Source organism: Pseudopipra pipra, chromosome 3 (genome assembly GCF_036250125.1).
Source record: "Pseudopipra pipra isolate bDixPip1 chromosome 3, bDixPip1.hap1, whole genome shotgun sequence".
Classification (NCBI taxonomy): Eukaryota; Metazoa; Chordata; class Aves; order Passeriformes; family Pipridae; genus Pseudopipra; species Pseudopipra pipra.
The window spans coordinates 81,475,966-81,597,228 of NC_087551.1; the positions used below are offsets into that span (position 1 = coordinate 81,475,966).

The 121,263-nt window shown below is 39.8% G+C and overlaps 1 protein-coding gene across 2 annotated transcripts; it reads left to right on the forward strand.

The window, feature by feature from the left end:
* The first annotated feature begins 37,705 nt into the window (after positions 1-37,705).
* On the forward strand, positions 37,706-106,147 carry SNAP91 (synaptosome associated protein 91). 2 transcript variants are annotated; one of them, XM_064651124.1, is made up of 29 exons: positions 38,614-38,773; positions 56,684-56,826; positions 57,862-57,937; positions 59,764-59,866; positions 61,407-61,500; positions 62,683-62,794; positions 64,536-64,642; positions 65,962-66,003; positions 69,102-69,172; positions 69,586-69,591; positions 70,562-70,589; positions 72,317-72,426; positions 73,611-73,732; positions 77,870-77,884; positions 78,022-78,192; positions 84,324-84,431; positions 84,938-85,195; positions 85,398-85,475; positions 85,580-85,651; positions 86,123-86,206; positions 87,056-87,139; positions 93,862-93,999; positions 95,288-95,437; positions 96,598-96,628; positions 97,818-97,929; positions 100,950-101,033; positions 101,104-101,208; positions 103,353-103,453; positions 104,718-106,147. In XM_064651124.1, the coding sequence occupies exons 1-28, from the start codon at positions 38,644-38,646 to the stop codon at positions 103,443-103,445; spliced, it is 2,727 nt and encodes a 908-aa protein (XP_064507194.1). In that variant the 5' UTR covers positions 38,614-38,643; the 3' UTR covers positions 103,446-103,453; positions 104,718-106,147. The 2 variants fall into 2 exon arrangements, with proteins under 2 accessions (XP_064507193.1, XP_064507194.1); XM_064651123.1 differs by lacking the exons at positions 70,562-70,589; positions 72,317-72,426; positions 73,611-73,732; ... (14 more) ...; positions 103,353-103,453; positions 104,718-106,147 and adding an exon at positions 37,706-38,010 and having other exon boundaries at positions 69,506-69,647.
* Positions 106,148-121,263: the final 15,116 nt, after the last annotated feature.

Consider the following 121,263-nt stretch of genomic DNA (forward strand, 5'->3'; position numbering starts at 1 on the left):
AGGCTGCAAGGGTCAGATAAGTGCAAGGGGAGACTTCAGCTGTCTGCAGGGGGATTAGGAAGAGTTCAGAGCACGCTATTATTCAGAGACAACAGTTTTAGATTGTTTCAGTTCTTGGCCCAACTAGTCAGCTGATCTGCAAGGAGAAAAGCCATTCTAGATTTAATCCTGAGCAGTTTGAAGGAGGTATTTCCACATATAACTGTGGAGGAATAGTTTTGTATCCATGACTCTAAGGTATTCAAATCCAGTATCCCTACAAAAATGGAAAAGACACCAAAATCCTGAGTTCAAGGGGTGCTGCTCACAAATGGTGAAGTTAGTAAAAAATAAATTACATGGATTATAAAAAAAGTAAGGTGAAGGTTTTATATGTGAGGGAGTAAGCATGGCTTGTAGAGATTGAAGTTACACTTCACCAATGTACTAAGCATTGTTTAAGGTATAAGAAACTCATTAATTAAATTTAGAAACTCATTGCCACAGGTTGCCATAGAGAAGTTTTAAGAACTATCAGACGTAGATAAGGTGGATACATCCCAGTCTTCTCAGCATCCAGTGTCAGAGACTAAACTGGACAGCCACCCTGCCTATCTGAGAGTTGCTTTTCTTTCACTCTAACCAAAGTCATTTAAAAATTGGAGGAAAAAACAAGGTACTATTTTCTCCTCCTCAGATAACAATTTTTAATTATTGCAAACTGGGCTGGATTCCAAGTGAAAATTTCAAGATGAACAGCTCCAGCTAAGTTATCATATCCCAGGGGTTCTGATTACTAAATGGAAAATAAACATGAATACCAAGTCTTTCTTAACTGAATGAAGCACAGCAGTTCTCTCTCTGTTTATTTTAATGAAGATAAACATCTTTAATTCATATGAAATATATCTCTTTCAATGTACAATTCAATTATTTCCACTTCCACATTCTTCTTTTATAGTGAGAATTTGGTGAGAAAAACTGTTAATAGAATAGGGTCATTTTCAGACTGATGCTTCCCCTTGTCACAGTTGGTTACTTGAAAAACACAAAAAATGGCGTTGTACTTATCTGCCTTTTTCTGGTGTCTCGGTATGTTCTGTGACTTGTCTTGAGACACCGTGGGCCAAGAACGATAAATTTAATTAAGCTCTTTAAGAAACAGTGTTCTGACTCAGTAAACATTAACACTTCCCCTTATGCCTGAACAAATACAAAGATCTGGTCTCAGCTTGGGAGTAGTTCAGAGTGCTAATACAAACAACACAACTTCAGCTATTTTTACACGTGGTTCTGAAAGGTTTTCCAGCATATGTTGATCACACTTCTCACTTAGGAAGGTAACTTTACTCTGTTACTCTGTGTCTTATGAGTGGAACCTTTCGTGTGAATATGGGAAATGATTTCTTTAGGATAAGGAAGGGGGGGATCTGTGCTGAGAAGCCTCTAGATAATCCTCCCATAGCTAAAAAAAGGAAAAAAAAAGGTGAATAAAACCCAACTGCCCAAATAACTAGAACTTATATCTGCAGTTATTCTCCACTGACAAGAAGGTCAGATTTTTATAGCCCCCCCTGCCAGGCTGGAGGGGCTAGAGTTACTTTTTTTTTTCAAGTTTGTATCCACTTAATTTACATCTTACACAAATATGTAAAAGTCACATGTAAGCAGATGTATGCATAGTTATATTTGAGTTTATATATTGATCAATAAGGGCCAATGCTGGCACACCAGCATTGACTGCATCTCTATGCCAGATCAGCCACTTTCTCACTCTGCTCCAGCAGACCTTTCTTTCCGAGAGGCTGTGTCATGCTCCACTCTTCAGAATTCCCTTCGTTTGTGTTGTGCTTTAAACTACTGATTGGTGTTTCAGGTGGGCAGGGGGGGATGCACAGGAACAGTATAGGAATTGTCCATCCTCATGCTGTTGAAAAGCCATATGATCTCACAGGTTTAATGCTCCTGGGTCTCTTGGGGAAGAAGGGCTGTGCTCACGGCATACTCAGAGAGGAACAGCATCACATACGTTAACTCATTCACAAAAAGAGGATTTGGGAGCAACAACGTGGTAAAGTAGTGAAGTGGCAGCAGAGCTGAGGTCCTGCAGGCCTGTGAGATGCTTCCCTAGGGGTTTTAGGGAAGGCAACTTTGGAGCACTGTGGGAATGAGTGCATTGCACAGTGGCTCAGCGATGCATCAGAAATGCAGTAATTTTCATTTTTTAATTAAGCCATGTTTAAACTCAGCAGGGCAAATATGGTAAAATGGGATTTTTGTTGTTGCTTCTTATGCCTTTTATTACAATGGAGAAAGAGAAAGCTCAAGAGGTTTCTAAATTGTCAGTATTTTTGTAAAAGGAAACAAAAGCACTTGCATCTATTTGCACTGGAAGACACACAACCTTGGCCTTGTTGCTTGTGTTGATACTTTTTATTATTTCTATTTCATCTAAACTGATGTCAAAAATGCAGATTCACCTGTTGAGCTTTTCTACTTGTCATTTTGTGTTCTACTGCTAGGTGACAGATTTCCTTTTGCAAAATCTGAGAACAGGGAAATGCTTACATCCAAGATTATTTTTAATTTTAAATACATGATAGGACTTACTATTTAAATAAGTCTTTGAAGTTTTATGAGCACTGAAGGCTCATATTGAATTGACCCAATTGATGTTCCATTTGGGCATCAAATTATCCAGTCCTTACCCTTTTCCTGACTCTAAGCTACACCTTGTTTAAAAATACACACATGTTTAGCAATCAGCGTTTTTTGGCCTATGTGAATTTTGCGTCTTTTAGGTTCTGCGGGAAAGAGCCAACTAGTTTAAAGGATCCCTATTATTTCACTATCTTTGTTTGCAACTGTGTTTTATTTCCTCCTCAGAGCTCCACTCTCATTCATCATGTTTCTTTTGTTCCATTTTATTATCAGGCTGTTGTCTAAGAGAACGCGAGCAAAACACTGAACACCCCTTTGTTAGTTAGTTGTCCTTATCGTTATCATCAGGATCAGTTCCCTTTACATTTTCACATCTGACCAGCCTTCCTGAAACTCAAAATTATATTACAATTAGAAATGTTGTGGACGTAATGTGCACAGGAACTTCCTATTCATATCCACAGAGTTGTGTATCTTGAACTAAGCAGAAAAACAAATCACTGCATTTGGAGTGCTAAATGCAGGGATAAGGCAGGGTAGACCATGATCTGCTGTGGGATATGTCCATTTTATCTGCCATATTTCTCAGCTGAAATGGGGTTATTGATCCTCATAAACCATATGAGAGATCTCAGCTGTGTTCTGCACCAGGATATATCTGTTTGACTGTTATCTCAGGCTGAAAGAACTAAAACTTCGGTTTTCAACTACCCCAGAAAATGCCCTAATCAAGCCATCCTGATGGGGGAGGGAGAACGTCCCCTGAGGACAATCTGTTGTACAGAAAAGTATTTCAGGATTCACTGGCCATAAGATAGTGGAAATCATCTCCTGAATCTAGAGAGCTGAACAGGTCACAAGAAAACAGCAGGAGCCCAAGCCCTCTCAGCACATCAACTACATCAGCTGGGGAAATGGGTGTAAGGAGGGGGATGCATGGAAAAATACCTGGTAGGGGCTAGGACGGAAAGCGGCCAGACAGGGAGCAGAGGGATTGAGCTGGCAGGAGGAGGGCACAGCCATTGAGTGTGACTGCCTTAACACTGAAACCTCTGTCTGCAGTCCATGCAAGGAGGTTCCTGTCAGATGCACAACCATAATTGATTGGCATGGTTATCCTGATTATTAGCAACATCTATTGGCATCATTATCCTCGGAGTAGGAAAGTTGCACCATTCTAAAGATCCTCATTCACAGATTAGGTAGTGAAAGTGTACTTTGTAACTCAAACATATGTCTTTTTTTTCCTTTGCTTTCAAGACTTCCTTGTGCAGAAGCATTTCCAACAATATCTTTTTTCCTCCTGGAGTTCCAATTTTAACTACACCTGTTGGCATTCTATCAGTATGAGAATGATCTGCTTTTTCTCTAGAGATCAGCAGAGAAAAGAAGCAGAATGTGTGCTGTCTGGATCTCTTCCCTCATTATCCTGCCTTTCACTTTTTTCTTCCTTGCTGTAAACCTTGAGAGTGTATTTTGATAACCTCAGCAATCTGCTGAGCAGATCTTGCTGCACCTTCAATTGACACAATGCACAAAATGAGGTGAGAAAAATACAGAGTTTGCAGGTATGGTTACTCGTAAATATAGAGACTGCTTGTCTTTCTGTTGGGCAGCACCTATGGAGAGATTCAAGGTGAGCAGTCATGAGGATGATCTTTATGTTCTCTCCAAATCCATGGAGATTTTGTGTAACATTCTTGTTAATCTGCGTATTTCCATAATGAAAAATAGAAATAGATTGAGTACACTCCTTGTCCCAGGTGCACAAAAAGAATAGTGGGAAATCTGCAGATCATTGTGTTGCACCCAATAACCTGTATATCGTTTGTCGTATAAGCTTTCCTTTCTGATAAAGATCCTTTGCGTCTATTAAAAAAAAAATCTGTAGAGTTATTGATGTTTTGATTTTTTTCTTTTCAATTTTTTAATTGATTAAGATTAGATACCAACACTCATGAGCCAAATTTCACTGCCTGTGCTGATGTTGCTTTAACAAGAGGGCAGTGGATGAAAATAGCAGTTGGGATTGAACCAGGCCAAGATTTCTTCATGATGAAACAATATGAAACCCTGGCTAGAAAGCAAATGACATAGGCTAGTCCTGAGAATTCATTCAATTCCCAGAGCATCCCTTTGCATTGCCATGAACCATGCTATTCTGAGCAGTGCTGGTGCCCCTCTGGCTGGGGGATCATGCCATTTCAGATCACATGCTTCTACAGGACAGCTTGCACAATGTTATGCAGAAAGCATAGAGCCTAGGATGAATTTTTTTTTCATAATCTCTGAATTTGTATCTCAAGCCTGAAGAACCTTACATAAGATATTTGAGCACACTGAGCTTAGTGAATAAACTAGCTTTTGGTAAGTAAGGGGTACTAACACTCTTAAAAAAAACAACTTGAGATTATTTCTCTTACACATTCTGCTAGAACATTCTGCTTTCTAATTATTTTCCTTATCTGAGAAGTCAACGTTTTATTCTTTATCCATTTGATACCTTAGGGCTGACTCTATGTTGTATAAACTGAGGAAAGGGATTATACAATGTGGTTCCCTGTGTTCCTAAGTCAAAACGAGTTTTGCCGTCAGTGAGAACGGCATCATATCATATTCCCACGACAGATTGTGATGACAACAGGATTAGAATATGCAGCTTAGTAAAGGAAAGAAATAGTGGAAGGAAACAAAGTCTTAAGAAACAGAGATCCTGTTTTCTTTCAGCTAGTTTTAACAGCAGAAAAATAAAGCAATGTCTTGAAATTTTCAATTTGGGGCATAAAATGCCTGACAGGCATTTTATCATTTTATCATCTCACATTTGTCACAATCACTAAAGCATAGAAGTTGGGTTTTGCAGGCTGTTCAAGTACAACTATATGTGTTATGTTTTTATCATTATTTTTTTCTACATTTTTATCATTTTTTATTGTATGATGGAAAAGAAATAAGAGATCTGAAAAATGGTAACTTAGTAACTGAATGCAACATAGAAGTAAAAAAAAATGTAGATTCCAGATGTCTAATTAAATCTCCTCTCTAAATCTGCTCTAGTAAACTTCAGTGGAGTCCACAACACACAGGGGTATTGGAGCACCTAAGGCAACAAAAACTGAAGCTCTGTAATGTCACAAATCAGGAATCATCTTTTCAGCTTCTCAGCTGTACAGAAAGTCTCAGAAATGCCCATTCAGCTTGTCCTACTGCAGACTTATTTACACTGGACACTTGATTAAAAAAGCTTTTTAGTGATAATGTTTAATTTGAGCATGTTCTGTACTTTAATGCTTATTCTATTTTCCTGCTCTACTAGCTTAGACATGTTAGAGATTAACATCTTTTTTTAAACTTACTAAAACCAAATCATTAATTCTGAACCAACTGCCACTGAGGAGTAATTCCCAAGTCATGGTTTCTCATGGACCATCAGTAACTGCACTCAGCCTGTGCACGGCTCCAAAACTGGTGAGACTTCTCAGGTTTTGCAGTTTCTTGAAGGGCTGGCTTGATTCCTTTGGGATGAACAATTCACCTTTATGATTATATTGCTCTTCAGTTGATTGACATGCTTGACGAATATATGCCAGCATTTAATCAACATATTTTAACATTTCTCATCTGTACTGGGGAATAGCTATTAATGATTGTCATGGTTTGAGATAGTCCCGAAATCCAATTCCCTAGTTCCATCCCCCCTCCCACATCTCAACCTAATGTGAGATGGGCTTTTCCAGACAAAACACACCAGACTCAAAGTGGGGGAAAGGGAATATATTACAATGACTGTACAAATAAATATAACATCACATTATACACACGATCATAACTATCTCTACCATGACATATAGTATTTACAATGGACCAGATCTCTTCTCCCCTCCAAATAAAAGTCCAGGAGGGAAAGAAGGACAGATCCCTTCCAGTCCTTAAGCAGCAGGATCTTCTAATGCAGCAGGTTCTGTCTCTCTTCTCCACATGCAGCAGCTGATAGCTGGCTTTCTGCCAGCACTCAACGAGGGAGGTATCAAACTCCCCCGGCCCCATTGCCTCACAACCAAGGGGTCTTCCGTGGGCTTCGTAACCCCAGACAAGGTCGTATCACCACGTCATATCACGAAGACACAGGGGGGTCTTCGTGACGGTCTGGTATCTTCAGGAGACTCAGCTCCTTCTTGCAGGGCCTTTGTGCCACTGCCTCTCAGGCTGCCACCGTGGCAGCAGTGCAAGGGGGGGGAAGCCAAGGTCAACTCCCCCCGCATTCCGTCTGGCCATCCCGGTCCAGCTCCGGGACGTCTCTGAGCTTCTCAGCTCCTCTCTCTCTGGTACTGCTGTACTCTAAGGCTCCTCTCAAATAGGAGTCCATCTACTCCTCCTTTCTCGGAGGTCTCAAAGGAGTTTGAGGGGCTGGTACAGTCTTACCCCAAACTCTGTCTCTCAGCTGCTGGCTCTCTTTCTCCTGGCTCTGTCTTCCAGGAGTCTTCTCTCCGGTGCTGCATGTTGCTTCTGCTGCTCCTTCAGTTCAGGTCTTATCTCCTGGCTCTCTGCCACCGTTTCTCTGGTCAGTGCCTGCTGCTGCTCTGCGCCCATGGAGAAAACACTCTCCCAGCATAACTACAGGCACCTAGCCCAGCTTCATGCTGTTCCAGGTCCCTGCAGCCCCCAGCCAGAGGCTGGGAGGGGGCCAGAGGCCCCAAGGGGCTTAGAGCCCCTTCCTCGTGGCCCTACAACATGGCCACCTCTCCTCCACCAAACTACAACTCTTCTCTTCCGGTCTGGTTGTGATATGTTTACATTTCTGCAGGAGCGCCCATTGGGCAGAACTTCAAAACTTCTAGGGGTTTCCACCCCTTGGGGTCTACCACTTCTCTTAGCCTCTGGGGGAAAACAAGGTCCAAACCACGACAATGATGAAAAATGGGTTCATGTTTAGTCTTTCTGCTTAGTATTATGTAACTTCCCTGAGAATGTAGCAGTGAGAGATTATATATGAATGTTCTAACATAGTGAGTTAAGCTCACACATCTATTAACTCAGAAAGGTGTTGTCAGGTAATTTAAGTCCAAAATAATATAAAATAATATTTAAGTATATCTGAGCTTCTCTCAGCTGGACAAGAATTTGTCTACATGGTTAGCTCTTGTGGACAATTTGGTTAAAGCATCAGAAGTATTTTACAAAAACAACTGACCACAGAAAGCCTTTAGGATTTATTTCAATATTTCAGGTAAGGCAGTTGGTGCTTAAGTTCTCATCTATAGAGAACCAAACCAAACCAGTTCTGGGAACTTTCATATCATGCCATGAATTCTGTTCTTCAGGCTTCTGGAACAGGTTGCCCAAAGAGGTGGTAGACACATGTGCTGGTTTCAGCTGGGATAGAGTTAATTTTCTTCACACCACAACAACACTTCATCCCTGGAAACATTCAAGGTCAAGTTGAATGGGGTTCTGAGAAATCTCGTCTAGTTGAAGATGTGCCTGGTCATTGCAGAGGTTTTGGATTAGATGACCTTTAAAGATCCCTTCCAGCCCAGGTTGTTCCCTAATTCTATGAAGCAGCAAGCTTTTTGTTGTGGTTTTTTTTTCATTAGTAAAGATAGTCCAGAGAAAAAAAACCTACTGGTTGTCATCATACCATCTGACAAGAAACAACCAAGGATGGTTGTAGCTCATGTGGTAAATGCTGGACTACACAGAGAAATTTTGAACCCCCCCAACAGTCTTCTCAGGGTTACTGTGGCCACACTGTGATATCTCCTCAAAATCCACTCAAGTGATCAATTTAAGCTAGCTGGAGGAAGCCTATTTCCACACTGAAGGGAAAGTGATTTAAACAATCCACTGCCATTTATGTAGTTTAAAATTCAATACACTAAAAAAGATAATTAGTATTTGGTGCAATCTGAAAGCAACTACAGCCCTACAGCAACAGACGAAAGAATTCCCAAGCCACAGTCATCAATAACATCAATATCAATTAGGATCTCTAGGGGAAGGCCTGATACAGGTATCATAAGTAATAATTGTGGAGAGAAAACAGGACAGGTAATGCAATTACTGCCAAAACACACAGTAACTGCTTTGCAATCTGAATTTTGCTAAATTTTGTAGGGCTGAAATACACCCTGAAGATCAGAATTAAGTGCTGAGGAAAGAAAAACCATAGAGCAAGGTGGCAGTAAAGGCACAGTGCCTCGTTAAATAGTTGTTAAAGTACTAAGACCAGAAAGGTTTCTTTCTTTGCAGCTCCCTAAATGCTTAGCAAAATGATCTGTTGAGTAACATGATCAGGATGCAAACCTTCAACCCATGTAGCTGAAATGTATTCAGTTTATGGCTGTTTCTCAAGAGGAACCTAAGGATGAAATAGCCAAGAGTGTGCTGTGGGCACTGGTGAGTGTGGCAGGCACTGAGGAATGTGCAGTACAGTGTGTGGCTCCAAACACCCACCACCGCAGAGACAGAGAGGACTCCCCAGAGCTGCTTCCTAAAAGCCTTTGGATGAAGCTCTCAAATGAAGCTCATATTTTCTCTGTAGACTTTAAGGGTATGAAAGGACCAGCTCTGTGCTCAGCCTGTATTGGGGAAAAGAAAAATACAAACTACAGCAACAAATTTTCAGCTAGCACAGAAGTTTTCTTTTTTATTTTCATAAAATTAACATGGGAAAATTCAGAGTGGTGCATACTAAACTTCAACATTTTCAAATATGCAGTCCTACAAATTTTACACCTAGAATTTTAAGGGAAATAAATTAAGAGATTTTGTAATTACTAACAATAATATTTAAATGTATAAAAATATTTCAATATATTAATTTTCAACATTAAAAAGGGGGGAAAATATATAGAAGGTAATAGGCGAAACACTGAAATGGTTACTATAAGAATGTAGCAGCCAAGAGGTGAGGCTAAAAATGTGTTCAAAGGTATCTGGATCTGGCACTAGGTGGTATGGTTTAGGGGTTACAGTGGTAGTGCCAGGTGGATGGTTGGACTGGATGATCTTGAAGGTCTCTCCCAACCTTAAAGATTCTATGATTCTATGAAAAAGGCAAGTAATCAATGTCATGGTTTCATGGCAGGTAGATCTTCTCAAATTTCAAATTTCACTGTCTTTGACTTGGCTACAGTTTGGGCAATAGTGACATATAGCTATAAAAATATTAATATATAAAGATATATTAATATACTTAATTTATATTACTTATTTATATATTTTTATCTGAAAGCTTTTATCTGGTGAAAGAAGGCAAATTCTAAATCTAGTCATTTACAGACTGGTCTCAAGGTAGACGAGAATGTTGATCTCCAATGAATCAGGCAGGTTTTGATGGATCTCCCAGCATTCAGATTCCGGTCCAAAGCTACTCAGCGTTTATGTTGGTGGTTCACAGGATGAGTCACAAAGTCTTTGCTGGCAAGATTTTGGATCTCAGAAGATTGCATTGGTGACGTACTAGGAATCAGCTACTTAGTGCTCTGGATCTGCTGTGTTCATGGTCCTGATACAGTAGGGTTTGTTCTAATGTCTACAGAAGAAAGACCCAGTTATTGGGGGAAAAAGCATATTTCTTCACATTTTCAGTGTAAAAGGATATGCTGACAATTAGCAACTGCGGAGAGAATGAAATGAAAAAAATGAAAGAGAAGACAAATCATGGTGTACCACTGCTTCTGCAGCTGTAAGGAGGAAGGTGGCCTGTAATTGAGGAGGCAAACCTGCTCCCTGTGCAACCCAGATGGGAGAGTGCCTACACTGCACCGGCCTTGAGAAGAGATCCACAAGTAATTCAGAGATTAGAAAAACCTTTCCCAAAATGAAAGGGAGATGATTCTAAAAACCATATCTCATATAGAGAAGCTGCAGTGATTTCACCCTGGAAAATAGGAACAAGGTGTGGTCCAGAGATTGTCATCTGAGCTTAGCTGAACAGAGAGAGTAGTGAATGACTGAACATTTTATCCAGAAAGAAAGAGATGCTGCTCACATGCTTTCAGGTGAACTAGCTGTCTCTCTTCTGCCTCTGGGTGTGATAGGGAAAGCTCTGTATGTGTCTCTGTGTGTGCATGCATTTGAAATCCAGGGCTCACCCTGTGTACCCACTGGTGGTCTTCTACAGAGAAAAGGAAACTTTCTGCTGTGCTCTTAATACTCATAAACTTTGCAACTCTGCAACAGGACAATGATTATAATCAAATCTCATGCTTCAAGGCTTCAGGGTCAGGAAAAAATAACACCCTTCATGCCACCATCAGTACATGCTCCAAATCCCTCTGGGGCCCAACAGGAGAGTCTTTTCATCTTCCATGCTGAGGACCCTGGGAACTTTCTACCTGCCTTTGCATGTGGAGATGGTTTTACTGCCTGAGGTCATACAAAACCTGCTCCTAGGTTTTGGAGAACAGGTAATATTTAGTGTATCTAAAAGGCATCAGCATGATACCAAGTGTCCTGGGATCTATGGGTGAGTTTATCTGCTACTCTGATTTTGACTTAATTTCTGTGAGAGTATAGAAAATAAATTCCAAATTGAAGCTGAAAATATTCTCTTTTTTCTTAATTCAGAGGGAGTCACTCTTAATACAGAAAAGCAAATCCGAATTAAAAAGGACTGAATAGCTAAAGGGAATAGAAGGATAGATGACGTTCAGGGAAAACTATAACTCAAAATTGCTATTACATTATTAAACAAATTGAAAGAAGGATAGAAAAAGGTTGTTTAATTCCAGCAGGCTCAGATAAGGATAGTGATCAGTTTAGCTACCTCACCTTTCTTTTCCACTTTACTGTAGTGAGCTGATACTAATCAACATTTCATTCTGTTGGACAATAATGGAGAAACATACTTTAAAGGAGAAAATGTACTAATAAAAATTCAGAAAACTTGTGAGCATGGAATACAGCTGTTCTTTGGACATATCACAATAATCATGTATGACCAGTAGCAAATATGTTAGGAAAGGGATGCTTAAGATATTTTACTTTGTGCTAAGTGAGAGAAGCAGCTGTGAAGTTTGAGCCTGAATATCAGTTTATCAATTTTACATATAATTTATGCATGTCCTCAAATAAATGTGTGTGTTAGTCAGAAGCCTTGAGACAACATTAGCTTTGCCACCATTTTATGGTGGAAAGAAAGAGATGTCAAGGACATGAAATGTCTAAGTAATAAGACCTATTAACCCTCACTTATTTAACAGGATGTAACTTCTCAAAGTGCATTTCACTACAACATTAAAACGATTTGAGCACAAGCAGAACATGAACCAAAACAAGTGCCAGATTCCTGAAAGGTACAGATGTAAAGTATTTCTTTATGTTCCCCTGTCCTTTTGCCTTCTCCTAGGATGGAGATCCTGTATGAATCTTTGGTCTGAACCAATTGAGCCTTTTTAATATTCTAGTTCTGCACATTGTGTTCCACCTTTCCCAAGTCAAAACTCCCAAATGAATTATAATTGATTTAATAGCTAACGTGTTCTATAGGATATACAAGAAATCCTCGATCTCTGGAATTCATTATCTATGTTTAATGAGAGACCAGAACAAAGTCTTAAAAATCCAAATTTGTGTTTGCAAAATAAATTTGACTATTCATGTTGTCATATTCATGTAGTACTTTGCCCTTTTTCATTCCAGAAGCAATCCCTCAGTATCAGTCAATATTAATTGACTAAAATGAAATGGATATGTAATCATAGGAAAGGAGTCCTCTCAGATGTATTACTGCACATCTGAGTTGAGAATTATGAAAGCAGATGTTCTGACCCAGCAATATGCAAACTTCCTAGCCTCTCTTCTTAACTAAGCATACACAAAATGTCACTTCAATGTTGCAATTAAGTTTGCAAAGAGAGTAGTAAAGCCCAGTGAAAATATAGTACCTATGCTTGGGGACAAATTGCCCACCTCTGGGTAAGTACTGCAAATGAACCTCCAGTGTTGTCAGTTCATCAGGTTCTTGTTTTAACTTAGTCTAACATTCCTCATTTCAAAATAAGTTACCTATTTCAGAGAGGAGAGAAGCCTGACTGGACCCCTGTGAAGTTTTTAATAAGCCTTCCAAACAGAAAAAACTATTGGCTCAACTGTGCAAGGGAGGTACAGTGAGGGGAGTTTCAAGGTGGCCATAACTGAGGAGAGGAGAGAGGGAGGGATGGAGAATAACAGCACTCTATGCTTGAAGGTAAGCAAACTATTGGAGAGTGTACTCTGAGAAATAATAGAGGAACAGCACTGGGATCCAGTTTAATGTTCAGGCTTGGGGAATGAGAGTGCACCAATGTGCACACAGCTGCAAGACACCAGTTGGTCAGGGGAGCAGCTGGCTAGCAAGCTGGGGGAGACTGATGACCTTAATGGCAAGACTCCAGGACAACAGGTAATAGCACAAAGTGAATTGAGAAAGGCCTTGGCCTCACATGTGACCAAAAATGCCTGTTTTCTAGTCTCCCTGGTATACTCACAACAGGCAATGACAGAAGCCTTCAAAGTTAGTGAAGAGACCGTTGCCGTAAGCCATCTGCACCAGTGCTCAACCCCGTCACCTCTTCTTAAGAGATCCCATCCCCTCACTTCTTTCCTTGGCTGTTTACTTCTTACTCATCCCTCTCCTAACCTCACCTGACTCTTGCCCTCCAGATGGCCCTCATCAAGCTGATGTCTTTGTAAGCCCTTTACCCAATCTATGATGCTCCAGCCCCAGTGGCAGATGGGTGTTTTGTTGGGAGACAAGGAAAATCTCTGGGCGTATTTTCAAGGTGTGGAGGTGAAGGACAGAAGATCAAATGTCTTTCTCCCAAGCCTGTGATCATGTGGCTCAGAGCCAGTCTGATGATGGGCGGGATGGGAAGCTCTTTTGAGCAGGGAATACTGAGTAGGGAGAAGAGGTATTTAACCTAAAACACAAAGTTGGTACAGGAATGAAAAAAAAATATGTCTACAAATAATTCTAGGCTGGAAATTAAAAACTTTCTAAGCTTCAGAGAGGTAGAGGAGAAGAAATCATCCAGGTAACTCTTGTGGGAATAAAACACAGTAATTAGATTTTAAAATAGAGCTTCGTCAGTTTATGAATAGCATTACTTTACCTAATGGCTTGAAAATGCAAAAATTTGGCTTCATGACATAAAATCCTATGCAACAGCCTATTTAGACTGCTCGGTCTTCAGAGCAGCACTGGTCCCTTCCCACGCTCTTTCAAAGTGCCAACATAGTTTATCCACGACAGTTGTAGGGCTTTTTATGTGCTGCCGTATTTAAAAGGAAATAACCCAGGGCAGAGGGAGGGAATTAAACAAGAAAAAGTAGTTGTGACGCTCAGAAAGGCTATTTGATTTGAGGGGGATATGCAGATTCGTGTCTTGGAAGAAGTTGTTACATTTCGGGTATCACATGGCAGGCAGTCTATTTTCTGGGGCTGCCCCGGGGTGGAGCCGCAAGCCAGCAGCCTCAGCCGGCTGCTCCATCAGCAAGAAGGGATTGTTCCGCTCGTGGTTGTTTGGTGCCATCTATGGCCAGATACTCGCTCACACACCCCAGGATCATTCTAGGAAGACAAGCACGCGTGTGGGTTTAATGAAATCAGCGACGACACTGATATACAATACACCTATAAATCTGTCCATGGGTATTCACGTATCGCTTCTCTGTCAGCTGTTGGATGCTACCAGTGAGCTCCTCAAGGCTGTTAGTACCTTCTGGAGTTGCTAATACTTTTCAGATTGGCCTTTGTATCCAAAGAACAGAATATTAATTTGGGGTATGGAGCTAGGAAACTTTACTGGAGAAAAGGAAGTACAGTACTAGAGAAGATGCAGCATATGTTTTTCTACACAAATGAAGAAAATAGATGTCAGTTGCTGTGTCATCCCCTTTTTCCTCCCATGCATCCTCGAGGACAGACAGCAGTCAGTGCCACAGCCAGAGGTCATTGTGTGTTTTTGGGGATGCTGTCTGGCCATGTCTATGGCTTTGCAAAGATGACACTCAGATGTAAAAACCACTGAGTGCATAAGCACATCCCCAGCCATGCTGCAATGTGTCTGTGAGTCCATCTCTTGGCAAGCAATGTCAGCAGTGCTGCCTATCGACTCCTGCCCCAGCAGCAGCTTCTCTCTGGGGGACATTCAGTGGTGCTGGCAAGGGCGTGTGCACAAACCCAACACTACCTGGAGAGCTTGCCGATCTGTGTCTTCTCTCTCCTCTGTCTTGTTTCAGTTCCACTGTCTGACTCTGTATTTGTGGACAGCTGTCAGGCCTCCCACATTTCTGGAGAAGTGTAGGGCACATCAAAGCTACGACTAATCCTGGGAATGTCTAAACAACCTCTTGAAATGAGTCTCCCTCTTAGAGGGATTAGAGGAAGGATGCCAACACCTGCACACAGATCATAGAATCATAGAATCATAGAATCATAGAATCAGCTGGGTTGGAAGGGACCTCCGAGATCATCAAATCCAACCCTTGATCCAACACCGCTGCGGTTACTAGGCCATGGCACTAAGTGCCACATCCAGTCTCTTTTTAAAAATCTCCAGCCCATTCCAATGTCTGATCACCCTCTCTGTAAAGAAATTCTTTCTAACATCTAACCTAAACCTCCCCTGGCACAACTTGAGACCATGCCATCTTGTCTTGCTGATAGTTGCCTGGGAAAAGAGACCAACCCCCACCTGGCTACAACCTCCTTTCGGGTAGTTGTAGAGAGTGATGAGGTCTCCCTTGAGCCTCCTCTTCTCCAGGCTGAACTACATGTCTAGGTCTACATATGGGCCAAGCATCCAAACTCCCACAGCCACTGAGAGAGGGCAGGAGTGGGATGCAGCACCCACATACAGGCACTTCGTGTCGTTAAGATGCCCTTGTGTATCTCACTTATCCACACAGAGCTCCCACATGCAACAGCGGGACCTGCAGGAGACCCAAACCCTTCTTCAGCAAGAGCTAGTGGTCCAGCAGGATGCCCAAGGGATGTCCAAAAGGCTCTAGATGCCTGTATATGGGCAACAGTAGGCACCTAAATTCAGGTGTATTGATCCGGAGCTGGATTCCACTGATAGTATTGCTCTCTTCTCTGAGCTACTTACAGCCCACAAACAGCTGGTGCAGTCTACAGAAAACAGATTTTAGAATATTACTCATAATATCGCATCAATAATTTCTACTGATTCTAATTAATGGCTGCAATGATGGTTAGTCAGTTTAGATCATGGGAACTGCTGAATTTGAAAGAACAGTATTTTAAGTGATTATTTAAATGGCCAAATTACTGGAAAATTGTCTAGAGATCTGTATGTAAAGTTTCAGTCATCTGATATTTACTCATGCAGTGCATCTCCTGACAGCATCAGTGAGGTTTGTGATGTAACACTCAAGTGAACGTGTTGTGCATCTGCACGTTTTACGTGTGACACAGAGAAAGAGGATGGGAGATGTGCTCCCGTATTTTGAGTAAGCTCAGCTGTTCTGCATTGGTAATAACACTGCTTTAGACTACACATGGACCAGAATTTTACTAGTCAGGGTCTTCAAGGTTCAGAATTTGAAAGTCCCTCACTATTTGTGGTGTTTGCTTTGCCAATAAGCTCTAAATTACTTCCCTGGATTTTTGAAAATTCTGATACTCAGAAAGAGTTATGGCTTCCGAGTATTCCAGGATCCATAGGAACCAAATGCCAGTTTAAGATATATATATATGCAATAGAAAGCAATAAACGTAGCTGGGGAGTAGGGGGAAAAAAAGAAAATAAATTAATATCCTCAAAACACAAAATATACAAGAATATTAAAGAGAAAAAAAAACCAACTGTGAATATAACAAAAGTAGGTGCAGGATCACTGAGAATTTAATGTGGTGAAGCTGTCAAATGACAAAAATATTGTAGGACTGGCACCTTTTCTTACCAAGGTGACAAGATGTAATATTACAGCAGCACTTAAAGGAGAACAGAAGAGGGAAAAGCAAGATGTAGGGAACTTTAAGAAGACATATATTTTCATTGAAGTGACTGTTGGTATGGCACAACTGGCATTATTTGAGTATGGTGTATAGATGTCAAAGAGGTGTCTAACTTTTGAAAACCAAACTGATCAATACATAGTCAGAGAAATACTGTTTTAAGCTTTACAAATGCAATTATTTTTAAGATAGTAATACTGCAGCCAGCCTGAGCAATGTACACCTGGAATGATGAGTTTGGTCTTCAAATGACAGAACTGTAATATTTGGCAATTACAAGTCCATTTACTTCAACAGGAAGAAAAACCTTTTTTGATTTTGTATAAGGAGGTGAAGAAGCACTGAGACTAAGTGAATCATAGGTCATGTCAGAAAGAGCATATTCAAAATTCATATGTCCTAGGTCTAATTATCATGAAAAAACCAGTGCAACTTTATGCAAATCAAACATGATAGTGAATGCAAGTATATCAGTAGGGTATTCACATAATCTTTGTTACAGGACATTGCGTAATCTTTTTTTACAAACTCAATTTGGATTTTAAGGGTTTTCTGAATAAGAAAGGCATATACTAGGGGGAGTGGATAACCTGGAACCCACTTATTTATGCTTTTGTTTTCTCTCCACTTTCAAAGAGCTAAAGCACAGAATTAATCATTATTGTTTGACTATTTTAATGGCTTCACTGCAAATGCTCACTAGCAAAAACAGTTAATGTTGAAATCCTTTTAAGGGATACTTCACAGACATTTTGATCAATTATGTGTTTGTGGTTTTGCCTGTAGGTGTATATCCACCTTGGATATACATCCATATTTTACTGGATTGTGTTCGTGCCTTAGAGGGACCTCTTGCATGTCATTAACTGCTGCCTCAAAATGCAAATCTAAATGAAAATAGGAAAATCGAAAGTATGCTTCCAGTGCCTTCAATACTATCAGAGTATTTCCTGTACTTGACCTTTGCAGCCAGAACATTTTTCATTGTAGAAAATGTTTTAGCTCTTCTTAACATGGAAGAGGTCAAATAACTGATCAGCCATTTATGTGCAGAGTATGCTGCTGTTGTGGTGCTTCCCACCCCCCTCAGTCCCCCCTGCAGAGACAAAAAGCATATTTGCAGATTTGTAACATTTGAACATGTCTTATTAAAAGAAACTAGTCCAGAGCCAGCAGCCTCACTTCTGGCAAGGTATCTAAATACAGGTATACAAACAGGCCAGTTTGTGAACTTGAAGCAATAGTCAACCCTGCTGAAGTGGAAGAATCTATCTTTTCTCTTGGCTCATTGACAGGGATGCAGTCATCTCCAGAGTCCAGAATTATCCACTGCTGTTAATCCTGCTTGCCTTCACTGAGAACGCAGCTGACCTCCAATTTGACCCATCTTTGACAACTTCCTTTGCCTTCAATTACCAAAATTGCATCCATTCTTTTTGCAAAATCTGGATCACTAGGATCTCCCTTCTCATCTGCTGCTTTTCAAAGCCTGCGATGCAGTCCTGGTTCCCACTGTATGCAGGGTTATGTCCCAGAAGTGTTCTATAATTAGAACTGACCACACAGATATGCTTCAAGAGATTATGCAGCTGAAATGCAGAAAATACTCACTTAAAAAAAAAAAAAAAGTAGTTGGTTTCAACTTTCATTATTGCTGCTTTCTGTTGGCAGCTTTCCTTCATGGTATTGCACATCACTTTGCCTCCATTCATTTGAGCAGAGGTAACCAATACCTCTTCCATTATTAAAGCCTTGGGAACAGAAGATGAAATCCTGCCTTTGCTGAGGTCAATGACAGAACTCCTGTGAACTTCAGTGCCTTGAGTATCAGGCCAAAAGGGATCATTAGATTGTCCTTTATATCACTGATATTGATGTTGTGTTGGACTACTGCCTATCCTCCAGATGGCATCCAAGCTGTGACTGCTTAAGGACAGAAATTCCACCACCATCCCTGGTGGTGACATGTTCCCATGATTAGTTACCAGCCCACCAAAAAAAAAAAAAAAAAATCCTGCATTTTATCCTATTAAGCTTGCTCAGTTTAAAATTCCAGGCACTGATATTTTCATAGTTTTTCTTTGCAAACTGAAGAGCCTTATCTCACCTTTCATATTTTCCCCAGAAAAATGCCAATTTACTGTAATTTAATCTCTTTTTAAAATTCTAACATATACTCTGAGTAATAACTACAATTTCTGATCCTTTGCCAGAAATTAGCTTGTTTCTGTTTCTTTTGCCTGCATTCTCCCCTATATTCTGAAGATGATCAAAGGACTCTGTGGTGTTTCAATGTCCATCTCACTAGCTCCACCTACAGCATTATCTTTCTATACTTCTTCTGGTTGCAAGCCGTCTATGTGTGTCATGTGTAGTGCTGGGTTCTCCCAGTGAGCTGCTTGCCTGCCGTGGTCCTTATATCCTCTCTTGGATACGTCCCTGATAAAGACACAGTTTGAGTACTTTTTCCCCAGATGTATAAAAGTACTTTGGGCTATATTAAAATATGTTTTGGTGCAGGTAACTAAATAGTTCAGATCAACGTGTAGGATAGCCCAGTCCTCATCATTATAATATTGCCAGTCCTTGTCTTCTGCAGACCAGGAGTGTTATAGAACTGTTATAGAACACAGAGAGCATTGCATATGCTACAGCCACGCACCCCATGTAGAGCCCCATTAGAAATACTCACATTCGATAGTAATCCCCACAAATAAGTCTGAAATGCTCCATCTGGCTTATTCTCGATCCTGTTTAAATATTCTTTATTGGTATTTTGCACTGATTAACTTTACTTGGAAAGCCAGGTGAATGTCCTCACAAAAGTCTCTCAAGTGGCAATCACACAGATACATTTATCAACTAGAGTCTCATGAAAAAGGAAATATGTGGGGCAAGGCTCCTGTAGCCAAGACTCCTATGGAGCTGATGAATCTAAGGTTATAGCAGTAAATGGAAAAGGTAAAGAACTGGCCATAAGCAGGACCTTAAATACATCAAACTATTGTAAAATTCTGTTTGGACTTTGAGTCATCCCAGTTAAAGGCAACCTGTATGTATTCACTTGGTCTTCTGGGTAATACAGCTTCGAAGCCAGGCAGTGATGCTGAATATTTTTTACTAGCCATCAGGGCCTTGGTACCTAATCATTATGGTCAGGCCAAGGCAAAATAGTGATATTAATAAAGATAGCTTGTACAGCATGTAAACAATTTTTAAAGGCTTATCTTCTAATGCAATTATACCATAATTAGTATTTTATGACACCACTTTGTGTTTAACACTTCTGTTGCAGCATGCTATTGCACAATACCTCACACTTTCACAGCACATTCTACCTGAGAATCTGACCCTCTACCAAGAATAATGAGTCGAGCTCCACAAAACTACCCTGAAGCAGCCCTTGTGCCAGTCCAAACCCCAAGATGATGAAGAGGAATGACAGCAAGGATAAGGAGTGTCCAAGGTCGCTAAGAAAGTCTATGGTAGAACTGATTCTGGAAATAAATTTCCTATTATCTTGCCTTAGGGTTTCACCACAAGACCATTATTCTCCAGGGCATAGCAGTGAAAAAAAAAAAAAAGAAAAAAAAAAAAAGAAAAAGAAAAAGGCTTTAAAGGCCTTTTATTAAGAAATATTTAATTCCGTTAATAATCTTAAATATTAAGAAATATTTAATTTATTAGGAAATTATTAAGAAATAATTTCAATATTTTGCATGAGGATGTTCCTAGGATGTTAGTGCGCTAACGTACTAGAGAGGTCAGAGTTTGCAAAGTCAGGCTCTCAGTAGCTGGGAAAAATGCATGTGCAACATTATCTGTTTGCATTACAGTATTTTTATGAGGATCATTCTTTCTCTGCACTGAATAAGAAGAAATAGCTGTGAAAAAATTATCTGCAATCATATAATTAAAAAGAGTTTCAGGGTCATGTAGCTGGTCTAGCTGTTGTCACCATGACTCCTGCTTCACAAGCTCAAGAAGTTATAAAATGTGCAGAAAATGAGGCAGGGGACTGCAAGCAATTGAATGCTGCCCTGGAGAGATTGATGCTATCCCCACCTCTGTCATTTTTCATTTTCTTCTGGCCCAACGGGAGGCATCTGGATCGAAATTAGAAAAGGGTTGAACATTCACAGCTGCACTTAAAACTGCTAGCTGCAATTTGAACACATAAAAAAAATCAGGCTCTGAGTTTCTAAAATTGGGCACACAAATTTAGATAATACTCGATAATTCTGGGTTTAACATCTGTTCTTCTGGTCTCTCTGTCTCAGGTCCCTGGGCAGAAAATTAAGTGGAGAATAACCTCAAAACAGAGCTGTAAGGATACTTTAATAAACTTGGTAAACAGTGATAATATTGCAAAGAGATCATCACAGTAAATCTCAAGAGGAGATTAATAATTCAATAGAGGATTTGAATAATTGTGTTAATAATGTGTAAGTAAGGCTGAGCTTACTGAAAGTGGAATATTTGATTAGCTTTCACTCAGCAAGCTCTGTCCATCCTCCTGACAAATGAGGCAGGGATGTGGAAAAGGGATGTGACTATGTCACAAGTGAGCTAAATTCGAGTTGCTCTTCTAATTTTGGTACTCCCTAACTTTTAAGAGCCTGAATAGCTCCGTAAAAACTTTATTTTATTACATGCCTCTGCAAAATAAATTCTATGTATACTAATTTTTCGGTATACTTTGGGTGTAATTGCCATATTTGGTAACTAGCAGCTTCCACAAACTTGCATTTTATGTGACAAGTACAGGGAATTATGTAGAGAGAAGATAAGCCAGTTCAGTGTTGTGAGCAGACTGAAATATCATGTACAGATAATAATCACTAACTCCCCTTTGTTTTAACTAGGTACTTTTTGTTTTGTCTTTCTCTGCTCGGGTATATTTATTATGAAAATCACATGTTCCTGCTGCTCCTGAGAAGCTGGTATACTTTCCATATGGAAAAATCTTTGGTGTCTCATAGTGGGAGCACATGCTCTTTTAGACATGACCGCTGCCTTCAATTACACAAGTGCCACCTTCACAGCATTGCAGAGCAACATCCTTGACATCCCACCAGTGGGATTTGGCAGACCACATCCTAGGAGTGCCATAACAGGCAAAACCATAGCATGTTAATTTTAAAGGGATTTTTGCAAAGCAATGCATGGATATTGTGTTTCAAAACGCACGTGGCAGAGGGATGATAACAACTGCTAACAAACGCTGCGCTGCAGTGCCACGGCCCTTTTCCTGAAAAGCTGTGTAAGGTTTGGCCGTCACCAGCTTGATTTTGCCTCCCTTCCCATCACCAGAGGGAATCCTCTGGCAGTTTAGGGATGAACAAACCCTATCCCACTGTCAGAAAGCACCAACATAATAAGGCTGGAATTTTTTTCACTGATAGTCATCAATTTACCTACCCTATCACCCTTCAGCTGCTGCTGGAAAACCAGGCTGTACAGACCTGTGGCCACAACAGACCAAGGAGTAATATATCGAAGGGATGATGCAGCCTGATGAAACATTGCATCTTGGGTTTATCTTCAAACAACTCAAGCTCCATTTGACTCTTCTGATGCCACCAGCCGTCTCTCTTCACCTGCTTTCAGGTATTGGCAGCCCCAGCTTCAGTCTGGGGTCAGACCTTGCAGACTGACTTCTGCATCACTGGGAAATAGTGCTGGTACTTTTACCAATTTACACCTGCTCGAATAAAAACAGGACTTTTGCTTTTAAAAATGAAGTTTTTATCTATACAGAAAACTACACAATGACAAAACCTAGAACCCTGTTATCTATTCCAACACCAAAACAGACACATAATATAGCTTAATTCGAATGCCAGCTTGTAATGTAATAATCTGTTTTACATTATTTCTGGTCCAACTTCATATAGCAAATTTTAATAGTTTCTGATTTTTTTACAGTATGTATTTTAATCCGGAAAGGAAGGATTTTTCTTCTATCTTTAGAGAACTTCTAAGGCAGTCAGCCAATGTAGAAGGTGTATTTGGAAAATTTCCCTTTGTTCAATTAAGACAGCTGGGAGCAATCCAGATTCAATGCAGTGCTTTCTCTAACCAGCTCTCATCAAATTTATTATTAATTTTTTTAGCCTAGCTTTCAAGTAAAACTGATGAGGATATTAAACTATGAAAAAACCATTCAGATGTAGGGCTGACTTCATCTCTCAAAAAGCAGGAGAGCCAAGGTTAAAACTGTCACTACTAGGAGACCTCTATAATATTAAAGAGACACAATGAGAACAAGCTAAAAATGGTATTTCAGGATTAACTCAATTTTTTTTATGTGTTTGCAGATTTGTTACAGAACCAACTCCTACTTATGTTAGGTGACTAATCTCATTGCAATGTAGTAAGTAGGCAAATAAGACAGCCTTTAATGACTGTTAGCTTGCTGAATTAAATTATAGTTTATTTTAATAATTCTTTAAATACATATACCCTTAACTACTGAATTGATTTATATTTTTGATATTTGGTCCTACCAGTGACAGAATGAGTTGGATTTTATAGGAAAAAATAGGAAGAATAAATATGTAAATCATGTTAAACAAGTATTGCCTGCCATGCTCTTGAGCACTGCCATCCGAAGTGAGTCAGAGAACAAGACTATAAAATCAATGTCATATTTAACTGTGTTTCTTGGTCTGAAAGATTTTTAATTAAAAAAAAAAAAAAAAGAAAGATTAGCCTCTCCCCTGTGTGCACAGATTGGGCTGAATTAAAGGTTTAGACTGGTGAATTGTTTCATAATTGGTTTTGATAGTAGAACTAGTATTATGTCTGGCTGTAAATTCAAAATCTATGGCAAGAATGCTGGCTAGCTGGTAATCAAATACTAGTTAGTTTTATTGTAGAAACATGGCACAGTAATCTGGAATGAAACGTACCTTACTAGTGATCTGTAAGAATTAAAAAAAAAAAAAAAAAAGTTGTGAGAAGGTAGAATATTTATTAAAGTTTTTGCCCTTGCAGTGAAAGCATTGCTTTTTTTTAAACTAAAGAACTAAATGGAAGAAATGTGTGTATATTTGCTAGCAAACAAATACATCTTGAAGGCACAGAAGGTACTGAACTGTAGGAAGAAACATTAAATGAAATGATGACTGTTCCAGTTCTGAAAGATTTTGTGTTGGCTCTTTGTTGCAAGAGGGTTGGAGCAGTGTATGTTGTGATGATCTATGTCTGTCACTTTTATGCAAGTTCAAAAAATTGCTGAAGGGAAATCTAAATATATTCAGGATTCTCTCTGAGATTCAAATTCTAAACCCTTTATTCATATCAAAGAATAACTTATTCCTTTTGTAGTCCTATAGTCAGTGCTCACCTTCCAGAATGAGGGACTTTTCAGTAGATATACACAGTGATGAGCATCTTTCCTACCAGTTGCTGTCCTGGTCCTTACATATTAAGCAAATTGGTTCTATCCTACATAAAGGAAAGATTTTTTTCTGTTTATGCAAGCCTAGAAAAAGCACTGAGGGCTACTGTGCAAGCATATCTTCATATACTTCCCAAGTGTTGTGTTTCCATCCTGGTTTGTGCAATCGGAATCTCTAAAATCTCCATCACACTACATGCAATTGTTTGCACGTTTGTGGACATGCACACACACAGTCTCTCACTGAGTTTTCTCCTGCCAGCTTTGCTGAGTGAAAGGCATTAGAGCTTCCACTGGGTCTAAGTGTCACCAAATTGGATGCAACGGTACAGGGTGCCATTTCATCCTAAATTTCCTAAATTTTGCACACAGTTTCTTCTCCTAAGATAAAATAATTTTGACTTATAATGGATGAAGGTATTAGTATTTTATTTCTAGTAAAATCCATCATATTAAAATTGACTTGCTGAGTGAATGGGATGATAATATTAAGGCAAAAGCCTTTTAACCATCCTACACAGCTGCACAGATTGGGGATTAGGTTGTGGTCTACCTGAGCTATGTAAGTGGGAAGTCCCTGAAATGGGTATGTAGACAGCTGAACAAATCTCCATAACTTTCTCTGCTCTAGTATTACTGGGTCATGCAAGTAGCGGGAGATAAAAACACATGGCACAAATAGGTCAGAAACCCTCCTGATGGTCTCTTCCATGGAAGCAGCCACTACTGCAGCCTTCTGGAGGAGCAGATGCCCTGTTCCTTCTCCATCTGCATCTGGAAAACAGAGGGAGTCTCCCTTGCCTCCTCTTTCCCCATCTCTCCCACTCAGTTTCAAGGGAGAATATTAAAGCCTATTTACTCAGGATTTGTGGAGAGCTCTAAATTCACCCTCTCTAAAATCTTCTTTTTCCTTTTAAAAGAGGGCTGTAAAGAAGGATATTCTGAAGTATTTTCAGCAGCTCAGCAGGTCTCAGGTTTTGTGACCTTTGATACAGCCTGGAGCCTTTATTATTGCTGAAGACCAGGTGTTCATCCTGCACTTCCGCAGGCTCTGAAATTGTCAGCTATAAGGAAAGGGATTAATGACACTCTTGAAATCCCGGGCAGAAGATTGTAGAAGATTTGTACAAAGACACCAGAGGGATTCCTGCATGTTATGTGCTTTGCAGAGCTAACACTTTTCAAGTGTCCTATCCCATGGTCTCTGCTTTGCAGGATTCACTCAGGGATAAAACAGTATTAATAGGGAAGTAAAGGTCACAGGGTTTAAATTAAATTGGTGAAGCTGTGACTAACATTCATCTTAGGTCACTTTAGGTGCCCACACCATGGATATTTGTGTGTGAGCTCATTACCTGGCTTTTCTTTATTGTCAAGGGAACGATATATGCAGGATTCATCTGATCCTTATGAAGGCATCTATTTTATGTTATGCTAAGATGGATTGTAGCTCAGAATTATCTCTTTTTGGCTAGAAAGCAGATAAATAGCTCAGCTCAATGTCCAAATTTCAACAAATGAATCACATTCCTAGAGGTACATCTCCATCTCTTCATACTTGTGATATTGCCAGTACCGTGTACTCAGTCGTAATGGTGACAGGAGTGTAAATGAGAACTAAAACCACATGTAGCTTTGAAGAAGGTTAATAGAGTATAGGAAGAGCCAAAGACAAGGACATCACTTAGTAAGGACTAGAGAGAAATGCTTCTGCAATGATCTTTTATTTCCCCAGTTACAGTGGGACATTTTTCACCCTTTTTTTCCCCCAGTGATTATTTCTCTATGAAAAATTCATTTTTTTTACTGTTTTCAAGACAATACTTACATGTTAGGTACTGTAAAAGGCATCACAGTATTACGTGTTTAGGAAACCTCTTCTTAAAATACTATACCCAAAGTATCTTCAACAGATTTTAAGCTGACTATGAGTCAACTAATCTTTTTTAGATCATTAAATGTTAAGTAACTGGTTTTTTACTTTTTTTACTCAAGTGGGTGAGTGGGTGCTTGAAGCTGGTTCACTGCAGGTTTTATTATTGTTTTAAAAACACCCTGTTTGGTTTTTTTTGCTATGAACCTTTATTATTTAGTATTGTCCTTTGGGAAAACAGAGATACAATGACCCAAGCTGAAATTTATCTGAAGCCATTCAGAAACATTATCTAATTCTTTATTTGCTATGTATGTTACATGCAGAAGAAAAGTTTAGTTATCCTTGCTTTTAAAAAAACCAACAAACCACAAACTGAAGGTGCATATGCACTTGAATAGATATCTCAGCTATATAATTTTCCTGTAAAAGACCAAAACAATGTATTGTTGCTGTGAATTGAACATGAGCCAGAACCAAGTTTACAGACCCATGGTCCTGAGAGATCATGAAGAATCCACGTCATCCAATTGTTCAAAATCATCAAAGTTCAGTGCTAAACTTAAAGATGTCTTTGTGAGTTTCAGAGAGAATTTTTTCTTGTTTATAGCTTTGTGCGTCAGGCTTGACAGCAAAGTTTATGATTAAACCTGAGTTACAGACCTGTGAATAGAGAAAATTCTGAAACTTTTGATAAACCTCTACAGCAATAAAAATGACAAAACTGTAAATAAATTTAAAAAAAACATTATTTTATCCAGGTTCTTTGGATTCCTGCATTCATGGGGGATTTTGCATCATAAAGACGATGTGCTCGATTTTCATAAAGATCTCTGCCATCCATAACCCCACTCTGTCTCAGAAGAATCACGCCATCCTTACAGTGTAAAGTCTTACATTTCCTGTAATTCAGACCATTGATTGTAATGAAGCCTGTAGGACTCATTACATCTGCATCAAACACATACAGGAAATCTGTCAAATTTTGACATTTTATATTCTGTACTTGTATATATACTCCTCTCACATTCCATGCTCTTGTAAAGCATCTACACGAAAACTTTCTGCAGGAATACTGGAACAGAATATGGCTGAATTGTAAAACAAGGCAATCAGACATTAACCCTCCAAGGTAACCAGTGCAGAGAATTCCAGGTGTGTGGGGGATGCACAGGCAAGGCTGCCTGCATCAGATTTATTTGGGTAAAGAGTGCTAGCTCATGACCTTTTGTTGCCAGTGCTCAATAGAAAAGAAAGCTTTAAGAGTTCTGGTTTGTTTCTCCCGGTTTGTGAGCAGTGATACAGCAGCAAACTTCTTTTCCTTCCATGAGATTTTTTTGAGGCAGTTCAATAACATTTCAAGGATGTCTGATTGCAGTGAAGAAACAATACACTAAAAATCAGAGCGCACAGGGGCATTCCTGCACTGTCTTATATCATCCAAAGAGTCTAAACACTATGGTAATCTCTAACAGTTTGAATTAACTCTGCAAACTGCTCTGGCATTTTAAATAAAGGCTTACCACATAATTTAGGCTTAGTTTCATCAATACAGCTGACCTATGGTCTATTTGATGCATGGCAGTGACCACTAAAATTCTCTTCAGTGTCTGATACAGGTTAGAAAAATCATGATGAAGGGCTGCAGCATCCCCATCACTGTTATTCATGGTTGAGATCAGCCATCTTTCCTACTGAGGGGCTGGAAAGAGACGGCATGCCATCCATATGTTGTTTTTATTCCACTAGAAATGCTTTGTGGGATGATTCTGGTAGGTTTCCAGATCCTTTATGGGGCAGGAGTGGCATAAAAGGGCAGCAGCAGACTGGAAATCCAGCTGCATTATTTTGCTCAGTTACTTATTTGCCAATGCAGATCCTCAACAGCTACTTTTAATCGTAAAAAATGGATGGTTTAAATTAATAATGATGGTAACAAGATGCAATCTAAATTAGTTATTCCACTTTATTACATCTATTCCAAAGTCATTATCGGTGATCAGAATGACTATCAAGAATTCTGGATATCAAACCTTCATAACGGATTAGGTGAACTCCCTGATGTCAGGCTTGAGAGAGAAAGACCAGTTCACCCCTACTGAAAAAGTAATTTAATGATGACTCTACTACTAATGTACATAAAATGCATACATTACAGGTCTAAAGGATTGGTATGCACATTCTGTCTTTTTCATGAGTACTTATCAAATAGCTTTATAATCCAGGTGAAATTAAGTGCAAGTAAAAAACAGTGTCTGCATGGCATAGAGAAATGGCTGTTTACTCTATGAATGTTTATAAAAGGGACATAAATACATATCATTAATTATTCTGAAAGACATAAATATGAATATGTTAGCATTATGCAGTGAGATAGCCTCCCTCTACAGTAGTCCCACTCAAATTCATCAAGATGAAACACCCACAAATACTGTGTTCTGCCCTGATCTGCCAAGTCTGACACTTTAAATGAAAAAAAAAGATGAAAAAGGATGAACTTCCATGTTTTCCATATTCTCTTCCATATTCTATTCTAAGTACAGCAGTAAGACTTAGTAACTGTAATTTACAGAGCTGTAAGCCACATATATATGTGTCCATGTGCTTATCAATACAGTTTGTACACCAAAATATAAATGGAGTATAATATAATATACATATTTTCTGTATCATACCCTTGCTACACCTTTTTTAAGATTTTTTTTCATTAATTTGCATTTTTCTGGCAATTTTTAGACTTAGTGCCTAGAGATTCACTAGAAGAATTGTTTCACACTGAACAAAGATAGCTTTTTATTGGTTCTGCTCCTTAGGTCTCTAGTGCTGCAAACAATTTATTATGGAAGGTCTCTAGCACCATTAGCAATGTGGTGAGCACTTCCTCAACATAAAGAGAAGGCATAAGAGAAGTATTATTACCCTGGGGGTAGTAATACTTACATTCCATACAGTGAAGCTGGGAGGTTAAATTAGCATCTGTGAAGTACTTGGAGTTCTTCGAATGGAGGATGCCATAGAAATGAAGGCTAAAGCAAAGTACATTGTGAAGCAAAAATGTCAACAATCATGGCCATAATTTTTCTATTAGCAACATGGAGAAATGAGACATACTACCCGTGGATCAGCTATTACAGACTGAAATTTTCCACTTAGGCTATTAATTATATACCCAGGGATACAAATAAGTAGCCCAGGAGACATGATCAGTTAGGCAATGTCTGTCTTCATTTTGCTCTCAATCCATGTTTGCTTCTAGAGGCTGTTCCTCTCTTTCGAGCATAAAAATTTGTACTCTTCTTTAATCTCTTGTTCTTGCAGGTTCTGCTATGCTTCCTTTTATGTGGCCTCAGTCTGGGAGTACAGGATTATCACTTCCCTTACCACAGTTTCTTCTAGAGATCATTTTAGCCATTCTGCCATCAGAAGCAGCATTTCTTGATCAAACCATGCATGCAATGTATACAAGTATGTATACTAAAAGAGCACTGCCTTTTTCTAGTTATAGCCTTTAATTCTCTCTGTCACCCCAAATTTAGCACAATATTAGCCCTCACACATGTAATTTCTAATTTGAGGCAGGATCAATAACTTGCTCCTGTCAATCTTTGGATTTTAGAAAACCAACAACACTTTCCAGAGCTGCAAAATACTCATAGTACCATCACTTTCAAGGAGAGTGCTGGCACTCAGCACTTCCAGAAAACAGTCTGTCTCATCAGATAGCTAAACAAAGGTTGAAAAATTTCAGTAATGTTGGGCTTATTCTTCTTATAGGCTGAACTCAACTTGACATCAGGAAATATTTGGCTCTTTTTCTGAACTTAAAGTAATTAACAGGTAATTGTTTTCCTCTTAGATTAAGTATTCTACAGCAGCAGGATAAACACAGTTTGGCTTCATTAAGGATGATGCTTAAACATTCCTTATGGTAATTAGTATTTTTTTTAATATTTTGAGCAGTCAATAATGTGCTTACCCAACTGCACTAAACTCAAAAAGAAATTAACTTTGATTCATATTCTTTAAGTAGTAATTTAGTTTACTAACTAAGGTCAGGTGCTGCATCTCCTGTAAAAATTATGCTTTCTTGTGATAACATAAGTGTATAGCCTGTGAGGAAGCATTCCTACCACGGTCTCATTAACCAAAATAACTCATCTACCCCGTGCCAAATCTATGACCCTGGTTTTTTATAGTCCAAATTTTCCAGAAGTTAAGGCTGGCTTTTCTGGATTTCTCTTCAAGTATAAGCAGTTTTGATGAAAAGAGAAAATCATACCACAACCAGAGGATACAAGGAAAGAAATGAGGAATGCCCTGTAGGCAAGAAAACGTGGTCTCACTATGTGCACTAGATTGAACTGCTGAAGAAAGAGCAGCTGTGAACATCAGGATTGCACTGTGCAATGCCTATGCCAAGTACTTACCTGCATGGTATGTGTGCAAACATAGGATTGGGCCAGTTTTCTCCTGTGCTGGAATATATGGTTTTTTCCAATTAGATGGTCATTATCAGACTGCAGAGTGAGCTAAAGAATGGTCAGGGGAACTTACATTTATCACTGTTCATTATAGGCCTCTGAGTCAGGATTGGAGATTGCAAAAAGCCTGATTACAGTCCTGCCACTGTGGAGAACCTTTTGGCTTGGATGTAGTTTGAACCAACCATTCTGTGTAAAAGGATGCATACCTCCCTCTACAGAAAGAGTAGCAATGTCTACAGCTGGGCAGGAAAAAATGTCATGGTACACGTCTATCATGAGAGTATGCATGGACCTCCCTATGAGGAGGACAGAAAGAGCCCTCAAACACACTAATCCATTTCCTCAAAATTCTTGAAAGAGGACACGAAAATCAGAATTTAAGCGCTCTTGTAATACCAGTGTCATCCCTGTCATACATAGAAATGAAAATGACACCCCAGTCCTATTGGTGGTATCTGATTACAAAGTCCTAAGTCTGACCAGGTTTTTTTTCCACACAGCATCACACTGAAAGTTCAAATATGTTGTTTGCCTGTAATGACCCCTAATCCTTTATCAGAGTAAAAGCTTTCCAGCAAAGTAATCTTATAGGATTTGCTTCTAGATATATGCACTTGACTGCATTAAAGTGTTAATGATTCCAGTTTACCAAGCAATCCAAAATCAGAAGGGCTTAGTCTTTTATATGGTTGTGACACAGTCAATATTATGCAAGACCAATTAACTGTGCAAGTCATAAAGTCAAGAAGAAGGAGTGAAAGAGTTGATTGACTATGTCTCATCACCAAAATGGTTCTTAGGTTGCCACTGGAGGCCAGTACAATCAAAAGTGTCCTCCCGTGGGTGTACAGATTCAGTTAAAGAGCAACTTCAAGCTTGGAAGAGTAGGATGTGAGAACTCACCACGCCGTACGAGTCACGCTACCAATTCAAAAGCACAGCTGAAGAATTTGGTCTTACATTAGTAGTCTGAGTTTTAGGCTCACAGCCCTCAGCAAAATTATGATGTGCACGGAAAATACCAAAACCATTAAAAGATTAGGGATTAAGTATTGCTAAAAACAGAACCAAAAAATCACTATGATATACATATATGCATATATAAGTTTTAGCATACATTCATATATCTAACTGCATAAACCAGCTTCTTTTCAAGTGAACAGAGGTCATATTTAGTCATAAGGTATTACAATTCATAATCTCTCTTCCCTTTTAAATACATGCTTATCTTTTTATGCTTAAAACTTATTTTACCCTCTGGGTTGAAAATTGTACTTTTATTTGACATATGTCTGAGATCTATTGAACCTCTGCTGAACAAATCTGTCACTGAAATTATAACTTCAGAAATTTCTTAGCAGACTTTGACTGTCACTTTACTGTACAGCTGAGTATTTCTGAGCCTAGAGCAGCGACAGACAGGGCAGGCACCTTGAACAGGAGGTGGGTTGCCCTTCCTGGCCTTGGCTGAAGGCCCACTGTCTTAATAGCTTTTGCCTAACAGTCTCTCCATCAGCTCCTGCAAACACCAGACAACATGTAAAATAGAAACATGCTGTAAATGCGCATAGTTTGCAAAAGTACTCAGAATGTTAAAGTTGCTGTTTAAAAGCAGCCCCCCTTTTGCACAAATTGACAAGTTGCCAAGAGCCAGACAAGCAGGTGAGAGACCAGGCTTAGGTTTCAGGATGGCAACCTTTACTGATTCAGCTGAGCAAAGAAATGAAATTTCCTTCTCTTGGTAGCCTTTTCTTTTTGGAAGAATATAGAGAAGCTTTCTCCTTTGCAAATCATTGCTAACTGCTTCTCAGCCCTAGTAGTACTTGTGCTCAATGTAAGCTATGGCACATAATGCTTCCACTGACAGAGCAGACAGAAGCCAGGCAAGTCACAGTCAGTGAACCATCCCTGGTTCTTTACATGATGGCCATAGCCAGGATAATACCACTGTTGTATTAAAATACAATTATTACAGCTATACAGCTGTATTATTGCTGGTTTTAATACAAGAACAATTCACCATTTACAGAAAAATGCTGGCACTTTGTCAGTATGAATAACAAAATAATGCACTGTTACCAAAAAATGTTGGTTTTGCTTGAAAAGAAAAATTGAATGTCCACAAAGCCAAGGTAAGTTAAATGCCTATTGTCTTTCCATGGATCAAAACTTCTATGCCACATGAAATTTGGATTTTATTTCAGGCAGCATCCTTCCCTCTTTGAGGAAATGATGCAGTTGTGAACAATGCCTTCAGAGTTACTTTGTGTTCAAAGACAGGATTGTCAATTAGTCAATGAGTAATAAATTTTAAATGTCAATTAGTAGTAAATTGTCTGTTTCTGTATAGTCCCGCAAATCTCTTTCATGATAATGTCTGTGAAACCCAGCATGACTTCACCTAAATTTTTTAATAGTTGTTCTCCTTCCCACTATCAGCAGCTTCAATGGAATAATAAACATTTGTATTGAGGTTGACTTACAACTTTCTTAAATTACTCCTCACAACTGTCTAATATCAATATAAAGCTGTTATTTCTACATTGAATATATTAGAATATGTATCATCTATAGAAGTAGCAAGTTGGGTACCTTTTGGTACACAGACTTGTTTAAACAAGTCTGTAAAAGATTAGTGCTCAGTGTAAAAGAAAGGGCAAAAAAAAAAAAAAAGATGGAAGTCTGAGTCTGTTGTGTGGAAGTCCAATATACTTCAAAACTCCAGACTTTTGCATTGGAGACTCTACTGGGATTACAAAATTAGTGATCAAAATCAATACTAAATAGTGAGGAGTTTCACAGGTACTGACTTTCATGATTACAGGACTTTTCCTCCATTTCTGATATGTGTGTCCATCTGCCCCCTTTCTGGTCTACTAACCTCAGTGTTATTGCCAGACTTAAGCCAAAAGCTACTCCAGCAGCAAAAGCTGGAGTAGCTTTTGGGTAAAAGCATCCCACATCCTTGTGATGTGGATGACTGGGTCCACTAATGCATCAGTCAACAGAGGTCTCTTAAGATGATATGGATTTTAGGGTTTTCCTTGTGGGAACCAGCATGCTGGATAAGGGGAAGGAACACAGCTGTTTGATCTGTACAGAACAGCACAGCACATGCCAATTACTTTCTTTCTGTAATCATCAGCTCTCTAATATGCCAGTCGCTCCATGTTCTGCAGAACACGACCTCAGTTTGACATAGCTTAGCGACCAGTAAAAGAGCTTTGTGTAACTTTCTCTCTCCTATTAATTCTCTCCCTTATCTAAATTAACTTTTTAATTTTCATAGTTCTTCAAATACTCAAAAAAGGCATTTCTTATAGGATGTAGAGTATATACTTAAACCTCTGAGCCTGTACCCTTACCACTGTGTATTGCCATTCTCTTAGATTCAGTTGTTGAAGTGGTTCTCCAAAATGTAATGAACCTTCTACCTGGGATGTATGAAACCATTCAGGCTATGTCCTTCTCAGGCCATCATTCTGACTGGAAAATTGACAACCTTCTTTATTTTCTCACTGGCGCTTTATATCACAGCAACCAAAGGAACTACTGGAACAGTTGCCATCAAGGAGTGTGAGTACAGAGGCTGCATGAATTGTTGTGGACAGAACCCACACAAGACCAAGGAATGAGGCTACATTTAACAGCAAAAGCACAGAAACTCCTAGGTATTGCATGATTTGAGTATCTACTGTTGTTTTGCAACATCTGCTGCACGCGTTGTAGAGGAAGCATACTGCTACCTGGGTTCATCAACCTGATACAGAGTCATGAGGATGCTTCTCTTTTGAAAAGTCTTCTCCCCCTCTCCAGAGCTAAACAATCTGTTCAGGACTGCTGCTGTCACTATGGTTACAGCCAGCCTCTCCAGGACCTCTATTTGTACCACTGGCCCTAATAGTAAGAGAGAGAAGCAGAGCAGCAGCACTGGGCCTGATGCTGGCTCAGCCATAAACGGGATGGAGTCTAAACCTCTGCCAGGCCTCTGAAGGCAGGAAGAAAGGGCATTGAAGCTGGCTGAAGAACTGGAAGACCTGACAGGAGAGACTGGGAAACAAATGAAAAAAGGCAGAATTATGGTGAGAAGACCCTAACTTTTGAGTGTACTTTCGTGCATGAAATACTGTCTGCATGCTTTGCATCACCCAAGACATGGGCATCTCTGGTGTAGAATTCAAGTGTGATGAATCAGCCCTAGACATGCCTCCTTCCCTCCATGTGGGTGCCTGAATGTCAGATTAACACAGACCAACTCTTTTTTTTCCTCATTTCAAATTCAGTTAAGAATTATCTTTGTGCATTTGTCTCAAAATGGCTATTCAGTTTGTTATTAATACATCTTCTCTCCATTAAGGTTTTCATTATGAAGTATAAAGCAGGTTTTCAATATGAAGTTGAAAACACAGTTACAAAGAGTCAAAGAACTCCCAATTCTGTGTTATTCTTAACAGCAAGAACCCTCTCCAGCTGCTTATATGGCCCTCATCTAGACCTCCTAATGCCTCTCACCACCCAAACTGTCAATCTGGGTTTCACATAGCCAGCATACAAGGCAACTTCTCAGGACTTAGTCTAAAACTACCTTGTCAAATGGCAACCCCAATCCCCTATCTATTTAGGCCTGGGCAGCTCCCTCCATGGTCTCTCCTTATTCAATATGGTTCCTATTTCCTGTGTGGCTTGAACTCCTGTTTTGTGAGGTTGGGTTATTTTTTTGGGGGGTAGTGGCTGGTTTAAAATCCAAAAGCAATTCAGTAGATCACATCCCTTCACTCTTAATTTTAAGAGTACTGATATCTTCTTGTCCTACCCTAAAGCATCTTAGGTTTTCATAAAGATCATCATGCATCAAAAATTCACATGACATGCTTGTCAGGAATGAGATTTGTCTGAAATACTTCATGAATCTCACATGTCAAATGATCCTGATTTTGCTCAACAAAATCTTTGTATGCAGAAGTCAATGGAAGTCCATCTCCTGAGTGTAAGAAGAAATAGAGGAGTTCCATGTGGAGCAGTACCGACCAAATGTGATATAGATGTAAATAAGAAAAATTTTCATAGAGGACTTTATTCATTAGACTGGTTATTTGTTGGTGAATATTCAAGTAATGGCAGATAAATTCAAAGCCTAAAAGGCTTCTGTAATTGCATTCTTGCAATTTTTTCCTTTGGATGCTTCAGATTGTGACTTGGCCACCTGCTACCTTATAATAAAAATACTGAAGGATCTCTTTATTATTTGCATTTAAATTCAGTATGCAATGCATAAACTTTAAGGCAATAGTACAAATTGTTTGACTTATCTTTTCCGTAAATATTTCAACAATATGAAGATATAAAATTAGCATTAACAATCATAGTTTTTAGTGACACAGATGAGAATCTCAGTAACAGAAACTGCTGAAAATCTCGACTAGTTCAGAAAGTATCCAGACCTCCAACTGAAGATGTACACTAAATGTTAGTAAAAGTTGCATCACTAATTAAATACTTTGCCTAGTATAAAGTGAAAACTATCTTGCTTGCAGCAAATAAAAACACTCTAAATTTCTGCTGGGTGGAATCAGCAAACTCCAAAACAATTTATGTATTTTTTTTTCCTTCTAGTTAAAAGGAAACCTTTTTTAAAGTCAAGCCACTCTAAACTCCTGTCAGTTCTACCACGAAAAGTTGAGTCATTCTTAATGCCAGTAATGAAACAAGAAGTATCTGTAGATCCCAACCGTTTCTTTTCCCTGAAATCAATTGGAACTACGACACCAATAACTGATTGTGAAGTACAGAGGAAAAACTGTTCGTGTGCCTCTGCTAAGACATGCTTCTAGTTGCCACAAATCACTCCATTAATGACAAATTTCTAGGAATGGAAGTTAACATTTCTGTGGGAAACGAAACGCAATTTCCAAATATTATTAAAATTTGTCTGTACTTGAACAGTGGACTATAGTAATGCTGAAGAACATACTACTATATTATCTTTCTGTGCAACTCCAGTGTTTATTCATTTGCTACTCATTACTGAATAGGGCTGAGAAGCACAGACATTCTCACTATTGGATAATGAAAGTCCCACTTACAGGAACATTCAAAGTTTGCAGACCCATAATGCTGATTGCTAACAGCGACATACACTTTACATCTTTTTTGAAACTAAATCTCTCTCCATATTCAAACACTGCATTTGAGAAAACTTTTGAATCTTGAAATCCAAACATCTTGATCTGCTCTGCAGTTAGAGAGGAATTTAACAAAGAAAATTTAGTCAATATCAAAAGCCTGAACATTCCAACACATTTATTGAATTGACACAGGCACCATTTTAATTGCTGTTTTGGAAGAGATTTCCCATAGAAAAGATTACTTAAACTTTTGAGCATTATTTTAACAGCATTCCCAAGCTTTCAGGCTGCCTAGGGCTTTAAAATCTCCTGGTTGTCAGGTTAAAAAAAAAAACAAAAAAACAACGAAAAAGAAGAAGAAAGAAGTAGTAAAAAAGCTGCTGTTTCATACTGTCACAGACCACAATCCATTGTCAGTATTTTGTTCCTGGTGTAATAAATGAAAATGGTGCCATATGTCTTTGTATGCAACAAAACCCAATTATCACTTCATGATACAAATCTTCAATACTGACCGTACATAGTGTTTTCTCCAGCTAATTAATAACATACACTGACATCGTCTTCTGAAATTTGTTCTACCGGCAGCTCGAAGTAATTGCTACCACTGCCATTTCGTTTAGACCCCACCCACTTAAATCACTTTACTCCAAAACTAAGTTCAGCCAATTTATGGTAATATATGTATGCTACATTTCCCAATACTCCACGGATCACTCCGTTAGGCTCCAATTACACAATTAAATTGTGGCAATATATCCTCTCGAGTGTAGCACTGGGTTGTAACCAAGACCTTTAGGGTATCTTAGATAACAGAAAGAAAACCCTGCAGGGAACATATTTCAGATGTCTTTGATAACAATAACAACATCATAACAATATTATGGAGAAATCTAGTCTATGTGCAGTTTTGGGATCCCTCAGGGCATTATTTTAAGCGTTCACGATAGGACCACGATGCAGACAGGGGAAGCATCAGTGGGCTTCAGCTTCCCGTTAACCTCCGTGCCCCGCGCATCCCCAGCGGGACAGCCTCCGTATGGGGACAGCTCCGGTCGACCGCCCCCGCCGCCACCTCCGAGAAGCGGGATGCGGGTGGGGGAACGGGGTCACCTGACTGCGCCGGGCCACCGATCTGCGGCGGCAAAGGCAGCGCCGCGCCGGTCCGCTCCGCTCCGTCCCGCCCTCTGCACCGGGGTAGGGGCGGCGCTGCTGCGGCAGTAGCGCGGGGATTAGGCTGCGGGAGGATTAAGCCGCCGGCTGGAAATAGCAGCGTCGGCTCCCGGGCGTGGACGCCCAGCGCATCCCCGGCGGCGGCGGCGGCTGCGGGAGGGGCAGCCCGCCCCGCACCTGGGGCTACCGGGGCCGGAGGTCCGGGGGGGGGCTGCTGCGCCGCGGAGCGTCTCGCCAGCGGGCCGGGCGGCGGGCCGGGCCGGGCAGCGGTCGCGGCGGGAGGCGGCGGTGCCCTCCCCGGAGAGGCAGCGGCAGGAGGACGGGAGGCAAGGACGCACTGACAGGTCGGCCGCTGGCGCTCGCTACATCCCGCTCTGCCCCCGCGCCGGGATGCTGCATGGCGCTGTGCGCCGCCGCATGCAGCGGCGCCCCGTTTCCCGGCGCGGGGGGTTCCCTGTCGGGGCCAGGGGGTGGCGGAGGGGGGAGGCACCGGGAGGGCATAACATGGCGCAACGGTGCCATAATCTCCCATCGAGGAGGCGGCGGGGCGGGCGCCGCAGCGGGGCCGGGGCGCGGCGGCGGTTCCTGCGCGGGGCCGGCTCCTGGGGCGGGCACTGCCGGGGCAGGTGCGGGAGGGGTTCCTTTCCCCCTGTCCCGGGGGCTCAAACGTTATTTGTGTGCAGCTTCCTTCAGCTGCCGTCATTATTTCTCCTTCATCCGTTCCTTGCAACGCCTGAAATACCCTTCTTTCTGCCCCAGGCGTCTTCCAGCTAGGCAGAGGCTTACACAACGGGGCGGGGGGTCTGCACCTCGGGAGGGGCCGGGCTGCCCGAGGGACCATTGTGCGTGTGTCTGTGTGCCCCTGCCTGTGCGTGTCTCTGCCGTGCCTACCCCCGGCTATAAACCTGGGATCTCCCGTTCCCCTCCCGTGTTTTCCGCCCCTGCAGAGGAGACAGCAGCCAGCACGCCGTTCGAAGATGTCGGGTCAGACGCTGACAGATCGCATCGCAGCTGCTCAGTACAGCGTTACGGGATCAGCCGTAGCCAGAGCCGTCTGCAAAGCCACCACGCATGAAGTGATGGGGCCCAAGAAAAAGCACCTGGACTGTGAGCATCCCTTTTTGTTTCCCCAGCAATGGCCCGGGGCTGAGGAGCCTGCCCGCAGGGTGCTTTGGTGGGCCTTTGAGCCGGCTGGCTGTCACGCTTGCTGTAATCCAGCTTGCAGAGCGTAAGAGTGATGGGAAATCTCCAGGAGAGGATGAGTTATTATTGCATTTCTTCTCTTATTGCATAATACTGCTCTTTCGGCCATTTTTTTTCTCATGACCTCTTGCCTTTTATCTAGGAAGACAGTGCAAAGAGTGCCTTGTGGAGCAAGGGCTTGGAAAGAGGGGAGGGGATTGGACACAGGGCAAAATGGACACACGCTTGTCACTGCCTGCTTCACTCAGGATTAAGCTGGGCTGAGGTATACATAAATGCTATGTCCAGAGCTGGCCAAGCACCGGTAGGAGTGTGGCCATCTCCACAGCAGACTTCTGAAGAGGTTTAGAAGATGGTGGGCTTAAATGGCAAGGCACTGGGAAAATGTGCCTTGTAGATTGGGACAACCTTTGGAGGGCTTAAGGGCTGTTGCTGAGGTCCCAAATATCTGACAGCAACTTCTCAAGCTGCCCAGTTGTTTCCATCATGTTTTATTGAAGATGCTGGTGGCTTTATCTCATAGATTTATGATGTATTCTGGACTGATGTTAGCTAGTTTAGCCAGGAAACAAGGTTGAAGGCAAAACATGTATTAAAAAACAATGAGCTAGTGATGGTTTGTCTTGACAATTTCAATTCAACTGTCAGTCCCTGCTTGGAATCACCAAGTAGTAGAATAGTGAAATAATTTAGTTGTGTGGTGTTAACTAGTCCTGTTTACCAGTAGTAATTCTGTCCAGCACTGAACTTGGCAGATCAACAGCAGGTTTTACTGTCTAAAATTAAGTGGATTTCGCATGTTTTTTTGGACATGGTAAGAAATACTTTCAAGTAAAGATCAGCAGGTTTTATACCAGGCAGTCTCTTGGCTGCTGGCCATTAATAAGTAATGCTGGTGCAGGTGTTTGTAAGTACAATTCTGATGATGCTGTGTTTGTTAAAAGGAGGTAGTGTTACTTTTGGAAAATACTTGCAGATTTCAGTTCTATTGACTTTGTAGCTAACCCTCAAAGTGACAAATGGTATGCTGGTCTTTCACTGTATCTAAATATTCTTGTATATATGGCCAAGAAATGCTGGTGTAAGCAGCATTGATTGAAGACTGACTTGGGTCTAAAATGTTTAAATAGATCATCAGTCTTAAAATCATGTATTCTGTCTTGTTTTCTTGTATATTTAAAAAAATCATCTTGGTTATTGATATCTCTCCTATGTTGTTGTTTGGTAGCTGTGGACACTTTAATCTGTAAGTTGTGTCTGGACTGTCCTACTGTAGCTGTTACTAAAAGCTTTAGCTAAAAAAAAAAGTGTAGCTCATGTATTTAAAATATTCATGTTGTGTATCTGTGTATGTATATATACATATACATATATATATGTATATAAACACACATATATATACATACTATCTGGAATAGGCAGGATTAAAGAGAGGTTGAAATAACCTACCAGTGCTATATTAAGGACTCTGAAGGATCTGTGTTTGGATATTGGTGCTAATATTACTACTTCAGAAAGTGAGTGTAGTAGAGACCGAAGCCAGTAGCATTCTGTGCAATTTCATATGTACCTGCATGTCAGACAAACAAGAGGAAGAGAAATTATCATCATGGCTAGGCTTCGCGAACAAAGATTTAGGAAGGCTCTATCCACGTTAAGAGAAATTATAATTTCCTGTGAAGATACATCCATGCTCATTTTTCCTTCTATTTTCCAATCTGTATATAACAGTTCAGAGTTTAACTATCTGGTATGATTAAGGACAGAATTTTGTCTGTGGCAGATATGCATGTTCAAAATTTGTGGACTATAAATGAAAACCAAGTTCATGTTTTAAAAGAAAAAATATTATCAGGCTCTTAAACCTTAGGCATATGCTCATAACTGAATTGATAGGCAATGTCTTGAACTCTGACATATGTCTTGTGAGCAAGTGTTTTCTGCAGAAGATATTAGTTCCAGAGGGTTATAGGAAGATTATAGATGAAAAAGTGTGGGGTGTTTTGGTTTGGTTTCGGGTTTTTTTGGTTTGTTTGTTTGATATAGATTTTCTCCTGAGTATTACTTAGAGGGAGCTTGCTCTTAGGAATAAAAAGTGTGATTTGGGTATGAGTGCATGAGTGTGAGGAAGGAAGGAAAGAACAGAATTTGTGTCTTCCATGAACAAAAGCTGAGCTGCTAAGTGTTCGCTTTTGTGTGTTTTTCTGTATATGCATAGTTTTCAAATACAGACTTCAATGTAGATGCTTCTGTCCTTTGGCATGGGCTCTGGGTGCTGCACAGGCTGGTCATGTAAAGAAGTACTGAAGAATCATTAGGTTGCTATCATATGCTCAGCAAGATTTACCATTTTCTTGAACTCCACTCTCATACTAATGAATTTTCAGCAACTGCTGGAAGTAGTGCAAGATGGCATTAAATGTGCTTCTCAAATTCCTGTGGGGAGAAAAGGAATGTAAATCTGGACTGCTCTGATGGTTTGGGACAGTTAATATGTTAAAGCTCTGACCATTTTGGACTTAACCAAAAGTTGTCATCTTAAAGTTGTCTTAAAGTCAGCAGAATGATACAGATTTATATCCCTCAGCTAACCATGTTGTGTTAACTAGATTACAATTAGATACAGCAAATGAAGAAAGTGGTTATTAGCAACTTTATTTTGATGCAGTGAGAAGGGCCATTGCAGAGTGGGTGAATAAGGCGTATGGATACATAAACTGATAATTCTAGTGGGAAGGCAATCCTAGAGCACAGCATTGAAGTTTCACTCTCAGAATTGTTCTGAAAAATGCGTTAAGGCTTCACTGTGTGGGACAAGTACAATCTCAAATGGTGATGACTGATGGTATGAACAGGGAGGTGCTTTTGGAGAAGGGAAATGACTTTAAAATGTGAAAATACATGCTAGATAAGGGAAAAGTAGGTAGATCTGAACTTGGTCCTTTTATAGAGGATCTCACTCAGAAACAGACCATCAGGTTTTCATTTAGAGAAGTGAATTGAAAACCAGTGAGGTTGTTACATCTGCAGTTAGTTGTAACAGGTTCCTCTTTCTGAAAATGTTAAAAATGGCTGGGATTTTCCTTCACTGATTTTGTTGAGTGAATTTCTTTGCAACAGGAGAAAGTTATGGAGTGTATGTTCTAAAAAGACCACATGGTGCCTTCTTACTTCTTCAAAATAATTCTCATAAGGTAGAAGGCCCTTCCAGAGGCCTGATCAAGAGGTGGGAGATGTTTGTGAGAAGTGGAAACATAGCAGATGGAGATCAGAATTCAATTATCTGTGGCTGTGGAGAGATGACCTGTGTATCTATTGTAACATATTTCCACCCTGAGTCTAATTTTGTATATTTGTATGTAGCTGGCAAACAAAGGCTCTAAAAGCAAGTTTATAGTTTAATTCATGATGGTAACTAAACTGCAGGGCTGGTGTCAGTATTTTGCTTATACAGACACTTTTTTTCCTGCAGTTTCTACCTTTCTTCTGCAAACTGTGGGGTTGATCTAACGAGTTTGAATCACTATGGTCTCTGCTGTTGAAAGAGAAGTGTCTGTTGACCAAAAGCAGTGGACCAAAATGAACCTTTTTGCCTAGGCTCAGTAAAGATGAAGTTGCCTCTGTCTCATTCCTGAGGAATATGTCTTTCTCTGTCTTTTGGGAGAGGTGGAGATCAATGGAGCTATCTTGAGTCCCTAGACTTCAGTTACTGTTAACTTGGCAGGTTAGAGCATAAGGTTAACTTGGATGCGTATTTCAGAAGTTGTTTGCTGTTGAAGTGATTTGAGGAGTGTTCCAAGTCTGTTGGCACTTGGGGCCCTTTCCTAGTGGGAGTAGCGCAGATGTACTGCATTGCTCTGCAGTCCAGCTGACAGTCGTTACAGCTGTGGACGTATCTTCAAGAAAATTGCCAAGAACACAGTCCCTGTACATACTGGGCCTAATCCTTCACATTTTACTAATGAAACTGTTTCTGTATGTCTCACTGTATCTTATATTGCAGTAATTTGTCACAGCTTCTGTGTATGAGAGAACTGACTTTTTTTTGGCTTTTGTTGTCATAGCTGAGGTGAATTTTAAATTGTGAACCTCTCTGTCACCCCAGTGAATCGTTCTCACACCTGAAAAGAAAAAAAATCTCAAGCAAGCAATTTTCTTTAATTCATTAATGGTTTATTTTTGTGTAAGGACTTTTCATCAGTCTTTCTGTGGAATAGCTCTCTGTTTCTTTGGGCTTCTACCATGTCCTTTCCCAAAACAGTATTGAAGACACACTTCATTTGGAGGCATGTAGGTTCCTGAATAGGAGTAAAAATGTCTTTCATGGGTAAGGGGAGCTAATAAGAAGGATTCTTTGAGTATTTAAGTGGCATTAACTTTCAGTTTCCCCCCAGCCCCACACTGCTTCTAAGGCATATGTAATACCAAGAGAAGGCTGATCTTTTAATTAAGCTAAGACTAAGCTAACCAATAATTCTTCAAAATATGTTTGAATCAGGGTAGAAGTTTAAATTCATGTTAAGATATGAATGTTGAAACATGGGCAGGATCACTTGATCTTGTGCATCTCAGCTGTTCTGTCTTTAGGTTATCTTATGGTGCAATGCCTAAGGAAAGGAGAAGGGAGGATGAGGGAACAGAAAAGTGGGTAGGCAGTGTAATATTAAACTTTTTTCATCTCAGCAGTGTAACCTGATAGATGGACTAGTCCTACCCACGCTCCCTTTGTCATTTCCTCAGCTGAGGGCAGGTATTCTTAGACTTTTTCAAGAGTAAGCAAGGTCCTTCTGTTAAACATGCTTTGTCAAGATCATGGATGACAAATTCTGTGACGACTCAGGTCTTTTTGTTGTACTGACTTCCATTAGTAGACCTTGATAATGGAGTAGCTATTTATGAGATCATCAGGATGACAGTGACCAGAGCATAGTTTTAATCACTTCTCTTTAGTTGCTGAGTATGTTTCATAATAGTCTCATAGTGTTACTCCCTTAGATCTTGGGTGACAGCAACTGAACAACTTATAAACAACAACAAAAGTCTGCAGTTTGATTTGATCTGTGCCTCTGGTTTCCCAGCCTCACTCTTAACCCTTTGTCTCCTGTGCCTGCCTTACAAGGACCTGTCCCACTACTGAGGAATTCTGTGAAGTCTCCAAGAAAATGCTCTGTAGGTGGGATCAGTCCATGCTTCTGTGTCTCTGCCATGTGAAGAATCCTCCAAAGTGCTTAAGAGTAGATGACAGTCAGGATAATTTTGAAGGGCATAAAGCATTTTGTATGCTATTCGTTTTCCATGCTTCTTGCTGGATTGAGAATTTGGTAGCCAGAGGAGAATTTTCTGTTCTCTTAGTTCCTGCTTTTGAAGAAATGGTAATATAACAGAGGCACACCTACTTCTAGTATTTTTTTGCCACTGCTCAAGATTCTCGAGACTGCTTTGCTCTTCCTGGCCTGCTTACCTTTCCTTGGTACTGGTTGTCCATGACATGGTTTTGGCTGCAAGGCTGGCCTCTGTGAGAAGAGACTAGGACGTGCTCTGTGCCAGACACAGCCAGCTCCATGGTGGATCCACTGCAATACACAGCTGAGCCTATCCACCAAGCTTGTGGTACCTCAAGTAAAACCAACTTAAGGGAAAAAACACTGGACAGGCAGAGGAAGAGGGAAAAAGAAATGGCAGAAGGAACACCAAGGTTAGAGGTGGAGCAGGAGGTACTCCATGATGCTGGAGCAGATATCCCCTGCAGCCTGTGGAAGAGACCTCTATTCTCAGCAGTCACAGCTGCAGCATCCTCCACTCCTACCAAAACCTTGACATGTGCACCCAGTATACCCCCTGGTCCTGAAGGAAAGAAAGGGGTAGACCTTCCTCAGTCAACTGTGGGCATACAGTATTGCTGAAGGAGCTGGCTCCAGTATTTCTGGAGGTGGGGAAAAATTGGCTGTGGAGGGATGACATTATATCCCTTCCTTTAGCCTTTCTATAACCTAAAGATGAGTCAGTGGTACCAAACAGTATCATTAAGTTAACATGCCCTGTTCCTTTTTGGAGCTTCTTTTCAAGGGACAGATCATGGTAAGGGTGGAAAAGCATAAGTTCTGCTGTGTGCCTAAGGGAAATACTAGTCTCACCAATGAGTGTCTGATGAACCTTGAATTCCAAGCTTGAACATGGCATGCAGATGTTGGTTTGGACAGAGGGGTTTCAAATACCATGGAAACAAGCAAGGAATAAAGCAAGCCAGGGTCTGGATCTCAGCGCAGGACATATAAAGAAAAGCATGGGTCACCTGACACAGGGCTAAACCCTGAACTCAAACTAAATGATACAATAGAAGAAACCTTCCTAGTAGCTTTACAGGCAGTGATCTGTAGCACAGGATTTGCAGCAGTACTTTCATTTCCCTGAGTCAGCAGTATCAGCAAGATTGCCGTGTGAAGCTTCATTGGTAAGCTGATATTAGAGTGTCCCACCCCATCAGATTCAGCAAGCCTGCATGATTTTCCTTCTGTCCAAAATTTTGTTTGCATGAGAGCTACTGGCTTAAATAAACCTGAATAAACCAGATGTTGGCAATTGATAGAAGACAACTAGAATATTTGGCAGGGGCTAGCTTGTCACTTTGCAGAGTATAGTAAAGCCTGCTTTTTGTGGAATCTTGCAAACCATATACTAGACCCCTAAGCCAGGTTTTAATGCTTTTAATCATACTATTTTGATCATGTTTACTTCTTCAGAGCTGGTTGAAAACACTCAAAATCAATATATAACATGTTTTCCTTGTGCTCATAAAGTCTCCTCTTTAGGTTGTGAAACACATTTGCTGAAGTAGTTGAGAATTGTAGTTCACTAGGAGAGGGAATATACTAGCCATCTGGACTAGCTTCACAAGTGCTATTGGACATCAGCCTTGAAATGAATGTAGGTGGAATAGTAGAACAGTATTTTCTAGGCTGCTGGGAAATGGGGCATCCACTGGGCATCTGAGGCTTGCAGCTTAGTTGTAGGCATAGTATAGGAAATGGCAGTGCACAATGTTACTGACTTCTGGACAAGCCAAGTCTAAATACCCTTCTGCTCCTCCTTCCTGCCCTGGACAATGTGATCTCACGCTTTGCTTTAGATTATATCTGTATCTTAACTTAGTTTAATGAAAGGGATTGGATGCTAAAAGGTCCTGGTGCTATGCTGATATTGCATATTTATGTGATTTTTACTCTGGGCATTTGAACTGAGGCAACATGTCAATCAGTTGCCTTTCCTAGAGCCTGTTTTTTCTAGCTATTGATAAAACTCAAATGCGTTACTATATTTTTTGTGGAGGAGATTTTGTGAGTACATAGACATGATAGTGCTTGAAGACCACCAAGAAAGCAATCCCTGCCTCTCATGTGTACTGAGAACTGCAAGTTGCTGACAAGACATGTCTGCAGCTTGGGTCTGACTCGTGACAATCAACTCCTTTTGATCATAAGCCAATATACAAAGTTACCACAGGTAGAAAGCAAGCTGGCAGGAAATCCTGTGTTGCAGTTGGGCCATAGAGCTCTAGCAAAACAGTTGAGCCATGTGCTTTGCCAAGGTTGCTTTACTGCCTCAAAGAAGGAATGAAAAAGAAAGCAATGTTCTGTGCTCATTGTCTCTAGGTATTTAGGAGACTAGGTTATGACTGAGATGTGAAACACTTGTAAGGATAGATTGGAGAGTTTGGTCCACTTGAGCTAAGATTATTCTACCAAAGGATGTGTCTTTTCAAGAAATTGTCTTAAACTTTTCTGTCCTAAAGAGGTAGGACAAGGCTGTGACTTGACTACTAACAGTATAGCCCTTCACTTCAAACTGACTCTTGGCTTGGCACGAGCGTGGATGACACAATGGCAGCGGGTGCTTCCATACCAGATGGTCAGGGGTTAGCCTGCAGTGCCTGGCAGACTCCCAGTGCCTCTGGCATAGTTTTGTTATATCTCTTAAGTCACTCTGGTAGTTTACAGAATGTTCTAAAATGGTCCTTCACAGAAGTGAGAGAAAGACATGACTGCTCAAAGCATGAATAAAACATGCTGACTTGTCGCCCACATTTTTTAAACGTGTGCAAGTTTACAAGTTTAGAGGAAGGTCCTCAAAATAAGGCAGTGAACAGTTATCTTGCCACAGTGCAGGACTGCACTAGCTAGGGTGTCCATAATTGAACATAGATGCACTTAAGTGGGAGTTCAAACTGTTTTCACAAGGACTCTCACTTCTCGTTTCAGGGACTTGTATGAAAGGGGGAAGCCAGCTGGCCTGTTTCCTGGCTCTAAAGGCTGCTGTTTCTCATTACATGTACGTTGAATGTAGACAAGAGGTTTAACATATCATTGCATCAGTTCTTTAGCAACCCTGGAGTTTTAAAATCTAACCTTTTTCAATGGAGGCTTGGCTTTGGATCTTGTTGCATGCTTCTGCAATCCAAAGTATTGTGCCTGTCGCTCTAAGTTTTATAGCTTTATGTAAACCTATTAATAGAAGAATATACATTTTGCTAAGGGACAGCAAGCCATAAGTCAGCATACCTAGTGTGCCAGTGTTTTCAAAACATGTACATTTTATCATGGGTGATGTTTTGTTGCTGGCATGTGAAACAATGGTATTTTTATATGTGAGCCTTGCCTGTGACTTTCTGATCTTTCATTCTACGCCACGCACAAGTCTTTCTGATTTTGCTAAGCTTAATTTCAACTTCAGATTGCTTTGTTGTTTGTGAATGGCAAGAGTGTTAGCAGGCAAAGTTTGCTATGTTTGGAATAGGTAAGTTTAAAGAGATGCTTCTTGTTTATCAGGCAGCTGGCAGTTGCTTAGTCAGTATTATGAGAAGCCACCTTTCAAATATAATGTTCCATATCATGCTTAGGAGTTTAATCGAAACTTCTGGGTGTTCCAGTCTAGAGATCTGACTCCACACAAAGCTTTGCTGCCTGGATGCGAGCCTACGTGATGCATTCCAACTTCCCCACTCATCAATAGCTTAACAGGAGACTTCCAATGCCACTTGCAAATGCATCATCCAGAAGCCTTGGTGACTTTGAACTGTTGATAGCAACTTACTATTCTCAGATTTTTTTAAATGGTAGTAGTCCTAACTGCATCTTCTGTCTCTCAGGTGGATGGTCCATTGAAATTAACAGATTTTTTTTTTTAACATTAAGAAATCTGCAGTATGTGAAAAGCTGCTGGCTCATGTTGAAGAGTAAAGCCTGTTGGTAATGGATGTGAGTTTTTTCAAAATTATTCAGACTTAAACTTGCCTGTCTGTGTGACAGAAGCAAAGAATATTGTTTAACTAATGCGGTACGGGGGAATGGACATAAAGGAATTGCACATTTGGTTTCATATTTTACTTTACTTTTTTATCAAGGAGAGAGTAAAGCAGTGTCTAATTGTGAAGGACATCAGTCAGTTTGTAAAACAACCCTGTTTTAACACACAGCATTAACATACGAGGCAGCCATCTGGTTTTAGCAACTCTTATGGTCTTTTTGTTTCTTTATTGTGGATACATAGATACAAGAAGAAATGGATTGAAACCATGATAACCATGTTATAAAGTACTTGCCACTTAGTTGCGGCTGCTTCAGTGTACTTCCAGGAGGTCATAGTGTTGTACTGGCTGTATGGAGTGGTTTGCATTACCCTTTGTTTCTTTCTGCTACAGATGTGTCCATGTTTTCAGCAGGACTGCCTGCGTGGTTTGTGGGCATTTCAATCCTAGTTAAGAATTTCAGGTTGTGTCATCATGTGACATCCACTGACAAAAAAAAAAAATGGAGTCTGAGAATAATTCTGCTGAGGGAGTAGGAAAAACAGGACTATGGTCCGGACATGGCTTCTGAGCCTGCCTACTCAACTGACCTGTTTCCAGCATACAGGCTGTAACTAATCACCATGTCACTGAAGTTGCTTGCACGTTGTCTCATCCCCACCCAAGTTTGGTTTTTTCATGTATTCCCAATGTGTAACATCTAAGTAGGGCAGCTGAAACATCAGGCTCCTTTCAATATATTTTGGGTCTCATTCATATTTGTAGTGGATTTCAAATTGCTGTTCTGGACAGAGTTGATAGGCTAGTAACAGCTTCATTTCTACAAGTTTATTAAAACCAAATGGTTTTCTGAGGAAAGCAGATCATTTGGGGGTAGAATTCTTCTTAGAATAAGAGTGAACAGCAGTGCAGACACTGAAATAGCTCACACACCATGGCCCAGTTGATTACCACTTTCTGCCAGATGTGTTTGGAGTGTGAGATCAGCCCAGCATGTAAAGGCTGATTAGAAAATGCTGTAGTGCAAAGATTACAGTAAATGTCCCAATGCTGCTGTGGCAAACATGAAATCCTTGTGTTTCTAGTGTAGCTGTACTGTCTGGATGAAAGCTGCAGTTCGTACTGTTACTGATATTCCAGTTAGCAACCAAGTGGTAAGAGTTATGAATTGATACTATCAACAGAGGTTAGTCACCTTCATGGAAGGATAATCACAGGCCACAGCTGGAATCCTGGTATCCAGTCGTGGATATGCCTAGTGTCAATAGGCAATTGACAGTCGTCATTTAAGTAGATCTTACTGACTTTTATCCTTCTAAGCAATAATCTTTCAACTCTGTAACACCTTTAAACTTGCTTTATTGTTTGCAACAGGAGCTATGATGCAGCAGGACTGTCACTTTAATGTTTGCATGGACGGAGACAACAATTCCATTCCTTAGAGGAAATTCAATAAATGCTTTAAAGACTTGGCGGAAGATTGGCTGGTGGCTGCAGTTTCATGTTTCTTCTCTGAATTAATGTGTATTTTGGTCAAGGCTTCCAAGTTGGAAGCAGTGACGGAAATGTAGAATGAGGTCTGAGATTGGCCATGCAGGATAAAAGTTCCTTTTCATGGAAGTTATTGGTCAAATGCTACTTGTAAAGTTAGTAGGGTTTTTTCCTTGTCCCTTCCTCCTCTAGAGTTTGGCATCTAAGATGCCATATTACAATAGGATGGGAAATAGCATTTCTCCAAGACAACTGCTTTGATATTTTAACCTTATAACCATTGGTTGGTGTCCCCCAAATGCAAATGTAATTTTGCGTATCTTTAACTATTAAGAGCTCTGCAAAAAAAAGATAGTGCAATGTGGATTTGTGGCTCAGCTCATCTTTGGAGTAGATCAATAAAATAGAGAAGTGGCACATCTAGCTCCAGAATTACTTGGTGTTTCATATCAACATAAGCAGAACTGCTCAGTTCTTGTCTTTGAGCAGAAAAATGCACATTTCTGTTGAGCTAGTTGTGGAGCAGAATTTGTGTGGAAAGAAGGTTTGGAATGGGTTCTCCGAGTGAGAGGAAGGGAAAGTTAAAGCAGTGATTTCTCATCTTTCCTCTGCTTTGCTGAACTTCTATTCTTGCCTGAGACAAATTCTTTGGTATTCAAAGTGAGCGAATTCTGTACAAATGTGGTTCAAGATTGAGCTTCTTACTACTTTGGACAAGGAGAAAGATTCCATGCTTAATAACTAATACTTTTCCTAGAGTGAAGCTGCTTAAAAAAAGCTGTGGTGGCTGTAGTTGGGAAGAAAGCAGGTAGCATTCTTGGACTTTGGGGCCTTTTCCCCTTTGTTTAGTGTTCTGGCTTAATTTGTGTGAGGCTAAAATGCTGCTTTCCATAGTAAGTTTGTACCAGAAAGTTTGTGTTACATATCTTTTGTTGTTCCAGGTATGTAATTCCTGAGTAAAATTGAACCTTTTATTCTTCTGACTAGTTGGATCGTGGAAGTCAGCAAGGTTTTGGACTTTGTTCATAAAATATATTCATTGCTAATTAATTAACTATCTTAAACACCATACTTAAACTCCTAATGACTGCTGCTTAAATTGAGCTTCTGCAGCTGGTCTGAATGTCATCTTTCAGTTGTAGTAGTCTCAAGGAGAGAACTCCAGTGTAAACACTAAAGGTAGTGTTCCCCCCGGAGGCAGTGGAGCTGTAAGTTCTGGGAACTTTTTAAGTAAAAAAAAACTCATACTTCATGAAATTTGAAGGAGTTCCTTATGGCAAGACTTATTTTTTTTTTAACACAGTACAATCACACTTTCCCGCCATTATTTGTGTGCTTGGAGAGACAGCTGCCTTGATTGCACCCTTTCAGATCTCCAGCAGAAGACCACCTGAGAGTTGGCTTTTGTTTTCCTCTTTCCAAGAGAGCTGAAACTGAACGTCTTAGGAGGAAAAAACATGTGTATAAATAATTAAGGACCAAAAGGGACACAAATCCAATATAACTAGTTTAATACTGCTAATGATCTGGGATGGTTTTTGCAGATGACTTAAAGCCAGATGTCTTGCCTTGATATGTTGGTTAAGGAGGGATGCAAACTGTATGGAAGTGCTTTAGAATAAAATCATCAATGTTTGTGGGCAATTTATCTTTTGCTTTGTTTCAAAACAGATAATTGATGATATAGGAGGTGGTGTACTGTTGTATTTTAAAAGGAACAGAGAGATAATAAGATTATTCTAAGGCTAATTAAACTCTCAGTTTGAGAAACTGGAGGACGCTCCAAGAGAAATTTGCTGGTACTCAGTCATTTGCTGTCTCTCCACATACTCTTCATGTGATTGATAGGTTCTGCAAAACACTTGATAATACAGGTAGTGTGAGTATGCCTGTGAGTAGGCAGAGGTGAAGAAATTGTATATAAAAGCTTGTCTTTGTGTGGAGTGCTGTTGTGTGGTTCAAAGACTGACTGCCTTGACTTCTCAAACTGCAGCAAGTATTTGTCCTCACAAGAGTCTGAGATACATTTTGGAAGGAGGAGGTCTTTAAGTAAGGCTGGAGAGAGGAGGTAGCAGCCCCCTTAGGGCTAATGCTCCATTACTGGGAGAGTCTTCATAGTGCCTTGAGAGCGTGTGCCCAGTGGAAGATTGTATTTCGATTTGTTGAGTTGGCATAGGCATGGAAGGGCCAAGGCAATACCTGAAAGATGCTGGACTTTGATAAACGGTAGGCTTGTGGGGTCAAGGTGGGATGTAGCGACCCTTGAGGCAGTCTTTTGGGGAGGAAAGAGGAGATAGCACGAAATTCTGTTGTGATTGGGGTGTTACAAACCAGATTAAGATTCATGTGGAGGTGAAAAGAATGGGTGGTAAGCTTCAACCCCGCAAATAAATTCCCAGCTCTTTTTTGTGGAATTGTTTGATAATCAAAGCCAACAGCATTAAAATCATCTAATATTCTTATGAAAAATTATTGGAGAAGCAGAAACCGGTAGCTTTGTTTGGCTTTCCTGTACTGTTTTGTAGACATTGGTTTATGATCTTTTCTAGACCTCGAAGTTCAGACCTTGTATTGATTAGCACAACGCTGTAGTAGCTTCTTGATACAGTATCTTGTAAGGGAAGACTTGTACTGTTGATTGCCTATTTAATTTTTTTTTGGTTGAAGCTTGTAAATTCTTGCTTTAAGCCACTTGTTTCTGTTCCTGACTAGTTTGGTATTAGAACAACCCTGCATTTTCTTTTCTATAGGTCAAAGGCATTATTTAAATACCTGTAAGCAAGAAAAAAACCTTCTAAAGACTATTGTAGCATTCAGTGTAATAGTTAGGAAGGTCTGTAAGGGGGTTACTGTCAGAGAGATTTGGCAAAGTTTAGGAACTGAATGTATGACACAGCTCAGATGCTGAGGCAGCTTGTGTAGGGAATGACAGCTGCTCTTAAGTTGGCACTGATATCCCTCTGAGCAGAGAGATCTTGTGCTCTGCTGCTGTTACTCTGCATACTGAAATGTAAATTGTGAATAATTAATTTTGAACTGGGAAATCCCAGGTCTGTTTATTAAAGAATTGAGGGGGGGAAAAAAAAAACCACAACAAAATGAAGTTGTATAATCTCTCTCATCTAAAAAAACCCCAAAGTCTCAAAACTAGAAACTAGTTTTTAAAGAGACTGAAGGAGTCTGAAATTCTAAAACTTTCTTGCTGGTCTCTTTTTTTTTTTTTCTTTTTGGTCTTATGAGCTTAACAAACACTAAAGCTAGTCACATCTTCTTTTAGTGGTCTGAGGTATCTTGACTTCAGTCTTCCTCACTGAACTCTCCACCAATCTTTCTCAATTTGGCAGGTTTGTCTTTTTGTTAATGAAGGTATTAATTATACTCTGGCTTTACTTCTATTCCCTAATTAGGTTGCAGATATTTTAAGCCTGGGTCAAAAAGCTGGTCTGTCAAATGGTCTAAAGACTGATATTTAGATTTCAGTTATGGTGCCAAAGAATTGACAGCCACATGTGCATTGGTTTTACATCTCAAAACTTAACTCAAAAAAGAATACTGAAGTTCAAGTTATAATTTAAACAAGGATCCCTAGACTTAATAAGTATTCAAAATAGCAGATACCAAATATGAAGAAAGAAAATAGGAGAAATCATGTACTGTGATCTGACAGCTATAATTTAGTCCCACAGCAAACAAATGGATTCAAATGAAGGGTATATAAGTTCTTCATTCTCCAACTATTTCCTTTCTATGACGATCACGGTGAAAGCACTTGCTGCTACTGCAGTACGATTCCTGATTGCTTACTCTGCTTGGAATTTGTATTTGAGCTCAGTGTCTGGGTTTGGGGATTAGCTGTCACTGTACTGGATGGCTGCAGTAGCATAAACTTCATCAGAAGGGTACTTCTAATTATTTTTTGCCCTGCTTGTGTGTGTCCCAGATGGAATCAACTTTGTAAGATTGTTTCTTATGGCTTCTGTTGGGCTGTTCTTCATCTGTTACTTCTTAATATTATCTATTTTGTATTGACATGTATACCTGTGATTTTCTTGGAAGATTAAAATTCATCATCTCTTTTGAAAACTAAGTTTCTGTCCAACCAGTAAATGTTTGAATCTGTATCTTTTGAAAATGTACTTTCTGTGTTATTTCTTGTATATGCTTTCTCTTTCCTTATACCTATTCTTCCTTACCACACTGAAGTAAAATTATTTTTTCCAAGTCTTATTTTAAAATTTAGCTTAGCCACCAAACTCTGCTGCTCAGTTTGTTAAGTTAGCCATGTTGGTGAGTTGTTCCAATTGCTGATGATTGCTGTTTAAGCTGAAACTCTGTGGTATTGGGGAAAGAAACCTGGGAAACTTGGTACCTTATCTTTGTGGCATGGCTAGATGGGAAACAGCTCTGCAAGAATTACCCCCCCATACACCTTCCAGTCTCCTTTTTCTGCACTCAGATGATGAGTGACATCTTCATGCATGGTTTAGTTCTTTTCTGTGCACTGGAAGTAGTAGGCTTAAATTTAATCATGCCTCTCTATTTGGCACACTATAATTACTCATGTCCTAAAACATTCAGAGCTGCAGACTGAGATGCAGTACCCTCCAGCAATTTGGAGAGGAGGCAGAAATGACTGACTGACTCTAGAAGCAGTGCTGTGGAAGCATATAGTAGTGCGTTGTAGCCTCCATTGCCAGCATGGCTGTGGGTGGACTCCTCTGAGGTTTCATTATCTAACATCCATCGATGGAATACACAGTTTAAGTGTCTTCCATAGAGAGCTACATACTGAAACCTAGGACTAAAAGCTTCCAAATTTGATGCATGTTTCCTTATATTGAAGACAAATGCTGTCATCTGCTGTAAAACCTCTGAACGGGGTAAACAGTGAGCAAACCACTTGTGACTTGCTTCTAGGCTTTTACAAACTGCCATCTTCTATAATGCATTAATCAGCAGCACAGAATAAAAGATTATTGGGCTGTTTGTACAACAAGATCAAGGAGAATTGTTTCAGCTCTGAGCTTCAGCTGCTGTCATTCAGTATCATGGCTTTACTACTAATACTTAGCAGAACTGCCTCCTCCAAAGGTAATATTACTGAGGTTATAGAAGTCAACGTTAAGTTTCAGAAGGTGTTCTGAAAAAAACCCCAAACCAACGTCCATAACCAAGACCAAAAAAACACCATGACAACAAATATATTAAATTCAAACTGGGTGAACAGTTCACATAATTTTTAATTCCTGTTTCATTACAGAAAATATTTCCCTTGGCCTGAAACTGAAAGCAACTTGCAGTTTTTTTATGGCCATACAAAAGACAAATTTAAACTCAAGCACTGCGGTTTTCCCAAGCTTCTGACTCTGAGCTTGAATAGGTCTGTGTAATAGAATTAAAAATACCCATAAAATCACTTGTCATGAATTAAAAAAAACACAACAAACCAAGCAAATAAACTAAACCTAAACTTTTGAATGCATCTGGTACAGCAGTGTGGATTTCTGAATGCATCAGATATGTCTCAATAGCTGATGTGACTCATCAGTCTGTTTGAACAGACCTGTCCTCTGGACTCTTCCTGCCCTGCAGAGGTAGAATCAGTAGTTTCAGAGCAGTCTGAACCTTGACTTTCCACTTCTAGGAGCATTGATGCTCTCCATTATATGGTGTTATGTAGGGGAAGGAAAGGAAGTCTGCATAATGGTGACCCTACTGCCCAAGTGAATTGAACTCTTGTAGAGTGTTTACAGCAGACTTGCATAGTTAAGGTATGCAAGGATCAGTCACAGAATGCCTGTCTTCTTTTAAGGTAGAATATCTGTCAACACTGAATGACTTGAGTAGTTAGATGAAAATTTCTAGTCTGGGGGTGGGGAAGATATCATTAAAATTATTCCTCTAAGGGAAACTGAAAGATGAGTATTTTCATTAGTAACACAGATATTGCTTAGTCTAGTAGTTAAACTGTTTAACTTTTTTTACTCAGGTCTTCACACTTTAAGCCTCAGCCCTACAATTAGGTCTGTATTCTGTGTTCTTTGTGTTGCATGAAGTCATCTCCTGGTCTTGCTAGGGCTATGTCTGGCATCACATGGGTTTTGGTCATGCAGTTGCAGTATGCAGTTTCCAGCCATGTCTCAAAAATAGGTAATAGCTTGTAGAAGGTAATTGCTGGCTGCCTAGCAAGAGTCTGTAGGTAACAGGTGATGTAGTAAATCACAGATCCTGTCAGTACATGTGTAATATAGATGCTAGTAGAAAGCTTGCTGCCCTACTGTTTAACTACTTAACTTAATTTCATGCATTCCTCTGTGCAAGTCTATACCTTTCTAATGTACAGGACACAAAGCTGTATTTTATTTTTGTTCCCTATAGCAGTCTAATGTCTTATTTCTTCTATGTAAGGTGCAGTTGCTTGCAGAAGACTGTTATTCTTCAGTATAAACTAATGTCTGTCCTTGTGCTCTTTCCTACTGTAAAAGAGGTCTTAATGCATGTCTGAATGCAATCTTCTGCTGTCTGGGTCTGTAGAGACCCTAGAAGGTGTGCTGGAGCTTGCTGATGAAACTAACCTCTGGGATGACTAGAGTGTCTGTTGCTGGTGATATGTCTTGTGGCTGATGTGACTGGGTTCAGTGTGCTTGCTGTATTATCTGTAAGTGAAGAATTCAATAACACTTAGTTCTGTAACCCAGCGGTAGCGAACTGCCACAGTTAACTGGAAAACCTGCAAGCTTTAAGGTTATGTGATGCTGTGCACCCTAACTTCATCTGGGATAAAGATGGAGAAATGTTTGGTCATAGCTCAGGACAGACTTACTGGAAAACTAGTATTGTTGGATGAAAGAGTTAGACCAGTGTTTTGTTTTGTTTTGTTTTTTTAATGTGGAATGTAAGCACTGAACTTACTGTTTGTCAAAATCATGGCCTGCAGCCTGGTGGTCTGAGAACTTGACCGTGCTGCAAACCTTTTCGTCTTATTTGTAGCACCTAATGCCTTCCTTTTCTCTCTCCTACAGACTTGATCCAAGCAACTAATGAAACAAACGTCAATATTCCTCAGATGGCTGATACGCTTTTTGAGCGAGCAACGAATAGTAGCTGGGTGGTCGTATTCAAAGCCTTAGTCACCACACATCATCTAATGGTTCATGGAAATGAGGTAACAGCTCTTCCAAGGGCCCATTGACACTGAGCAGATTCCAAGCCAAAAATGTTAGTAATGCAAAGGCATCTCTTCTGACCTGAGAACAAAGGGCAAGAATGATTCTTGAAGAGAAAATTTGCCTTTACCAACATAGTTGGAGGCATGCCAATTATCTCTTCATGTTTCTTCCTTTATAAAACCAGAACATAAGACCAAGATGCAGCCTGTTCCTGGATGTTGACAATTAATGTGCTATCTGAAAACACAGGATTAAACACATTTTTTGACTAGGGCCAAAGTTGATGTTCTGGCATGTGTGTACTGCCATCCAAATTGCTGCCCTCTCTCTGCATGAGCATTAAAACCTTTCTGGAGCTGTAAATTCAACTTAATAGCCTATTCAATTGAGTTTTCCTTTCCCTTGCTTTTCATTGACCTGTATAGACAGGTATGGCTGCATAAAAACAGAAAGAATATTTGAAGAACTTCAGTATGACTGCGGAACAGTTTGTCCCTAGCTGTATATAAAGTGTTTTCATGCAGTGAACTTCTCACAGTGTAAATTTTTACTCCTATTGTTCCATTCCAAGTTTTGGTCAATATTCTCATCTGATTTCTCTAACTGTTTCAGGCTGTTAGTCCCTGTGCTTGATGCGGGGCCTTGCTTGTTATTAAAACCAGGCCCTCAGTTTGGCTGAAACTGAAGGCTGATGGATTGAAAGTCTGGGATATGCTAGGCTGGATATGCTGCTTTGTAAGCAGATAAATCTTGTGCTCTCTCAAATCTCTTTGAGAACTAACCATTTTTATTGCTCTTTCCACAATCTGGTTTCTATTTTTCGCAGAATCTATTTTTTATATTTACTGGAGATTCTGACTAAAAGTAGTTAATCTCAATGTATGGAAAAAGTTTTGAGGAACGTATTGGAGGCTAAGACAACAATCTGGGGTTTCATGGTGTATGCTGGAAGTAGACTGTTAATCTTCCTGCTAGGAGGTACAAAGCCTTCAGATACAGCCTGTGATAAGAAAAATAACTTTGTGTTGCAGAGATTTATTCAGTACCTGGCATCTAGAAACACATTGTTCAATCTCAGCAATTTTCTGGACAAAAGTGGATCTCATGGTAAGCCTACTTATGTCTATAATCTTAACAAGATTTTGAAATAAGATACTATTGTTAATTAACTCCTTCATTCATAAGATGTAAATAATATAAAAATGTGCTACTGAAGCCTTTTTATAAGTACTTGATAAATACAGAAGTTCAAGTGAACTGCTGAACAACTTCAGAACAATGTTTCTCATCTCCTGCAATATTTTTACTCAAAAGGTGAAACTGTCCAAATCCCTTAAATGCTAGTTGAAGTCTGGGCTGGCTCAGCTATGTCCTTAACTATTATGGGTATTAAAGTTGAAATTAATAACTTTCCATTTAGTTTTTTGGTTTTTACTCAGTCTTAAATGGTAATTTGGTTGCTTGGAGACACTGCACTGCACTGCATTTAACACTGGGGTTGTTAAATCTGTTTCTTATTAATAGGCATTGTCTATAACTATTTAAGGGGGGGCTGTTAGCACCAAAAGAACTGGTTGGTTTTAATTTGATTTGAGTAATAAATTTAGAAAGGTCTAGGCAGAAATTAAGGACTTGTTACCTCTAAACCTTACAAGATCTGCTTTTCTGCTTTTTACTCTGGAATTATTAGTGAATTTTCCTGTGCCCTCACTTAAGAGGAGAAGCTTGTTCCATTGTAGCTCTACTAGAGAAGAGAGAAAGCATAATTCTTCAGCTGTCATAGAATATTTGTAGACTGTATGCAGAGCACAGGAATGCTGCAATAATGGGCAAAATCGAAGCAATGCCACATTACTCTCGATGTAGACATGTGACACCAAAAAGACTTTAGCATCTTTTAGATGTGGTTACACAGGGCAGGAACAAAACTAAACAAATACTAAAAGTGTGTTTGTCTCACCAAAACATACTATGTATGTTCAAAGACACTGGCATTTGTCAATGATGGATTCTGTTAAATGCATGCATTTGTGTTCTTCACCACTTTAAACTTGTATTGCCATTTCATAGATAATGCAGCAGCATGTCATAGATAATGAGGCATCAGATTTGGTAGTGTTATGCTTGATGGCAGAGATACTTAATGATGAGTGATATTGAGGAGAAATATAGTCAATGACTAAGTCAAGGGGTGTGAATATTAACAAAGGTAGCAAAAAGGGACCTGCACTGAAGGGAAGGATGGGTTGGCTTGTGCATGTGTTTCTGTAGCTTAGAGGAAGAAACTTAAAAGGACAGACTGTAATACTAACTGCTCAGATGTCATAGGCTTGAAGATCACTGAAGTTTGAGGCTGCTTGTACGGTATTATGTGCCTTGAGGATCTCTAGGAACTTCAAGGAAGGGACTAATCACTGTGGATGCCATCATAGTTTCTTTGTTCTGATAAACCTAGTCAGGGGGATTTTGAAAGTCTATCTGAGAGCTGCAGTGACTAACATATCAGGACTAAAGTATCAGGAGTGTTTAAGTTGAAATTGATCTTTATCCTGGAAGTCATGTACCAGTTAAACAAAAACTTTTTGCTAACTTGATATTTTTCTTCATTATTACGGGGGTAGCTTTTGCCATCAAATAATGTTACTTCCTAAGTATGTAGGAGCCACTAGCAGGTTTCCCCAGGAACAATGCCACTGATGCATTGGATGAATCTGTTGACAGCATAGGACAGTGGTAGATTGTTTTGGTGCATCATTACTGATTTTTCTTCAGAAGCTGGAAGATGTCTTGTGATGCCTGTTCTGTATGTGGAGTTGTATAGTGCAACAGAAATCATATAATCTTAGGGTCTATTGAGTGTATATTATTGTTTACTAAAGAACACCCAAACAAGCATGAAAATTAAATATGAGATGTGTAACTGTTTTTTGCAGGTTATGACATGTCCACCTTTATAAGGCGTTATAGTAGATACTTGAATGAAAAAGCATTTTCCTACAGACAAATGGCATTTGACTTTGCAAGAGTGAAGAAAGGGTAAGCAAAGTTTAGATACGTAAATTAATAGGGTTGCCATGAAAATTTTGTTTGTGGCATTATGCTCAGTTTTAGTTTCTCAGTGACTTTGTTCTTATGTTCTCTGTGTAGGTACACTAAAACACCAAACTGGTTTATTTTTAAAGTATTTGTAATGGTTTAAAAATTGCTAAAAGAGCAGAGGAAGGACTGGGTAGTAAGGCAGATACTAAAAACTAAAGTAAGGTGCCTTGCAGAGCTGGGGGTGTTAAATCTGACTCTTATAAATTGTGCTGCCAGCAAGACTGTGTTTATGACTTGGAAAAGAAAACACTCTGAAACCATATTTAGGATGCTTCATTATTCTCCAGGTACTTTCCCTAAGAAAGATGGCTAATTACAAACAAAACCTGAAGTGAACACCTGAAGTTCTCAGCAGGCAACAGAGCAAACAGTTATAAACTGAACAGAACATGGTTGTAAACTGCTGATTTTATTTCCCACAAGAACTGTGTAAAAAAAAAAAAAAAAAAAGTTAACCCAGCCCAGAGTAGTATGTTGTTTTTTATGAGAACATTTTTGTGGTCTCTTAGTCCTCTAACTGAGACTTTAATGGCTCTAGATTCTCTCTTGAAGCACAGACAGCTTAACACCCACTGAAGGTGCAGCTTCATTGACTGCATGCTAAAGATGCTCCTGCTAATCAGAGTTGCATACAGGATCCTTCAGGCAGTTCAGGTGTATTCTGCAGCTTGGGATTGTGACCTTTTAGTGCTGGCATCTCTGCCATGCTGTTCTCTCATGCTTCTCAAAGAGCCAGAAGATGTGGGGCCTACTATGACAGCTTTGCTGTGTAGCTAGATGCCATTCCCTTAGTGGAGACCAGAAGAATTCTCTCTCGAACACTTGATGTTAAATAAACTTAAGTTTGGGTTGCTGGGAGTCCTGCTTTGCTGTACGTTCCTGGAAAGGCTTTCTATGCATGTTATTTTTGGTGCTCAGAGTACAGCATAACATAAGTAAGAATAGTGGTATGCATTTCCAGAGAGGAGATGCTATACCTGTCTGCAGCCAGAACAGGGCAATACATAATGGTGGTTGTGCAGGTAATAATCATAGATAAAAATTAATATGCTTAAAGACTGCTAAAAGACTATGGGCAACAGTTAAGAAATGCTATACATCTGTGGGCATGTTAGCAGTGAATTGTCATTAGTTATTCATAACAAACTTCAGACGCAAAGTTTATCAGTTCTCTAAGAACTTGTGAGGCAGTCAAGTCATTTAAACTCCCTGTGTTCTTTCCATAAAGAGATCAATCTCTTGCATTCATCACTCTAACACGAAACCTTTCCTCACCTGCTGTGAGGGAGGGTGGCTGGATGAAGGATTTTTCATGCCAGCTCTCATCATAATGTGAGAATCAGGAGAATCAGACAGTGCTTTTGAAAAGGTTTATAATGAGTTATAGCTGCTTTAAGTGTAAATTTAGACAACAGATCAGTTTAGGGGAAGGGAGAGGGGAAATGCTGTGGCTTCTAATCTGTATTCCCTCTTGCAGAGCTGAAGGTGTAATGAGAACAATGGCTCCTGAAAAGCTGCTGAAGAGTATGCCAATATTACAGGAACAAATTGATGCACTACTTGAATTTGATGTATGTATTGAAGCTGACCTAGCATTAACGCTGGGCAACAACTTATAGCTGCTGCATTTTAGTGAACACATTTCGCCTTGTAGGTAATGTTTTATTGATCATTCTGTCATTTGGGCCAAAAAATCCCCTTTTCAGTGACCCAGTGAGGCAGTGTGGTGAAGGATGGCCCTTTCATCTGCGTATGAAATGTGCAGATTGCACTTTTGGTTTTGTAGAGAGGTAAATTGGAGTTTCATCTTCTGTGTCAATGAGGGGAAGAAATGGACAAAATAAGGAGATTGAGCACTTTTTTCTGTCTCTTGGCAGAAGAGGAAGAGGGAAAAGCCCATTAGAATACCACATGTACATTGTTTGGCTTCCTCAAAATCTTCATCTGGTTTTCATCTGTAAACTAAATTGGCTAAAGGTTAATCTAGACTGTTCATAGAAATAAGTGTGTACAATATATTTATAGTGTCATGAATGTTAGTGGGATTGTTTATTTGACCTCGGGATAAAAGCAGGAATCAATTGTTGTAGGAGGTGCAGTGTAACACTTTGAAGAGGTCTTTGAAGGAATCTGTCATGAAGTTCTTCTGTTCTTGGTGGGCAGAAAGATGAAACTTTGAGGTGGAAGGCAGGACCCACTACAGCTCTCAGAGGAAAGCCTTAGAAATACATATCTCGCTAATGAGTTTTTTATTCCTTTAATGGCATAGGAATTGTGATAGTGCTCTCAGAAGAGGAGATAGTTTTAAGGAAAGAAATACCTTTTAATAAATGACCGCTTATTTTCTTCCCGAGTTCATGTGAGAACTGAAAGGGTCTTGACATCATTAACCCAACTGTGTTATCTTGTAGACTGTTGAGGTTTTCTTAAATTCTGCTGTAAACTGACACTTTTGTCCTGTTTCATTAAAACTTTGTTAATGGCATATCTGCCTTCCTCTTGTTTGTGATAGGTGAAGGAGTCCAGACTAAGATGTTTACTGTTGATGTGGATACTCCTCTGCTATGGTGGATTGTTTTGGAGTGGTGAAGAAAGCAATCCTTGTTCTGCTAACCAAAACTTTTGTTTAGTGTCTTAGTGTGAAAGCTTCAGTGCTTGATTCTGTCTATAAAAGCATCAAATATCTGGTGTGAGCCAAAACTTCTGATTGCATTCAACACTTCTGTTGTAAATAACTGATATTTTATTTGTAGGTTCATCCAAATGAACTGACAAATGGTGTCATAAATGCTGCATTCATGCTTCTATTTAAAGATCTCATCAAACTTTTTGCTTGCTACAATGATGGGGTTATTAACTTACTAGGTAAGTAACCTTGAGTCTTTATCTTACATAGCACAAGTGTGTGAATGACAAGTTTCCTATCTGCTTCAGATTTTTTTACTTAGCTTACATGAAGCCTACATTTTTCTTGACTGTTCTGTTCTGTTCTGAAATGAGACAATTTTAAGCTATAACCTCTTACATTAGTGTTCATCTGAGGCTGGATTGTCACATGCCTTTAAAATTGTGCAGATGTATACTTGAAGACACTGACCATCTCTGTGCTTAAATGAATGTACAGTGCTATGCAAGCATGCGTAATATGTCCTGCAAAGTTAGCAGCCTTTGCATTTTTAAGATGCCAGCATTCCTCTGTTATGTATCACAGAATCAATTAGGTTTGAAAAGACCTCTGAGATCATCAAGTCCAACCTATGACCGAAACCCACCATGTCAACCAGACCACGGCACTGCATGCCACATCCAGTCTTTCATTAAACACCTCCAGGGATGGTGACTCCACCACCTCCCTGGGCAGCCCATTCCAATGTCTAACCACTCTTTCTGTGAAGAATTTCTTCTTAATGTCCAACCCAAACTTACCCTGGTGCAGCTTAAGACTGTGTCCTCTTGCCTGTTGCTGGTTGCCCCCACCAGGCTACAACCTCCTTTCAGGTAGTTGTAGAGAGTGATAATGCTGTGTGGTAGCCTTGTATGAAGTAATGTACTCCTTAATAACATTCCTTATCTGTCTGAAAGCATGACTGCCAAAACTGGAACTCCTCCAGAACCCTACCTACCATCAGCTTACAAAGTGTATAGGAGGCTGTGAGCATGTTCTGAAGCTCAGGCAGTCTGGTGTGATCATCAAAATGAAACACTTTAAGCTGTCCCTGTAGAAGGCTTTCTTATGATGTCTAAATCCAGGGGTAGTTGTAAACTGCAGGAAACATAACTGACCCTGTAGAAAATGAGCTTCAACTGTTAAAATTTGTGAGCACTGCAGCTGGTCTATAAAGACAGCTAAAAACTCAGATTGCTTGGCCAACATGACTGACCTAAAACTGTCTGCAACTAGAACAGGAAGAAACAGGTATTATAGCAGTGTTACAGTGACTGAACAGGCAAAAAGATGTTCCTGAGCTGTAAAGCTCAATATCTTCTTTATCCATGTTTCAGTGCTTTCTGGTGGTTTCATAAAAGTAAATCCCATGTGTTTAGACTGAAACTGTAGGCATGGGAAGCTTATGGAGCAGATACAAATGTGTTGGGCATAAAAATTCAGTTAGACAAGTAGACAATTTCACTGTCTACTGCTACTTAAAGTGCAAGTCCAGGTTGAAATATGTGGCAGCTGTGTTTAATAATGGACACAAATGAAGTTTAGAGAGCTACTTAACTGAAAAAGGTACTGTTCTTTGGACTGAAGGCAGTGTGGAAGAGGACATAATGTATGTTTAAGTATCCTTAATTATTTTGAGCTTTAAGTTTGGTAGCTACATCACCTGCTTTTTAATCTTTAAGTAAATGGTTTACATCACATACAATGCTGTGGCTGGTTTGGGTGCAATTTTATGGTCTGTACAATTCTTTCGCAGCTCAGCAAGCCCAGCTTCTAAATTCTACTAAGGACTAGGAATGCCACTAAATTAGTGTCCAAGTAGAAAAATGTTAATGTAGTGCCATATTCTTGAAACGTGATTTTTCTGAGAACTAAAGTTGCTGATGAATGCAGACCTAATGTAAGACTTCTTAACTGAAATTTGTCAAATTATTTCTGTAGAGAAATTTTTTGAAATGAAAAAGGGACAATGTAAAGATGCTCTTGAAATCTACAAACGATTTCTAACTCGAATGACCAGAGTATCAGAGTTTCTTAAAGTTGCAGAGGTAAGTGACTTCCCATCTTCTGGAATCTGGCACTTAAATATTTTGTGAATTTTTTAGCACCAATATAAAATATTAATTGCACTTGTTAAGCATCTGTTTCAATGTGTATAAATGTATAAAAGTCCTTGAATCTGCTTGTTCAGCTCTTCTTGAAGTAGTTAAGTCCTGATTAGGATGTCCACATGTCTCTATGGTGCAGCCAGCCTCAACTTTCCTGATTAACGTAAGAGGTGACATGATTTCAAACGTACCAATATTTCTGAGAAATGCTGTAATAAATGCATACTTTTAGGACAGGGTTGAACATTAGAGGAAGATATAGCAATTAGTAATAAAAGCATAATTATTTTGTGAGTCTGTTTTTTTTAGTCTTTGCAGCCAACATCTAATTAAGTGGAATGTGAGATTTTCTGGTTTTGTTCCTTGTTATCATCCTCTTATGTGGATAATAGGAATATTACATGGTTAATTAACTCCTTTGCTGGGTTCTCATTTGTAGTAGTTGGCTCTTTGGCAGAGCATGCACATTTACCATGTTTCATACTTCATCATAATGGACAGCAGTAATGAGCTGAATAAAAAGTTTGTTTCTTTGCTAATTTACTTATCTCTGAAGGCCTGATAGACTCCCTAGTGACTTGCACTGTCAGATATGAGTATTGAATCTGAGGGAGTAAAGTACATTAGAGACACAGGTCAGCTTTGCTGGGCAGAGTTTATAATGACTGTACTTCAGGATTACCATGTGCAGTGGAGCTTGCTGTTCTGCAAAAGCCAAACCAAGTCACTCTGAAGAACCATAGTGCAGCAACAGAACAATTAATAGAAGATTTGCTGACTTAGACCCTAACTTGTTTTATTGGAAATGCTAGCAGAGAATGGCAGAAAAAACGAGTGACTTGAGCTTTAGCATTTTTTTGAAGTGATGTCTTCTAGGTTTTTCTCACTGGCTGAATTTCAGAAAACTTCATTAGGATAGGCAGGTATCTGGATAGTCTATGTTTAGCAGTTCACTACTGCTGTCCTCTGAGACAACAGGGTATTGCAGTATGGAGTATGAACTTAACCTGTGTGAAATAGAACTCCATTTATTAATAGTTTTATTTTAAATGGATATTTAATTTGTGGGAGGAGGGAAAAGACCCCGGTGCAGGTTGTTGGAGGTAGCTACTGGGAAGATGAACATTACTTTCTAAATTTGTAGTATTTTTCTAAAGACAGAGGGTGTTATAGCTTGAAGAGAAGTTCTACTCAAAATTAATGCCTGCTGCAGTGGAATAATGCACTTAAATTTTCCCTTTATTGTTTTATATCCACAGCAAGTTGGAATTGACAAAGGTGATATCCCTGATCTTACGCAGGTAAGCTTCTCTTGTAGTGTTTTTGGATCTGTGTAATAACTAAAAGTTATGTAATTAGGAATTACACCAGGAATATAAATGTTGGTAGGAAGTTATAGCACCTAACATAATGGAGCTGCTGGTCCATTTTCAGTATCACTTGCAAAGTTGGGTGCCTGGCTTTGAGTTTAATGTGGAAAGGATATTTACTTAGAGGAAGAGGTCCATACTGAAGAATTCACCTGTGGCAGTTTTGATGCCAATAAAATTGGAACAGAAAAGCAGCCCTAACTGCTTAATGGTTGTAAACCCCAAGTGTTCATATAGTTTTTGTTAATGTAGTTTTTGAAAGCTTCTTGAAAGCCTGGTTTAAATCAGCATCAGAATAGTGGCTCTCTTGGTTAAAAAGCCACTTAAAAATTCTGAAAGTAAGACATTATGAGGGGGTGAAGAGTTTTAATCTTTATAGATTTCAGATATTATGAGGCTATGAAGTCTGGCCACTCTTTCGGCAGAGGAAAGTAGTGTGTGGAATACCAGACCACATTCTGAAATAGCTGATGTAGTATATTCACCTAACCCTGTGCCTCAGGGGCTCTTTTTTTAACACAGTCCAGTCCTTAAAACCAGAAGAATTCACCTTAAACTCAGTTAATGAAATATACTGTTTAAATTTCTGTGGCACTTCTGTCTGCTTCTGCTTGCACCAGCCTGCTCTGCACTGTCAGTCAGTGCCACACTTGTTCAGCAGCACCTTAGTTACTGCTACCAGATGGTCCCTTTCACCCCATGAACCAATACTTTAAAATAGAATAGTTCTTTTGGAAGGGGGGGATCTGCAGTGATGCAACTGCCTGACCACTTCAGTGGTTTTCTCAGGTAGTCTCTCATAACTGTATTCTCCCAAAGGCTGCTTGGGACTCTCACTTATTAAGGCTAATCTGCAACATGCTGTAGCTTGTGTCTAAGACCTAGGCAGTGTATTTGAGTGATAAATAAATAAAAGGTGAATAATAAAACTGAATTTCAGTTAATGACTAATACATAATTTGTATGTAGTATCAACTTAGGTATACTAAATTCTTATAGCAAGCCACGGCAGTAGTCAGTAGTATTCTGCAAGAAGTTAGTTGTGTTGATACTCAATATGTGTACATACTCTCTAAATGCAAACAAGTGGCACAAAAGTGTAATTCAAGTTGACAGTTGTCATTTTTGGACTTTGGCTCCAAAGTTTTGAAGGTTAAGGAGGCATCTTGGCAGTTAAAGATCTTGTCTCATTTTTATTTACTAGCTGTTCTAAAAGTGTGACAGTTTTGCCCCTAATAGCTAGTGAGGAACCCATATCTAAGGTTCTAGCATGATGCTGACTGATAGATGTTGAAGCAGTATTTAGAAGAAATTAAGCAATGCTCAGTTTTGCAAATTTGGATGCCGGATAGTATTTACTTCCCTAATTGTTGCCTCTGGGTAGAAATTTTCTGAAGCTTCCTCTCTCTGTTTGGTGGATAAGTTTTGTATTACCTTGTTGGCTTTTAAGAAGCCTGTGAATAATATGTTGGAAAGCTATTTAAAGTATCTAGACGTAACTGGTAACAGGAAGTTGTGGACTTTTTTTTTTTTTTTGAAACATAGATTATCCTTACATGTTTAAGTAGCACAACTTCTATCTTACACTGCAACCTTTTTGAATATGTAGAAGTCTGAATCTCTCTGAATTTTTTTAGTTTGTTTTACCTTTGTTCTTCTTTTTCTTGCTGCTGGAGAATTCTTATAACTAAGTCACTTATGTTTAACCAATTCTTTATTATGCTCCAATGAACTGAAAATTAATAAATGCACCTATAAAAGCAGCAAGGTCAAGATGTTTCTGCATTGCACATGTACATGGGAAATATTTAAACTCAATCTGTCATTTAAGATTATTTTGAGCATTTTAAATTTCTACATGTGTTAATTTACTGAGTTTAGTGCCAAAATTAATATGCAGACACTGCAAGTACACTTGACTGTGCATTGGTACTAGCAGGTAATAAGCATCCTGAAATATCTGATTCATCCAGCCAGCTGGCTTTTCAGCATAGGAGCAGCAAATAGTCTGTTTTCAAGCATTGCAAACTGAGTTGTTTGATGAATATGTCTGCCCTGAAATTAAAGATGTTATTTATGAAAAACACCATAGGTATTGCTGTCAGGAATTGTGGTTGATCTCAAAGAGACTGATAAAGAGAATTCCCTGTTTAGAGACTGTACCACTGATGAACTCGCAACTCTGATGAAATATTTGACTATTATATGCTACTGTATCTCTCAAGAGTTTCCTCCCTGCTTATTGATCTTGTAGGAGTCTACTTACCCGGACTCCATTTTTATACTGGAGTAACTAAGCCTAGTGTGCATTTATGGCTACTTTTTCTATCTGCCATTGTAACACCAAGTGCATGCCTCAGGGTGTTGGCTGACCACAAAGAGGTTGCTTAAAATAAAACCTAATACGAGGGAGGCTTGAAAAAGCTTAGTTTTTTATAGATGTCTAAAATAGTAATCTTTCTACATTTTGAGCTAGCTGCACAGTAACCTGTGCCAGGCTACCATTTTGAGAAGAAACACCCCTGAGGTTTTGTGATGATGGGAGTCTCGAACCAAAGGTAGCTGCTTCTGGGGACATTGAGAAGGGCTTTTTGTTTTGTTTAGGCTGCAAATGCTGTCTAATCCTCTGGTCTTGAAGGAGGTGTTGGAGTTCTGACTGAAAGCAAAACTCAAAGTGTGACCTTGAATCTATTACTCTTAAAATTAACCCTGTGGGTGCCTGTGCTGTTGTCAATGTTTAGCACTGATTTAAAGCATAATGAGCAGTACATCCTGGATTTAAGCTTCAGGCGCTGTGCAGTGGAGGTAAATGTTTTCTCTCTGCAAATCTGGACACAGTATTATCTTTCTAAAAACTGTCTTTGCCTGAATATTTCTAGCATAAAAATCCACTATTTCCACAGTGATGTAAATAAAACAACAGCATGAGCGTGAACATGGTGGACTTCAGGGAGGCTGGTGCTGGATGTCAAAGTATGGTCAGGTTAATGCAATACATTTAGGTGTGTATCTTTCTCTTTGCTTTCAAGGCTCCTAGCAGTCTCATGGAGACCCTTGAGCAACATCTAAACTCACTGGAAGGAAAAAAACCTGGCAACAAGTAGGTATATATGTTGTACCATGTATTTAGGCATAATAGTGACAATGTGAGATTAGTTGACGTTTAGGTTTGCCTCCTCCAATCTCCTTTTGTTACTTCTCTAGAAAATAAGAAAGATTAGGCTTTTCCTTTCCCTTAAAAAGTCCTCTTAATGGCAACCTTTTTTAATTACGGGGGGTGAGGGGGGAGCACGCAGAAGAAGTAAGACACTTTCCAAAAAGAAGTAAAATTACCTGAGGAAAACTCTTAGAAGGAACTGGGGTTTTGCCTGCTGCTAAGGTTTTTATCATCAAAATCTATTTGTTTTCTAATGGTTTTGCATCTTCTCACTAGATACTTGTCATGGCTAAGTCTAGGAAGGATTAAGCTAAACCTGTGTTTTCTCTTTTACTGTTGCTTTCCTTGTGATTTAGTGAAGGGTAAGTACATATGTTTACATATCACTTGCATGCATGCATGATTATATGGTTTTTTTTAAGATGGCTTGAAAACGTTATAGAAATAGATATTTTCTTTAAAATTAGCTAACCTGTTCCTTGTTTTTTATGTAGTCATTAGGTTATTTTTTGTCATTTCTAATTTTTTGTCATCTTCTAATCAGTTCTACAGCTCCTAGGACTTACCCAATTCAAGTAACTTATAGTTCAATATGATAGTTCAATACTAGTGAAGTTTTATCTCTAATGCCTCCTTTCATCTCTTAGATCAAAGCAGCTCTAAAAATATGTAGCAGTATTTTGGTGCCTCATAATAATGAAATCAAACAAATGCACTGACATACATTTGAACTTACAATTGAAGCTCTGTCAGTTATTGTTAGTGTGATTTTTGTGCATGTGGAAGAACTTTCAGCTTGAACTTTCCAACTCACTGTTTTCATACTTTTAAATACTGTTATTTTCAAGTAACTTTGACTTTCTTTAAAAGAACAGTAGACTTTGAAAACTTGCTGACACATCCTCAGAAGACTTACGTTAGATAACTGCTTCAGTGTTGGTGGTGTTCTGCTGCTGTTGCATGGGTTTATAATGTGGTGACATCTTGCCCCAGTATCTCTTTTCTACTGGCTCCTGTAGGCCCCGGAGCAAGACATTTGCATGCATCTCTGCCTTTCCCCATTTAGTAGAGCTTATTTAAAAGGCAGAATAATCTTGTGGTATCAGTTAGCTTAAAAGATTTGTTTAAGATTTGAAGTAAAATTTGCATTTCTTGTCTAAAGTGGCACATGGACTTCTGAAAAATGGAGAGGGCATGCAATTGTAGAGATTTTCAGAAAGCTTTCATGCTTAGTTTTTGGTTTTTTTATGGGAGTTTTGATGACCAGAAACATAGTTTCCAAAACTGTACTTATCTGAAACACCCCCCCTCCGCTTTTTTTTTTTTTCCTAGATCTGGGGCTCCTTCTCCTCTGAGCAAGGTAAATACTGCCAGTTGCTGTACTAGTTAATTCTTGTTCAGGTGATATACTTTAGAAAATCATGAGGGCGTAATGATGATGTCCATGTCCTAATCTGCTTTTTATATTTTGTCACCTAGGCCCTACCTAATTGACAAAATTACATCTTTTAATGGATTTGTAAATAATGACCCCATAAGAGCATGTCACTGATCTGAAGGGCTGCAGTGCTTGTACCAGTGAAGGATGCTAAGGAACTTTGCCAGGATTTGTTGATCACTCTTTTTGAGAGCTTAAAATATACGCACATTTTTATCTCAACTTTTTTTTCCTTGCCCTCCCCCTTAATCCTTATGTCAGTGAGAAATTTACTCCATGGCATTTCTCTTCCAAATCCTTTACTCCATTTGCAGCTTTTTAGGAGGATGGTCTGACTCTTTTAAAACCACGTTCATGTGAAAAGCTAGGAGGAAAACTTTCATCTAATATATCTAGTTTCAGAAATGACCTTTATTAGTGAGACTGCTGACCTTAATGTAAAGCAAGAGTTGCTAGTGAAACTGTCTTGGTTTGAGTGTCAGATAAAGTAATGAGCTTTATGGTGTTAGTAATCGTAGCTCCTGGTATCCCTGGAACGTTGCCAGGTGCCATAGCTCTGTGTCTAATAATGGGTGTTGCACGGGAAAAACTCAATGAAATCTTCTAAATCTGAGGGAGGCAGTTTAATGGTTGATTCTAGTGAAAGCTCTTATATTTATGAAAAGCCATTTACAAAAAAACACAACAAAACCAAGTAAAACCAACAAAAAACACCCGCTCTCCTGTTTAATATGATACCACTTGGTGAGAACTACATGATGGCTCAGAAAGTGTTCTTACGACTTTAACCCTCTCTTCCTTGATGCAAACGAGGGATTTGGACCACTCTAGTTTCAAACCTTAATAAAGCTTTGAGGAGAGTCTAGAAAGCTTATATCTACTGCTAGAGTTAGAATGATGGGACACCAGTAGAAGAACTCAGAGGAAAATCTCTTCAAATTTGCCATTGTTTTTGCTCCTTGGAAGTGGTCAGAATGGCAAGCAGTACTAAAATTAGGACTTGTTTTCAGTTGTTAGGAAAAGTATCTCTCTAGCATGTGAGATGTTGTAACAAAGCTTGTAGTATCTTTTAGAATTAAATTGACACCTTTCAAGGTAACTTGAGTCTTCAAGTTCACTGAAGAGTTGCAATATGCTTTCCTGAGTGTCTGTCCTTGCCATACTTAAAGTATCTTTATTGAGAATTGGAGGAGCTGATGAAGCAAAGTCATAGGCTGAGCTGTCTTGTATCTTCCCAAGGACTTAAACTTCAGTGCTGTTGATGGCTCTTTAAACTCTTTTCTGAAAGTTTACGAACAACTTTTTAACTTGTTTCTAACCATTTCTCTTCTGCCACCATTTCTGTGGTTAGAGTACTAAGGTGCTGTTGTGGACAAACAGCTGTTTCATTCCATATGAAGGGTCTGACAGATGCAGAAGCAAACCCTGTAGAAACTTCGTTCTTTCTTTGGAGTCACCTTGGAGTTTCTCAGCTTCACTACCATCTGAAAACTTAGCCTAGTCTTTCTTAAATTCTTTCAAAGGAGGGAACAGCTCACAATAAAAAGACCTGATGTTAAAATTGGGTTTTTTAAGTATGTGAATCTGTACATGAATTGTTTGTGGAGAAATGCTGGTATATTGAATTTATATTTAAAATATTTCTCCAGTCTTCTCCAGCCACAACTGTTACATCTCCTAGTTCTACTCCAGCAAAAACTGTTGATACATCTCCTCCAGTTGATCTTTTTGCTACTTCATCTACAGCTGCTCCAGTCACGTAAGTTTAAAAGTTGTATTTGAGTTACTGAGCTGTAGGTGCCAGTCACACTTGTAACAGGGGACTTACCTCAAAAGTTTTGCTTATTTTACAGGTACTGTACACCAGTATTCAATAGGTTACATTTTTCTGCTGGTATAGATCACAAATAAACTCTTAACACACACAAATAAATTAAAAGTTATGGCTACTCTGATTTGCTTGCAGCGTAGTAGTAATGTTGTACCATTCCCAACATAAACTTCTAATTGAATAGACTGAAGTAATGTGCAAATCCAGAGTAGTCTTTGCTGACCTTCAGGATTCTGTTTCTAAAACTTCTGAATTAATATTCCTTTTTCTTGCTGTTCCAATCAGTTAATGAAGCACAAAGATAATGCACTTTTGGAGGTTAAAATAAAAAGTAAACATTTGACCTATGAGAAAATCCGAACCTTGCTTTCCAGTCAAAACCAGAACTGCTGTTGCTCATTGTAATGAGCAGAAGTGATAGAACTCTAGAGGTCTAAAAACCTCTGAGCTTGAACTGATGGTCTGAAGATGTAACTGACTTAAGTTAAATGTCAAGTGGAGAACTTCACTGAAGAAAGAGCTTCTACTGTTTGTTACTTAAATGTTCTAGATGAACAGGACCTGGTTTCCTAAGTAAATATCTGACTGGCTTAAGCCATTGAAGTTTTACCAACTCTCTCCTAGATAATGTCTGTTTATTGCCTGGAAATGCAGGTTTATTGATTTTTGACATGCATGATGGAATATTGAAGTAGAATGGAGATGGTTTCAGCCACAGCAGTTATTTACTGTTTTTAGGGACCACATGGGATTTTGAATTTTTTGTTTTGGGTGTTGTGGTGGGGTTTTTTTCAGATTTGTTGGTTTTGGGTTTGGATTTTTTTTTTTTTTTTGGAAGTGTCAGTCCCATAGATGTGTTGCAATGTCATTATCAAGTAATGGAAGTAAGTTAAGGTCCCATCCTGGGTTGTAATGTGTTCTTGGCACTCACTGCACTAGGGGTGTTTATGGCCACTGCTCTAATCCTAAAACCTGAAGAAAAGGTGTCTCTGTTTCATCAGTAATCCAAACTAAGAGTAATTCCTATAATTCAACTGTGACTTTTTAAAAAAATTTGATTGAAATGGATAAATTCCTTCAGTATCTATTATCCCTCTTCCTTTTCTTGGCAGTGCTTCCAAACCATCCAGTGATCTTCTGGATCTTCAGCCAGATTTTGCCGCTACTGGGCAGGCAGCTCCAGCACCTGCTCCTGCTGCTGCTGCTGCTGCTGCTGGAGCCACATCATGGGGAGGTAGAGAAACCTCACTGTCAGCATCTCTTCTTGCACTCTCCATCTTGCCTAGCTGAACTGAAGTCTAGCCCTTTCTCTGCTAGCACAAGATGTTCCCAGCTCCCTCCCAGGCTTCTGCTGACCTGTCAGGCAGGCATTCCTTTGCAGCACAAGGCTACTTCTTCTTTCCAGGGATATGCATAATAGTATAAGCTGCTTATAAGGGCCTGGCTACAAAGCTGGGGGGAGCCAGGATTATGTGACTAAAAGTGAGCAGGAGGGGGATGGATGAAGGTGAACAGGTAGGGTAGGCACTTCAAAACAGAAGAACTAGAACTGCTCATGTGCTTATTGGAAAGGTGAGGGCAGAAATCAACTCTTCTGTTCATAAAGCAAAGCCCACAGATCAGTAGGAGGAGGATCAAAAATACATTTTAAAATAGAAATGCGTCTACAGCAAATGGTAGCAACTTAGTTCTGTTGCAATTGCGATTACCTCTGACAACCCTTAACGTATTTTAATAAAATACCTACCTTGTCTGCTTAGAATAAATAGAGGGCTAACTGCTTTCAAACAGGAATGCCTAACCAGCTTTCTGGAATTGAAGCTCTGTGGTGAACTGAGCCTGTTGTTCCAGGCAGCACCAGCAGCTGGTGATCTGAAGAGGACCGCAGTAAATGTAGGCAGTGTTCACTCCTGTCTTGTTAAGACAAGGAATTAGGCCAGTAATTGTGATTTAACTTACATAGTTGTAAACCCACTGTAGTATAATCTTAAGAGATCCTGTGTGGCAGCTTAATGAGCTAATCAGCCCTCTCACACCAGGAATGCAACACTGAGTCATGTTGACTCTACTATCAGTGCTAATCCAATGGTTTCTGCATTCCCTATTTCTGTTCTTAGTTTTAGTTCATTAAAGATGACATTGTATCTCAGCCACTGCATTATGATAGGGATAGCTATGGCTTTCATGTAGACCATGTTTTGCATATTCCAGTTTAATCTGTTGAATTGATTTTACTTTTTCACAAATGTCAGTTTTATTAATGGAAATGTAATCTTACCCAGAAAACAAGACCAAAGATTCATCTATTCTAGGATGCCTGGGAATAATTATTCTCCAGTTTTTTGATTGCATCCTATTTGTCTTACTTTGTCATCACCAAGCACTGAAATACAAGCTTTTGAGATGCTTGAAAGAGCTAACTTTTTTAAGCAGTTGCTCATTTCTGCAATAGAAATATAAATAAATAGCCAGTAATATTGTGAAGTATCGATTTGCATAGAAATTGAAAGCTGATTTATTTGTTTTTTCTGCTTTCTGAACAAAACACCTGTGGTTTGGAACTTAGGTGTTTTTATTCTTCTGAATTACTGAAAACTTTAAAATTGACTGGTAATGCACCTAGTCCTCTTATTCCACAATAGAAAAGGACAGCTATCTCTTTTCCTTTGGCCAGGATTATCGCTACCCTCATCAAGTATACTTCAGTCTTATTTTTCAGAATAGCGTTTTGGTAACTCAGTAAGCTTCAACTTTGTCTGTTTTACTACTGGCAGGAGTCCAGTCCAGGAATGATGACCTGTTACTGCACTGGAATCTTGCCTTTTTTTTTTTTTTCTTTACATTTTTCTTTTTTAAACTCTCTTGAAGAATTGCCAAACACCATGTCACACATGCATAAATTGAGAACTAAAAAGGCTTTTCTGTGAAACTACTGGAATTTCCATTAATATTTTATCTGATAATGAGAAAATCTTTGAGCCCATGCTAAAAGTTGTTTATTCACTTATTTGAACTAAATCTGCAGAGTGAACCTGGTAGTGATTATTAATTGTACAATCTCATAGGTACTACACGCTCTTCTAATCAGTGCAGGTGAAGCCACATCAAAAATAGTTCATCTAGTTCTGGGCTCTCCTGTTTAAGGTGGAGGGGCTTGGCAGAGGGCTACCAGGACTCCAGAAATCTGGATGACTTCTCTTCAGAGAGAGATGGAGGGAGCAGGTCCTCTGTCATCTGACAAAGAGGAGGCTAAAGGGGGCTCTTAAAAGTGGTCAACAACTACTTGATGAGAAATTACAGAGTAGAGCCAAAATTTTCTTCGAAATGATAGTTAATTATAATGAAGAGCTTGAGTGGAAATGAGAGAAAACTTATTTCACTTGGGGGGTAAGACAGTACTGGAGCAGATTCCTGATGCAAGCTAGTGAGGTCTCCATTCCTAGAGATTTTTCAAGACCTGACTAGTCAGAGCCATGACTGCTCTGATTTGGTGTTGGGAATACTGTTGTTCTGAGCAGGAGGCTGGACAAGATAACCTTCCTTCCACTCAGGACTTTTGGGAGGATGTGGAACAGTGCCTCCATGCTACTTGAGGTGCTTACTCTTCTGGGCTAAAGCAAGTTAAGGTAGGAACTCATGAGGAAACAGTAGAAGAGAGAGGAAGTTGGAAGAAGTGCTACAGCTTGGAATAGCTAGAAGAATGTGAATATCAAATACTTCAAGATGCAGCATCAGTACATGTCAACAATAAATTATCTTGCTTTTCTCAGTCTGCCTGGCAGTGTAGATCCTATGTATTCTGGCATATACTGGATATATTCACTGTAGTGAATATACTGTATTTAGGGATATATACAGTATACATATACTACGTTATCTAGCAAATGGACTATAACTTGTGATAATCTGCACTTCTGTGCTAACAGGAGATCTTCAAAGTAGGGTCATATGTTGCCTGCAGCATACTGCAGGGTGAATAGATAGGCATTTGGCAGGTAAGCTAGACTATAGTATTACCAAAAATACAGTAGGTCAAATGCTGTGTCCTTGTGAGGTCTGACTCGTGGATATGAAAGCAAATTGACTTAAATTTGTGCTCTGAACTACCTTGCAGTGTGCCTTAGAACATGGATTTTCTAATAGTATTGTTAATTTAATATTAATATACAAAAAATATTGGGTTTAATCATTCCCATTTTAACAGTAAGTGTAGGTTGCTGTGATGGATAATTGTAATTTCACTGTATTGAGATCTGTAACATACCTGAATAACAAAAATGCATTAAAGAATAAGCTAATAGAACTTAAAAGTTTGCTAACAGTTGTTTATTTTAAGTCCAGCTGAGACATTCACCTGGTGTGCAGTAATGGGATACCAGAGTGCTGCATTTTTAATGTACTGTTCTGCTCTTTCAGAATGGTACTTTGACTTACCTCAGCTTGTGCAGTCAGTCTCAAGTAGAGCTCTCACAAGGAACCAATTATGAAAACTGTAAAAAACCTACATGTGGGTTCTTGCTGCCTTTTTTACAAGTGTTGTAAAATAAGGACAAATTTGTGAAGATTGAGCAGTGCTTGCTCAAATCATTTTGCTTCCTGCATGCTGACCCGTAGTAAAGCATCTGGACTCTGTGCTTGCTGTTCAGTGTGCATCAGATGAACTCATGGCCCTGTTATGTGTACAATGAGCAACACGGAGCTACTGGTTAGTAAATAGTTAGCTGGTGAGCTCAGATTATCCTAACTACAAAATTAAAATATAATAGGACAAACTCATTAGTTTTCACAGTTTTTTAAATCTTTTATGTAGTCAAAGCTTCTGTATTTGAGCTCAATCTGACTGATCTCAGAGGACATCAAATTGTAGGAAAGTCTGTTATTAAAGATGCTTCATTGGCTTCCAGAAACAATTGACTAAAGAACCAAAGTTGGAGCAGAGCCAATCTGCTTATGCTTACCCTTCCTTCCTGCCTGCGTGCCTGCCTCCCTCCCTCCCAACAGTTGTCCCAAGACAAAGGATCACTACCTGTTTGTCTCTTACAATATACTTGTGGCACTAGGGATGTCATGTGTTATGTCCTGAAATAACACTGTACTTGTAAGCTGCTCTCTGCTAGAATACCCTGACTTTAGTGCCAGTTCTGTGAAGGGTTCTACTGATGTACTCATTCTGTTTTGAATAGTTATTAAACAGAATGAGCTTTGTCATGTCAGAATAACTTCCTGAATTTTAGAAAATCAAGTGTAGAAATTGTTTAACCTAGACATGTCACTTAGAATGAACATTTGGGTAATGAACATCTTCAATCTGGAAGCTCTACTAATTGGTCTGTTTCTTTATTCTGCTGTCATTTTAATGGACAATCATTAGACCTCTTGGGAGAGGGTGAGTAATATTTTTAATTTCTAAGACTTCTGAATGTTAAGACTCCTGAATAAGCTCCAGCTTTCTGGACTTGAAAAGTCTCTCTGCCTCTCCCCTTAACTTTTCGCATTTGATCTTCATTATATGGTTGCATATAGATAATCTGGCTGCACTTTCCGGTGTTACCTCTGAGCCACAGATTTCAGATCCGTTTGCCGCAGAGCCTAGTGCAACTACTGCTGCACCTACTGATACTACAACTACTTCAGCTGCTGCCGCCACAACTACAACTGTTACTGCTGCCACTGCTGAAGTGGATCTCTTTGGAGGTTAGTTTGGTTGCTGTAGTGCACTACACCAGCTCATGAGGTAGATGAAGCAATATTGAGTTCAGCTGTTGTAACAAGGCATCTGATTTAACCAGCTGTAGCAGAGGTGCCTGTGTGTTGGATGCTAAATGGAACAGGAAATATAAACTGCCCAACTACCTCTTTTTTTGCTGTGCTAATAGACTCCTGTGCATATATGAAAAATGGAAAACTGTATACCTTAAGGCTGTTACCTTATGATTGAACAGCTAAGAACAGTAGTTCTCAGGTCCACACCAGGGTAAGCAGGTATTGTTTTCACATTATTCAATAACTATGCACTGTGCTATAATTTCTGGGAAAAGCAGCTGCGCTTTCATAGTTGAAGAGGATGGATATGGCAGTGGCCTGCCCCTTCATTACTTGTCACACTTCAGCTGTGCTGTGTTTCTTTTGAATATTTCCTACAAATATAGTATTGAGCCAGCTGAAATTACTGTGTTTCAGCATTCTTGAGTCTGGGTAATATTTCACAAGGCATTAAAGTGGTGATGAACTTGCACTAAATGCCAACTATGTCAGTAAGGTATAGGAAACATATTCTTATAGTTTGGTTGTGCTCTTTCAGTCTTTAATGTTATCTGCTATCCACTTGAGTAAGAATTCCAACTGTATGTTGTCAGTTTTCTTGTCACTCCTGTGGAGCAGGAGGCTTCTCAACAGCATGTCAGAAATTACGTTTCTTTTCAACACTATACCAGCCTAGTAATGGAGAATTCTTCCTGTTTAAAAACTGTTAACATTTTTAATATCACCTGACCACGGTATTTTTCTGTTTTTCTCTTCCATTGATGCATACTTTCAGCATGACAATCGGTGTCAGGAATAAGTAATAACTTAGTGTAATTCAGTTTTCATAGCAAGTATCTTCTCTGTGGGGGTTGTTTATCTATCACTTCTGCTGACAGGAGTGCTGGAGAGGTCTCATACGTGAACAGTTGGACTACAAAGCTGTTTCCTAAAGACAGAATGTTCCTAGTTAGAATTTTTTTAGGACTGACTTCAGCAGACAGCACCAAACTATCCACAGTAAAAATGCTGAAAAGAGCTACGAAAGGAGTACAACTGCAACCAGCTACTTAGTCCTTCCTTTTACGAAGATTGATACTAATCCTAGTGCCACAGGATCGACCAGTTAACAAGCAATTTTAAAATAGTCATGGGCAAGGTTCTGGATGCCACTACCACTAGGAGCAAGAGAGAGTCTGATGCTGGTTACTCTCAGAAGCCTGTTGCAGAAGCCAAGACCTGTGCTCATCAACAGCCCTGCAGATGAATAGCATATGAAAGCTTTGGGGTCAAGCCAGTCTTGGATACAGCACTTTCAAATTGCATTATTAATTTAGCATAAATATATGACTTTTTAAAAAATGAAGCTATAGTTAAATGGATAGAAATCACTGTAAACTTGCAACAGGATTAGAAAAACACCTACCCATGACTTTCGTCCAGTACTGCAGCAACAAGATGCAACTTTTATCTCCTACCTTTACCACTGTTCTGTGCCTAGAGAAAAGAAGCTACTGCCAAATCATGTGTCTTCTTCCAGGCTTCTCAAGTGGCGAAGACCTGGATGTGTTTAGTTTCTAGAGATTTAACTTATCATTGGATAACTTAGTGACGCATATTAAGTGGAGTTGCCTTCACCCTCCAGTGTGGAAAGAGTTTTATTTTTGCAGTATGAGACTTCTGTGGCTTGATCTCTTATTTTAAAGAGAATGTATTTTGTTGCTCAAATGCTATAAATCTCCAGTGGATTGTATGTTAGGTGAATAGTGACTTTTTCCTGGAACGCTTGAGGATGAAACAAGGTTCTATTATTTATGATAGCAGAAAACCTCTAGTTCTCAAGAAGAAAAATCTCTAAACACTCTCAGCAGTGGAGGTACTTTTGCAGTGCCTTCAAGACACCCACTGGCCAAACCCTTTTAAGATCCATGAGTCCATACTGAACTTCCATCTCTCTGCTCATGGTTTGGGGTTTTTTTGGGTTTTTTTTTTGTTTTGTTTTTCTTCTGAAGGCTGTGCTGTACGTATATACTAGCATAGTACACTAACATTCATTGTCACTTCAAGATTGTGTACAGTGCAAGAAGAGGTAGTTTTGGAGGCAGACACTGTTGCTCTATAGCTTTTGTGGTGTTAGACATGCTTACACTTAATGTGATTAAGTAGGTATTTGACCTTTAAGGTCTGCTGGAGATAGTCTTTGAGGTCACCTTAACTTCTTGCAGCTTGCCAGTGCTTTCTTGCTTCATATGGTTTCTTGTGGTGAGGTGTGGTAGGGGAAGGTACAGTGGCAGTGATCTCAGGAGAAAAAAGATAAAGAGTCTTCAGGGAGTGGCTGATTAGAGGAAGAAGCTGAAAGCTGCAGGAGAAAGGCAGCCAAGCTGAGGGAAGAAGCAGAAGAGGAGGCTTTGGAATGGTTATTGACTGCTAACTCTTGCACTGTACTGCTGATACTTTAGCTGATAGGAGCCTGCGTGCTTCCTAGGACTGGGATTTGTCTTTAAGACATAAGCTCTGCATTATGTCTTCATCTCTAATATGGTATTGGAAAGCAGATGAAAAATGCAGAATTGATCTAGCATAGCTTTTTTAAAGAACTCAGTCTCATTAATGGACAAGCTCTCAGTTACCTGGGCCCGCTTGAAGAATTCCTTATCATGTTTCTAAGATAAACAAGAGGAGGCTGTTTTCAAAGTGCAGCTGGAATCATTCCTTAGAGGGAGAAACGTAAAGGTGAAAGAAAAGCGAAAAACCTTGAAATGCCACATCTCTCAGTAACAGAATTTGGCACGATATGTTTGGACACTAATAATGTGCTATTGAGTTACATGTTGTTGTGTGATTACACTCTAAGCAGTGCAAGGAACAAGTCATGGTAGACATTGTGCAAATGTCAATTGTTAGGCATTCAGATGACTTGAACTGTAAGTGGGCAGGAGAGCTATGGTTTTCCCTGTAAAGAAACTACAGGCCAAGTGTGAAGACTTTTGGCACTTGACGGCTAATGAATGTCCCTTATGCTGGAACATGCTGGTATAGTGAGGTAACAATTAGTTTAAAAAACAAACAAGAAAAAATTTTGCAGCATTATTATAATTTCATAGAATCATTAAGGTTGGAAGAGACCTTTAAGATCATCATGTCCAACTGTCAGTTTCCTAGCACTGAGCCTAGTAGAATACTTCTTTTTAACTCAGGTCAGGTTCCCCATGTCGAAAAGTAATGAAGGGTGATTGAAGGGGGGAAAAAACTGTGGAAACAGTTTCTCATGTACACTTTAGTTCTACAATCTTTCCCATACTTGTGACTTTCTATAGATACGTTTCACTTGTTGCATAATACATTAAATAAGTCAGCTGTATCATCATGTGTGAGTAACTTGTCATGTATTTGATGCTGTGGCATCAGATAAAACCTGAATTTATGAAATGAAACAGATCACTCTTCAGGAATGCTTATTTTACTGCAAACAAGGTGTATTGAACCACTACTTCAGTATTTCAAAACTTTAAAATGCCCTTGTTTGCATATGATTTCAATAAGAATGATATTTATTAATTTAAATTTAATGCAGTACATAATACATACCTATCACTCCTAGTAAAGGTTTCATGCAGTGGGAACTTGCAAAGGTTTCAGCAACATCTCTTAAGTTTTCATGATATCAATGCATTCAAGTGAGAACCATATGCTACTTGATTCTAGAAGTCAAAAGCTAAATTGACTTTTGAAACAGAAGATGCAGAAATGTAAGGAATATAGTAAATGCTTTAAAAGGGGGAAGATCTCTTAGAGTGCTGGATATGCAAATGTAGTGTTACTATGCCAATGTGGAGGAACAAAAAAAGAAAATAAACAGTCCTTTTTTTTAATGATAAAATATGCAGACTAAATTGTATCCATTTCTGCATTCCATGCTAGATTTTAGCAGAGGACAAAGGGCAACTGCGCAGGTGCAGCAGAGCTTTTTGGAAAACTTCAAAGAACCTGATAAGCGTTAACTTAAAAAAAACAATGGCAAACCCTTAGTTTGAACTGTGAGTTGTAGGGTCACCTATTCAGGTTGGTTTCTCTCGATGTTCATATACATTTCTTGAACTTCTCAGAGTAACTAGTATTAGAAATTCTTAATATGACTTTTTTTCCTTTAGATTACATTATGAACTTAGGTGTTTATCCCCTCTGCCATTTAACCCAAGTCTGATGCTAAACAAAATTATAACGCTTGGCAAGAACCTTATTCAGAAGTGTCAGTAAATAATACAGCTGGTGCCAAACTATCTGTTTCCTTCCATTTGTGGGCTGGAAGTAATTTGTGCCCACTTGAGTATCTATGACTGTTACATGTGGAACTTCAATAGCCTACATCTGTACAGGAATAGGTGTTACTCTGAGGCTAAAGTGATCCCAACATAGAACTAGTGACTAACTCTATGCATTCTGAATTCCTTTATATACCATCTGAAGTCCATCCTTTCATTCTGGGAAATAATTATAAGTAGGGTTGACTAACGTCTGCGCTGTTGGCCTACAAGCTTGTGGGGGTACAAATGTGTTCTTTTGAAAGAGCCCAAGGTGACCGTCCATCTGAAAGCTGGCCCTGTAGAGGAAAACCCAACATACATGGCCTTACACATAGCATATTCCCAAGTAGTACAATGCAAAACTCTTCAGTTCAGTTCTGTGTTGAATTTCTTCTATGTGGTGTATGCCAATATCTGGTATACATACAATACTGTGATGTTTGACACATTCTGACTTTTTTACTTGGACGACTGCCATCCAGTTTTGTTGATGAACAACCTTGTTACTTGAAAAATAGAATTATATTTGAAATGGCTTATTAGCAGGCCTTTTTGCTACTAACTCATTTTAATTCTATTGTACAAGACTAATTGGCTTTCTTCTCTTCTGTTGAAATTTCCATGCATGTTCTTTTGAGCTTTTTAGATTTCCTGGCACAAATTTGTTTTTAAAATGGTTGTTTTCATTTTAAAATTGACACTCAAGTTAAAGCATGTTAAGCTTTTTCCTGTAGTAGTTTGACAGTGCAATTGCAGTATTCCCCAACAGATTTTTTTTAACTTGCTTACTTTGTAGCAGTAGAAAAATGGCCTTTACAAGCATCTTGAAGTATTTAATCCTAATCGTGCAGTCTTTTTGTGAAGAAAATGCTTGCCTATGAGGATAGTCCAAATGGCTCTGTCCATTAGGACTACTTCATAGAATTAACAGCTACAAGTTGTGGTTTAAGCCTAGAAATAGTGCTGTGAAAGTTCATAGCTTGAAATTTAAGCATGCCAAGTGACAAACAAAAAAAAAAACAGTCAAAGAAAACTCATGAGCAAGTGATTCCAAAACCCCAGACTTCTTGTTTTCCCTGACTTGACCAGTTGGCCTAGAAGTGATCGTAAAAGGACAGACAAGCTATCCTGGCCAGCAGTTAAGATGAACATTCTTGATCTGTTTGAAGCAAGCCGAGTAAATATAGCCTATGCATCAGGTTATGGCTTCAGAAAGATCCAATTGGAATACTGTTAAGAAACAAGTAAGTTCAATTTTCCAGACGTTGCATGACTGACTTGGCTCAAAAACTAGAAATAGTAGATAGAGATATCTGCCAGAGTAACTAGATTGTTATTCATAACAATGCTTAAGTTTGCAAAGCACTATGCTGTGTGAGTAAACTCACAGTTGCAGATTAATCACATGTAATACAGGCTTTGAGCATGCAAGTCGTTAGTATCTACTCTTCAGTTAATTTTGTTAATTAGTTAATTTTGGGTAGTACCTGAGCATGCTGCTCAGATCCCTTATACAATGAGAATAATGCCTTCTTTTGCACTCACTGTACTTCCAGTGAGCAACCCAAGAATCTCCATCTGCAGACCCTGTCTAGAACCTGCTTGCGTGGGGTTGGGGGAGAGACAAAGTGTTTTGCGCTGCATGACTTTTGCTGTTGGAGTAATACATTCATGTTGTATAAGGGTATCTACCTGTGCAATTTAACTTGGTTCTTTTACTATATTTTTCTTCTCTTTATTCTTTTTTCTTTTAATTTCTGTTCCTAAACTGCTCCCAAGATGCCTTTGCAGCTTCTCCTGGGGAAGCCCCTGCAGCGGCTGAAGGGGCAGCAGCACCAGCTACCCCAACCCCTGTAGCAGCAGCTCTTGATGCATGTTCAGGAAATGGTGGGTTTTATGTTATTAGATAGTATCTTGTTTTGCTGGTTTTTTTTGTTTAAACTACATGGCAGTGTGTTTTTCTGAAATTTTCATAGTGTTTGCAGTTGGTCAAAACAAACCTTAGACTGAAGAGCATGCTTAACAAAACTGCCTGTTTCCGAGTCCCAGTAACTTTGTGCTTATTTGGTAGTGCTAATAAACAATTCTCTCAGTGCTGAGTTGTAAGCAGTACTCTGGATAGTCTTTTGTCATATTTCGTTTTTTGGCCTTGTCAAACAGCCTATGAAAGTTCTCCCCTCTAGTAACTAAACTGCTCAGCCTTTCAGATGGTCTTTGTTTTAGAAAAACATAAGTAACATGTCTGGATAAGTAAGCTAGATGTTAGAGCGACGTCCTCTACATGTGCGTGTATTTGCGGTATGTGCATTGCCTGTAGTTGCTTTGTTCTTGACTTCCTCCCTCACTGATCCTAAGTATGCATACACATATATTTCCCCTCTCCTTTTTACAAGACCCCTTTGCCCCATCCGAAGGTAGTGCAGAGGCTGCTCCTGAGCTGGACCTCTTTGCTATGAAGCCAACAGAGACTGCTGTTCCTGTAGTTACCCCTACAACTAGCGCAGCCACTCCAGTTCCTGCAACAACTCCTTCTCCAGCTGCTGCTGTTGCTGCTGCTGCTACTGCTACTACAGCTACTGCCACTACCACTACTGCCACCACTTCTGCTACCGCCACCACCTCCGCTCCTCCTGCTCTAGATATATTTGGTGGTAATTTTGTTTTTAACTCTTTGATTCTGGTGGATTGATCTGTCAGGAGTACCAAACAGTCATTGTTGCATGCGTGTTGTGTGCTAGGCTTTCAAACCAGAGAGCCTATTAATTTCAAATATGATGTGCAAAATTTGAGAGTTCTGCTTTCAGTCCTGCCTTTCAAAAATGAGTTAAAGATGTGTTGTGTTCTTGGCCTTAGATTTATTTGAGTCTGCTCCTGATGCACCTGCAGCACCTAAACCAGATGCTACTCCTAGCATAGATCTCTTTGGTACAGGTAAAGAGAGAATTCTTCCAATGGTCTGCTGCTTTGATGCTGTGCAATGATATAAACTAACTTGAATGACACTTACTTCTTGGTTTTTCTTTCATTTCTGGAAGATACATTTTCATCACCACCACCTGCGGCTTCTCCTGTGCCTGAGAGTTCTCTCACTGGTGATCTCTTATCTGGTGAGTGCTTGTTTTCACAGGCCTTTCTTCATACTTCCTGGGTTTGGATTTTTTTCCGTAAGTGAAAAAAGGAAAAAAAAATCAACTTGCTACCGATTTACATCTTTAAGCTGAAATACTAAGAAATACTAAGTTGTGGATTTGATGCTTTGGTCACAAGATGTGCACTTGTTGAAGATGCAAACGATGAATTGGCTGACACTGAAGTTGAATAAATAATGTGGTTGTTGAAAGAGTAAATCCTCCTCTAAGCATGAGGAAATTCTTAATAAACAATGCTTTCTTTAAAGTACTGTGGTTTTCAGTTGCTGTGTGAGAAATGTAACATTTTCTGTTTGCAGTTCTGAAGACTGTTACCTGAATTTACCAACCCTGTGGTTCTAACTGGTGGAGCCTATATGGCTTTGAAATATTTAGCTATCATTGTTGCCTTGCTGATACTAAATATTATTTATCCTGTGCTCACTACAGTGGATGCATTTGCAGCCCCCTCTCCTCTACCCACTGCCTCTCCAGCAAAGGTGGATTCTTCAGGTGTGATTGACCTATTTGGTGGTGGGTATTTTTCTTTCCTCACCACTTCAGAGTTGAATCACTTCATTTCAATTACCTTTGCACTTTGCTAAAGCTGCAGGTTTTCCCTTCTCCCAACTTTTTTGTGTGGCATTATGGCTGAGACTAGCATGTCCCCTTCTTAGCACAATAACGAACTGCAAATAAACTGTTGGTGTGGTCATTCTGTTGTCATGACACTTGCCATTCTGTCTTCAGTCAGTGCATGTGTGGCTCTTCCTCAGATGTCCAGTGATAGTCTGCTGTGTCCTTTTTTCTTTCTTTGCAAGTCTCCATGATCATGTTGTTTTCTTTCAGTTCCGTTTCTCAAAGCAGCTGAAGTTTTAAGGGTGACTTGTCTCAAACTGGCTATCTGAGTCACAGGATCTTTGTTGGGTTTGACAAGGTGGAAATCAGGATAGGCACAGCCAACTCTAGGCGTGTTGCAAAACAGGAATGTTGCTTAGAGGCAGTGAATTTGAAACATCAGTGAAATATTCCTCTGAAAAGACTTAATGTGAGTCACTAGGTTCTGGCTGGAATTATTCCAAAGTCTGGTTCAGTGCATTCATCTCCAAATGAGTTAACCCTGTTGTCTTGAATGCTGTGCTTTGTATGGGTTTTCTGAGGAGAGGCTTAAATAGAAAAGATTTCTTTCAAGTACTGGTTTGTTGCGCCTCCTTTTTTCCACCTGAACTTTGTGTCCATGGTACTGCTCTGCAATAAAGATGGCCAAGCACTTTCATTTTGAAGTGGTTATCCTTTCATCTTTTGTTTATGATAAGTGATGAACTGATATATTTAATACTGAACTCTTTACTTTTTCTTGATGCTTTCTGGAATTCCCTTTAGATGCTTTTGGAAGTAGTGCTCCCGAACCCCAGCCCACAACTCAGGCTGCTTCTAGTTCCTCAGCTTCTGCAGACCTACTTGCTGGTAATAAAGAACTTCTAAAAACTTATTATTGTAAAGCAATGCTAAGAAGTTGTCTTTTATGTTCCTTGGGTGTAGATAAACTTTTGGAGTGGCATAATATAATCAATCATAAGATTTCTCAGTACTTTAAATATTTTAATTAAAACTAGAGAGATTTATATGGAGGCAACGTACTGAAGTACAAGTTAACTTCCTAGATTTTCTTCTTTTTGTGCTCTTTGTTTTCCTACCTCCCACACAACTCTTATTTTTCTGTACTGTTCACTGAATATGAGTGTCTGTATAAAGTTTCTTTGGCTGTCTGTAGCAGTACTTAAGCAGTGTTTCAGGCTATGCTTCTTGTTCCTACTGCTAATTATTCTTCATTGCATTGAGTTCATTCAGTTTGGTTGCTTTAAGTGAGGCAGGTTGAACACTTAAGTGTTAGTAGCTTGAATGAATGACTTGGTAGCAGTCTTGCATTTAGCCAAGGAGAGTGGGATGGTGAGAGTACACTTTTCTCAACACAAGAGCATAGAAGTGATAGAGACCTTCTCCTTATACTGGACAAGATGAGGTCTCTGCTAGTGCTGGATGTGACATCACTGTCACACATTATATCAAAAGTTGAAATAACTGTATCATTGTAGTCTGCATCCTACAGACGAGGACCTTCCCTTGAATTCTGTGTGTACCATTCTCCAAAATTCTTGCTATACCACGTATTGTAGTGGCTATAGTGATTGTGCTAAACAGTTGTCACTCCTACCCATCCCAGTCTGAAGTTTGTAGACCACATATTCATCAGGAGGAAGGAAACTAATGCACTTCTGGTTTGTAGAAGATTTGTCTTAAGTTCTCCCTTGTTTCTGAAAGGTGAATTTGTGTTGTGATTTAAAGTAACTCTACCCCAGCCAAAACCAGCACAATTTGTCAGTAGAATTGGTTGGTAGGTTATCCCTCATGAATTTCAAAGGTGATTTTTAGCTTCATGTTGTACCTTTGTGGCTTTAATTCTGAGCTGGAGTGACAGTCTGCCCTTTATGCTACTGCTAACCCATTCTAGTTACGATGGGCCCTGATGTCAGTTGCTGTCCCTATGTTTGCAGATCTCTCAGGCCAACTCACACTGTATCACAAGTCCAGCCCTGTGTATGTTTTGCCATTTATATGCTTGTGAGAGGTCCTCTGGTTTAGGAGTAGTACATAGTGTGAGATATTCAAGTGTGTAATCTGCTGAGTGCTGTGAGTTGATACAGGTGTGTGCTTGCACACTGAGGCCATCTCAGAAGACGACACGTTTTCTAGTACCCGCTCTAAGAGTGGGCATCGTCTAGTTGTGCCATAGGAAGGTAGAAGTAGTCTAGATAAAAATAATGTATATGTTCATTCTCAATCATTCTAGATACTAGAGGTGCAAGTTAGATACTCAAAGTGGGACATAATGTCTAAATGCATGCTAAAGCTTAGTGCAGACAGCTTCAGATTTTAAGGTAGAAGACTGCTTTTTGTTTTTATATTCTTCATATGTGTTTCAATAGGTCTTTGTATTAGTTAGTTTATGGATAGCTTAAGGCCAAAGATCAAGCTTTAACTGTAGTTCTGAAACATACCAGTCATTTGCAGTTATGTGTGTTGTTGGGGGACTGAGTGCGAAGATGTTGTTGGACAGAAGCTAATTCTGCTTGTGCAAACATTACAATACAAAATATTTTATGACCATATCTGTAATTAAGCTTAAATGCAAGTAGAAATTGTGCTCCAGATGGCTTAAACCTCAGCAGTGTGGTCTCTGAATCTGAAGAGTTGCACTAAATCAAAACCTAAATTATAAAAGGAATGTTCTAAGTCTAAATACTCAAGCCCACCTTAAGCAGTTGGGATGAATGGATGATTTTTTAAAATTTATTTATTTTATTTTTGCTTTGAATATACATTCAAAAGGGCTCCAAGTAGATTTGAATCTTTTTTTTTGGCAGACAGAGAGAGTCTGTAAACATCGCAGCATATTGCTAAGCATTTGTTCAGTCTTGATAATGGCAGATGTATAGCCTGCAGTGTAATCCAGTTTCAAATTTAAGAGTGTCCAGAGTTCATATAGTGGCTGAAGGTTTGTCCTTCATGGTTTATGAGTGTTTGGTTGTACTAAGTGTTTATATGAATATTGTTATGAGTGTACTTACTATTCATAGTTGTCTTAAGTGTTGTGCTGTCAAATAAGTTTCTGTTCCTTCTTGACTGATGTAGGAAATATGGTAGAAATATTTTCCTACTCTTCTAAGCCTTTTAGCAGACAAGACTAGATCTGTGCTGATAAATACAACAGTCTAGCCATTTTCCCTTCTAGATCTTTCTATCCAGTTAAACTGTGTGCATGAGTGTCCCAGTATTTACTCCAGTAACATGTTCTTACATAAAATCTTACTTGAATGTGTAAATAAAAGCAACCTCAAAATCAGGCAGTTGGGGATGTCCAGACACCACATCTAAATTGGTTGCTGTTGCTTGTGCAGATTTGCTCTGGGTCTTGTGCAAGACCTAGACTACTAGGAACTTGGTCTGTTAAAGGATTTTTATGGCTTTTGTGTCTGATGTTGCTGTTAAATAGTGCAAGGCTAAAAGCTGTGGAATTAAGACCAGTTATCATGCAGATTTTCAGCAGATGCTGGCGAATACTCTCTTCTGTAGCTGGAGAAACAGACACTTTATGGGGCTTTGCAAAAGCTTACAGAACTTTCTAAACAGAATCTTAATTATGGATATTGGATCATACTCTTCTGCCAGACTCCTTGTTCTCACTCAGGAAATGGAAAGACAGGCTCTTGAAATGTGATTTAGAATTGCAGTAGTGAATGCCTTTGTCATCCCTGGATCTTGTCAGCCTGCTTCTGGGTCTGATTTTTTTGGAGATTAGTACTTTTCTGCAGATAGTTGAATGTATGGAGCTTTGCCTTGGGACAGGTGATGATCTAGGACATAGCTTGTGTCAAGAATCAAAGGACAGCCCAGCATCAGTGATGCTTCAGCAGATATCTGCTACAGACCACCTGATCAAGAAGAGGCAGTAGAGGAAGCATTTTTTAAACAGTTGAAGAAAGCATCACTATCACAAGCTTTGGCACTCAGGCAACTTGCATCACCATAGTATGTGCTGAAAGGGGGATAGGGAATACAGCTGGGCATGGGTAATCCAGGGGACTTCTGGAATGTACTGGAGAATCTCTTGGTGTGGGTGATCAACATGTACCAGAGTGAGTTCAGTGGAGAACCACACAGATGTTGACTTGTGCACATAAGGAGAGGCTGAGAACTGGGCTGATTCAGCCTTGAGAAGGCAAAAGGGAAGCCTTTTAGGTGTCTAAACTCATGGGAGTATATAGAAAAGATTAGCCATGTTCTTCTTGGAGGTGCACAAAGACAGTAAAAAAGGCAGAGTGTGTGGGGAAGCTCTGGTTGAATACTCTAACGTATGGTCTGATATGACAACAGGCCATGCAGAGAAGCAATAAAATCTCTTGGAGGTGCCAAGGCAAATATCTGTGCAACCTGATTTGATTAGACTTCCTTTGAGCGGGATGCTGGACTGGCTGACCTCTGGAGGTCTCTTCCAACCTAAATTATCCCATGACAAACCTGTTTCAAGAATAGACCATGGAGAGCTGAGGGCAGATCTCTGATCCCAGTGTGTTTGTCCACATTCAGGGTTAGCATCTGCAAGCATGTGACTTGCTGTAGACTGGGGTTTGGGTGATAAAGGCTTCTTTGTTCCATTGCACTGAAATAGGCCTAATAAACACAGGGAAGCTCACACAGACTGTTGAAATGCTCTTTGGACTGCAGAAAGCAAACCACTGTGCTTTTCCTGTTCCTGCTTCCCTGGCTCCAGCCAGTGCCCTTGGTCAGTGGCATATGAAGGGACCAGTATAGGTTACCATCTGAGTATTTTCAGTCATTACCTGCAATCTGGGAAGCTTCAGCTGAAGGATGTAATTTATGAGGTGTTTCTAATCAGGTTGTATTCTCCTGGACCTGTAGTGCTTAGTCAGGTTTGTTGTCCTCTCCCAGCTGTGTCTGGGGCCAGTGTATCTGTTCATACAGGCCAGGCGTTCCACAACTAAAGCCTGTCTGCTGGAGGTACAGCACGTTGCTGGCCTGGTGCCCAGGACCCAGTGATGGCACACTGCTCTCATTTGCCCGCCCAGGGTTTTGATTTGAATACAGTTATCTAATGCTCTCCTGCTTCTCTTCTAACATATGATGTGTAAATGATTGCATCCAGTGTTTGCATATATAAATTTCTCTCATTCTTTCAACATTTGTTAAGCGTTTGGTATTTAGTCTTTTTTCTCTAAGAAAGCAAAATTTTCAGAGAGAGCGTCTGAGGGCTCACAGTAGTATTTGATATAATTGAGGCTCACAATTTGAGCATGAGTTCTTTATGTTGAGCTGTGGCCTGTAACATCTTTAAATGTCTGGCAGATGTTTGATTTCACAGCTGGGAAATGTGCTGTTGTCAGTGTTTTTAAGTGTCATGGTCTGGCCAGCAACTCAGGCTCCACACAGCCACTCGCTCACTTTACTCCGGTGTGATGGGGGAGAGCATTGGAATAGTAAGTGAGAAGACTTGTGGTTTGCGATACAGACAGTTTAATAGATAAAGCTGCATGTGCAAACAAAGCAAAACAAGGAATTCATTCCCCACTTCTCATGGGCAGGCAGATGTTCAGCCATCTCCTGGAAAGCAGGGCTCCATCATGCGTGATGGTTACTTTGAGAGGACAAACTACTTTTTCCCAGAGCTTTATATGCTGAGCATGATGCCATATGGTATGGAATGTCCCTGTCACTTGGGGTCAGCTATCCCAGCTGTGTCTCCTCACAACTTATTGCACATCCCCAACCTTCTCGTTGGTGGTGTGGGGTGAGGAGCAGAAAAGGCCTTCGTGCTGTGCAAGCCCTGCTCAGCAATAATGAAAACATCCCTGTATTATCAGTACTGTTTTCCGCAAAAAATCCAAAACATAGTCCCATGCAAGCTAACATGGAAAAAATTAACTCTCTAACAGTCAAGACCAACACAGTAAGATATCTGCACACTGTACTGTGATTGATATATCCTGTGACCATGGAAAGCAGTTTGTGTAAAAGAGTGTTTAGAAAATCTTCAGAATTTTCTTTATTTTCCAATTTTAAAAAACTGACATCCCTGTTGAACTGATAACTAAAGAAAGCTGGAGAAAGCTGAGGAAGAAAGGAATCAGTTGACTGCTTACATAACAGTGGTGCAAACCACTCAGTAAAAGGCAAGTAGTGATAAGGGTTCACTGTAAATAGATGATCTCTTCTAAATTGGTAAGTTGTATGGGCACTTATTTTCAACAATCCACATGAAAAGAACTGTATTTACTTTGGAAGAAAATGAAATTTAAAATATTGGACAACATTGTCTAAAGGAGAAATTTCAAATGAGTAAATGTTCAAGCTTTTGTCCAAAGGCAGCAATGATTAGTTGGACAGATAAGGATAGTAGACTGTAAGGCAGGAAGTTCCATGAAAAAAAACTAAAGGCAGTGGTTAAACACTGGCTCATCACTGTCTTGTGGGGCAAAACACTTCCTGTACAGTCTGCTGGTTGTCCAAGTGCTCTTCCTGCTGTATTTGCATAGTCCTGGTTGGAGCTCAGATCTGATCCTTTCTATGCAAGGGCAGCTGGCAAATCCGAGGCTAAGAGACTGAAGACACAGTGTAGAGGTCTCATCAATCACTTCAAGAAGAGATTGACTAGAGAAATGGCTGGTAGACTAAAGAGAATTGAGAAAGTGTCATATTTCTTCTCATTTTGATGGAGTCTTTGCATATTTGATTAAATATAGATACAAGTCTTCTTCAATTGCAAGGGAAATCAAATTAAATAGAGGGCAAGGGAGGGATTTTAAGGATAGTCAAGCATTGGAGTGCATTTCTTGTAGGCTAGAGAATCATACAGTGGTTTGGTATGGAAGGGACCTTAAAGATCATGTAGTTTCAACCCTCCTGCCATGGGCTGGGACACCTGCCACTAGACCATGTTGCTCAAAGCCCTATCTAGCCTGACCCTGAACACTGCCAGGGATGAGGCTCCATGAATAGGGTATATTTATATAAACATCAGGTTTATAACCATACATTAACCTTAATCATGGAGATTCTCCACCTTAGAAGCAGTTCAGTTGTGCATGCTGTTGATCGTGCTTTGACATGGGGGCAGGGGGACAGCTTGAAGACATCTTGACCAGGAAAACCAAAATATTTTAAGATGCTGAGAAGGGCTAAACTCGATTAGTAAAACTCTACCTTCTGAATTGAGATTCCAAAGTAGTTGATGGGTGATCTATATGCTTTTCTCAAGTTAGTCCTCTGCTGCTTTTTTTTCTGAGCTGTTTGTTGCATTCTGCCTGTGAGATTACTTGCATAGAACAATCACGCGTAGAGCTGGAAGAATTGCGTTCTCTCCGCTGCTGGTCTGCCTCTGCAGAAAACTAAGTATGGAACATCAAAGTTTTTATTGGTGACTCTTAGTAAGTCTTTACATTTCCATGGTCATACCTGGCATACCAAGGATGCTTGTGGAGTACCGAGTTATTTACAATGGTCTAGTAAGAATTATCTGTATCATTCTGCCCTCTATAGATTGAGCTTTCATTAAACACAGCCTAATACGACTGACTCTAATGTCCACACCTCTCTTATGTAACTTTTTAAAGGCTTTGGAGGCTCTTTTATTGCACCCTCTCCATCACCATCCCCAGTCACTCCAGCTCAAACCAGCTTACTACAGCCTAACTTCGATGCAGCTTTTGGGACAACAGCTCCAACAACTGGCGGTTCGTTTGATGCATCAGGTGAGCCACAGGGTTTCTTCTTGTGAATTTTCTAACATGTTTTAGTTAATGTGTTAATGTGTTTAGATGAGTTAATGATACCATATTTAGGATCTGAGTACAAGCAAAGTCAGTGAACTCTCTCTCTCTACTGGAAGAACCTCAGGGCAGTGTTTAGGCTGGTGTGTGCCCAAGGGCTCTCTGTACCCATTTTTTATACTACCATGTCAGTAAAATCAAACTAGTGTGAACATCATCCTTGCATGTGCTTAACAGCATGAATTAGGAATTACGCAAGGAAAACACTATTCTGAAAGTAACTTATATAGGCAAGTCATCTTGCTGCCGCTGCTGCAGGTGTTCTTGAGCTTGCATGGCACCTGAGGGTACACACAACAGAAAGTGGCATAGCGTTCTTTGCCTGATTATAAGCCTAAACTTTTATCACTGCTGTCATTTTGTTTGCATCTCTTCCGTTCTATATTTTTCATGCTGGGTCCTTGCTACAAACTTAAAATTGGTGAGTCCTGCAACTGTATAAGAAAAAAAGGTGGAAGTAGTACTGCTGCTTGGGTATTTGGTTGCTTGCCAGTGCACATGCTACCCTTTCCTGTTGACTTAACATTAGCATGTACCTCAAATACAGATCAGAAGATAGAACTCAGGCATGAGATATACCAAGCAGTTTCACTTCAAGGAATCTAAAAAATGAACTTCTGAGTTAGATGACTGGACTAAGGAGGGTAGCACTGTCAGTGTGGATGGTTCTGGTTCCTTCTGATCTCATGTTAGTAGGTTTTCCCAATTCCCTGCTGCTTGCAAGTGAATAGTAACAACTTTAGACTTCCAATCCTGTTGCTGTGAGATGTCAAGGTATAAGACTGCCTTTGCCACAGTAATTCTGACTGGTGTTTGCTGCAAGATGTTCATTTTAAAAGCATTTAAATGAATATCTCCTGACATAATATGTGTGCATCTGACATCTCTCCAAGAATGGTTGTTGGAAAAATAGTGTAGTGTGGAAGTGGTGCTGTATCTATGTAGATTGAATGCTCCAATTATAGTCCTTTTAGGCATGTCTTCTCATATTAGTTTTCATTGGTATAGATTTTTCAGGATTACTGTACATTCAGTGTCTAGTAAAATGACATGCATGCCCTTGCTGGCATTATTTTTAATGTCAAATGGTGTTTTGGTAAGACCTGTGATGTGGTTGTCTGTGCTATATTTGTTGGAGCAACAGCAAAGTGGCAGGCAGTGCTTTTCTTACCACAGCTGCTCTTCTAACCAACTTTCTTTTCACTTTCAGTTTTTGATGGTTTAGGTGATCTTCTTATGCCAACTATGGTTCCTTCTGGTCAACCTGTAGCACCTACAGCAACAGCAACAGTCACTGCTTCAGCAGCAAGCAAAGGCCTTGGAAGTGATCTTGATTCGTCTCTTGCAAACTTAGTAGGCAGTAAGTGACAAATTTTGTTTTTAAGTGCTGTGGCATGCAGCTGTGTTACTTTTCCATTGAGTCAAATACCTGTATATTTTAGCTTGCTTCAGTATCCTTCTGTTTTGCTGGAGAAACTGGGGAAGCTATTCACAGGAATAAGGCGTGATCCAGATAGCTGGTAGTCTGGGTTTGTGACTTGTCCTTCTTTGTGCCCAGGATCTGAGTCAAATAATGGCATCTGTTTGGTAGGTATGATTTGTAATGTGTGACTGTCTCAGATACATTCCAGGGAGACATCAGACTCCTAAGTGGATGTGCTCCTGGGTAATAGATGGAAATGTGAAAATTGTCCAACGTATCTGATAGCATCGTGGAATTTAAGCAGCAAAGCTGGTGGACACAAATAGTTGGCTTCATGCTTAATGAAAGAAAGAGGAGCAGGGGAGTGATGAGTGTACCAGCACTCAAGAACACCACAGCAAAGATATAACTGATCTTATGATACATATACGTCCATTAGATGTGGGGGAAAACTACTATGCTTAGAAGTTAGCAGAACTCTTAATCCCTTGAAACATCTTCTGCAAGTCATTTGGTATATCCAAGTTTGGGGAGAAAGTCAAACTGAGCAATCTCTGACTTACAGGACTTGTACTGGTCATATGACAAAAGTGTTCTTTAAAATTTAGTTTAAAACTTCTTCCAAAGGATAATTAAGGAAACTACTTGGGATTTCCATGTGTGATAGAGCAGATAAAACAGTGCAAAACTTATAGGTAATGTTCAGATTTATGTGTATTTGAAAATCAACTTTTTATTTCCGTTTGTATAACGAGGAACAGAAACTAGTGTTGTCATTCATGGTAAATAGTTTGGTGCTCTTAAATAAGTTAGCGTTTTGTAGACCTAAATATATTGTTACTTTGATTTGCTTGTGAAGCAAAAATGCCTTCTCCAAGTGTAAGACATGTACAGGATTTCTCAAATGTTTGTCCTGAAGAATGGGTGGATGTGGCCAGTCCTCTCAGTCCTCTGATGCTGCCTAAATGAAGATAGCCAAAACTTTTTTACTCTTTTTAAGCCCACGTGCAATGAAATGTAAGCTGTTACTTGGACATTCTTTAATTTACTAAACATATGACTTCTTTTTTTATTTCCTTTTTTTGTTTCAATTTCAGATCTTGGAATTTCTGGTACTACTTCAAAAAAGTAAGTTCAACGTTGCTTAAAATAAAAGGAAGTTTTCAAATCTACTGTATAGCCTTACATCTATTTCAGTGTTTATTAAGACACAATGAATTGGTTATGTTCCCCTGCTTCCCAATCAGTTCAGAAAAATTCTGGAGAAAGTGGTCTATTTGATAAGAATTCAGTGAGTAATTAAGGTTAAATGTTCCTGACATAGCTTTTAAACTTGCTGTCTTTAATCTGAGTCTGAGAAATATTTTTTTTCCTGTAAATTACTGTCTTCATATTGAATGGCTGATTTCCAAACAGTTTATAGTGAACAAATTGTCCAGATAATAAATTGTATAGCTCCTCTCAGTAATCTAGGCTAAGATATAATTTGTTATATTTTTACAGATGCTGGATGTAGTTATTGTGTAGGCATTAAAATACTTACAAAATAGAAAAGAAGTTCATTCCATGCAGTGAAAAGCTTCTTTTTGCAAAAAGAAATATGTATAACATTGCATTTATTTTTTTTAATATATCATCTTAGTCTAGCTGCTTAATCCTGAGTCTTCCTCTGTATGCAAGACTTCAAAATGTTTTGTGCCTCTGTGGAGATGATAGGAGGGATATGTATAAACACATCAAGAGGTTTATCCCCAAAAACATAACTTCCTTCAGTCTACTTTGTTCAAATTATGTATTTTATTCTGGATAGAGCAGTCTCTAAGAAAACCTGGTTTTGCAACAGCCCTTTTATTCTATGAATGATTTGTTTCTCTTGTATCTGTCAACTTTTTTCAGAACTGAATGCTTTCCTCCTTCAGCTGTCTGAGCAAGATTTCCAGCAATGAAATCACCTTTCAAAGACATCTAGCAGGCAGCTCTACTGCCTGGCCCCAGTAGAATAGGCAGTAGCAGTCCCTCTTCCTACTTTGCAAGGGTATATGCAATGTTACCTTCAGTCAATACTAAGTAAAACTTCTCTTTAATTCTCACCACAAAGGCCATAACCACGTAACTGACTTCAGTATAGAGTGTACTGATGTCTACTGCTAACAACCCTTGAAACTGAGTGTCACTAAAAGTATATCTTTCTGTTAATAACTGCATACACCATAAGCTAATGTAGCTGCACGTCTAATGTTAATGTATGCTGCAATCCGTTTTCATTTTCACTGTGGGAGTATGCAAATAATAGCCTGCCTGTCTCCCTCTCTATTAGGGGAGACCTTCAGTGGAATGCTGGAGAGAAAAAGTTAACAGGAGGAGCCAACTGGCAGCCAAAAGTAGCACCTGCAACATGGTCAACTGGTGGTGTCCCAGGTGCTCCATTGGTAGGTAGTTGATCCATAGGTAACACTGGTATTGAACTATCGATACTTCATGAGATTTTGCAAGCATACATAGGCACTGCTCCAGTCTACTTCAGCTAAAGAAACTATACAGCTTCTGTATAAATTATAGGAATGTTTCAAGTCACATTTTTTAAGAACAGATTTACAGCTGGCATAAAGAAATCATTGAGTACATGTAAATGAAAAATACACTAACATGTATCAAGATGTTGCTCTACATGTACATTCAATACCTATGGACATTTCTAAGTGTGTGATTAGCTGTATAAGTCTTGCCAGCATGAGGCCCAGGTCGATTTCCCAAAAAGAAAATGCTATTGATCCAAAGCTGAAGTACTGGAAGGAGGGAAAATAAACAGGTTTTTTTAAAGTTTTCCTGAATGAAGTAGATCAAAATACTACACAGTATTCATACTGATTAGGGGATTGATGTTAGGTTAGAATTGGGTAGCTTATTTAGCAGGGTAAAGCAGTCTGTTGGAAAAGTTAAGATTACCCATGACCCTGTAAAAAGATTCAGAAGGCACTAACTTTGAGAGAAGAGGATCGAGTGAAGCTAAATGTCTAGATTTTGGCACAAGAGCCACTTGATCATGAGTGAGCTACAAGAGTAATATGAAGAGGTGTCACACCTGATCTTGTCAAAAGTCTCACAAGGCATAAATCAGCCTCCATTTGAAAAAAGTTGGCTTAGGAAAGGAAGGAAAGAACTCTGAAGGGGTTTCAGTTTCTTACTGCCACAGCTAGGTGTTAACATGACTCTAAGCATGTTCCTTAACCTTACGGAAGGAAAAAGAATTCCTTTACTTCACTGAATGTGTTAGTTGTAACATCAACTTTTTTTCTTAATAGAAAGGCTGGGCAATACTATACAATGTAAGTGAAATTCATATTTTTTTAGTCTCTTTTTGTACTTACGTACTAAACATGAAGATACTAACAACACCTCACCTGCACTACAGTTATTACTGCTGGCTTAAAACTACCTAACACAGCTCCTCTTGGACTCTCTGTACAGCAGGCAATTCTCAGGCAATGTGTTGATATGGTAGTAGTAATTAACCATTTCTGTGCTGTAAGCTTGAAAATAATGTCTTCAAACAGTCCTTGCTCTACTTGGATGTGAACTATCTAATGAGTTGTACTGCCTGAATTTTCAAACTTCTTTAAGATCAGCCTGATCTTGTAGTGATTTTACCATCTGATAAGTAACTAGTCTTTCTGGGAAGCTGGATAGTTTTGATAGCATTTCATTAAACATTTGTTATATATATTTCTTCAAAATCATACACTTAGGTATTTTTTGAATCCAGAGAAAGCCAGACCATCAGGAAAAATAAATGTGGAGACCAAAATTAAATTTTTCTTTGTGTCACTGTTGAACTACTTAGGTTTTGATCACTTATTCCCTTCCTTGTGATGTTTCAATTTCTGGATTAAAATCAACAGAATTTCATAAAAGCCTCTTCCCTGGAGTGACCCTAGTGCTTTGAGGCAAAAGCCCATTCATTTTGTGTGGACATTTTCTTGGCATCTGCCTAACTGAATTTTGAGCTACAATGCAGTCCTGTGAATAGTCAGATCAGTGCATCTGATGTCATGAACCTGTGTGTTTCTATTTCTTGCTTTTCATACCTGAGTGTCCAGATGTTTGTTTTAGTCTGCGGACGCTGCTAGCACAGTATAGCTGTTAATTGAAATTCTCCCCAGAAAACTTTCAGACTGAAATAGAGGTTCATAAATTCTCAGCCAGAAAATGTAGGGTGTTTGATTAATGGATCTGGGACAGGTTATCTTGACTTGTCTCCAGCTTCCTGAGAAACTGGCGTATTTTAGTGTAGAAGCAAGGATCAACCAAGGGCACTAAATGCAGCATTCACAGAAGTGAACTGTTCAGTGAGTAATTCCAGCATTTCTCCAAGGACACACTGTCCTTTGAACTGTAAGTGTGCTAGCTGCTCTCCAAGTGTAGTGGGATATAACTGACTCAAGGTAGGAGGTAAGGATGTGGAAGCACAGGCATGACCACACATGTATCTGTAACAGCTTGAGAGATTGTGCCAATATACTTAGGCCATACAATAGCAGTAATGAAATCCTACTGCCATTTTTAAATCCCTTCCTTGAATGCTTTCTGCCGCTCTTCAGAGTTATTAATAATTTGGATTGTATATATATCTGTGAAAAGTAAATACTGGGATGCTTTCAAGGCCATAAGGAGACTCTGTGCATGGGAAGTTACAGACAAGGGAGTCAAAAGGGATGATGTGCAGGTCATGCTAGGTAAGTAGGGTGGGGTGGCCTTGTTGAGAGATGCTCTTATGCTCTATATCCAGTTGAACTACTAAACTAACAGTTCCCTCTTCCTGAATTCTAGAGAAAGATAGGCTTTTTTATCCCTTGTGTTATTTGAATGAAAACGATAGCAAGTCAAGCATAGGAATGAAAAGCATAGCAAGATAAACTAAACTGTCCTTAGTAAAGTATGTAATGGTTCTGATTGTGGCTTAAGTGGCTTAACTTACTCTTTAACTTAAAATGAATCTTGGTGTGTAATTGATTTTTTTCATTGTAAACTAATTGTAGCAGTTATTTGCCTTAGCTTTACAATCTGCTTAACTTTTTACTAAAATACAGTGCTGCAATAAGTGCTATAGTGTGTTAGCTGTTGTGAAATTGGAATGCTTTCTTATACAGTGTAGAAGGAAGTGGAAAGTGTGTATTTTCTGGGTCCTGTTTTGTGTTATATTCAGTAAATGGACTATTCATGAAGAGAATGAAGTCTGTCACCCTTGCTTTCTTATGAAGAAGCAAGCTGAGCATCAGCATAAGGACTCATTCAGCTCTCTCATTCTTTGAAGCCTTGTGGTTTTGAGGTTACATATGTGCTGCATAACAGTCCTACTTTCCAGAACAGCTTTGAGAATGCTGGAGACTGTGTGGTTTCCAGATGGTTGGTGTTAGATTCTTGGTTTTACTTTTTTTAATCTATTTTTTAGGCAGGAGGTGTGCCTCCAGCAAGTGCTGTTCCTGCTGCAGGAGGTACTCCACCTGTCCCACAGCCAGGAGCAGCATTTGGGATGGTGAGTCTCATCTGTTACACTGCTCTCCTTCCTCCATCCAGAACCCTGCTGACTCCATGTTAATTTACAGCCCCCAGCAGGTGCAGGCATGCCCATGATGCCTCAACAGCCAGTGATGTACGGGCAGCCTATGATGAGGCCCCCCTTTGGAGCTGCCACTGGCCCTGGTGTACAGGTAAGCATTACTGATTGCTCTCCATTTCTCTAGAAAGTAGCTTATGTGTATGCATTATCTCACTTTAACTCTAGCTGTAGATCTGTAAATGAGATGTCTTACAGAAATCAGCTGCCCAACTTGCAGCAGATCACATGAACCAGTTGCCTTGTATGAGACCAATGAAACAGGTTTGAAAAATCTCCAGCAGCTAGCTAAATTCAAGTTCTGGGAGATGTTTGGGTAAAGCTCAAAGTGGAGTTGATGGGTGTTCCTATCCTGTTCACAGCCTATCATAATGTACTAGAGCTGTACTCGGCGTCTTTCCTCCCAGCCCAACAAGAGACTCCTCAGGAAACCAACCTTCTATTTATGAACAAGCTAAGATCTCCAGTTCTTCCATGACAGCTCTTTCTCAATAAATAAAACTTTATTTGTTTCAGGCTGGTAGCTTGCTAGGTATCTTTCAGTGCAAAACAACTGCATTCAAATATGAATTACCATAGTGTGTGCAACATTGGAGTGCACACTTTTCACAGCAATGCACAGATTTAAATACCATGGAGTTTTTTTTCTAACTTACATTATGGTAGAGGAATGCAAATGAATAATCTTGATCACTGTGCTCTTTTTTAAGTGGGAGATCCATGACTGCTTCAGTTTTTCTTGTTTTTAAACTATATCTGACTTTGTGACATTCACATATTTCCACATAGAGGGAACAAAAGTTTGGCCATCTAAAACTAAAGCAAACATATTTTTAATTCTACACTAATTAAAAATAAGCAGGAAACATTGTGTCACAAGTTACTGGTTGCCAGGGGGATGAGGCCCTTCTTTAATATGCTGGAAAAACCTAACAGGGTAATTATTGGTGAAGTAGGTTGAGTAGTGGAGCCATGCCATCCCTCCTGTTGAAGTGAGTATTAACAGCTGCCTTCCATAGTTTCCTAAGAATTTTTTTAAACTGGATGCTCATAAATTTGGAAGTGCAGCATTATGTACCCACTGTAATGCAAAGCTTTTAGCTCCTAGCCAGTAGGCGATGCAGCATTAGCTATAATACCTGTTCCAGGCTATTTTTTCAAAGTAGAGTTTGGTTTATAATAACTCTGAAAAGAAAAGGACCCATCCAGAGGAGAGGGAGGGAATGACTTCGCTGTAGTATTTTGCTTCTTTGTGAGTCAGAAGTCCATCTTGTCTTTCAGGTAAGGTGGGAGATGGAAGTTGATGCTTCAGCTCTAAAAATCTCACTCGTAACCCTGGAAACCAAGTCACCTCCCTTGTTTTGCAAATATTAAGCAACCAACATGTAGCAAACCACACTTTTTAAGTAGGGAACTACATTCCCAATGAAGCTTGTCAGGGTTTTCCATGTGGAAATGGTAAGATCTTGAAACTGCTCCAAGTAAGAACGTACTTGGTCTTGCTGTTCCTCCCACCTTAAACTGTCTCTGCACTTACCAAGAATAATATTATGGGACATAGACAATTTTTCTAGAGGAGTAGTCATCAAGATACCAGGGCTACATACAAAATACCTCTTGTGCCCCGAGTTAAGGTAGGGATAGGGAGGAGTGAAGACAGGATAAGAGAATCATTTGATCACCGTAGTAAGAAGTGTTGCATGGAACTTGAAAACTGACATTTTCTATGGAATAACTGATGCTTTTTACCTGCCAAAGGAGGAAACTTGTATAATCTAGTCATGTTTTCACTACACTTTGGACTCTTATTTACATCACCAGTGTAGAATAACTTGTACTTAAATGCCAGTTGCTGGAATTTTCAGTCGTGCTCTGCAGCATGTACTCTGCTTACTCTGCACCTTGATGTTAAACATCTAACAATTGCTTATCTTCTGTCTGGATTGGTGATCCTAACGTCATTCTGTCTTACAGGCAGAGTGTGATTTGAAGCTGTGCCAATTAGGATCTACAGTGTCTATAGCCTTATCCATTAAACCTGCCACACATTGTTAACCCTGTAGTACGGATGGAATCTAAACAATGCTTGAGTAAAGTGGCACCATGCTGAACTTGCAGAAAAATGAGAATTTAGCATGCTTGTCATGTGCCTGTGTGAGAACTGTCTATGTTTATCTAACGCTTGTGTGTTCTTGTCTGCTTTGTTTTTTTCCTGCCTTCCTGGCTGGCATCTGTTAGCTTTCTCCAAGCCCAACTCCTGCTACTCAGAGTCCCAAGAAACCTCCAACAAAGGACCCATTAGCGGATCTTAACATCAAGGATTTCTTGTAAACGATAAGGTATTCTGTGACTGCCTGCTTAAGCATGTCACACTGTGGTACATGTCTGGCACACAGATGTTGTTTAGGCCAGTAGGTTGAATATGACTGATAAAATAGTAGCTGCAGAGATATGTAGAAACATGCACTGATAATGAAAACTGAAATCTCTGTCCACACTCTTAATTTTGACCTGAAAGCTTGACTTTTAACTACATTTTTGCCAAAAGTGACTGCCAGGAAACATTATCTTCAACTCGTAACTTCCATTTTTACCTCGCTTCTATTAAATCTAAGGATTCAGGTTTGGGTTTTTTCCTAAATTAATACTGAAATATATAGAATTATAACAGGGTGCAAATTCTGAGGGGGGAAATGGTGTTGAAGAGGCATATTCCAGTCTTGTGGGTGTTGAAACAGATTTTGTATAACAGGTGTAAAGGTTTCAAAACAGGAAAAACTAACTAACTTACGTGTTCTGGTCATGAAGGGAAGGTTATTTGCATATTTTAACTGCTGCCAGCTAATGTTTTCCCCTGCCATACAATTTTTCAAGGCATTGCTTTTATGAGTGCTAAGGCATGAGGTCCTGAGCAGGGCTGTATAGAACAATGGTGGGGAAGAACAGAGGAGTAAATGTAAAGAGAAAATGGAGGAGAAGCGAAAAAACAGTACTGCAGAATGGAAGGGAAAAATACCAAAATATTACTGTGGGGGTTTTGGAGAAGGATGTTAAATGTCAAATTGAATTGAACACTTATGCCAATTAAAAAATAATAATGCAGAAGTAAGGCAGGCATTTTATAATTAAGACTAGGATAATTCGCCAGGTGAGTGGAGGACAACCATTACATAACTTTAAAGCCTTCTTCATGAGTCACTTTTCTTTCTTCCTAGAGCTTAATTCTAAACCTCCTCTGCACTGGAGTTGGCAGCAGTGGATGGAATTAGCCTGGTCATAGCAGGCATCACCCAGTCCCACTTCACCTTTCTCCAAATTCCAGCCACAGGAAGGTGTACATGGCACTTGGTGGAGATGGCCAGGAGTGGGGATGCACCTTCATTCCTGGGACTCACTGCTTCCAACTAGTATTTATAGTAGAGAGATAACTAATATATATAGTAGAGAGATTCGTAACTGTCTGTGGGAAGACTCTTCTTCATTAAAAACTGATAGCAAATCCTTGAAGGTGTGAAGAGATGAGCAGATTTGGTGTTCTTTTCTAGCATGTGCTTTACTAACTCAGTACTCCAGTTTTCATCTAATACTTTTCTATATTCACAGCTGCAGTTTTTCTGACTGGATGCTAAAAACGTGAGTTTGGAGTCTACAAATGGATGCTCAGAGTTTCAAAGTGAGCCACCAGTACCAAACCTAGCGCTTACTCAGACTTTCTCTTCCTCCTGAAACGTGTAGCACAGCTGTGAAAGTGAACATTAGGAATGTGTACTACCTTAGCTGTTATCCCTACTCTCTCTTGGAATTTGTGTACTTGGGTTATTTGTGTTTTACAATTTAAACAATGGATGTATGTTTCTGATGCCTTCTAGTGCTTTTCTGAACCTATCCCATGGGGGCAGATTATGCAGCTGTTGTTTGGTGAGCCATTTGGAGCTATGTCTGTGGTTTTTGAAGGTTTCAATGTATATAACTTTTTGAGGACACCTAAAATTTCCCTAGGACTCAATTTCTCCTTTATCTGTTATAAAGCATAGTGTGATAATACCAGATAGTAAAGAAAATACTTAAGAAATTGTGCAGGATACTTTTTTTCCCCCCAGTCACAGGAATCTCAATTGTGGTGAAAAAAATGTTTTATTTTTGTGGCACTGTATATGTTAAGATAATTTAAAGTAATATAAAGGAAAACTTCCATAACAAATACTTTTTCAATGATTTATCAAGAATGAAAAATCATGTCTGAAAAGTACCATATTTATTGCTGTTTTATTTTTAAATCTATTTTAATTATTTGAGTTTTTGCATTTAAAATTGACATACTCATCAGTTCTTGCTAAATGCACTGAAAATAAGTAAAGGGTCAGTTTCTCTCCATGTAGTTGGGAAAAAGCAACCATAGTTGTACTGGCATTAAGGGATTTCAAATACGAGAGCACTTTTTGGTATATCTGTAGTCAAAACATTACAAGTGATGTTACTCATCTCTGTTCAGTTCTTATGTACATCTCTTAATTTAGTGCTTACCTGTGTATGCCTTAGGCTAGTGTTTTCTCCATTGCCCCGAATGCGCTGTGAGTAGCTTTTGTACTATTGGTGATTAGATTTAATTCTGATCCAGAGATCCATGCCCTTTACTGTACATACTGTGTTTCTTTAATTTTTGTTTGTTCTCATACTGTTTCTGCTGATGGCTTGGTGTAAGATCTTGACTCTTCAATGAGGTCACTGTTGATCAGTGTTACAAGTGGCTTGGCAGTTCTCTGTAAAAGCATATTGGGTTGGAAAGATATTCACCTAAAGTCTTTCAAATGAACTATTTAATCAATGTATGGTACCATTAAAAGTGGTTGTATCTGAATTTGCTGTGGGGATAACACTGTAATGGGAAAGTTCTATAAAAAGCTGATTTCAAAATGGCTTTTCTTTGTATTTCAGTTTAAAAAAAAATCCCAAACAGGAAAAAAAAAAGAAAACAAAAAACCCCAGTGCATGTGTGCCCTCTGAGATGCAATAAACACCTTGATCAAAGTAAATATCTTGTTGCCAGTTTCATAATCATTGAGATGTTGAGCACAATAATGTACTTTGAAAGGGGAAAAATGTGTATAGGTCCTGACACTGATTGCTGAGGCTGCTGCATATGGTAATGACTTTTATAGAATCATAGAATCATTTTGGTTGGAAAAGATGTCTGAGATCATGGAGTCCAGCTGTTAATCTAACACTGTCAAGTCCACCACTCAACCATGTTCCTAAGTGGCACATCTACACATCTTTTAAACACCTCCAGGGATGGTGACTCCACCACTTCCCTGGGCAGTGTGTTCCAATGATTGACCACCCCTTCCATGAAGAAATTTTTACTGATATCCAATCTAAACCTCCCTTGCTACAATTTGAGACTATTTCCCCTGGTCCTGTCTCTTGTTACCTGGGAGAAGAGGCTGACTCCCACCTGGCTCGAACCTTATTTCAGGTAGTTGTATAGAGCAATAAGGTCTAAGCCTCCAGGCTGAACACCCCCCAGCTCCTTCAGCCACTCATCGTAAGACTTGTACTCTGGACCCTTCACCAGCTTCATTGCCCTTCTTTGGACATGCTCCAGCTTATAGTCCTTCTTATAGTTAGGGGCCCAGAACTGGACACAGCACTCAAGGTGCACCCTCATCAGTGCCAAGTTCAGGAGGACAATCTCTGCCCTGGTCCTGCTGGCTAGACTGTTTGTGATACAAGCCAGGATGCCATTGGCCTTTTTGACCACCTGGGCACACTGCTGGCTCATCTTCAGCTGCTGTTGACCAACACTCTCAGGTCCTTTTCTGCTGGCCAGCTTTTCAGGCAGTCTTCTCCAAGCCCGTAGCACTGCACAGGGTTGTTGTGACCCCAGTGCAGGACCTGGCACTTGGCCTTATTGAGCCTCAAACCTTTGACTTTGGCCTGTCCATCTAGCCTGTCCTAATCCCTCTGCCTTTCTACCCTCCAACAGATTGATACTCCTGCTCAACTTGGTGTCATCTGCAAAATTACTGAGGGAGCACTCGATCCCCTTGTCCAGATAATTGATAAAGATTAAACAGGACTGACCCTAATACTGAGCCCTGAGGAGCTCTACTTGTGACCAGCTACCAGTTGGATGTGGCACCATTCACCACTACTCTTGGAGATCTCATTGCAGTTACAACTTCCTTGTGTAGGGAAGTGGAGGGACAGGCACTGATCTCTTCTCTGTGGTGACCAGTGCCAGGACCCAAGGGAATGTCCTGAAATTGTGTTGGGAGGTTTGGGTTGGGTATTAGCAAAACGTTTTTCACCCAGCCAGTGGTTAGGTGCTGGAACAGGTTCCCCAGGGCAGTGGTCACAGCACCAAGCCTGACAAGAGTTCAAGAAGTTCTTGGACAATACTCTGGGGCACATGGTGTGACTCTTGGGGATGGTCCTGTGCAGGGCCAGGAGTTGGACTCAATGATCCTTGTGGGTCCCTTCCAATTGGCATAGTCTGTGATTCTGTGACTCCAAGGGTGGACCACAGGGGTTGCTTCTTGTCCTCTGCAGCATGAGCACAGCTCTGCTTCAGGGCTCCACTGGGCCCTTGAGGCTCACTTCTTGCCTGCTGCCTTTGCACCTCCCAGACACCACTCATGTCCTGGCTTGCTCTAGCTCCCTTTCCCATCATTGGCCAAGAAGCACAGTGCAGCAGTGTTTAGAGGGCAAAAAGTGTAGGATTGGCATAGGTAAGTGTAGTGCTTTGGAAAATACCACATACCTCTTGCTCTTCCTCCTCGTCTTTTGTGAGTGATTAGTCCTTGTAGGAATACATACATTTCCAGAAGAATGTGTAACGGGAAGTTAGAACTCATTTTGCTAGGAAGGCTTTCTGCCTAAGTGATGGCTCTTTCTCAAAGGCAGTTTCAGTGCTTTCCCCCCCTCTGTTCCCTGCATAGCAAGAAAAGTTCTCAGCTTGGCTCTCTGGTATGCACAGAGATAACATGTTTGCAGACGTGTACAAGGCCTCCTTGGGCCAGAGAAAGTGCAGGAGAAGAGAGAAAAGATACAAAAAGCCTTGGAGGAAGAGGGGCCTTTTTGCCCCTGAGGCCCAATGCATGCACCATTATATAAAAGTGGTCCTTGCATCTGAAATAAACCTTTTTTTTAAATCTTCCACTGCCTTGGCATTTTTGGGAAGAACACCAGTGTATGTTCACCTTACAGTCCCAATCCTAAGATGTGACACTGATGACAGTCCTTTCTTCTCACAGGCTGCTTTCCCGTTCCTGGCAGTTGCTGATCTTTAAGCAGTACAGGAGAGATCCATACAAAGCCAGACTGAGCACAAAGCCACCAGTAAAACGGGGAGTGGGAGAGAAGAATTCTCTAGTTTAACCTTTAATGAAGCCTCAGGAGGCTTCATGAAAGCTCTTCATTTCCTTAGAGTAATATTGAAACAGTGGAAGTTCATAATACTGGTCCGGATTTCTTTCCTATGAGGTATCATTCAACAGCTAATTGTGAGCCAGCATAACTATAATCCTACAGGAATTGCTTGTGCTACAGTTTGTCTTATGACAGGATGGAAGGAGGAGAAACCCTTTCATATAGTTAAATGCAATAAAGTTGTTCTGGTATGAGATGACTAACTAAAGACCTCCTTGATTTAGTAACTAAATGATGTGATGAAGCAGTACTGAATGCCAAGGGCTGCTTCAAAGTGCTTCGTAGACAAGAAAATACTGAAATGACTCGATCATGCTCTGGTAAGATTTGAACCTTGAATTGGATTTCAAAGACATTTCAAAGTTATGCAACTAGTAGAGGAGTTCCACTGTCTAAGAGGTTTTTTTGGTTATTCATTTGTGTTTTTACTTGCTAGTACATTGGTATTCTGAATCTACTAAATTTGATCTTGGAAAGGTTGATTTTATACCTCAGCTTTTTGATGAGTGCTCTGTTGTGTTAGGGTTTTCTGTCTTTGAAATTGGTAAGGCTCAGCAAATCGCTGTGTTTTCTCACTATTTGAGCATGAAAACCTGGAAAAGGTCATTTCCTGCGCCCCCAGAATGGTTCACCGTGGTTTTGTCCACCCTGCCTATGTGCTATGTTTGCCAAATGCAAGGAACACTTGATTTCTTACCAATGTGTTATACATGTCTTCTCAAAGTGAGGACAGCATTTTCAGAGGAGCATCATAACCAAACAGGTAAATATATTTATACCAGTTCAGTAGTGTCTCATTTAAATTAGAGATGATGAACTACTATTCACTGAATTGCAGATGAATGTTTGTAATGTCACATGTTTCAAAGGGCCAAACCTCAGAATGAGGGCATTCTCCTGGCCAGGTACGTGCCCCTGCTATACAGTAACCAACTTTCTGCATCAACTTCTTCCATATCAACAACCTTTGGTCCTCATTTTTCTTAGTCTTCTGTAGATCTCATGGCCAACAGCTCTGTGTGTGTGTGTGTGCGTGTGCGTGTGTGTGTGTGTATGTTTGTCATTCGGTATCCTGTGAAGAAATAGAAGCCTGGACAGAAAGGAAACTTGGTGGAAGAACATCTGTAAGCTTGATCACTGTGGGAAGTAGAACCAGTGTATTTTCTCAGTATGCTGAGTAAGGCTAAACAAAAGTCACTTGCTCTCCTTGGCACAAAGGAATTATAAAATCTGGCTTGTGAGGAAAAGACGTGATCATCTCCTGGCCTGTAGACAAGAACATGTTCTTGTTTTATCATCTGAGTTTCATCATCCAGACATGAATGCATCTGTGTCCTGCTATGACTAACTACTTTTCAATACAAGCTATAGGGAAGAGTGGGTGGGGAGTAGAGCTCTCATCTGTGGAAGAAAAAAAATGTCTCCTTCCCCTGCATTTTCACGATGGGAGGACAGATTTCAGACAGCTGGTACGTCCCTTACCCAAGTGCTTGCTGTCTTGTGTGCTGGCTTCTTTAGAAGCTGGCACCTCTGCCCACGTGAGACTTTTATAGCTCCCCCTTAAGACATGAGTGCCCTAGGGAGTTGTAAATACCTGGAGAACATGAAATCATTTTACTGCAGAGGTTTGAACAAAAACCCCAACTCATTCTGTGGAACTGACTCGGTTTTTTGACTGTTTGAAATTAGCATTGCCTCCTACTGCTCTGTTGGTTTGTCATTTATTTTAATTGGCTTTATTTGAAATGTTTAGCTGTAAATGTGCTATAGCTTGAGTTGAGGGCTTCTGGACTGATACTGTTGTTTCCTCAGGTGAAACTGTTGTTTCCTCTATGGTGAAAACTATATTTTTGTTGTTTCCTAAGATCCTGGGAACCACTTAGCATTTCAAGCTGGTAGCACAATCGGGCTGCTACCCAAACTTTCATTCTTAGGGTTTAGTAAGGCAGCTGCAAAGGTTAGAGACTTGCCTTAAAAATCAAGCAGGAAAGTCAAGAGCAAAACCTATGTTGTGGGGGGGGGAGAGGGTAGAAAAGGAACATTTGCTTTGTAAATGTGTTTGAGACTTTGGTATTATGAGATACTGCTTAGTGGTGGGAGACAACATCTAGTTCATGAGTTGTCCTGTAGCTACAGCTGACATTGTTTTGTCTTTCTGCTATGAGTCTTTGCTCCTGCCCCTTCCTCCCCATCTCTCACCCCAGAATAAGAGCTGCATGCTCAGGCATCTAACTCTGCATGGGGCAGAAAAAAACCCACCAATGATTCTTAATGCCTAGACAAGCCAACTGAAACTTGCTGTGGTACAAGTAGTGGCAGTGACACAAAAATAATAGGCTGAGTTAGTGATTCAGATCTTCTGGAACATGAAATATATCAGAAATGGTATTAAAAGAGAAAAATTTTTTTTCCATATATTATATATTGCTGGTGCTGTGAGCAGTGTGGGAAGTGGCAGACGCTGAGTGGTAATGAGGGGGTGAAATAAGAATTTCAGAGATGGGATTACAGAAGGAGAGAGGCTATACATATTTTAAAGCAGACATCACTTCTGTTTTTTCTGTTCCAGATCTCGGATCCTAAACCTTCACCACCTCTTCCCTTTCCCTTAATTAAACTCTGCAAATTATGCGGGTAGCAAAGGCCCAAAGCTTGTTCCATTGCCCAAGACATCTCTGCATGCAATTAAAGGTGTAAGAATAGTTGCCTTTGGGAGTTAGCAAAGGTGGTAGACCAGAAGCAGAAACTGAAGCAAGTCAAGAAACCTGTATATGGGTGTGACATCCACTATGAGGACTAAGGAGAGCAAGTCTCTTCTCTGATAATGTAGAGGAACCTGTGAAAGGTCTGGTGAATGTCCACCCTACACAGCACTGTAAAACACCTACACCCAAATGTTCATGATTGAACATAGTGAAGTCTTAGCCATATTTTTTTAAACACAGCTTATTATGGTGGAAGAGATTTCTCAGTTTACATACTATCATAAAAACCTCAAGTAGCCATCTTTTTTAAGGGTCTTGCCAAAGCAGTCTCCCAGCCTGTTGGAAGCAGAGATTTCATAACACTAAGCACACCAGCAGGTGCTTTGAGGCACATGCTGCAAAAACTGAATCAATCTTTGAGACTTAAACTGGTAGCTGGAGACAGGTTAGTTGTTATCAATAATAACTATGCAGGGACTGGTCAGATCTTGGTCACACAGGGTAGGAGGGATCCTCCCAGGACCTCTTAAGAACATTGCCTTCCCATAGTCTGCACTTTTGCCTACCAGGCCTGGAAAGAGGTTGATTGTGTGGGAGGGGGGATAGTATTTCACTAAGGAGGGGAAAGAGATGTGGGCCAGAATGGAAGCACTAGGGAAGGGTGTGAGGGATAGATGGTGTGTTCTTGTTCTTTGGGCTGTGGGTTGTCTGTAATTGAGGGAGGGAGAGGGCAGTGGAACATTGCAGGTACAAAGTGACCCCAGGGATGGGGTAGCCTTATGCTCTCAGCTTGTTAGCTGCTACAGGCCTGCGGCGCAGGTATTAAGTGTCAGCACACACATTTTGTACAAGAGCAGGCAGACACTAAGCTTTGAAAGAAACAGCATTTCATACTCTGAGTGTGTCTATGTATAAATAAAAGGAAGTTTTTACTCAGATACAAGGATAGGACAAGTTAAATTCTGAAGTTAATTATAAGATTATGCTTTATGTGTCTATGATGTGTCTGTTATTACCTCCTGTCAGTCTGGAGTGATCAACCAAGAGAGGTTTTAATGATTCTTCCTTACTGGAATAATCCCACACCGGCTCCAGCCAATTCATTTTGAAAAAAATCAAAGAGGAGAATACTTCACTTCTCTTTTGAAATATGGAAAAACTAAGTTTAGCAGACTAACAAAGTAAGAAAGGGGGAAAAATAATAACACTGAAACAGCACACTCTATAAACAAGTTCTGGCTTAGGTATTAGAGCATCTTTGAATCTCCATTTGTACAAACTGTCTTCTATTGTTCACAGGGCTGAAGCCATTTTGAGATTTTGGTCCTTCCACATTTACAGGAGAACTAAATTTTAGGATCTATTTCTGTGAACATGCCTTTGGGATAGAGCACACCATTCCCTTTGTGCTTGGAAAAAGAGGTTTCCAGCAGTGTAGAGAAATCACCACTTCCCAGCTCACTTCTACCTCATCATGGCAGTACCTAGCATCTGTCTAGCATCCCTGCTGCTCAGGCGACAGAGCACAGACACACCAGCCTTTCTCAGCCCCACTCTTTGCAGAATGTGAGCTGTCCTGAATTAAAATATATATTTAAATATACAAATAAATGTGTATAATTAAATACATAAACAAATACATAAAACAAGTTTTCAGGGAGCTAGTGACTTTCCTTGCTGTCCGGATACTGTGCCACCAGCATTGAAGTTTGCTTTGTGAACCTTTGCAGCAGTGTGCCTGAAACACTTTCCTGTCACTCAATAGTGAGCTGTCATTTCAGAAATGGTATTGATGGAAATCCAGCTCCTTACCTCATTATATTTTCTTCAAGATCTGGTTGTGTAGAATTTGCTTATAGGACCTTTGGCTCCAAGGCAAATCATGCTGGAAATTTGCTTCTCTCTCAAAATATTTGACCACCTGTGATGGCTATAGAATGGCTGAAATGTTTTAGTCTTTAAGGCATGGTCAAGGCCCAGACAGGGAGAGAGGCAAGGCAGCATTCAATATACTGTAGTTAATTTTCAGTGGACATAAAAGGTCCATTAACTCCGTTTGCATACACATTACCCAGCAGTATATCTGGGTTCATGAATGGGCTGTTTTTAAGCATCTTCCTAAACTTATGTGAAACTAAATTAGGGTAGTTATTTTGGTAATTTTTTTTTCTCTTTTGAACTTTATATTTTAAAATCCAAGATATACAGATGAAAACACCTTATTACCATAGTCCTTGTAAAGACAAGAGAGATGATTCGCATTTATGAACAGAAACCATACAAAAATGCTGTTCTTTTCCAAATTAACATAAAAAAATTACATAGTGACAGTAAGCAGATTTTTCTGTTTAAATGCTGAGCTATTTTTAGGATTGTAAGTAGTAATTTTGAAACTAACATGTGTGCATGTCTGTAGCTCTCCACACACTGTTTAGTCTGAGATACTGCTAAAACAAACCTATTTCTCATGAGCAGCTCTTTAACCGTGTTACTGGAGGACAGCTAATACTTGTTTCCATGTATCCTGAAGCTTACCTGGTTTCACCAGTGTTTTCAGTTATCTCAAAAAGGTGCATCTTGTGGTTCCTAAGTGAAGATTTGTTTTCTGAAGGTTTTTAAACATAGCTTGACGGATTACATTTTTGATTATTACTAACATGTAATATTAGGTTAGATGTATATGTCTTGCACATATGTAATCAGTGCAAATAAATGTAATTGGAAAAATGTTACACTGTTCTATCCACCCAAAATATAGTATTTTGTATCCAGGATTGATTTCCCTGGGATTTCAGGATCCTGAAAAGCATTTAGTGTAATAAAGTAGCTTATGTGTCTATTAAAATATTTTGTTTCTTTAGACATTTGGCTTCATGACTGATCATCAAGATTGACTCTAATCCTACTGTGTCATTTAGCCTGTCATGTGGATTTTTCAGCTTTTTTTTTTTTCGGAACAGATGTTGAAGGCTGGATTTAGGTGGTTTGTGCTTTTGACGGCTTTTAGAAATACCTCAAAGAATTTGCGAACATATCACTAAGAACCCCCATCACTCTTTGGATGAAGAATATGCACTGAGAAATGGGCAAATCATCTATATTTCATTCAAATGCATATTTTAGAGAAACAGAAAACTGCAAGAGTTGCAAGCCCTGGAAGCTGCAGTGACACCTATGCCATGCTGTATCCCACAGACAGATATCATTAGCAAGGAAAATCCCCCATCTCAAGCCCACAATGTTGTCTTTGCTGTACCCCTTTGAGGCTAACACACACGTAGGCCTCGCATACATTTTAAGTAAAATCCTTTACACAAATGTAGTATTGCAAGTGATTGGTCTCAAAATCTTAAAATTAAGTAGCTAGTCTCATGTATGAACTGTTTACCATCCAGATCAGCACAGTTTGCGTGAAGAGCCTGTTATGGATGTGCTTGTCTCATTTAATGACCTTTAAAATAGCTGGCAGGCTTAGAGAATATTATTTTTCTAGTAGCAGAGTTCAGCTTGCCAGCCAGGCTTTGCCATTTGAGACTGAACTTACAGTGGCTGGTAAGTCCAGTATTTCGATAGATCTGTTAGAGATAGAGGCGCAACTGAAATAATTTTCCCCTGGTCAAATCAAAGAGCTAAGCTGATTCAATCTATGCTTTCCTGAGACAGGCTCTAGTGTGAAATACAATACCGTTCTTTTGGCCAAAGCATTTTATTGCCAATATAAAAGTATAACTATGCATACTGTTTCACTTAAAATTTGGCTTTCTGCTGAAGACAAACAAGACTAACATAGCCTTTCTGCACTCCACTGCAAAGGCAATGCATTCAGAGCATGTGAAGTTTCCACTTTAAGACTGCTGGGCAGGATGATAAGATAGAAATCACATGTATCTACTCTATTCCCCTGCTTTAAAACCAAAATTGCTTAATACTAAACAGATTTTTCTCAAAGACCAACATCAAACCACAGCCTTTCCAAACACCACTGCAGAACATCACCACCTTTACCCTGAGAGAGCTGCTGGGTTTTTTTGCTCTGTTACCTGATCCCTCCTTGCTGCACATTGAGCTGTTAGTTCTTCTGTCTCTTTGTTCTTTGCAGCAGCAATGATGGTGTTTGGACAGTTATCACGGTCATTCTTTTGGCTTATGTCCTCTGCCTTCAAACTTTCCTTGTAGCCAAGTTTTCTAGATATTTATTCAATCTTGATATTCTCCACACTGTCTTCAGCTGGTCCCCAACTCCCATGAAGTGCAGCATCCAAAGTGGGACACAGTACACTGCTAAATATTTTCAGAAAAGGAAGAAATCTGGGGAGGAAGAGGGAGGCTGTGGGCTGAATGTCTCTCCATGTCCTGCTTTTCAGCTGCTTATGTTTCTTGTGTGCATGGGGAATTGTCCTGGGAGAATTCATCATACTGCAAAGACAGCAAGGCAAAGCAGCTCTGGAGGAGATGGGACTACCCATCCCGCGTCAGACCTTTGAATGCAGGAGCCTCACAGCCTGTTTCTCCCACATGTGGCTTGTTCAGGTGCCTGGCAGGACAAGCAGAAACAAGAAGTAGCTGCAGGTCTCTGCAGGGTGGGTGATGGGAGAGGTGAGGGAGGAGACGGTGCAGTGTGTGGGCACAAGATCAGGGTCTCACACACTGTAACAGTATCATTAGCTCCTCTTCAGACACTGAGTTCCATTTACAACTGTACTCCTATGCACATATTGTTTCTCTGGATTGCAAGCTTGATGTTGCCCCTGCCACAAAAGCATATGGAGCTGTGCATTTTGTGTGAGATGCCCAGCTGTGCAAGTGGGGGTCAGCGGCAAGGTCCTCACTTGCAGGGTGATGAATGTGCCCATCTAGGGTATCTCCAAGTATAATGATGCAAGTAGCCAGAAATAGCAGAAGGAAGAGTTTTAGGTGCCTCTTAGATCCAGAGCACAGGTTTGTTTTCCTTGATAGTTGCACCACATTCATGGCGTGTGAATGTGGCACAGCTAGCAAGGAAAAGAAACCTGTGCAAGGAAAAGAACAATGCCATGAATATGGGGAAGGGGCAATGGTGAGAGGCAGGACACAGATCTGAACTGCTCTGCTCTCATGGAAAATGTTGTGGATGTTAATGGCCATAATATCTGGATTGTAGTTTTTCTTCCAAAGAAAATGTTATCAGTAGAAGGTTGATCATCATCACCATCACTACTGCCTTTGGATTACTGCAGGCCAGGTAACACTACTTGCTGAAATCCTACTACTGTCATTGGTGGACCTGCCTAAAAAGCCTTCTGCTAAGAGGAGAATGGCATTGGCATCTCACTAAAATAAAAACAAAACAAAGCAAAGCAAATTCTTTCCATGCACATAGTCAAAAAGTAATAGAAAAAAATCATGTCAAATCTTTTTAAGAATGGTTGTGAGTCTTGCAGTAACTTTAGCAATTGTCTGCTTCATATGCAATCTTGTTTCCCACCAGTTTTGTATCTCTGAAATGTATCTTTATCATGTCTCTATCAGGAGCTGGATCCACAGGGATGTTGCCAGACAAGCCTAAAAATTTACAAAAAGTTTCTTTTTAAATGAGGAGAAGGGAGCTGGCTTCTGGATCTACAAATGTGACTCTCTGTGTGTCTAAAAACACTTACCTGGAAGCTTAGTCTTTGCCAAATTAAAAAAGAAAACTGCATTGTGGCCTTGAAAAGTAGATGGCTTTGCCCTTCTGTCCCAGGACCATGTAGTTTTGGCTCTGTATGCAGGCTCTGACTGCTGTGGCAAGAGATGAGCACACAAGGGCCAGCATGGGTTCGGCAAAAAGGCTTTAATTACAGCCCTGGCTCCACCTTGAGTGTTTTAAAAAGGGCTAGAATAGGGATATAAAGAAGCATGACATTTCCTGAGTTTTTTCCGATATTTATAGTGTTTTAAGTTTATGCTGTTTAATCGCATTGGGGGTGAAGTGTGGGCAGACAAGGCAAGGGAATTGTACATACTGGAATACGAAGACTTTACCCATTCTGTAGAGTTGTGATGTTCTCTTTTGCAAATGGTATGTAAAGAAATGATGCAGATAAGACGTATGGGAAACATCTATGTCTTTTCCAGGCTTTGTGCTTGGATTAGCACTAGATGGCTGTGCTGCTGCAACGAGACATTGCCTTAGCAGCAGGCTTAAATAACAGGTGTAATAAACCTCACCCACAGCCAGCTTCTGAGAAAGTTTCCACCAGATTTCTCCAGGTGTTGAGCAGCTGTGGATCCCACACAGGCAAATCTCAGTTAGGAGTTGTTCGCTTTTTCCTTGAAACTGCTATTCCAGTGGATCTTGCAATGGGAGCCATTTACAGCCCAGTTACTCTAACTTTATTAATAGCATCAAATCATTCCTATTTTTGCAGTCATTTAAATCAGTGAAATTAACAGTTTCCCCTGAAGAGTAGGATGTGTCTAGGAGATTAAACCCTGTGCTTGCTGCTGGGGTCTAGAGCCTGTGACCTCTCCCTCAGTCAGCATCTGTGGCAGGAGGAGCTGTGAGGGCAGCCCAGAGCTGTTTTGTAAGGATGTCACAAGATTTTTCCTTCAGCTGGCAGCCTGTGTTTACATTGACTCAGAGCTTATGAAAGCATCTCCCAAGGCTAGCTCCAGATTTGTTGTGTTGTTTTAGAGCTCTGAACATTGGTTTGCTTTCAGTGATTTTGCCTTCCATTTTCTGTTTGCAGCTGTTACCTTAATAGCACTTCGAAGTGGCTTCTCTTAAACAGCAACCCAAGTTCCCTATTGTATATCAGTGGTAGGGCATTATTTTATTTAATTTAATTTAGATGGTTGTTGTTAAAGTAGAAAATGAGGTGAAACTCCAAAATGGGAACAATTAAGAAAATTAAGAAGTGGAATTAGCAACAGGGAGAACCCAAGACAGGCGGGAAAGAATGAGGTGAGGTTGCAAACAGTGCATTAAAAATGGTTGTACAGAGACAGAAAATAGACTTGCTCCAAAGGGCAGGACTCCAAGGAAATGTGGGCACAGTAGGACTGTGAAGATGCTCTGGTCAATCAAGGCACTGAATAAGAGACTGGAGCAAGGGGAGCTGAGGTGAGAGCTTCAGGAAGCCCCCCCACTGGTGCAGCTCCTGCCTGGGTTCCTGGCTGCCACTGTCCTGCTCAATCAAGGAGCTTCTTTTGCCGGAGAGAGTTTGGGATGGGATGGAAGGGTGTGATGTGTGTAGTGGGAGAGGCACATCATGAGATTCGCAGAACAAGGGATGTCTGAGCCTGCACATCAGTGATGATGATATTGGGAGGAGGGGATCTGTGCTCACTCCAGCTGAGTTTCCTCCAAGGTCTCTGCAGTGGAGCAGGGCACAGATTCTCCAGTTGCCTCCGTCCCTCAGCTGTGTGCATGCCTGATGTAAAGTGCTTTGAAGACTAAGGAAAATAGTCTGAAGCAACACCCAGAAGTGAATAGGGAATCAATGGAGGTTGTTGCTTGTAGGACTGAGGTACACATTTCCCAGCCATCCCTGTGAGGAGCAGCAGCATCAAGTCCATAAATTAATGAAGCAGGGATAGCCAGGATTTTATTCCACCATCGTCTAGTTCAGAAGTGGTCTGTATGCAAATTTTCTAATACAAAAAAGAAAATCAAGAGCAGGTGCTTCATTAACCTGATGATAAATTAGTAGAGTATTGGTTGGGGGCAGAGCTGATATGAAATAATGAAATACAATTAGTGGCAGCTGGTTTTGTTGTTTTTTTTTTAAAGCATGTGAACACTGTTTTCACAGAGATGCCTGATTTTATTTAGTCCTAACTGGTAAGGAAAATCAATTTCAAGAAGTGAAGGATGCAAGCACATCAGTTGAATAAACAGGATTATTGACTCACAGATCACTATTGTAACAGGTTAATTTACAAGAAAGTATCACATCTAAAGTGAACACTGACAAAAGTACTTTCAATTTTGACTATTCCTTTTTATTTCTTTCTTTCAGAAAGAAATTCACATATCATAAATGCTTTTTGTCTAGTGCCCTATAACAAGTAAATACATATACAATAGGTCAAATTTCCCTTCAAGGCTGAGCATTGTAAATGAGAGGAAAATGTGATGCAGAGTTTGATTACTAGAGCTTATTGTTTCAACTCACTGTTATTAAAAATGGCATCATACATCCTCCATGTAGACATAGGGAAAAATGTATAAAACCTAAAATGTCAGTGGCCATGTCCTTGGAAGCCTATGTTGATGTCCACCATTTAAGAAGACCAGATCTGAGCCCAAACTCACCAAAGAGTTTGGTAGCACAATAAGTCCTGTTGCTGTGGGGAGATGATGGGAGAGACAACCAGCAGCTGGTTTTTCTTTCACCATGTAACTCACCACAACTCTGGAATGCATCAGTGTCCCGCACAGACAACCATGACAGAAAAACCCATATGCTACACGTAGCTATGAAGTCTGCATTGCCTTTATGCATAAACTTTTTTTCCCAATCTCCCTGTTGGTGCTTTTTTTTCCTTTTTACCCCCTTTGTAATCCCTTTGGGGTAATTTAGGATTCCTTTTTTGTGTGTGTATTTTGGGCAGGGGAAGTCCCTGCTGGCATTCGAGGCCATGTTGAATCGCACTGCTGAATGGGTTGGCTCACTCCTATACAAGAGCCAAAAATATTTAGCTGATGAATCATTCAAGAAAAGGCAAAGGAATGTAAAATGTAAAAACCAGTGTTGCTTTTCCCAGTAGGAAAAAATAGAAATTTTGTTTTCTTCCATTCAGTAGGGCACTATGCTTTTTTTGCTGTTAAACATAGACTTCACCTTTGCCTTCTCTTGTCCTCTTCTCCTCCCGGCTTCAAAATGTCTGCAGAGAGATACAGCCATAAAGGGTCCTTTGCCATGTGCTGTCCCCTGGCTGCTTTTGTCTTTGATTAAGCAAAGCTACAACCAGCATCTCATCCATAAATTTGGAAATTAAACTGGAGGGGAGGAGTGGTAGAGTGCTGCAACTGCAGCCAAAGGGCAGCTGAGCAATTTGTCTGAAAACCAGCCCAGTTTGTTTTCATCCAATGTTTTCAAATTCTTTGACATGGAAAAGAAGTAGAGCCCTAGCAACTATAATAAGTGTGATGCATACATAATTACCAAGAGGCACAATCTTTGTAAAATATTTGTGTGGCTTTTCCAGTATATCTGATCTTTTTTCTTAGCAATAACAGCTGAAGGATTAGCCATTATCAAGGTCTAGAGACATATTTGAAGCAGGAGGAATGAACAATTCATCAGGAATACCCAAATGATAAACAGTGTAAGATGCCAGTTCTTGGGTGGATTTGAGTGTATGTTATCTGATGAACTCCTTTGGAGCATTTGTTAAAGACAATGGGAAATGGAAGTATGACTGGAAAACACCTGCACAAGGATCTGGGCTGTATGGGAACATTTTAGGGCTGAATAGACATTTGGATAGGATTCCAGTTCAAGCCCCCAAGGGCCCATGAGTGTGTGAGATCCATAACCCATGTTAGAGCATATCTTCCATCAAAGAAACCACATCCGTGCCAGTGGCTTGGGAATGGCCTGTAGAGGAACACAGCTGTCACCTCTGGGTCTCTGTGTTCCCTGGGTAAAGGCCGAGAAACATTTCTCAGGCACCAAGACATTCCCCCAGATGGTGGCTAAAGTAGACTCCAGCAATGGAAAGATTTAGATCTGTTACCAGCCCCAAATGGACTTTGGTCCAGGTGACAAAGCTTTCAATCTATTTATTTCCCTATAGCACTTAACTTGTCCTCCATGTAAGAGCTAGTGGGTAAGCCCTTGCCAGACCCTTGGCAAATATTGCTTGTGTTAGACACACTATTAATCACGTCTGTAATAATTTCTTAACTTTCCATTAAATATTTCCAGCAGCTCTTATCCTTGCCAAAAAATCTCTCCTTTTACTCTCAGAGATAAAATCAGCACCAGTTCCAAGGGCACAGACTTAAGATAATTCTAAGAACTAAGGTTATAGTATTTTCCACACTT

Bases quoted from the DNA above. Each gene is read 5' to 3' on its own strand.
- SNAP91 (XM_064651124.1), top strand. From the start codon at position 38,644: ATGTCGGGTCAGACGCTGACAGATCGCATCGCAGCTGCTCAGTACAGC. The intron at 56,827-57,861 runs GTAACAGCTCTT...TTTGTGTTGCAG, and splicing joins TAATGGTTCATGGAAATGAG to AGATTTATTCAGTACCTGGC. The intron at 64,643-65,961 runs GTAAGTGACTTC...TTATATCCACAG, and splicing joins AGTTTCTTAAAGTTGCAGAG to CAAGTTGGAATTGACAAAGG.